This window comes from Brassica napus, chromosome C5 (assembly GCF_020379485.1).
Source record: "Brassica napus cultivar Da-Ae chromosome C5, Da-Ae, whole genome shotgun sequence".
NCBI lineage: Eukaryota > Viridiplantae > Streptophyta > Magnoliopsida > Brassicales > Brassicaceae > Brassica > Brassica napus.
Window position 1 is genome coordinate 44,299,535 of NC_063448.1, and position 138,647 is coordinate 44,438,181.

General features: G+C 35.7%; 20 protein-coding genes, 2 long non-coding RNA genes, 1 other non-coding gene and 1 pseudogene across 26 annotated transcripts; 9 read left to right on the forward strand and 15 right to left on the reverse strand.

Annotated features, from left to right (window-relative positions):
* Positions 1-1,186: 1,186 nt before the first annotated feature.
* LOC111204140 lies at positions 1,187-5,094 on the reverse strand. Its single transcript, XM_022698344.2, has 7 exons — positions 4,177-5,094; positions 3,997-4,083; positions 3,693-3,917; positions 3,441-3,602; positions 3,289-3,342; positions 2,193-2,339; positions 1,187-1,801 (listed from the first exon to the last, which is right to left on the reverse strand). Exons 1-7 carry the CDS (start codon positions 4,324-4,326, stop codon positions 1,430-1,432), a joined length of 1,197 nt encoding a protein of 398 aa, XP_022554065.1. The 5' UTR covers positions 4,327-5,094; the 3' UTR covers positions 1,187-1,429.
* Positions 5,095-16,043: 10,949 nt separating this feature from the next.
* LOC125586943 (protein CYPRO4-like) lies at positions 16,044-18,474 on the reverse strand. Its single transcript, XM_048756873.1, has 2 exons — positions 16,554-18,474; positions 16,044-16,464 (listed from the first exon to the last, which is right to left on the reverse strand). Exons 1-2 carry the CDS (start codon positions 18,186-18,188, stop codon positions 16,180-16,182), a joined length of 1,920 nt encoding a protein of 639 aa, XP_048612830.1. The 5' UTR covers positions 18,189-18,474; the 3' UTR covers positions 16,044-16,179.
* A 62-nt stretch (positions 18,475-18,536) lies between these two features.
* Positions 18,537-18,609, reverse strand: TRNAR-CCU. The gene has a single exon. It is a non-coding gene; the product is annotated as a tRNA-Arg (tRNA).
* Positions 18,610-18,683: 74 nt separating this feature from the next.
* Positions 18,684-22,317, forward strand: LOC111204166. Its single transcript, XR_002656582.2, has 5 exons — positions 18,684-20,798; positions 20,903-21,014; positions 21,079-21,242; positions 21,310-21,429; positions 21,494-22,317. It is a non-coding gene; the product is annotated as an uncharacterized LOC111204166 (long non-coding RNA).
* A 1,023-nt stretch (positions 22,318-23,340) lies between these two features.
* On the reverse strand, positions 23,341-28,276 carry LOC125586965 (F-box/kelch-repeat protein At3g44120-like). The gene has a single exon (XM_048756955.1). The coding sequence runs from the start codon at positions 27,685-27,687 to the stop codon at positions 26,725-26,727; it is 963 nt and encodes a 320-aa protein (XP_048612912.1). The 5' UTR covers positions 27,688-28,276; the 3' UTR covers positions 23,341-26,724.
* Positions 28,277-28,461: 185 nt separating this feature from the next.
* Positions 28,462-31,233, forward strand: LOC111204774 (putative leucine-rich repeat receptor-like serine/threonine-protein kinase At2g14440). Its single transcript, XM_022700192.2, has 9 exons — positions 28,462-28,662; positions 28,780-29,320; positions 29,394-29,860; positions 29,950-30,085; positions 30,177-30,248; positions 30,339-30,407; positions 30,484-30,555; positions 30,747-30,818; positions 30,915-31,233. Exons 1-9 carry the CDS (start codon positions 28,596-28,598, stop codon positions 30,961-30,963), a joined length of 1,545 nt encoding a protein of 514 aa, XP_022555913.1. The 5' UTR covers positions 28,462-28,595; the 3' UTR covers positions 30,964-31,233.
* Positions 31,203-32,908, reverse strand: LOC106451900 (protein disulfide-isomerase SCO2). Its single transcript, XM_013893883.3, has 3 exons — positions 32,457-32,908; positions 31,743-31,869; positions 31,203-31,584 (listed from the first exon to the last, which is right to left on the reverse strand). The coding sequence occupies exons 1-3, from the start codon at positions 32,811-32,813 to the stop codon at positions 31,514-31,516; spliced, it is 555 nt and encodes a 184-aa protein (XP_013749337.2). The 5' UTR covers positions 32,814-32,908; the 3' UTR covers positions 31,203-31,513.
* Positions 32,909-33,140: 232 nt separating this feature from the next.
* On the forward strand, positions 33,141-39,440 carry LOC111203880 (protein CHROMATIN REMODELING 25). The gene is made up of 21 exons (XM_048756954.1): positions 33,141-33,400; positions 33,667-34,032; positions 34,315-34,401; positions 34,496-34,736; positions 34,803-34,928; positions 35,029-35,085; positions 35,164-35,250; positions 35,633-35,728; positions 35,913-35,963; positions 36,242-36,316; positions 36,399-36,485; positions 36,627-36,718; positions 36,801-36,933; positions 37,333-37,452; positions 37,537-37,650; positions 37,749-37,832; positions 37,931-38,008; positions 38,093-38,151; positions 38,305-38,488; positions 38,704-38,802; positions 38,918-39,440. The coding sequence occupies exons 1-21, from the start codon at positions 33,219-33,221 to the stop codon at positions 39,221-39,223; spliced, it is 2,724 nt and encodes a 907-aa protein (XP_048612911.1). The 5' UTR covers positions 33,141-33,218; the 3' UTR covers positions 39,224-39,440.
* A 1,340-nt stretch (positions 39,441-40,780) lies between these two features.
* On the forward strand, positions 40,781-43,919 carry LOC125587841. Its single transcript, XM_048759103.1, has 2 exons — positions 40,781-43,094; positions 43,176-43,919. Exons 1-2 carry the CDS (start codon positions 42,174-42,176, stop codon positions 43,785-43,787), a joined length of 1,533 nt encoding a protein of 510 aa, XP_048615060.1. The 5' UTR covers positions 40,781-42,173; the 3' UTR covers positions 43,788-43,919.
* A 2,949-nt stretch (positions 43,920-46,868) lies between these two features.
* Positions 46,869-49,253, reverse strand: LOC125587290. Its single transcript, XM_048757525.1, has 2 exons — positions 47,273-49,253; positions 46,869-47,173 (listed from the first exon to the last, which is right to left on the reverse strand). Exons 1-2 carry the CDS (start codon positions 49,251-49,253, stop codon positions 46,869-46,871), a joined length of 2,286 nt encoding a protein of 761 aa, XP_048613482.1.
* Positions 49,254-53,792: 4,539 nt separating this feature from the next.
* On the forward strand, positions 53,793-54,632 carry BNAA05G21000D. Its single transcript, XM_013784457.3, has 2 exons — positions 53,793-54,281; positions 54,391-54,632. The coding sequence occupies exons 1-2, from the start codon at positions 53,868-53,870 to the stop codon at positions 54,424-54,426; spliced, it is 450 nt and encodes a 149-aa protein (XP_013639911.2). The 5' UTR covers positions 53,793-53,867; the 3' UTR covers positions 54,427-54,632.
* A 990-nt stretch (positions 54,633-55,622) lies between these two features.
* Positions 55,623-63,803, reverse strand: LOC125575127 (autophagy-related protein 2-like). The gene is made up of 15 exons (XM_048756580.1): positions 63,403-63,803; positions 62,298-63,283; positions 62,027-62,175; positions 61,623-61,771; positions 58,512-61,541; positions 58,316-58,428; positions 57,915-58,104; positions 57,527-57,640; positions 57,341-57,448; positions 57,124-57,256; positions 56,606-56,802; positions 56,324-56,520; positions 56,164-56,252; positions 55,997-56,043; positions 55,623-55,874 (listed from the first exon to the last, which is right to left on the reverse strand). The coding sequence occupies exons 1-13, from the start codon at positions 63,595-63,597 to the stop codon at positions 56,171-56,173; spliced, it is 5,643 nt and encodes a 1,880-aa protein (XP_048612537.1). The 5' UTR covers positions 63,598-63,803; the 3' UTR covers positions 55,623-55,874; positions 55,997-56,043; positions 56,164-56,170.
* A 1,414-nt stretch (positions 63,804-65,217) lies between these two features.
* Positions 65,218-69,836, reverse strand: LOC111204775 (plastid division protein CDP1, chloroplastic). Its single transcript, XM_048756984.1, has 12 exons — positions 69,463-69,836; positions 69,219-69,332; positions 68,985-69,122; positions 68,674-68,778; positions 68,456-68,578; positions 67,912-68,280; positions 67,717-67,812; positions 67,470-67,586; positions 66,982-67,047; positions 66,172-66,900; positions 65,608-65,801; positions 65,218-65,530 (listed from the first exon to the last, which is right to left on the reverse strand). Exons 1-12 carry the CDS (start codon positions 69,742-69,744, stop codon positions 65,446-65,448), a joined length of 2,418 nt encoding a protein of 805 aa, XP_048612941.1. The 5' UTR covers positions 69,745-69,836; the 3' UTR covers positions 65,218-65,445.
* Positions 69,837-71,120: 1,284 nt separating this feature from the next.
* On the forward strand, positions 71,121-77,905 carry LOC111204777 (annotated as a pseudogene).
* Positions 77,906-79,184: 1,279 nt separating this feature from the next.
* On the forward strand, positions 79,185-80,510 carry LOC106345228 (cyclin-dependent kinase inhibitor 6). Of its 2 annotated transcripts, XM_013784459.3 has the most exons (3): positions 79,357-79,797; positions 79,885-80,063; positions 80,246-80,510. In XM_013784459.3, exons 1-3 carry the CDS (start codon positions 79,516-79,518, stop codon positions 80,313-80,315), a joined length of 531 nt encoding a protein of 176 aa, XP_013639913.2. In that variant the 5' UTR covers positions 79,357-79,515; the 3' UTR covers positions 80,316-80,510. The 2 variants fall into 2 exon arrangements, with proteins under 2 accessions (XP_022555918.1, XP_013639913.2); XM_022700197.2 differs by having other exon boundaries at positions 79,185-80,063.
* Positions 80,511-99,054: 18,544 nt separating this feature from the next.
* LOC106410602 (polyadenylate-binding protein RBP47B) lies at positions 99,055-101,849 on the forward strand. Its single transcript, XM_013851182.3, has 6 exons — positions 99,055-99,645; positions 100,098-100,581; positions 100,659-100,741; positions 100,815-100,945; positions 101,046-101,139; positions 101,545-101,849. The coding sequence occupies exons 1-6, from the start codon at positions 99,262-99,264 to the stop codon at positions 101,641-101,643; spliced, it is 1,275 nt and encodes a 424-aa protein (XP_013706636.1). The 5' UTR covers positions 99,055-99,261; the 3' UTR covers positions 101,644-101,849.
* A 957-nt stretch (positions 101,850-102,806) lies between these two features.
* LOC106356687 lies at positions 102,807-103,910 on the forward strand. Its single transcript, XM_013796427.1, has 2 exons — positions 102,807-102,821; positions 103,410-103,910. The coding sequence occupies exons 1-2, from the start codon at positions 102,807-102,809 to the stop codon at positions 103,908-103,910; spliced, it is 516 nt and encodes a 171-aa protein (XP_013651881.1).
* Positions 103,911-104,121: 211 nt separating this feature from the next.
* Positions 104,122-107,683, reverse strand: LOC106410518 (CDPK-related kinase 2). The gene is made up of 10 exons (XM_013851068.3): positions 106,968-107,683; positions 106,166-106,296; positions 105,987-106,028; positions 105,804-105,912; positions 105,339-105,714; positions 105,156-105,268; positions 104,964-105,071; positions 104,828-104,890; positions 104,582-104,749; positions 104,122-104,506 (listed from the first exon to the last, which is right to left on the reverse strand). Exons 1-10 carry the CDS (start codon positions 107,502-107,504, stop codon positions 104,363-104,365), a joined length of 1,791 nt encoding a protein of 596 aa, XP_013706522.1. The 5' UTR covers positions 107,505-107,683; the 3' UTR covers positions 104,122-104,362.
* Positions 107,684-111,471: 3,788 nt separating this feature from the next.
* On the reverse strand, positions 111,472-114,508 carry LOC106372759 (la-related protein 6C). The gene is made up of 10 exons (XM_013813044.3): positions 113,946-114,508; positions 113,407-113,488; positions 113,204-113,298; positions 113,051-113,122; positions 112,877-112,956; positions 112,711-112,789; positions 112,581-112,628; positions 112,440-112,508; positions 112,215-112,337; positions 111,472-112,136 (listed from the first exon to the last, which is right to left on the reverse strand). Exons 1-10 carry the CDS (start codon positions 114,369-114,371, stop codon positions 111,876-111,878), a joined length of 1,335 nt encoding a protein of 444 aa, XP_013668498.1. The 5' UTR covers positions 114,372-114,508; the 3' UTR covers positions 111,472-111,875.
* A 33-nt stretch (positions 114,509-114,541) lies between these two features.
* On the reverse strand, positions 114,542-116,651 carry LOC106356677 (bromodomain-containing protein DDB_G0280777). 2 transcript variants are annotated; one of them, XM_022698345.2, is made up of 4 exons: positions 116,610-116,651; positions 116,363-116,480; positions 115,932-116,116; positions 114,542-115,772 (listed from the first exon to the last, which is right to left on the reverse strand). In XM_022698345.2, the coding sequence occupies exons 2-4, from the start codon at positions 116,398-116,400 to the stop codon at positions 115,261-115,263; spliced, it is 735 nt and encodes a 244-aa protein (XP_022554066.1). In that variant the 5' UTR covers positions 116,401-116,480; positions 116,610-116,651; the 3' UTR covers positions 114,542-115,260. The 2 variants fall into 2 exon arrangements, with proteins under 2 accessions (XP_022554066.1, XP_013651871.2); XM_013796417.3 differs by lacking the exon at positions 116,610-116,651 and having other exon boundaries at positions 116,363-116,586.
* Positions 116,652-117,829: 1,178 nt separating this feature from the next.
* On the reverse strand, positions 117,830-120,287 carry LOC106356666 (spidroin-2-like). The gene is made up of 3 exons (XM_013796406.3): positions 119,445-120,287; positions 119,084-119,259; positions 117,830-118,917 (listed from the first exon to the last, which is right to left on the reverse strand). Exon 3 carries the CDS (start codon positions 118,814-118,816, stop codon positions 118,169-118,171), a length of 648 nt encoding a protein of 215 aa, XP_013651860.2. The 5' UTR covers positions 118,817-118,917; positions 119,084-119,259; positions 119,445-120,287; the 3' UTR covers positions 117,830-118,168.
* Positions 120,288-122,396: 2,109 nt separating this feature from the next.
* Positions 122,397-125,292, reverse strand: LOC106410429. Of its 2 annotated transcripts, none has more exons than XM_013850954.3 (9): positions 124,918-125,292; positions 124,597-124,702; positions 124,346-124,523; positions 123,807-123,945; positions 123,597-123,714; positions 123,332-123,506; positions 123,192-123,254; positions 122,933-123,114; positions 122,397-122,854 (listed from the first exon to the last, which is right to left on the reverse strand). In XM_013850954.3, the coding sequence occupies exons 1-9, from the start codon at positions 125,178-125,180 to the stop codon at positions 122,729-122,731; spliced, it is 1,350 nt and encodes a 449-aa protein (XP_013706408.1). In that variant the 5' UTR covers positions 125,181-125,292; the 3' UTR covers positions 122,397-122,728. The 2 variants fall into 2 exon arrangements, with proteins under 2 accessions (XP_013706408.1, XP_022555919.1); XM_022700198.2 differs by having other exon boundaries at positions 124,361-124,523; positions 124,918-125,272.
* Positions 125,293-128,109: 2,817 nt separating this feature from the next.
* LOC106372758 lies at positions 128,110-130,120 on the reverse strand. Its single transcript, XR_001274794.3, has 3 exons — positions 129,914-130,120; positions 129,676-129,763; positions 128,110-129,302 (listed from the first exon to the last, which is right to left on the reverse strand). It is a non-coding gene; the product is annotated as an uncharacterized LOC106372758 (long non-coding RNA).
* Positions 130,121-133,970: 3,850 nt separating this feature from the next.
* Positions 133,971-136,087, reverse strand: LOC106356657 (stress response protein nst1). The gene is made up of 3 exons (XM_013796397.3): positions 134,933-136,087; positions 134,335-134,850; positions 133,971-134,256 (listed from the first exon to the last, which is right to left on the reverse strand). The coding sequence occupies exons 1-3, from the start codon at positions 135,339-135,341 to the stop codon at positions 134,099-134,101; spliced, it is 1,083 nt and encodes a 360-aa protein (XP_013651851.1). The 5' UTR covers positions 135,342-136,087; the 3' UTR covers positions 133,971-134,098.
* Between the last annotated feature and the right edge of the window lie 2,560 nt (positions 136,088-138,647).

The window sequence follows — 138,647 nt, forward strand, 5'->3', positions numbered from 1 at the left end:
ATTCTCCATCCATTCCAACAACTTGGATTTATCTTGAAGATCAAGGAGATTGACATAATTTTCTTTTCTCATATGAATACTATTATATTCATACCACTTGGATCCAACATATTTCAAACCATAATAATAAGATTTTGAAGAAATAGAAGTAATAGACTATAAAAATATAAATATAAATATGTAAAAGTCACTTATATCAACACACAAGAATTCTGCTGGTTCCTTATGTTTTGAAGATGTCTCATTATGCCATGTGCCTAACTCCTTTACAACATAAAATGATCATTCGGTTAAAAGATATTGATGAAGTGATGAAACGTGATATTATCACGTAAAAATAAGATGACCTGATATTGACGAAGTGTTGTAACGTGAACTTTCTGTATATTGTAGTCAAATCATAATAAAATTATAATACTTTTTCATGAGTTGGCCATGTGTATTTGGATGACTTCATAGAATAGGGTGCAAGAATCACTTTGGCAAATTTTGATTATTGAGTCTTTGTTGAATATATTTTTTATGCGTGAGACATGCTATGTTTTTGTCGGTGAGACTTTATTATATAGATGTGAGCCTCGATTGAAATTAGGGTTGGAAGTTTTGATTTGCCTAATGACATGCCATGTGGAATTTTAAAGATGTCATGTCATCTTATTTTTGTGAGACTCTTTGTAAAGAGGACACATAAGCAAATTTTAAAAAATCACTTGGTAAATATAGACTAGGAGATATGTACATGATATTTGATGCCAACATGGTTGGAACTTAGAAGATCCATCTAGTGATTGACTGATTGGTATCTCAACTTTTGTTGGTACTGAGGCTTCAGTACTCTCACCTCTAATGGCAGATGCAATGCGGGCAGATCTTCTCAAATGTAAGGAACTTGGCATCAATAAAATCAGATGTGAATCGGATTCGAAGCAACTAATCTCCTGCATTACGAAGAAAACTACATGAACAGAGATCTATGGAGTTGTCTCAGATATCATGAAGCTAGCGATAGAATGCGACTCTATTTCCTTTGGTTGGATCTAAAGAGAGCACAATGTTGTTGCTGATAATTTAGCTAAACAAAGGCTTGTAATGAATGAGGATGTTAATTCCCTCACCTAACTATTCTAGTTTTTAATTAATGAAGTTGTGTTTCAAAAGAACAAGGGTAAAGAATATTATTCTCGTATACAAAAGCCTCATAGGCAGATCAAAAGCAATTAACTATAAACTGAAGATCTTATCAAACATATTATTATTGTTATTCAAATTAAAGACACGCGAAATTCGAAAAGCTTGTACACACATATTATCCAAAGACACAGATAAAATTAACTTCCATGACGTTATTTTTCTTACTCACACGTTCATAGTCGGATACATGCAGACATGCATGTAAAATACTCAAAATCTTTGAGCACACAGATCCAAATCAAGGGCATCTCTCGTTCTGGCCAGGGCCACCGTAGAAGAAATTAACCCCCCAGGAACTTCCAGCATCCCCTGCTTTAATGTTGTAACAGTTATCATGACGAGTCGTGGGGTAAACGCCTTGTGGTTCTATCAGAGTATTGGTTTCATCGATTGTCATAAGATTCCTGAAATAGCTCGATTTCTTAAAACCTTCATCTGCAAAATGCCCACTTCCCATGTCCGTGGTCGTGTGTTTCCCACCAGTCTCCAAGTTAACGATTTCACCTCCCCATTGAACTATGGTAGCTCCATCTCCTAGAGAATTGAATAACTTGCCAGGCCAGTACCCCACAAGCTCTTCACCGACCTTTAGCCACCAGTTTTCGCCATCCTATATATAATTATCGACAATCCACTTTGAGTTGAGATGCAGATATAACATAACGCAGGGACAACTCAATTGCACCCCATATTGTTACTAAAAAGAGAAAAAGACATTATACATGTTAGAGCATCATTATCCCAGAAACACCTTTTGGGGTTTCTTAATTTTTTTTTTTTTTACTTTTACGAATTTAGAAAAAAAAATTAAAAACGAACCAATCGCGGGCCGCCACGTGTCAGTAGGACCCGCGAACAGTGTAAAAAATCCTTAATGACCGACTACTATTTGGTAGTTTTAGTAACCGGTTTCTTAAAAAAAAAAGTAGGTCCTACGCGGGACCCACACGCTAAGAACCCCTCTGGTATGCTTGGATAAAGATGATCTTAGCTCTCAGTACCTTCCATATAAGCATGGAGAGGTCGTATTGATCTCCGTCGTATTCTGAGACGGTGGTGTAGGTTCCACCTACAGTGATAAGATTGCTCCTTTGAACGAAACCTGAGCATGCGTTGTTGTAGCACCCTGTACTTTGGTATCCATCGGCCTATTTCCAAAAAAAAAAAAAAAAAAATCATTACGATTATCGTCCTTAATATATTCGTGAATCCGCGAGCACCCTTAGGGTATAATTATCGCTATCACTTAGGAAATTTTTTGTTTTTTATTTTTTTAAAAAAAAATTTTCGTCTGAAAAAAAAAAAAAATTTAAAGCAAACTAATCGCATACCGCCACGCGTCGGTGAGATCCGCGAACAGTGCAAAGATCCAACGTAAATCGGTCATTGTTTTGTGGTTTTTGTTACCGGTTATTTAGTTTTTGCTGGGACCCCATAATTTTAAATATTTTTTTTTGCTAAAGATCCCTTTTAAGGATCCACGGATGTTGATGGTCTTATTGGTAGAACCCTCCTAAAGTTCTCCCAAATTAAAAAAATAAATGTTTTTATTTAATAAAATTACTCTAAATCACTTAACATGATGACAACTGACAAAAAAAAGTTCTAAAAAGTCAGAGATAATATCTTTGCACGGGACCTCTTCTCCTCCTCTCTTCTATTTTACCTCTACTGTTTAACTTTTTCATTCTTAGTTACACTATTAAAAATCACCATTGGAGGTGCTCTAATACCGTTCAAAAAAAAAGTGCTCTAATATATATATTTAACAAAAATCCTAAGACCATGATCAACGCAGGTTCTTAGGGCGGAGTTTATACTGCGTTCTTAGGGCGGAGTTTATAGTATAAGATACATCTCTTACTTTTTAACTAAGAAATACTAAAAAAACGTTTCTTAAATAAAATATATAAGAAACGTCTCTTAACAGAAATGTGTCAAATCATGCTCTAAGAACCTCAAATGGATTTCCCCTTAATCATGCTCTAAGCTCTACAAAATAAAGTCAGGTTTAAACTCTAAAAGTAGCTAGTGAGCCGTTTAAATTTTTTCAATGATTAGCATTTTAACATGTTGAGGTAGAGAATGGGTACTTACTGTCCAGTAAACAAATAGTCTTAGATTATTATCACCATATATTCTTGGATAAACCTATAGATTAAGGGAAACAAATGTAGTGTTAATTAAGATGTTTTGCATATGAACAATATGTAATTAAAGATATATGGAGGTCGAAAGAAGTACAAGACCTGCAAACCAGCTTCAATTGTGTTACGAGTAGTGCCCACTCCAGACACGAGCCAAGTCTGGGCCAAGCTGAACTCATCGGCAACTTGAACTTCTGGTTTCCAGATATTTACTGAAAATTGTGTCCCGAAAAACGTTCCGTTCATGGAATTCATGACCGCGTACTAAACCAGCTCCAAAAAAGGGAATAGTGTAAATAAAGCCGGAAGAGAGACTAGCGAGTGATTAAAACAAAAGCAATATAAAATGTGTACCTCATGGCCTTTACTTGGATCAAACGTAGTAGCTTGAGGGCTGCTTGGAGTCGTCTTCTTCCCATAACTCTTGATGGATTTTGATCGCAAGATATCTTCTTTCTTTATTCTTCTTATCGGAACTGTATTTTTAGGGCATCTTCCATTCTTGTGCCACGCCTGAGTAGCGTTTATTTTTTTCTTGGTGTAAGTAGACGTACTTTCGGGTATAAAGCTCGGTTTCATCTACGTGAAAAAACTTGACGTTTCAACATCATCATGCATGTATATTAAACAAAAGATGGCTCATAAATGAAAGTCAAACCTGGATGATGTGGTTTTTAAGCAGAGGATGATCAAAAGCTGGTTGACTATGTATTGGAACACAATCTATTATATCACCATCTTCGCTCTTAACAAAGATTAAAATGAAACATTCAGTAAATTTTTCCCACGAATAATCAAAGCATTGAGTTTATGAATATGGAATTTGTATAATATGTACCTTTATGGATATAAGAGCATGCTTGTTGAGCTGCTTCAAAAGTCTTTCTACTTTGATTTCCTGGTGATCGGAGAACTCTTTTCCATAGACACAAGGAGATATTATCATTCCTATCATCATCAGTGCTACTGTGAAACCAGCCATTCCCATTATGGTTAATTATAATCCTTAGAAATACTCTTTGGTAATTTTTAAAATTTTCTATCAACGACCATTGGAATTTATAGGAGTAAATTGCTCATGTATTATATAAATTATGAAATTTGATAAAAAGAAAAACACTAGTGATTACATTAACACTATTAATGAAAATAGACTCATGACTTAAACATCATCACAGCCCCTCATGATTTTAAAATCCATGAAAACTGACTCAGTAATTAAAACGTCATCAAAGCAAGCAAGTTTCTCTTGTTATACAAATACACAGGTTGACTTTGTTTATCTATTATCTCAAGTAATGCTCCAGTTAGAGTTACATTCAGAATATTTCTATATCAGATGACATTTTTTTTGAATGAAAGGTTATTACTATTTTTTAATATATTAGATGACTTTTATGTTTTCATGATGATAAGCGTAACAAGACCAAGCAAATTGTTGTCAGCAGCGGGCACAACTAAGGAGGTGTTATTTGATATTTAATAGATTAAATTTGATTATGTAGGTTTATAATCTAGTGTTATTCATTAGTTGATTTGAAAATTTTAATTAAGATTTATTGTTATTAGTTATTTAGAATATTTTATTTAAATTTGTTGAACTCTATTGTTATTAGTTCTTGTATTTAGAATATTTTATCTATTGTTATTCAGTTAAAGATTTAAACATAACATTTAAAATCAAATTTTATTCATATTTGATAATTTTCTGCAGTTCTTTCGATTTGAAAGAGCTCAAATGACTGAATTTAATTTAATGTGTAAAATATATCACTACAAGAAAACAGCGACATACCGAGGGAAAAAATCGTCAGTATGTCGTCGGAATAACGTTATTCCGATGACATACCGACGAAACAAGTCCTCGGAAATAACTCCTCGGAAATTCATTTTTCCACGGAAATCCCTCAGAAATTTCCGACGGAATTCCGAGGAAATGAATTTCCGACGGAATTCCGAGGAAATGAATTTCTGAGGAAACTCCGAGGACCACCAGTTCGTCGGAAAGGTCCTCGGAATATACCGAGGGAGTGCTTCCACGGGATATTTCGATGGACTTTCCGATGGTCCAATCCTTGGAAGTTTCGACGAAATGTTCCTCGGAATTTTCATCGGAAATTTCCGAGGAACGGAGCCCTCGGAAAATTCCGAGGAAGGAGTCCCTCGGTATATTTCGATGGACTTTCCGATGGTCCAATCCACGGAAGTTCCGACGACATGTTCCTCGGAAGTTTCATCGGGAATTTCCGAGGAACGGAGCCCTCGGAAAATTCAGAGGAAGGAGTCCCTCGGTATATTCCGACGTCCTATTCCGAGGAAATGTTCGTCGGAAATTTCCGAGGGTTCATTTCCTCGGAATTTCAAAAAAAATTAATTTTTTAAAAAAAATAAAATTTTTGAAATTTAAATTCGAAAATATAAAATTAAAATTAAAATTGAAAACATATTAGATAATATTCAAAGTTGTACAAATAAAAATAAAACATTCCGAGTTTTTGAAAAAAAAAACTACGGGTCTTGCACGTTCGGGAACACCTCGTTCGGGTACATCCTCTGCATCATCTCCATCATTTGCTGGTTCAGCCTCTTCTGTGCCTCATAGCCCGCCTGTTGAGCCGCCATCTGGGTCTCCAACAAAGATATGCGATCATCCTTGTCCTTCAACTAAGCCGTAAGTACTTCTGGGTCAACAAAGGGCGGTGGTGCAGAAGAAGAAGGAACCGACCCGGGGCGACGACCCAAACCGACCAAACGTCCCTTCTTCTTTGGAGCCGACTGAAATAGAAAATAGCCAAATTTAAAAAATATAAAAAGATGATAAAATAAAAATCAAGAAATAAATGAATTGAACTTTAAAAAAAAGAACTTACCGATTCAACGATTTCGTTGATTCGAAACCGGGACAAGTTGGTCGAAGCCGTCGAATCGTCATCCTCGGTTTGAAGCTGAGATACTTCGTCTTGCACCTGAGTTTGGAACATGGTGACCACTTTTCTCACAAGACCATCATCAATCTGGTCGGTCTTCTTGTTGGTATACGCCCTCTTCATTAGGGCGAGATCATCAACCGGCTCGCCATCATTTTCTTCCGCCTTGAAAAAAACATAAATTAAACAAACCTTAGAAATTAGAAGAAATGCACAAAAAATAAAATTTCAAAACTTAAATAATTGAAGAAAAAGTGGCTGAACTTACCATGCGATCCCCAGAGTGGCAATAGATTGAGCACCCAAGTTATGCTTGAAGACGCCCTTCCCTTTACGGTCGCTCTTGCGGTTGGTGGAGTTGGTGGAAGAAGTTTCTTTCGTCTCTTCCTTATCCCAATGCACACACAACTCCGTCCAGACCGTGTTGTTCATCGACTTTGGGACCTTTTAAAAAAAAAAATTAGTTTAATAAATAAAAAAATAGTTTAATAAATTAAATAATTGTTTAATAAATTAAAAACAATATTGTTGATTTTTCACTTCTTCTTCCACTCGTGGATCTGCTTCTCATAGTTGTCCATAACTTTATGGACGAAGTGGTGATAGATAAAGAGCGTATCATCGGAATTCCAGTTGAATTCTTGCTGAAAAAAAAACACAATTTGTAGAAAATTTATATTAAAGATTAAAAATATAAGTAAAAAATTAGAATACTTACCGCAAACTGACGAAACCACAGATGTTGCTTGTCGGTGGAAAAGTCAGTGAAAGTCGGATGTCCCTTGTCGAGGGCCGAGTACATCATACGGTTGATCCATGCGCTGAACCCGTTTCCGGGATACGGAGTGAGATAGGGAAGATGGTCACGATCGGGCTGTCGAACCAACTCCGCAATACTCATCACTCCCGGAGGACCCGGAGGAGCAGGAGCGGGTGCAGCAGCGGGAGCGAGAGGAGCAGGAGCGGGTGCAGCAAAGGGAGATGTATGGTAGGAGCTGTGGGGCAAAGCGGAATCCTGAATCTGGCTGGAATCCCGAGACTGGCTCCACGTACCACCACGACCACGACGCTGTCGAGGCTGGGTCTGATCATCATTAGACCTGTAAATTAAAAAAAACATATTTAAAAATTAGTTCTAATAAACAAAAAATAGTTTTAATAAATAAAAAATAGCTTAATAATTACAAAAAATAGTTTTAATAATATTAAAAATGTTTAATAAAAATAGAAATTTATATTATATATATATAAATATATATATATATATAGATATTTTTTTTTAAAACAAATCCCAAATAATAGTTTTTAATCACAAAAAAAGTTTTATAGATATTAAAAATGTTTACTAAATATATAAAAATAGTTCTAATAAACAAAAAATAGTTTTAATAAATAAAAAATAGTTAAATAATTACAAAAAATAGTTTTAATAATATTAAAAATGTTTAATAAATATAGAAATTTATATTTTATATATATATTTTTTTTAAAAAAAATCTCAAATAAAAGTTTTTAATCACAAAATTAATAAAAACTAAAAAAAAATTCCACATCAAGTGAATACCATAATCAAACTCGATTTTACACAATCCTACCATTCACCCTAACAAAAATCTATAAATATCATTCCAAAATCATCAAATCTACTTAAAAACCTAACAAATCTAACCTAAGAGAGTGGGATAGGGTTCATACATGATCAGTGACTGAAATTGAGGAGGATTAGGGCGGAAATCGCGAGAGAGAAGAGAGAGTTCGGTGGAAATCGTGAGAGAGAAGGAGAGCTTCGGCGGAGAGAGGGAGAGAGAAATGGAGAAGAAGATCTGGTTCGACCTAATAAAATGAGGCGTCCGACAGAAAATGTCCGTCGGAATTTCCTCGGAATAATTATATATTTCCGTCAGAATTTCCTCGGAAATCATTAATTCAATTTTCGCGAAATATATGGCGGCTTGGTTTGCCCGGTTAAATGAAAATATTCCGAGGAACCATGTTTCCTCGGAATTTCCTCGGTAATTACCAAGGAAATTCTGAGGAAAAATGATTTGGGATTTCAAAACATCGATTTTTTTTGCCGTATTTCATTTCTTATACAATTGTAATGCATACCATTGAGGATTCTTTGTATAGATGATCATAAACCATGAAATAACAAAATTTCAAAAATAATTGTAAGTATTCCCTTTACCGTTTATTAAAGTGTATAAGTGTTTCTCTTATGTTGTGTGGTTTTCGTTCATGCAATCGTAAAAGTGTTTGTTATTGGGTAAAACACCAAAGTTTGACTTCATAATCTGGTTAAGACACTTAATGAAAGTTATATACATGTTATTCAATCCACAAAACGTTGTTTTTGGTTAAAAATCCCTAGTTCCTCGGAATTTCCTCGGAATATTCCGAGGGAATTCCGAGGAAACCCTTACCTTCCTCGGAATTCCGTCGGAATATTTCAAGGAAATTCCGAGGAAAAAGACTCTATAATCAAATTCCTAAATCGACAAGGTCTATTCCAGGAAAATTCCGAGGAAAACCTATCTTCCCTCGGAATTTCCTCGGTATTTCTATTAAAAAAAAAAAAGTCGATGCTAGTCTGTTTCCGAGTCATCATCACCAGATGAATCTGAATCTGGATCTTGGTGAAACTCTCCAATCACTGGTTCATCCTCTACGTGAACGACGGCTTCCTCTCCGAAGTCGGTTAAATCGACTACAAGGCCAACTCCAGCTAAATCTTCTGCTGCACTTAAGTTGTCGGATGTGCTTGGTTGTAGTGGGTCTTCCAGCTCAGAACTTCCCTGAACTCGGCCTCTCGGGTTGAGTCTTGTAACAGTAACCCATTGATCATCTCTGTTCCTTACCCGGGGGTACTTGATATAACAAACCTGTAACATTTAAAAAAATATTAGTAAAATTATAAATTAATACACATGATGATGAATCATTCTGAATAATTAACATTTAATTACATGATCGGCCTGAGAAGCAAGAATGAAAGGATCATAATATTGCAGCTTTCGCCTAGAATTTACTGATGTAACACCAAATGCATCTGTTCTCACACCTCGATCTAGAGTGTTGTCGTGCCAATCACAATAGAAAACAGTACAGCGCAATCCAACCATACCCAAATACTTGATTTCCAAAATCTCATGTATGTGTCCGTAGTATACATCATCTCTTGATACAGAACAAAAGCCCGCATCATAAGTCGTACTCGAACGTCTCCTCTTCTGAGTTGTGAATGCATATCCTCGAGTACAAAATCTCGGATATAACTTCACAACAAAGTTTGGTCCAACGACCATCTCGTGTATCCAATCGTCAAATGTTTCACCTCTAGCCAAACCAGCAGACACCTATTAATAGCACATATATATGTTATATCAATAAATGTGAATTAGTATAAATATGTGATAAATGATATTTTAATTTGTTTAAAGCACTCACATAAGTAAACATCCATCCAGCAAATTCTCTATGCTTCATTTCTTCTAGTTCGTCCTATGTGGCGTATCTATATTCGAACCGCTTTTCTGCCATGAAAATCCTGTACATATGATGACAATAATGTAATTAATTAAGATTTAAATTTCAACTTATTAAAATAAAAATTTGGAAGCTAATTTATTTACCTCTCATATTGAAGAACATCTTCGCAGTTGGTGAGCAAATATGTTTGTAAATTACTGCGCTCTTGCTCAGTAAGTCGACGGTCCTTTCTGTCGATACAATTACGCAAATTAGATGCGTAACCGTCTGGAAATTCCACATTGTTTGAAATCCAATCAAAGAACGCATCTTTTCCCTCTGCATCAAGTCAGTATATGGGAAAAGGAGCCCTACCATTCTCATCAACATGAAGTTCTGAACGAGCACATATATAGACTAAATCCAGTCTTGACTTCAAATTATCATTTCTTTTACCTTGAACATTAGGGATCGTGTTCATGAGATTGTCAAAAAAGTTCTTCTCAATATGTATGACATCTAAATTATGCCTTAGTAGATGATCCTCCCAGTATGGCAGATCCCAGAAAATACTTTTTGTGCTAGTTATGTAGGTCTCCAATAGCATCTACCGGAAAACGCTCATGTCCACCGACGTCTGGCGTCCTTTCTGCACCAAAATCTATTAGTTGTGTCTTCAAATCTTTCCCACAAATTTCCGGAGGTGGACTGTCAAACACCCTCTTGTTCTTCGTAAACAAATTTCTACTCCTACGATATGGATGATCAGGTGGTAGGAATCTCCTGTGACAGTCAAACCAACATGTTTTCCTTCCGTGTTTTAGTTGGAAAGCATCAGTGTTATCTTGACAATATGGACATGATAGCCTTCCATGCGTTGTCCATCCAGATAACATATCATATGCTGGAAAATCACTTATTGTCCATATTAGTACTGCCCGCATTTGAAAGTTTTCTTTACACGAAACATCGTATGTTTCAGCACCTTGAGCCCATAGTTGTTGCAACTCATATATTAGTGGCTGAAGAAACACATCAAGTGATCTCTTAGGATGCTCTGGTCCGGGAACGAGAATCGAGAGAAATAAAAACTCTCGTCGCAAGCACAAGTTTGGGGGTAGGTTGTATGGTGTAAGAAGGACTGGCCATAGAGAATATTGTCTTCCACTCTTGCCAAACGGGCTGAAACCATCAGTACATAATCCAAAGTAGACATTTCTTCTCTCATACGCAAAGTCGGGATACTTTGATTGGAAATGCTTCCACGCTTTTGCATCTGAAGGATGTCTGATCTCACCATCTGTTGAGTGCTCCGCATGCCATCTCATTGGTTGCCCTGTGCGTTCAGACAGATACAACATCTGCAACATTTCCGTCAAAGGCAAATACCACATCCTTTTATATGGCACTGGAACTCTTCCACTCGTATCTTTATAACGAGGCTTCCCACAAAATTTGCATGTAACCCGCTGTTCATCCGTCCTCCAATAAATCATGCAGTTGTCATTGCATACATCTATTACCTGATACGATAAACCAAGACCAGCTACGAGTTTCTGAACCTCGTAGTATGAACCAGGAGCTACATTATCCTCGGGTAGAATACCTTTTACAAAATCAGCAATCGCATCCACACAGTCTTCAGCCAAATTATAATTTGTTTTAATGCCCATCAATCTTGTTGCAGATGATAAAGCTGAATGACCATCTCTGCAACCTTCGTACAATGGTTGCTTTCCAGCATCCAACATATCATAAAATCTCCTAGCTTGTGCATTGGGTAAATCTTCCCCTCTAAAATGATCATTTACCATCTGCTCAGTACCTACACCATAATCTATATCCGTTCTAATTGGTTCTTCTAATCTAACCGCTGGCTGAGGTTCGCTAGTACTACCATGTTCATAATCAGTTTCCCCATGATGATACCAAATTTTGTAACTTCGTGTAAACTCACTCAAATATAGATGAGTCCAAACATCCCACTCTTTAATAACCTTTCTATTTTTACAATTAGAGCAAGGGCATCTTAACATACCTGTTTTTGCTTCCGGTTGTTGGTGAACTAACCCCATGAATTCGGTTATACCTCGTTGGTATTCTTCCGTAAGCAATCTCGTGTTCGGATCCAAATGAGGTCGATCGATCCAAGAACGAAAATAATTTGGAGAAGACATGTTTTTTTATGAATCAAATTCGTGTGTAAAGAGAGTAAGGGGGAAGATGAAGATATGGAGTGAATGAAGACGAAGAGCGGTGCTTGTATTTATAGTTGAAATCCTGCCGACAGACCGAGGAAGTTCCGGCGGAATTCCGACGCCAACGGCTAGTTCCTCGGAATTTCCTCGGAATTTTTAAAATCCCCCCAACGGCTCTCCAACGGCTATAATATATCCTCGGAATTCATCGGTTTTTTTCCGAGGAATACATTTTTCTTCGGTATTCCATAAGAATATTCCGACGGATTGATATTTCCTCGGAATTCCGTCGGTATATTCCGAGGAAACCAAATTTTGTGTTTCGTCGGAATATCCTCGGAAATTCTTCGGGATATTTCGAGGATTTCATTTTCCGTCGGAATGTCCGTCAGAATACCGTTGTTTTCTCGTAGTGTATACAATCACAATATAACTTTTTACCTTCAGATTTTAGACATTTTTATTATTATTGACGATATAAGTCATTGGTTCCAGCAAACGCCGATGCAAATGAAGAAAAGGGCCACACCATCATGGGAGTACTTTTTTTTTTGTCAAGAATGCGAGTACATAAGTTTCAAAAAAAAAAATGCGAGTACATGTTGAGTTCGGTCAATTTCTTGTCTTCGTGTGTAACAATCAAGAGTGTCAGTGAAGTTAGAGGTTCGTTTCTGGGTTGATGCTGATGACTAGCATTGGAGATATCTCTAGTTACTGGGTGTCCCTTTGTTCAATACTCCGATGTAAAAAGAAACGACTCCGTATCTTACAACCCTGCAAGAACTTTTCTTAACAAAGATTAGATATCATACAAAATCAAAATACGATATATGAAACATACTAGTCCAATGAAACATAATATAGATATCCCTCTTCGTATTTTGATTTTGCAGTAGATACAGATTAATACGTGTAACAATTGTAACATACTAGTCCAATGAAACATAGAGGAGTCTCAAAATAATTAGATGTTACCCATAAATGAAACAGAATCTCATTGAATTAAAAAAATCTAAAAATTTCGCAGTAGATACAGATTAATACGTGTAACAATTGAAAACCATATCAATGTTATGAAGTTTTGTTGTGTTACTTATTTACATATTTTTAAATAGTTTTGGTGTTTTGGAGTCATATTTCAAGTTAGAATCATTTTAAAAAGGGTTCAATTATGTTACAAACATCAAATGATATCATGTGTTTTTTTTTTGTCATCAAATGATATCATGTTAATATATAGATACAATGATAGCTATTTAAATTTTAAGAAAATCAATTTATCTTAAGTTGTAAGTGAATCAAAATTTTAAAAATTTATACTCCGTTACATTTAAATGTCGTTTTAGATTTGTGTACACAAATTAAGAAAATATTTAATTTTGTATATTTTCTAAATAAATACATCATTACCTTTACATGTAACCATATTTCAACTAATAGAAAAATAAAATGAAAAATAAAGTTGATAAATTTTGCATTGAAATTTTAAAATAAATTTTTTTTTTTAACAAAAATTATACTCTACAACGACAATTAATATAAATGGAGGGAGTATATATTTTAGCATGTATTAAATTGTAAGTGAATCAAATTTTCAAATTCTAATGGAGCTAACCTCAACATATACAACCAATAACACTCTCTAAATGATATTCTATGTGTTTATCAAAATGTATTTTGGTATTTTGACACATTAAAAAATTAATTTTTGATTATAAACATATTGTTCTATGTGATTATCTATTTCTTATAATTTTAAATTCATAGAAATTCAAAAATACAATTTTCTTACATTTTATCATTATTAACTAATAAAATGCGTAGATATAAAATTTATTTTAATAAATGTCAATCTTTTAAAAACAGACACTTCCTATTTGCAAAGAAAACAAATATATATATCAATCGTTGTCAATTACGGGTAACATAAATTAAATACTGTAATAACTGGTCATATAACAATTATTAAAAAAGGCACAAAATCAAATTGGTTTACCCGTTATGTTTTCTTTTCGTTTTGAGACACGCTAGCTGTTCTATATTTTTCTGTCACTTGTGAAGTTTCTAATTATTGTATTAGTTCAGCTCAAAACGTAATGAAACGGAATAAATAATCTACAAGTAATTTACAATAGGGAAAGCCAGTTACAAAAAAAAAAAAGTAATTTACAATAGGGGTGAAATCATTATTTAAAATCCATATTCAATCATAAATCCGCTCCGAAAATCTGGATATTCAGGGTGAAGATCTGGATATTAAAGTCTTTTTTTGTCATCCGAAATTAAAGTCTTATGTTTTTATTTTTAAATCTAAATATCCAGATTCAAAACCAAAAAAAAAAATATATTAAAATTTTAAATTTTATTAATATATTTTAATACATTAATATGTATACATAGTATCCATTTTGTAGTATTATATTTTTAATATTTTATTTATTTGTAAATACTGTATAAGTATTTAATATGGATTTATTTTAATACTCTAATATTTTATTAAAAAATAAGTTTTACAAAAACTGGACACCTAAAACCACATATCATGATTAGATAACAAAATCATGGATTTAAAGCCATATATAAGGATTTTTTTTTGATACATTCCAATGTAACTTACAAGCATTAAAGTAAAAAGATAATAGGATTGATCGAAAAGAATCGTAGCTTTATGTTTCTCACTTTAAAAATTACAGTAGACCGTAAATTTTTTAGCTCTGGCTTTAATATTTTGTTGTAAATTTATTTTCAAAGAAAATTGAAAGAACTAAGCAAAAGCTATAGAGAATTGATTTCCAGAGCTAACATTTTTTTTTTTTGCTATAGATTATTTTTTAAAAATCTAAAGCATTAAACTTTACAAAAATGGCTTTTGAAAGAAAAAATGGTCTTCTCTACACATCTAGGGCATTTCCCAATCGACCTCAATAAACTCTATTGAAAAAGCAAGGATCCACAAAAAAATATTTATTATTTAATAAATATCCATTATTTAAAAACCCAATAAAACCCACAAAAACTTCTAATCCAGCAATCTGGCTATTGGTTGAACCACCATCCGAACCAGTGAATGAATTGTGTTTCTTCTTTCTTAATTTTTTTTTAATTTACGTTATTAAAATCTGTTTTCTATTTCAAATAAAAAATTAGATTTTTATTTTTTAGTTTTCTTCTTTGGTATATTGTCTTCCTTTATTATCGCATATACTTTGTATCTTTTCAATTTTTTGAATTTTCTGATTTTTTATTGTAGTATCGACACAATTATTTTATTTTGTTTTCAGAGTTTGATGAAGATACTACTATGCCACATGAAGAAATGATGATAAGACAAACCAAAACTGGTGGATGTGATTTGGTTTTAGTTTATTTTTGTTATCAACAATTTATTACAATCTTGGTGTTTTACAAACCATACATAGTAGTATAAATTATTTTAAAGATTTTCTACGATAAATGAAAATGAAGAAAACAAAATTTAAATATTTCTGTGTTTTTTTAAGAAAAGTTAATTTCTTTTATATTTTGCAATAGGTAATCTATAATTATATATTAAAACTAATTAATTATTAACCGCAGTTTGTCCGCGGTTGACTCTATAACCGGTTGCTCGGATGATTGATTAGAAAGTGAGAAATCGGATTATGTCAACTAAATACTACATAAGCCAAAGCTCTGTGGTCTGATGCAACGTTGGTTTAGTGCTCCAGAGTTAAAAAAAATATTGTGCTCATCAGAGTTTAAAAGTTTATTTGTCATAGTTTCTTTTTAGCTCTCTATCTTTATGCATATATTTTTTCCATGATGATAAATAAATTTAGCATTTCTTGTAAAAAAATTAATCGGGTGATCCGGCAAGTTGTTAGTTGAAATAAATGATTACAAAGTGAAAGTTACAATTACTAATGTATAAACCAAGATTCAGGATGTTTCTAATGTACCATGGAACCAATTCAAGATTCAAGAACCTTTTTAATGGTTTGCTTATAACTCATTTGTATGTTTTACTTAAGTCTAACATTAACATTAGCTGATCACAAGAAGTGATTATTTTACGGTATGTTATGAAGAACTATGAGAAACCAAAGTCATAACCAATTTGATTCAAACACGTATTGAGGAAAGCCAAATGTCATTCAACAGAAACCTTCTTCACACAAACACAAGAAAACCAATCAAAGGATACACAAGCAAATTTCATTACAAAACCAACATGAAAAAAGTTTCAGATACTAAACAAGTTTATCACAATCATCTCCCAGAGAGGCTAATGGAGCTGACTTTCTGAGGAGTGGCAACCACAAGTGGAGCTTCTGGAGATTTGTTACCAGAGAAAGAGAATCTATCGTGCATGAAACGGCTCTCAACGATTGACTCATCCTTCAACAAGATCTTGTAGCAGTAACAGCTCTTAAGCCCTTGCTGGTTCCTATAGCACTCGTGCGCACTGTTCTTCACCCGTTCCAAGTCCCATATCACACTGAACTTCCCCACTGTTGCTACGATGTGCCTCTCTTGCTTCCCGCTCTCAGTTACCTGCAAGTAACATTCACAAACACACAAACAAAGAATATGAGTTTTAGCTTTTATAAGATGTAAACAAGAACGTGTTGAGTGATGCTTACCCATGAGAAGTGCGCGCCGTGAAACTTGTTATCTTTCCCTGCCAAGTGTGAATCTAATGGCGTTAGCTTCAGCAGCCTAGGAGCTGGTATCTTGTTCCCCATCCTTCCGCTAAAACCTGTTTTGGTCCGACCATCTTTGTCAGTGAAAAGGGTGCATATAAGAACCAAGTACGTATCTGTCGTCCCCAAGATCCATTTCCCATCATAAGACACGTCCACATGTGTCACCGGCGAACCAAGCCCTGGGAAAGCAGTCTTAGCCATTCTCATAGAGGTCTTCGAGTACAGCCTTATCTTCCCATCACGCGATCCCACAACGATCGACCCATCTCCAGTACTAGCAAAGCACTGGAAGTTAGTTCCTCTAGAAAACTGATGCCCTTGAGTCCATTCCAAAACGGGCGAGTCGATGTTCTGCACTATACCCCTCTTGTCCCTCATGTCCCACTGACACAACCTATTATCATCCAACCCCAAAAACGTGGACTCTGATGGATCTAGCTGCGAGCCTTTAGTATCATTCGTTATGTCTCTCATCGTGATCTCAGTCCCGTCTTTCTCAAACTGCCATTCCGTGACAATCTTCCCCGACTCGATATCAAGCTGCTTCACACCGCTCGTGTTTGGCTTCCCTTGCTTAGCAGGACTCATCAGCATCATATTAGTCTCCGCCCTCATCAAAAGCGCCTTGTTAGGTGTCGTCTGGCTTGACGAACCAGCTCTTCCACCATCAAACCTAACGCACACGCCTTTCCCATGAATCCCACGGTCCATATTCCTGTAAACCTGAACACCTGAATCATTCACAAGAAACGAATTCTCCAAAGCTCCTAAAGCCAAACTCTGCACTCCACCGTTAGCCACCTCTTCAAACTCTTCAGTCAAGTCCCTATCTTTCTCATCAACTTCCACCTCCTCCTCAGGTGGACCTTCAGCGTCCTCCCACATGGAATCATCAGCAGCTTCAGGGTTAGCCCAACCGATGAAATCCTTCCCATAAACTTTCATCTTACTCTCCTCAGAGGCTTTAACCATAAACACATTCTCAAAGAGATAGTCCTGGAACCTAGTAACGAACCTCCTGTAATCCTCATCCGTCAAGAACTTCAAAGCCCAGACACCGTTACTCACGAAATCAACCCTACGCTGATCCGCAAACATCTTCAACTGCATATCACTCGAAACCCTAGCTTTGACCTTGGAACCAACGCCAAGAAACCAAAAGGACTCACCTTTCTCGTTTGATTCTTCACCGTCGTCGTAATCATCAAGGTCCTCTCCTTCTAACGACGACGTTTTGACGAACTTGTAAGATGTGAGTTTCTCAGCGGTGATCCATTTCGCCTTGGGCGTGTTTCCACCGATGTGGCGGTAAAGCTTCACCGCGTTTTTGATCTTGGGGGTTTCCGATGATGATGATGGGTATTTCAGCTTCAAGGCGCTCAGCTTCTGCTCGATTTCGTGAGTCGATGAATCGGAAGAGGGTTTCGAACCAGAGGCGGACGAAGATCCTTGCTTTTTCGAGACGTCGGTGTCTCCGTGCTGATCATCATCTTCTTCTTCGTGGTAGTAGTCTGAATCAGAATCAGTATCGGAATCGGAGATCCGATCTTCGCGACTCTGAGAAGTACCCATGAGCTAAGACGAAGAAACGAAAGAACAAAGTTTCCTCTTTTGAATTCTCGAAGGCGAATCAGAACGGGTCGCTACCGGAATTTTGAGGACAGGCTCGAAACGAATTTGAAAATTTCTTTGATGATTCTTTAGAGGAAATGAAGAAAGAGAGAAGAGAGTGATTGTAGGAGAAGAAGTTAGGGATTTGGGAAGAGGTTTTATAGGGTACGATTATCTGTTGGGGGAAGAATACGTTTAGCGTTCATATAACGTTGGGCTTTGCTTCGCCCTGACGCAACGCTTTTTGAACGCGTCCGCCGCGGCCACTTCGTCGGCTTTTTATTTGGGGAAAAAAAAAGTGAGAGATTTCGCGCCAGGTAGGGGTCGAACCTACGGCCTTCTGCTTAGGAAACAGACGCTCTATCCACTGAGCTACAGGCGCTTTCTTGTTCGTTCATTTCTTTACTGTTATTGCTCAATAAATTATGAATATACGAGGTGATGCAGAATTTTAAAAATGCTGTGTGGAAAGCTTGTAACTTGCAAGGGAATACGAGTCGGGTGAAAAACGACAACTTTAAGCAGAGGACGAGCAAAAAAAAGGCTGTGTACATGTTTTTTTGTCAAAGAAAAAAATAACACGAGTTGAGCTTTGACTTGTTTTACCGAGTTACTTGTCACATATAAAATGCAAAGAAACATCACAATACTAAAAACCAGATATAGTTAGCAATTAGACTGTCCACGTCTAAGGTGTGCGTTTGGCCTTTAAAAACAATCAGATCATTTTTTTTCTGCTTCAATGAAAATCATATCGTTTGGCCTTTACATTTGGGCTTAATGTGTTTACGTTTAGGCTTTATTAAACCCAAAACTATGTCGCAACGCTAAATCTACGACGCGGAGATGCCGAGGCTCTTCTGCTCTGCCACTTCGTCTTCTCTCTTCTCCTCAATCATTTCGTCTTCTCCCCGTGAAACGATTTCCAGTGAGTTCTGATTCCTCCATCAATAGTCCATAATCAATTTCTCCTTTATGGTTTCGTTACATCTCCCTCTTTTCCTCCTCCTTTATATACTACTTTCTTTCCTCTGTAAAAATCAAACCCCTAAAAACACTCAAACCTCGATCTATGGCGATGACACAAAATGGGAAGTCAATTGTCTCCTCCGAATACGACGACAGAGTCATGTTCTTCAAAGATATCTGTCACCACGAATCTCAGTTGCGGTTTCGGCTCCTCCATTTCTGGGAGGCTTGGAACCCAATAAAGAAGACGTTTATTGGCCTCGAGATGCTGCTCATCAACGAACAGGTACAGTAAACTGAGACTACTAAGCTTATATAAATATATAGATCTTCCCGGTTATTTACTTAAAACGTTCATTGCTTTATTATTTTTGTTGTGTTTATGTGATTCTTCGCAGGGAACAGTTATTCAAGGATTCATCTCCCCAGGACGTATTCAAACATATTTGAACTCAACAACTTCTATGGATCCAGAAACAAAACCGTGTTCCGGGTTTCTGATCATACCGCGACCGTGTCGTTCACATGGAACTCAGAACTGTCGGTTCTTCAAGACGGCCATGCTCCTTTTGATGAAGACAGTTTCTGGTTTCATTCGTATGAAGAATTTCAAGCTAGCTGTGATCTCAAAGGAGACCTCTACGGTAATCTCTGTAATTCGCCACATGTTTTCTTAGTTGCATTGCTTGATGATTAGGTGTAGACTTTAGCCTTTGGTGAAGAATGAAGTAAACGTTTGAAGAGTATTCATTTTTTGTGGTTTGACTTAGTCGTTTTCCGAAGTCAGTCTTGAAATAATCACATTTTTTGCTATGACTTAATCGTTCTCTGAAGTATGTATTGAAAGAATAAAATTTAGATGGTTGAAAATCATTTGTTCGGTTTGTAGCATTAGGTATCAGAACTTACTACTCTCAGCTCTTGGATTTTGTTGATCTGTTCAGTTTTTTAAACTGTTTTGGGTTTGCTTTAGTTGTTCTCTGAAGTCTGTCTTGAAAGAATAAAATTTAGATGATTGAAATTCATTTGTTCGGTTTGTATCGTTAGGTACCAGAGCTTACTACTCTCAGCTCTTGGATTTTATTGATCTGTTGAGTACTTTAAACTATTTATTTGTAGTATTTTTACTTACACTCTTGATGAACTATGGAATAGATGTTGTTGGCCACATGAAGTTGGTTAATGGTCAGAGTACAAAGGAAGCCCCCGTTCTTGACGAAGTGGAGATAGCAAAGTCGAGGCGTGTTCTGATTCATATCCAATCACATGAGTAGGTTTACATTATTTTTTAAACACTTCTTCTCTCTACTCTTCTTAACCATTCAGAATCGTTTTTTACAGTGTACCTATGATGAAGCTCTACCTTTGGGACCAGGCTGCAAGAGACTTCTGCAAAAAGTTTAAGTCGTACGAAAAAACACCCACCGTGTTACTGGTCACAACCGTTAACGCAAAGACTCTCGGAGGTACATATTTCTATCTTTAATATAAGTTTATTACAGTTACGTATCTGCAGTTTGTGTTTTTTAATTGGTTTTCTTGATACACTAGGTACTCTTGCCCTTGCCTCAATGTCCACCCTACCATAGATTACTTTGGCTGGTAAATATTCATCTGTTTTGCACTTGCTCTTTATCTAAATGAAATGCCCATGTTACCTCATTGCAGTGATTGATGACTAATCAATGATTTCTACTCTGTCTCAGGTTGGGCTCTAATCCAGCTATTGCTGAGTAGGTTAGTGCAGAGGTGGTAACTAAACGGGAGACAATGACTATAAGGGAAATATTTTCCTACATCAAGCAGGAATCTGCAAAGGTAAAATTCAATCTACATATTTTTAATCAGTAACAAAATCTAATCCGTTTATACATTCTCACAGGATGCCTTTTTTGAGTGCACGGCTACGATCGATGACGTCGTGCATGACTCTGGTTGGTACTACATCGCATGCAGTGGGTGCAATACTAAGGTTACGAACGGGGCAACTTCGATGATTTGTACAAACAGCAAGTGTGGGAAGATTAACGTGGCTGGAGTTGCACAGTGAGTACTCTCGACTAGATATTCAATTACTGTTTATTGATGTTAGGTTCTGACTCTTTCATAACAGGTACCGTTCAAAGATATCAGTCTATGATAACAGTGGGAAAGCTTTTTTGTACTACTTGGTGATGCTGGTCGGGAGTTGACCGGAAAGCCAGCATCAGAATTAGTTAGAAACTATTTCGAGGTAAATTTTCATCCGACAATGTTCTCTTACGTATTGACCTGACGCTGTTGTAATCAAATGTCAGGCTAACGGAAACGAAGAAGGTAACCATGAGGCGCCTGTCCTGGAAGCTTTGATCAGCACCATCGGCCAAAGACATAAGTTTTGTGTCAAGGTGACAGAGCACAACTTATCAGGCAAGACCCGGTCTCTTACTGTGACCAAGATCCTCCCTCTAGACACTCCACCAGCCACAATGTCATCGGAAGAAGACCACACTACTGCAACTTCGGAGGAAGCATTCAAAAGGCGTCTGGATTCTGCAGATGGGAGTAAGAGGACTTGTGGCAGTGATGAGATAGAGGAGGCTAAACGCCTGAAGTGTTGGAACTAGAGCTTCCGTAAATCTACTAAAATTTGCATGGTTATTTGCAGATTGAGTATTTGTTTCCAGTTTCGTTTTTGGTTCATGCTTTCCTTTCAGTATAACTTTCGAGAGTTTTATTTCTTTGCAACATGTTATCTACTTTGAAAGATTGCGAGTTACTAAACAGGTTTTATGCACTGTTACTCTGCTTTAGGATTACTCTGCTTAGATAAATATTTAGAGATCTACAATAATTTCAATGATATAGTTTGAGTAACAAATATGACAGGCCAGGCTTACATTTGCATATTGAAAATGATATTGTCACTGCATGAATCCGCATGAAAGTTTGTCATATTTTTCAAATAATCCTTCCAGCAACGTAAAAAAAACTTCCATTGAGGCTAACATTTTTTAATATTCAGAGTATCTAATTCAATAAATAAGAAATATTCCCCTAAAGCGTTTATGGTAAGAGTATCATTGAGGTTTCCTTTTTCCATCAAGGAATTACGTAATCAACGAAGAAAACCAAACTTACTATTTCCTATTTCCAAAATCAATATTGAAACCACCATAGGAACTGTCTTCCAAGCTCTAACCAACCCAAAACACAAAAAAAACTATAAGAGCTTGGAGAATTTGGGGAGTATCATTAGATGGTTCTACTAAAACCATATTAATGATGCAAATATTTTCAAATTCAAAACTCAGATACAGTGTTACTAAACTAATAAAATAGAATTCACTGATATTGTAGTATATAGATGGGATTATAGATGGGATGCAACTGGTTCCCATAAATCTGTTAAAACTTAGTAAGGTTAGTAATCAATTATTAAAAAACATAAATTATTTTTCGTGGACATATTTGTATACTATAGAAAGAACTGTATTTTAGTATCTTTTTATTAACTACATATAATAGAACCTGGTATTCTCATATATTACTATTTCATTTTTTATAAGAGTTAGTATTAATAAAGAAAAAATTGTATATGGTTTGATGAACATAAGATAATTCTTTTTAAATAAGAATGTGTTAAAAAAGAGAGTTAGTGTTAATAACGAAAAAAACATGTATGATTGATATGTGTTTAAAAATCATCAAAAGCGAAGACTCACAAAAACAAAAAAGTGAAGAACATAGTCTACAAAGAAATCTTCAACCGCCTTCACTCCCATGAGAGTAAGTAAAACTGAAAACTCAGGATCTCATGGAAGGTTTCTTAAGTGGTTACATATCTAATAGTTCACATTTATCTGCTACGCAGTACTCGAGCTATCAACAGAAATGAATCAGACTTAAAACTCCTTCCCGTATAATGGATACCTCTTTACTTCCAAGTACATCTCCCTACTCTATTAATTAAGTAAATTGATTCCTATTGCTAAGTTATTTTCACTGACTTATTTCAAAAAAAAATTCAGGCTCTCCAACTCAAGAAAATTCCATCAAATCTACCATCCTCTTCGTAAAAAAGTCCACCATCTTATTTATGATTTCCGCTTCTCTGTTTTAAGACCTCAGTATATTCTCTTAATAATGATAATGACTATTTTGCTTCTAAACATTATTTATACCAAACTCAAATTTTCAAGAGATTAAGGTTATTATTTTTGTATGATTTTTTGGGTTGTGTTTTGGTTTATATTTGCAAGAGTTGAGGTTCTAGGAGAATACATATAACTAATCTACTTTACGTTGGACAACCAACAAAATTTGACAAATCTAACAAATAACAGCTAAACCATCAACACAACTACTTTTGAGATTAAAATAATATAAGCTAACTCCAAATAATGGAAGATTATAACCTAAACCAAAAAAAGTTTAACATTCTTCGTGCCTACAAAATCTCAAACCGCTTATAAAAATATACAAAATATAAAAGATAGCCAACACAAAATAATTTTCATTCCTATGTGTGAAGGACATGCAGCCGAAGTTCACAACAACCAAAGCGACAACCTCGGACCACACCCAATAATCGTTAGGATCCTTAGGATATGCCCCATCACAAACCACAAAAACAAAAATGCTTTCCTACGAACAACTTTCATGTGTCTTGACATCCAGGTTTTTCAAATAATACTATGTCTTTATCAGATTAACAACATTTGAATTAATTGCTTTTAACCACTAAACAGGAACAACAAATGGAAGGGAGGGTCCCTATTTCTACGTCGGACAAAATGTACCAACGGTTCGAGGAAGGAGAAATTTATCACATTAGATATTTTAATTTCCTTCCCAATAACCAACGGTACAAGCTTACCGTTCATCCATACATAATCAATATCAATGAGACAACAATTATTACACATGTTCAAGAAAACATACCACCAATTCGTTCATACATATTCCATCCCCGACACTACACCCAGTTGATCAGCATAGCCAGTGCAACCAACTTCCTCCCAGGTAAAACAAAGATTTCATTACCTATCTCACATACCAATAAATACTCTTTTATGTTACTAAAAAGATTAATCCCACAGATGTTGTTGGCTGAATATGCCTAATCCAAGGAAGTGATATATATAACCACAAAAACGATACAAAGATCATCATTGGATTGCGTTTAGACAGGTACTAACATTTTATAATATAAGATTTATTTCCCACCCTGTATTATTTTTTTAAGATCCAAATTGGTACGTTTAACTATATGGGACAACGAGGCGGCTAATTTCAGAGAGCTCAATCGCATATCTACAAGGAAAAACCAAATCGTAATCATCACAAGTATAATTCCACGGTTACATGAAGGTAATAAACTAAACATAAATTTTATGTCAACTAAATGCTTACATATATTCCACTTCTACAGGAAAACTATCACTCACAACCACACCAGGATCGCGCTTTTACTTTGACAACAACATTGATATCATACAACGCTTCCAAAAGAGAAATAAACTCCTATCATAAACCTGATGGCATAACTCCACATGAGATCGAACAAAAAACATTAAACAAGACCAGTCAACCCTTCTAAAATTTGCATTAATACTTCCTACATCAATTAAAATAATCATTGTATCAACAATTAACAATATCCATCGATAATACTTTTTCTTTCTGTATTCAACATTCAGTGGTTTTTTTTTCCCTAACACTATTTTACATTATACAAAATTTAGACAAACTATATTAATATACTTTGATTTTCTGCTTAACCATTTTCACAGTCAAAAACCCGGGCGTAGCCCGGGAACACACCTAGTAAAAATAAAACTTTAAAACTGTGTTAGCTAAAAAGCATATACTGATACTCACTTGTTAATGAAATATCACTTCAAATCTATACTATTAAAAAAGAAGGATTCTTAAAAAATCTACTTAAACAAAGTTGTTAAATCATTTCATTAGACTTAACTATTTTTTTGTCTTACCTTATATTTCTCTAACTATATAAATACTTTACATAATTTTAATGAACTCATTTATTATTCTCCCATAATCTATTATATAATTACTCTAACAATAAATTCTCATGAATACATGACATATCATTCAAACATGTTTACACATGACGTGATCATTATCACATATAGTTCCATTAATAGTATTAAATTTTCAATGGTTTAGTTATGTTTAATATATGTTGTAATGGAGAATCGTCTCGTGTATAAAAACCTTATATATGAACTAAATAATAAATCTTATCATACAAAATATCAAATGGGTCTAAACAGGTTGGAGATTTAAATGGAATTAGTAAAAAAAGACTGGTTTAAATAGAACATGTTTATTTACTTTACAAATTCTAACAATGCATATGATACGTTTTATTGAAATTTTCACAAATGTAAAATATCTTGCGCTTTAAATCAGATAGCTTAGATTGTTTGGAAAAAAATATAGGATAAATAATTAAATGTTAATTATTTGAATAAAAAATATTTGAGCCATTAATTTGTTTTGCATAATTTGGTTTATAAGTAGTATTTTTAGGACATTTGGTTATTTAGAAATTAAATATAATTAATATTTGTAGGTATATAATTCATATTTTAAAATTTTAAATACTCATTTGGTTTTCAGTTCAGTTTCTATTTTTGGTTCCAAAGATATATGATATACTCGGTTATTTACGAAATTCAGCTTAATTTTTTTAAAAAAAAATTCAGTTTGGTACAATTCAGTGCATCCGGGCAAATGTCCTCAAATCTATACATTATCTTATATAGAAATTATATAAGAAGAATTTATTTAATTTCAAAAATAAACTCGCGCTTTCTAAGCGCGGGTCAATATCTAGTAATCACTTAAAAACACGATCAAAGTAAATAAGTAAAAAAAAACACACACACACCAAAATATATATATATATATATATATATATATATATAGGGAAATTACCTAAAATAACTCACATTTTTTGGGTAATGACTAGAATGACTTGTAAAAAGAAAGAAATTGAAAAATACTACCAAAAGTCTAAAATACCCCATAGATAAATGAATTCAAAATATAATATCTTATTTTAAAAAAATAAGCTTTATTAAAAAAATAGAAAAGATAACAATTAAAAAATACCATTCCCGATCAAAGACAAAAAAAGACAAAATATCTTATTTAAAAAAATAAATTGTCATTTTGTGTCGCAGATTTTTAACGGCATACTTATTTATCTATTATGGCAATTTCGTAAATAATTTTATTTTTTGAAGATGTGGCAAAAAAAATAATAGTGGCATTTTGTAATTATGTTTTCTGTTAACAAAGGAATGAAAGGGTATTATAGGTATGAAAAACATTCTAGTAAATAAAAAGAAAAATATAAACTAATCTAGTAATTTTTTTTTTTTTAACTTCAAACAGCCAAGCTAATCTAGTAATTAAAACATGATTTAGTGTTATTTGAATATAATCTTCCCATATATATATATATATATATAAACTATAGCTTATTTAGTCACATACATCTTTTTATTTTGCCTCAATCTGGCTCGATTGAACCAAACTTGGGGGTATAATTCAGAATAGTTTGCCCATACCTCCCAGTTATATCTACTCCCAAATCCAATTCTGTGACTTTACTATCCTCCCCAACAATGTATATCATTTCTTTGGACTTGTTCTCCTCTTCTGGGTCGTACCATGTCTCATAACACATGACCACTTTCTTCTCTTCATCTAGCAAGAAACTTCCAAAATGCGTAATCTGATGATCACGACTCAAATCCAATACCAAGACCTTGCTCCAAGACACAACTTTGGTCTCATCAATTTGATCTGTCACCCATATCTCAGTCTTTGATGTAATTCCGCGTTGTATCGACACTGAAAGTTTCTCTTCTCTGACAACCGAAACACTCAAGTTTTCATATTCTCGACACTGATAAGGAAGAAGCAAACGACGTCCAAGTTTCTCTGTTGAAAAATCAAATTTGTTCAAGAATATACCAAGATGCATTTTTGTTTCATCTATATCAAACCAGTAAGTATTTCCTTTCAATGATAAACTCTGACCAATGTGGGGCAAGCCTGGATGGTTGTCATTATCGATAGTCCTACATGAATCAGAGACTTCAGAATTAAGATCATGGATTACCACATCACTCATCATGCTAATAGGATCAAAGCTCAAGACTTTGTAACTCTTATTACATGATTTTCTGTCTTCGTTGTAACCGAGGAAAAGGTAGGTGAATCCCGTGTAACGTTTGTTGAACTGAGTCCATATTGATTGATTAGTAAGACGGTTCCAAACCAGGAATCTAGATTCCTTGTAAGAGGCGCATAACAACAAGCCGTCGCAGTGAAAGACTTGAGCTATATGGAATCGATATGAGTTATTGTGATGCCGATCGAGTAGGCCAACCTCACGTTTACGTTTTACAGATGGAGTTCCATTGAGATTGATGATGCTCATTGGAAGAATTGTGAATGAGTTGGACATAGCAGCATGAGAACCATAAACTGCTTTGAGGCTTTATCACAGTGCTTTCTTATGATTCTTTTGTCGTTGAATAAACGGTTCCATCCTCAAATCTTCTGGAAGTTCCAACATCTTCATCGTGATCCACAAGGAACAGCTGCAGTTACAATTTAGGGTTTTAAAGGAGACCAACTCTTTACTTTTGTCCTTTTATATTTTTAACTACCTTTTCCTGTATACTTTTTTTTTAAAAAGAAACTTCCGATTCATTTGGTTATTTCTGTATCAATGTTAGTTTCTATTTTCTAAAATTTATCTTATCCGATATATAGAAATAGACCGACTATTTGTTTAATTTGACACATGCTTTACCGTATGATCACCCTCAACATTTGTGGTAAGGTAAGCTGTTAAGTTTTGTATAACGTTTTGATGAATCTATATGATATTTTTTTCGCATTGTATATGAATCACTGAACTCGAAAAGCTTTAAATTTAATACATACATAATAATATCTTCTTTAGACATGTGTTAGTAGCTTGGTAAGGAAACATAAAACTGTTTTGTAAAATTAAAACACATCTAAAGATACCACCACTTGTTAATGAAATTTCAGCTCAAAAGATTATTCGAAGGACATGACCACCAAGTTAAATTAAAGAAAAACACACAACAACCAAAAAAAAATGAAAAGAGAGATTGCATGTAGCTTATTTAGTCACCTCCTAATTTTCTTTTGCCTATATCCTATTCGATCAATGAAACTCAAACCTCATATTGATGCTAAAAATAAGAAAATCAACAATATTAGAAACCTTCAACGTTGATTTCTATACCTTTGAAGCATTCCCCTATTCAATCTCTCCATCAAAAAACATAGAAACAATCTGATCGTTTGTTTCTGCTTCTTCATCAAATATACGTCACGATGCTTCCTTTCTTCTTCTTCCTCTTATTAACGTTCTCTATCTCTCAAGCTCTCCCTCCTCCTAGAGGTATGATTCTTGATACAATGTCAAAATATTTTTCATGTATTCATCTGAACGTTCGTTATTCCATGTTAAACATCGTTATCAATGCCCTAATACGCCATCTTTCATCTCACATTGAAGGTTTTTACTTAAACTGTGGATCACCTTCCACAACGAAACTCAACGAGATAAACTACACATCGGACAGAGGATTCATCAACGTAGGAAACACGACAACAATAAAACAAAAAGACCTTCTCCCAATCCTCTCGACACTGCGTTACTTCCCAGACAAGTCATCACGAAAACACTGTTATAACTTCCCTGTCGCCAAGAACTCCAAGTACCTTATCCGAACCACTTACTACTACGGCAACTTCGACGGTAAAAACAGCCCGCCGGTGTTCGATCAGATCATCGGAGGCACAAAATGGAGCGTTGTGAATACATCAGAGGATTACTCCAAGGGCCAGAGTTCTTATTACGAGATCGTTGTTGGTGTTCCTGGGAGGACACTAAGTGTTTGTTTAGCTAAGAATGCAAAGACTCTCTCGTCACCTTTTATATCGGCTTTAGATGTGCAATCTCTTGAGGATACAATGTATAACTCAACTGATCTTGGGTTATACAAGCTCAGCCTCATCGCTAGGAACAGCTTTGGAGTAGATGGAGATATGATTAGGTAATAATCATAGTTTGATGATATCACATTTTCAATTTTTTTTAAACCTGACTCGTAATGTTATGTTCACTAGCTATCCAGATGACCAATATAACCGTCTATGGCAACCGTTTTCAGACAAGAAGCATCAGACGGTGACTTCTCAAAGCAGTGTTAACCCATTAGACTTCTGGAACATTCCACCTGCTAAAGCTTTCATGGAAGGCTTCAGAGTGACTAAAGGGAAGGCTCTAGAGCTTCAATGGCCGCCGTTTCCTCTTCCAGCCACAAAGTACTATATAGCTCTGTATTTTCAGGATGATAGGAGTCCAAGCCCCTTGAGCTGGAGAGCCTTTGGTGCATCAATCAATGGAGCTACCTTTTCAAGAAAACTCAACGTGAGTACCAATGGGGTTATGGTTTACTCAGGTCAGTGGCCATTGTCAGGTCAGACTACGATCACGTTGACTACTGCTAAAGGTTCACCTATGGGAGCAGTGATCAATGCTGGAGAAGTGTTTCAGGTTATTCCCATAGGTGGAGCCACTAATATAAGCGATGGTAATGTACATGTTCCCCTTCTGCTTTCATGTCTTTTCTGTATTATGTGATGAATTATAAGCTATTGGAAACAATACGTTGTTCTGCAGTAACTGCGTTGGAAGATTTGTTAGAGAGCATCGACGAGCCTCCTGTAGATTGGTCCGGTGATCCATGCCTTCCTCTTCCCAACTCGTGGACTGGTGTAACTTGCTCCAAAGAAAAAATCACCAAAGTGATTTCTCTGTAAGCAAAAAACAACTCAATACTCTAAGACAAGCTTCTGTAAACTACATCAAGAAGAACCACTGATCTATGATTTTGGTTCTCTTGCTAGGAATCTGACAAATCGTGGACTAGCGGGCTCTCTACCACCAAGCATTAGCAACATGACTGCACTTAAAGATCTGTAAGGACTTTTTGCATCCTTAAAAGTTGTTAATGTCTGGGAGTTTCTTTGTGGAAACTGAGTTTCAGCTGCAACTTTCGGGGTTTGCAGATGGTTAGGGAAGAACAAGCTCACAGGACCGATACCAGATTTGAGTCCAATGACGAGATTAGAAACTCTGTATGCCATTCTTGCAACCAGACTTCTATAACTGTTATATTCTAACCTTACCATTTTCTTTTGGTGGATGAGGCAGACATTTAGAGGACAACCAGTTCAATGGATCGATTCCAGAGTCACTTGCACAGCTCCCTAATCTCCGCATACTGTAAACATATTTCGCTCCTCCTCTCTTGTTATAACAGCAAGCCTACACATATGAATCTGAGATCATGCTAAACAATGTTCATTTTAGTTTATATGAGAAACTAAAGGTTTTGTTGACCTGTAACAGACTGCATCATCATGACCAAAACTAGCATCAGTTTATTTTGGTTGATGTTAATAGTGAATCTGCAGGTCCATCAAGAACAACAAGCTTCAAGGTACAATTCCTAGTGCACTCCTCCAGAGAAAGGGCCTAACTATTCAGTAAGAATCATAACCATGTTTAACACTTAAAAAAGAAACAGAAGCATTTGTCATATAAATTTTGATGTCAAACTTTTTGTTTCCTACTTGTTGTAGGGCGTCTCCTGAGAACATGGCAAGCACAAACAACACCGGGCCGAGTTAGGGTTGCTAACACCGATCGGATTCAAGTGCTCATTAGTGATAGATCAGGCATCTGTAAACTACAGAGTCATTTGTCTTGGCCTCTAAAACTGAAGTACACAGACCTCATGGAAGAAGGTTTAAATCAAGGAAGCATCTGGGCCATGACAGTTCTACTTCTAAATAACTGTATTAATTCCTTTTTAGTTCACGGAAACCATTTGTATATATTCTTGAACCACTGTTGACCTGTAGAGTAACTTGAAGTAAGAGATTGTATTACCGCTTTATATTCTCTCTGGGGAAAATTGAAACAACCTAAACACAAAAAAGAGTTCCTAGAGTTTATGGTTGCTCAAGATCTGATACATATATAACAGTAGTTTCCTATTTTGGGTAGTATTGATAAAAAGAAGAAGCCATTATCAGAACAAGAATCAGTAGTCTCTGTCTGTCTATATCTCCAATCAGCTTGTTTGGGCCAAACGTCCCAAAGAAGCAACTTCAACAACGAACTCAAGCGCACATGCACTCGTATTAATAGTTGTGCACTGGTTTGAGCAAACCCAAGGTCAAGATGCTTCGTTATCCAAATCTTCCATCACATCAATGTCCGTTCGAGATGTTATCTTCTGCACATATCCTGCAATCAGTTTAAACTTCTTTTTTAGTCAAGACTAATTTGCGTAATACACTAGAGACAGAAACCAAATTAAAAAAACTCAGAAATTGGGGCTTTGAATTCCTTTCCAGTCAGGGAAGCAGCTCATAGATACATACTCTAGAATCTCAGAAACTGACCTATCCCTTGGCAAGGTATGCATTTGCAGATAACCTCTTTACCCCTTTTCTTGTAATAGCTGACAGATCCAGATCCTTGGCAACTTCTACACTTGCCAGTCCACTCATAAACCACTTCCTTGCAATCCTGAGAAATCGTAGGGTTATGTTATAATCAGGATATCTTCTTAAGCATAACGTTACCACTGCCTATTGCATAGAACCCAGTAAAGAGTCTGATAGTTAAAGTCAAACTCCGTTCTTCATCTAACCAACCCCAGCCCATATCAAGAAAAGCTTGCATCTTTAGTTTACATACTGTTAACACCCATGATTCTACCATACAAAAATCCAAGGAAAATCTAACTCATAGTTAAATGTTCACATTTCAGAAACACTTCAAGAATCTGAGCTTATCTCCTCTTCTTCGTTTAATCCTAACCCCAAATCAAGAAAAGCTTGCATAATGCTAACACCCATGCCTTATATCACACAAATCCAAAGAAATCTCTAAACCATTTGTTGAAATTCACACTTCAGAAACATCATCACCCTTCAAGAATCTGAGCTTACAAACTCCACACGAAACAATTCAAATGTTTTTTTCTTTTTTTTTTTTCTTTTTGACTAAAAGCTTTTCAAAAACAATTAAAATGTTACTCTGATTATTACAACACAATTAAATGGTTGAGACTTATCCAAAATCATCAAATCAGTAAACGAAAGTTGGGAAACCTCGACAACAGGATCGCACTGCAACCTCCGGTCAATCTCATCGGGCGACACAGGGGATGTATTGGGATAAGTCATAGGCAACGGAAGCGCGTCGTCGTCGCCTACCAAGTAACTCACTCCGCTTTTCGACCACAGCAGCCTCCTTTTCCTCCACTTACCCGATTCACCGTTCCCTCCGGCCGCGGCGGAGACATCTCGAGACCTCGCCGTGTCAGAGGTTGAATCCGGTTCACGTGGTACTCCGATTCCGTCGCCTAGAGGGATATCGGCGGTGGCGCGGCAACGGAAGGAGCGAGGAGGATGGCGGGGAAGGAAGACGAGAGAAGGTAGAGAGCAGTTTGGGTATAATCGGAACATTGAGAAGACAAGTTTGCAGTTGCAGGTGCGGCCATGAAAGTGGGTGACGTAAATCAACCTCGACGAATTAAAAATTTATTCCGATTTTATTTTATTTAATATTTTTATCGTAAATTATTTTAAGAAAGGTTAAAGGGCTCAACCGGTTCAACCAACCTTAAACGGTATTTTAGTCAACAACCGGTTTAAGTATTTTGTTTTAAATTACCACGTAATTGACTGCGAGATCATAAACTTAAATGGTTAAACCAACCTAGATTCAAGGGTATTCTAGTCATTATTCCTTTTTTTTTGGGTTTCAAAAATAATATTTGGTTTTTAGGTTTCTTTCTTGCCGCCAAATAGAATCGTTAAAAGCGTACTCTGTACTCGTCGTCGTAGGTGGCTAGCCTACCTTCGTCGAGAATGGAGGAAGAAGACCAAGTCGTCATCTCGTCTTCCGATTCCGAAGATTCCAGCGACAGTTACGAAGAAGAGTCTCAAGACTCGGAGGGAGAATACGAAAATTCCGACTGCGAAGACCTTGCCGCCGTTTCTCCTCCATCCGACGCCGATCGGAAATTCAAGAACGTAAATGATCTATTGAGGTGCGTAATCGAAGTTTCTCGATATCAATTTGAGCTTGAACCTGATTAAGGCTTTGTTCGCATCGCAAGCGTCTATCTGGAGTTTTCGAGGTTGGGATTTAGGGTTCAACAAGAGATTTCGCTGATGATTAAATTTAGTTTTCTGTAACATTTGATGTAGTTGCTCGCGATTCTTCTAGAGTAACGTCTTATGATTCCATCTTCAAGCTGATGATTATGATTGCTCTCTGATTGTTATGGAATTGAATCTTCTGCCCTGTTCACAGGGGAAATCTGGTGGTGCAACGGCAGCCACTCCTTCCTCGGGTGCTTTCAGTCTCTGAAGGAGCTGCAGTTTGTAGGAAGCCTTTCAAGCCTCCGTGTTCTCATGGTTATAATACCACCGGTCAACTTTCTCGTCGCCTTTCGGCTCGGAAACGCTTTGTTCCTTGGGGTTCTTCAAGTCCAGTTGTGGTTGTTCTGCCTACTAAGCTGAATGAATCAACCACTATTGAAAAAGATGAAGAAGAGGAAGTTGTTTCTCTTCCACCTGAAGTTGAACCCTTGGTATTGTGGCAACTTGATGAATCTGATGATGCCATGAGAATTTCGGTGCATCCATTGCTTGTCCGGTTTCTTCGGCCTCATCAAAGGTATATCCAGTTCCTATCTAACAAGTAATATCAAAACTTGCTTATAATCTTTGCTGCGATATTAAAATTTCCAAAGCACTCACATACTACTAGTTGAAACACATCGTCATATGATCTCAGTATTTTCTGATAGTTGACACATCGTAATATGTTCTCAGTATTTTACCATAGTGAACGGCTTGTCTATACAACAAATCAATGAGTGTCACATTATTTATAACTGGCATCACGAAGGATATATACAACTTTACTTACATGGAGATGGCTTTTCTGATGCTGCAGAGAAGGTGTCCAGTTCATGTTTGATTGTGTTTCAGGATTACATGGTTCGGAAAATATAAATGGTTGCATTCTGGCTGACGACATGGGGTAATATATATCTTCTCCCTTATGTGATATTGTGGTCTGGGCACTTATACTTTGCTATGTAATTTTCTTAGCTCCTTCTAAATTTATTTGACAGTTTGGGGAAGACATTGCAGTCCATTACTTTACTATACACACTTCTATGTCAAGGATTTGATGGGACTCCTATGGTTAAAAAGGCCATTATTGTTACACCAACGAGTCTTGTCAGTAACTGGGAAGCTGAAATTAAGAAATGGGTTGGAGACAGGATTCAGCTTATAGCTCTCTGTGAAAGCACCAGAGATGATGTTTTGTCTGGAATAGATAGTTTCACTCGACCACGAAGCGCTTTGCAGGTTTAGTTGTGCATATTTTCTCGCAGACTCTGAAAAGTGCACTTATCACTTAATTAATGTTAACAGGTACTTATTATTTCTTACGAGACATTTCGAATGCACTCATCCAAGTTCGGCCAGACTGGATCCTGTGATCTTCTAATATGCGATGAGGCTCATAGGTTGAAAAATGACCAGACACTAACTAACAAGGTTGCATGCAAATACATACTTATTTCGTATCCAAGTTTGTACAATTATACTTCTTATCTCTTGTTTTTCTGATTTCGACTGTCATCATATTTGTATGCAGGCTTTGGCTTCATTGACATGCAAAAGGCGGGTTTTGTTGTCTGGAACTCCCATGCAGGTAATGAAAAATTCACTATTTTCTTCATGTTTTGCGTTTTTCCCTTCTTTCTGATTCTTCAGCATCCGAATATTCCAGAATGACTTGGAAGAGTTTTTCGCCATGGTCAACTTTACAAATCCAGGAAGTTTAGGCGATGCTGCGCATTTTCGCCACTATTTTGAGGTGACATACAATAAACTGTGTTCCTCCCTTTAGTGCTGATTCGATCATTCCGTGTTCTTTCATCTGTAACTATGTCAGGATCAGTATCTCAAGCCGATTATTTGCCTAAAAATGTAGGTTTAGCATATGTTACTTGTTGCACAAAAAAAAAGCATATGTTACTTTGTAGTGTATACTTTGCCGCTACATTTATTATGTTTCGTTTCCCGTATAGCAGCTTCATAGCCTGTGGATTCCAATAGGTTGAAAGCTTATAAAGATAGTTTTGAGATTAGAGAATCTGCTTACGCAGTTATCTGTGTCATAACTTCATTTCAGTTGACTAAATGTTGTTATCTTTCGTACACTGATGCATCCTTATTTTTGATATATCATACATAAGGCACCTATTATATGTGGAAGAGAACCTACAGCTACTGAGGAAGAGAAAAATTTAGCTGCTGCCCGCTCGACAGAACTGAGTTCAAAAGTGAATCAGGTAATTCCTCGTAGCATTTTGTATGTATCTAATTGTCATTGAGATTTCATTTTCATCTAGATATATTTCTTAAAACGAATGCAGTTTGCTTAGATGATTTTGGTACTATGATCAATAGAGCATCACTATAATTGTTGCTTATATTTTACTGCTTTACCTTGAGAAGAATTTCTTTTGTTTACAGTTTATATTGAGGAGAACTAATGCATTACTCTCCAATCATTTACCACCTAAGGTAACTTTCCTTCTGCATCTGCCACAGGCTTCTGAATAAAGTTTCTTATGATGCTAAAACGTTTCTCTGTCAATAGAATTGGCTTAATTACTTCTTCATATGCTGAATCGTCAGTCAGACTGAGTAATATATGTAGTTTTAGCAGGAACATAATCATCTGATGAGAATATAAATAGAATGAACATCTTTTCTTAGCTACTAGTTATTAGTTTTGCTGCTTTCTTTATTTTGGACTCAGAAATACATCAAAATCTTGATGCTTGCTGGATGTTTTGCAGATAATTGAAGTAGTTTGTTGCAAGATGACTACTCTCCAGTCCACTTTGTACAATCATTTTATAAGCTCAAAAAATGTAAGCATTTGATCACAGTCATTCTTAATACGTTATGTAAAATATACATGTAACTATATACAATGGTTGCCTCTGCATGCAGCTTAAAAGAGCACTTGCTGATAATGCAAAGCAGACAAAAGTTTTGGCTTATATAACAGCTCTCAAGAAGCTCTGCAATCATCCAAAGGTATCCATTTGTAATTAAGTTTCTCCAATATTGCTAGGCATCTTTGTGACATCTTAAGGTGCTATGATCAACGTGATTGACAAATCTATTCGATCTTTCCCAATTTATGCTTAATGATAAACGTACTTTTCTTCTATGTAGCTAATTTACGATACAATAAAAAGCAAAAGTCCTGGTACTATTGGTTTTGAGGATTTCTTAGAGTTTTTCCCTGCAGAAATGTTCTCCGGGAGGTAGGCTTCTTTCTCTAGTTTGAATCATTGCGTGACTGCATGTGTGTCATTGCTTGTGATCTAAATGGAAACATCCATTCAGATCTGGAGCATGGACCGGGGGTGATGGTGCCTGGGTCGAGCTCTCTGGGAAAATGCATGTTCTCTCCAGACTTTTGGCTAACCTACGTCGGAATACTGATGACCGCATAGTCCTTGTATCAAACTATACGCAGGTATGCTACTTTTATTTAATTTGAACGGGACAGTGCGTGTAATTGGGGTCATAGAGCATTGTGGTGTGCTATTGGATTTTGAACAGAATCAGCTGCTGGTCGTCACTAGCGTGTTACTACTGGCCTACTTGTCATTTTTCAATAATGGATGTTTCAATCTATTTTGAATTAGTCTTCCCATAAGCTATGTGTTATCCCGAGGCTTATGAGCCATTATAACAGGCTAAGCTAATCGGTCTGTTTGTATCCAAAAGGCAACTATTTCTTATAAACATCACAATAACTGAACTCTGTCTGTTGTTTGACTGCATAAAGCCATCATCGTGGTATGTTCCATATAGATAGCAATTTTAAATCCAGTCTGCATACAATAATAATAGCCTGCACCTTTTGCACTAGACATTGGATCTTTTCGCTCAACTCTGTCGCGAAAGAAGATATCCTTATCTGAGGCTGGATGGATCAACATCTATCAGCAAGAGGCAGAAGCTTGTTAACCGGTTGAACGACCCAACAAAGGTACTTGATCTTACATATTTATTTCTCCCTTCGTTACAAACCTGAGTAATCACTAATCACTTGGTTCGGGTTTTGCTTCTGTAGGATGAATTTGCATTTCTCTTAAGCAGCAAGGCAGGTGGCTGTGGATTAAATTTAATTGGTGCTAATCGACTTGTTTTGTTCGATCCCGATTGGAATCCTGCCAATGATAAACAAGTAAGTATCATCTTAACTTTCGTTTACATCTGTTTCAGAACTATGTTGATAAGGGATGATTGATTGTGCTATACATTCATTACTTCGATGTCAAAAAGGCTGCTGCTAGAGTTTGGAGGGATGGGCAAAAGAAAAGAGTGTATGTCTACAGGTTTCTTAGTACTGGAACTATTGAAGAAAAGGTAATGTACCACACCCACAGAACTGACTGACCTCACTTTTTGCTCGCGGGACTAATTGCTAAACGCTCATACTGGTATTTCTCTTGATATATTGGTAGGTTTACCAGCGTCAGATGTCAAAAGAAGGGCTTCAAAAAGTTATTCAGCATGAACAGACGGATAACAGCACTAGACAGGTCTTTGCTGGAATGTTATATTCGTCAACTAGACAGCTTATGCCCAATGCATAAATATTGACCCCAACATCTTTGATTTTCCAGGGAAACTTACTTTCAACAGAGGATTTAAGAGACTTATTTTCCTTCCACGGGGATGTTAGGTATGTGTTTCCCCTGAACTCACGATGTGTTTGCCCTCTCATATATGGCTGTCATGTCCACTTTCTTGGAACTGATTAAGCATCTCAGTATTCATGAACACACATTCTCTACTGTAAAGTAGTCCAATGGTTTAAACTCTGCCTTTTTCATAGGTCTGAAATCCATGGAAAGATGAGCTGCAGCAGGTGCCAAAATGATGCCTCTGGTACAGAAAATACGGAAGAAGGAAATGAGAACAATCTTGATGACAGTGCTTGCCAGACTGATCAAGAAGATATAGGCGGATTTGCAAACGATGCAGGATGCCTTCACTCGTTGAAAATCTCCGAGAGACAGGTCATTTCATGTGATTAGTTACTGCGTCATGCATCAATCAGTCTGTCTAAAGCTTAGAGTTAAAAAACACTGAAACATTACCACCAGAAAGCCATATGTAATATAGCAAAACAGGATTCCTATTTTGTTACTGATTCCATTGTCAGCTACAAACTCTACGCATGCGTTTGCTGTCTGATTTCATCTAAAAAGTTTTTTTCCATGAATTGTCTCAGGTGGGCACTCCATTGGAGGAAGATCTAGCAAGCTGGGGTCATCATTTTACCTCAAAGTCTGTTCCAGATACTATACTGCAAGCTTCAGCTGGTGACGAGGTTAGTTGCCTCTCCGAGTTTATTTTTCAGTCTACTCAATCGCTAAGCCAAGCACTGCGGTATAGGAAGTTTAGAGGCTTCTGATAACTTTTCACGGTCTATAAAAACATTGCAGGTTACATTTGTATTCACAAACCAGGTAGATGGGAAGCTCATTCCCATCAAATCAAATCCTAGTCCAAAACCGGAAGTAACCGAATTAAACCGAAACCAAGCTGTAAGTAACCGTGGCTTCAACAAACCGCAACAAAGACCTAGGGAACCGCTCCAACCACTATCTCCCAACGAGACCAACAAAAGAGTGAAGTTGTCTACGTATAAGCGTTTACACTGTACTAGTAACACTGATGGTGCTCAAATGCAAATGCCTTTGCCGAGACCAAATCAAGTGTCTGTAAATCACGATGATGATTTTGTATGAAATTTAAAGCTTTTGAGCCTTAAGAGAGACATGGTTGTGCTATATCGTGGGTAAAATAGAGTTTTTTTTTTTTTCCTTTTTCCTGTGAGATTCATTGGACTTTGTTTATATCACTCGCATATTTATTAGTTTGGACAGTTTTGTTAATCCGGCCCGTCTGGGATTTGTTCTGATAGGAACGCATATCGAGATAATATATGTTTCATGTTTGTGTTAAGTTTTGGTAACTGCCAATTAGTTAATCCATGAGACCATGATCGAATGACTGAACCAAAGCAAGCCAAAGCTTCGAAAAGTCGCGAGCTATTTAGAATTGGTCCTTGAAATGCCCCGTCTTTGGCAAAGGATGATAGAATCGGATCGGTTAAATTCATCAGAGATATTGGTCTTTCTTCAGTAGACAAATCTACTCATCTCTTTTTGAAATACAAGTCGATTATTATTTCTTTGCATTATTGTGCTCAGTTTTACATAAAAGGGTGAACGCCGATAAAAAATGGTGACAATAATTGGACTTGTTTGTTTGTCTTTTTGTTTGTGAAGTACTTCTGTCTTAAGAAATAAAAAGTAGTGTGGTAAAAAGCTGTTTTATTTTGTTCAAGTGAATAACACAAGAAAGGCTTAAGTAAGAGGAAGAAGACAGAAGGTGTAGAGTAAACCGGAGACAAGAAGACGGCCAAAATAAACTTTAGATACAGCTTACTTATCCACCACAAAAGTCCTACAATGCTATCTCTATGTCTAGATTCCCTTACCATGCTTTGCGCCATTTTTAATAATCAAAACCTCTACTTTTGATATAAAAACAATATAGTTAAGAGAAAAAGACAAAAATAGCATTAAATCAAGTTTTTGTTCCCAAACTAGCACTCAAGGTCAAAAATCACAAAAATAGCACTTAATGTTTTATCAAAAGTCACAAACTTAGGGTTTAGAGTTAAAAGGTGGGATTTAGGATTTAGGGTTTAGGGTTTAAAGTTTAGGGTTTAGAGTTTAGGGTTTAGGGTTTAGCGTTTAGGGTTTAGGGTTTAGAGTTTAGGGTTTAGAGTTTAGGGTTTAGGGTTTAGGGTTTAGGGTTTAGAGTTTAGGGTTTAGGGTTTAGAGTTGAGAAATGAAGTTTTGGGGATAAGATTTCAAATTTTGAAAAATAAAAAAATTAAAATTTTCAAAGGATAAACTTAGAAATGTGCTATTTTGGTCATTTTAGTTTTTGAGTGCTATTTTTGTGATATAAACTTAGAAATGTGCTATTTTGGAGATTTGCCAATTTCTAAGTTTATATCACAAAAATAGCACTCAAAAACTAAAATGATCAAAATAGCATCTTTCTAAGTTTATCCTTTGAAAATTTTAATTTTTTTATTTTTCAAAATTTGAAATCTTATCCCCAAAACCTCATTTCTCAACTCTAAACCCTAAACCCTAAACTCTAAACCTTAATCCCTAAACCATAAACCCTAAACCTTAAACTCTAAACCCTAAACCCTAAACTCTAAACCTTAAACCCTAAACCCTAAACCCTAAATCCTAAACTCTAAACCCTAAACCCTAAACTCTAAACCCTAAATCCTAAACCCCACCCTTTAACTCTAAACCCTAAGTTTGTGATTTTTGATAAAACATTAAGTGCTATTTTTGTGACTTTTGGCCTTGAGTGCTAGTTTGGGAACAAAAACTTGATTTATTGCTATTTCTGTATTTTTCTCTAATGCAATTTGGTAAATTCAGACTATTTAAGAAAATGCAAAATATGATAATGTATCTAGGTTTGATTGTCGATAATGTCTAGTTATTGTTAGTAGTCAATGAGATGGGAGTTAAACACATTATCACTTGAAAAAACTCGATCCGAAAAACTTGCTGGATACGAAATTGCACTCAAGGGAACATGGCATTTATACTTTGGGTAAATGAATGGTTTGCACATAAATAGTTACGTAAGCCGAACGAGCTTGGTTTGGTCTAAAGCGCCACGCGTTAAAACCCTAGTTGAAGAAACGTGGGGAAATTCCATTAGGACTGGAACTGAAGCACGTGAGGGTCACAATAGGACAAATGTTACCACAGTTTTAGTCAAACCCTAAAGTCTGAATCCAAAAATATAGATTTTACCTCTTTTTTAAAAAGATATTGTCTTCTGTTTTTGGGGCTTTTGATCAGTCGAACATTTACAGCTCAGACTCACATGGCTCATTTGGTGCTACAGTATGCTACAGTACTCTGTCTCCTTGATTGATTCATCTGTTTGTCTGTAACTAAGTATTATTGAGTAATTATTTATTAGGGAAAATTAGATAAATAGGACACTTTGAACTTGGATTTGTCACATTATGATTTCTAGAAGATATTTTGGGAAAATAGGATTTTAGATCTTGTAAAATATCAAAGTACCCTTAATTTACCAATTATGTTGAATTTAAATTATAAATTATAATAATTTTCGTAATAGATTTTAATGTTAAAATTAAAATCTATAAAAATTAAAAAATAAAAAAAAACACTAAATGGGAAAAAGGGAGACGCGGGATGCCGCAAACCTAATTCCCCTTTCTCCTTGTCTTCTCCGTCTTAGAGTCGTCGCTCTCCCACGGCGATTTAGGGTTCAACGGTGAGAAGCTCTGTTCTTCGTCGGTGTTTCATCAGCCCGTGGTCTCTACTCTCGTCTCCGTTACCATCCTTTTCGATCTCACTGAAGACACAACGGCTGCGAATCGTTCTTCCTCTTCGTCGGGTCAAATCGATTTTTGAAGTGTTCTTCCATCAATTTCGCTTCTCAATCTCACAATTCTTCACATAAGGTATTGGATTACATCTGCAGATTCTCATATTAAACGAAATCGAAGTGTTCTTCCATTAAAGCTTGATTTTTTTTAAAAACGATTTGGCGTGTTTCTTAAACTAATTTTGTTTCACGGATTGGTTAAACATCTTATACATCATTATTTGTGTGATGATATTGAAACCTTTACATGTTGAACTAACAATTTTGTCACGGTTTGTAGCTATGTCTGAGGAGCTACCGAAGAGGCTTTTTAAGGAGGGCGAGGAGCCCCGAGTTACTCAGATCAACAACAACTGTAGGATCGACTACATAATCCGAAAGTTCCAAGCGTGGCTGCCAAAGGAGTTGGATGTCGTGAAGAAAGACCCGGTTTTTCATCAGATTTTTAAGCTCCATGAGAATGGTCTTGGATACGCTGCCAGGGTGATACACAGCTTCTTGTGTAGGGAGCTGGTGAGTTTCTTACAGCACGAGCTATGGTTTGTCTTTGCGAGGAGACCGCTTCGATTCTCATTGCAAGAGTTCCACGCCGTAACTGGGTTTGAATGCGATACTCATATCTCGCTTGAGGAGTTTGAAGAGTGGAAATATGATGGTGGTTTCTGGAGCAAGGTTTTGAGGAGAAAAGATGGAACAATTACACTCTTCAACCTGTGGACTAAGGACAAGGAAGCTGTAAAGAAGTGGAGGAATGCAGATCGCATACGTCTTATCTACTTGGCGATCATTCTTTGTGTGGTATTGGCGAGAGATGAGAAGGCTAATATCCCCCTGAAGTACATCGCGGTGGTCATGGATCTTGACAGAGTTCGAAGGTATCCTTGGGGAGTTGCTGCTTATGACCTTCTCTGCAAATCAATAGCCAAAAATCGTTCCCAACTGAAGGAAAAGACCACTAGCTATGTCTTGGATGGCTTCTCATACGCCTTGCAGATTTGGGCAATGGAAGCGATACCAAAAATTGGGAAGCTTTGTGGAAAAAAGCTGGATAAGGGTTTCAAGGACGGTCCTAGATGCATAAACTGGATGGGAGCTGCGAAGGTGTCATATGAGGAGATCATTCGCTTGGAGGAGATTATTACACCCAAGGTAATTTTATCTATTTATGACGACTCCTTCCGGTTTGAAATGAGTATTTAGTATCTAACTGTATTTCCCTTTCTTGTGTAGGATGACATCTACCCATACATCTCATGGACAGGAAATTATGATGTTGTCAAAGCTCAGGCGTTTCGCAGAGATGATGATGTGGAGGATGATAGAATCAAGGTTCTGATGGAGATGATAAAGAAGGGGCATGATTTTAGTGAGCATGTTTGGGAAACTGAAGAAAATGAAGTGATTTCTTTATCTCTCGATGACGAATCAGCTGTGAATGATGAAGCAAGCGTGAATGTTGAAGCAGCCGAGAGTGATGACGACTTTCAGACTCCGAAAGGATCAAAAAACGTTGGTTCTAGATCAAAGAGGGGTAAAAAGAGGCTTCCCGATCGTGGTATGGAGAAGAGAAAGCATAAGGTTCTCGCAAGTGGCGCAAAGCAAGCTCCTTTTAATGAAGACATGAAGGCTTTTATGACACAGTTGTTTGAGCACAACTTCTCTGGAATGGAACAAAGGATACAGAAACAGATGGCCGAGACATTTGAGCAGATGCGGACAGAGCTTAAACAATCACGTAAGGAAGCCAGCGTTGAAGTTGAGCTTGGAGAGCCTTCACCGACAAAGCCATCGACGAGCCAGGCACCGTTGAGGAGGTCCACACGCGGGGTAAACAAACACTAGTCTTCACCATCCTCTTCAATGTTATTTTGTCTTGTTTAAGTTCGTGGTTTGCGTGTCTGTTTGTTTTATTGGCATCTAAGTTATCGGCCTGAATTTTGTTGTACTTTATAAGGTCTCGGTTTGTATGTGTGCTTGGTGTTTAAGTGTCTTGGTTTGTAAGTGTCTTGTTTGAACTTATGTAATGGTCTGGAACTTTTATGTAAAATAATTATGTAATGATAATGTATTTTGGTGTCTCAATTATTGCTTATTTGTCGTGACATAACAGGATGGTTCCGAGACTACATTCGATGTGAATTATAGTGAAGCAGATGATATGGGTCGCGGGATAGGTACGCAAGGGGTTGAAGGGCTTTCTCAGACGTCGTATGTGCCAGGCTTTGATCCATCTCAGGACAAAAAAGAAGAAGACTGGTGGACTCCAATGACTTCGGTCCGAGGTTCAGTGGATAATCCAGTAAAGAAAGAAAAGACAGAGATGAATACAGCTCCACCGCCGTCACAGTGGGAGAAATGGTGCAAAAGAAAAGGTCATGGACTTCAGCTTAGCGATTCACCATTGCCAGAAGATGCTTCTCCGCAGGCGTCACTTTATTATATCTCCGAAGAGTCATGGAAAGGATTCACGGAATGGGCATTAAAGCCTATACCTTTAACAATTGGTCCTACATGCTTTAATTTGTCTGTAGCTACAAGAGTAGTAAGTGCTGGAAAATGGCTTGGAAACGAGGTAATGAATCTTGTACTAACCTTTAGTGAATTTATCTTCCTAATACTTCTTATATGCTATATTACTTAACTTTCATTGTAAATTTTTAGGAGATGGATGCGGTTATGTTTATATGGCGTGTGAACACTACATTGAATCGTTGGGCCCCTCGCCGTGTTGCTTTCATGAGTGCTATGTTTTGCCTCCAAGTAGACGCTGCATACAAGAAGTTTTTACCAAACAAAAAAGCCTATCAATTGCCTGATTTCCTTCTTGGGTACGGCAGAGGAGAGCTTCCATCTCATGGGCAGACTGATCTAGTTTGGGGTGTTGATGTTGATCGACTCTACTTTCCTCTGTTTGTAAATGGTAACCATTCAGTTCTTTTTACATCCTAGTATACATTTCTTCGTTTACATATTTTTGTGGACTCGAACTCAGGTAATCACTGGGTTGGTGTCTGTGTAAACATCATTGAAAGAAAAGTGGAAGTCTTTGATTGCGGTCGGGGAAAGAACAGACAGTACGTTGAGAAGTTTGCTGCTATCATTCCTAGGATAGTGAAGTCCATTGCACCACAAGAAAGACAGAAGCAGCTACTCTTCTCATCATATTCTATCGTGGATGTGCCTATGAAGTTGAGATTGAACAAAAGTTGTTGTGATTGCGGTGCATACGCTTTGAAGCACTTGGAATGCTCGCTGCTTGGTCTTGACGTCAGTTTAGTGGATGATGAAATCATTATGGGTTGTAGACAGAAGATTGGAGTGGACTTATGGGAGGCTGCACACGACCCCATCTTTGCTGAGGTTATGACACGATATGTGCCTTCACCATGGGAGAGGTCTGAGGTCTTTGACCTCGAGGATGATTGATTAACTGTGATTTTAGTAGTTTGGTTTGTTAGAATTAGAAAACAACTTTGGCTTTGGTATTTGATTTGAATTGAGAAACAACTCTAGATTTGATTTTGTATAAATTATGAAACAACCCTATAAAGAATTGTGTGCTACAAAAGCATAAAACCTGAGGACCCAAACCCTAAACAAACCCTTAACTAAAACCATAACCATAGACATACCCTAACCAAACCCTAAAACCATATTACAATAATGATTCTTAATCATACCCTAAACAAACCCTAAATCCGTAATTCATAGTCAAACCCTTAACCCTAAACAAACTCTAAAACCATAACCGTAGACATACTCTAACCAAATCCTTAACTAAAACCAAAGTACAAATTAATCCAACGCCTCAAACACACACCTATTCATTAATTATTTTTGTACATTGGTCACTATCTAAGTACGTCCGTCCACTATGTTTGATAGATGTTTAAACACTAATTTAGAGGGTTCAAAGACAAAGTTCTTGTGGTGTTATCGATAAATTTAGTGACTTTTTTCTGCTCTGCCTTAGCTAGAATACGCATTATGGGAGTATGAAACGACGTAGTTTTGGTTATTTTTTGACCTAATCTCTTTTCTTCCTCATTCTTCCTCGACAGAGAGATTGCAGCGGCGAAAAGTTGGAGATCGACTCCCTCATGTCTTCAGTAAATTCTTCATCCACTATAAGAGATCGCCTCGCGAAACAACGGGGAATTCCCACAAGATGCAATTGCGGTGAGGCAGTGAATCGTTTCACTTCAAAAACAATTCAAAATCCGGGAAGATTATTTCATTGTTGTTCTTTGGGATCTCAGAAGGTTAGTCGTGTTATCATATAACTGTCTCCTTGTTGTCTGATGAGAGTAGAATTAGTCAATCTAATTGTGTATTGGATGTTACTGATGAAGGACAAAACCCACTTGTTCAAATGGACTGACAAGTCAGTTGTTGAGGAGATTGAAGACTTCCAAGACCTGTTTGACGTGTTACTCGTTGACAATTCCGAGTTTCAGAAATCAGTGAGAGCTGGTGAGGCCATGATGACACGCCATGAGAGTAGAATTCAAGAGATGGAAGATGCAATGTGCCATTGCGAAGAGAAGACCTCGGAATGCATTAGGGAACTAAGGGGCATAAAAGCTTTGTTTGTGTGTTGTTTGGTGATGGTCTTCTTGTACCATATCTATGCATGATGTTCAACAAAGGCAGCGACTTCGCGCACAACTACTTTTATGTGCTTCCTCAACTTGTTGTTTCTTTTTTTCAAAGAAGTTAAGACCATGTTTCTTGTTATTTCGAGGTGATCATCATCTACTGAAACGAATTATTTTGCAAATACTTTGGTTGTTACTAGAATAAATCGATTTGTCTCTATAGTTTAGCAAATACCAAATTGTCAAATAGGTTCTTAAACAGAAGATCAAATAGTTTCAAAAGCAATAAGAAAAAAAACAGAGACAGATGCAGACACATAACAAACTAGATGGGTAAATCGCATGTTCCTCTCTTGTGTCCTTCAGTTCCACAACGGCTGCACTTATGCTTTTTATTCTTCCTTGATCCTTGAGAAGATGCGATCTTGTCTTCTACTGATTCATACCTTCTCTTTACTGGTCGACCAGCACTCTTTCTTGTCTTTGGTGGTAAAACCTTTGCAAGTTTAACCTCAGCAGGGACATTCCATTCAGACTCTAGAACTGCTATTGGATTAATGGAATCTGCATAGGCGGTTCTCCACGCTGCAGTGCTGTATAAGGCGTCAGTGAATCTGTGCACTTCCATACCTGTCAATCTCAAAAAAAACTTGATCAATATGAAGTCTATATGATGAAAATCCCGAAAATAAATAATTCTCAAGTATTCATGTGTTTATACTTCCATACCTCGTGAATAAATTGCAGGAATGGCGTGTCGGCAAGGAATTTTTCCTATATCATACTTACCACATGTGCATGTTCTTCTTTCCAAATCAACATGACAATCATATATGTCTCCTTTTACAACCGATCTGAAGTTGTCAACCTTGTAAACCTGGAATCCTTTTGCCTTCACAATTCTCCTATCAATCTTTCTCTCCACCTTAGCGGTTAAAGGATCTAGATGCTTTGAGCTTAACAAGCGACGCTCATAGAACCATCGAGTCAACAGTTCTCTTATACTATCAAGCAAAGGAATAACCGGATATTCTCTAGGTATTCTAAGAACTGAATTTATAGACTCTGCAGGGTTCGTGGTCCTAATGTCATACCTGGAGCCAGGGAAGAGAGAACGAGCCCATTTGCGCACATCAGCCTCCCGTAGATATCTTCCAAGCTCAGGACTCATATCAAAAATTTCGGTGATACGTTCTTGAAATTCAGTGTACCTATATGCCCGTGAAGCCTTTTCCACCAACGCAGTCAATCCTTTTGTCTTGAAAAATGAGACCACATTGGTCAATAAGTGATGAATGCAAATTCCATGTGCTGATCGAGGGTAGACAGTCCCAATAGCTTTAGAAATAGACGCATTTCTATCTGAGACAAAAGCTAGATCTTGACAATCAGCAATAACCACTTTCAACTGTCTGAAGAACCACCCCCATGAATCGTCATTCTCTGAATCAACAACCCCAAATGCAATCGGATACAAATTAGAGTTACCATCTACAGCAGTAGCAACAAGAAGTGTCCCTTTGTATTTATTTTTCAGAAAAGTTCCGTCAACGACAATCACCCTTCGCATTGCATTGTAGAATCCTCTAACTGATTGCCCAAATGACATAAATAGATACATGAATCTTCCCTTCTCATTAGTTTCGTAGTGAGTATGCGTACCAGGATTTGCTTCTTTAATCATATGCAAATATGCTGGTATTTTAGAGTAACTGCGATCTGGTATACCTCTAGCAGCTGCAATAGCAAACTCACGAGCTTCCCAAGCGTGCCAATAAGTAATCTCACAACTATGCTCCATTCTCATAAATTGAATGATGTCATTCGGTTTTGGGCCATCGTTTGCATCATCAAATCGATGTTGTATCAGAGTCCCAATTGTTCTTGCTGATGCTGTTTTTCCGAATTTCCTTTTCTTTGAAGGAGCACATGAATGTCTTCCATCACATTGGTTGATCATGAAATATGTAGACCCATCTATTCCTTCTGCACGCACAGTCCAGTTGCACAATGCATCCTTACATCGAATATACCACCATTTTCTCGTGGATTTGATAACAGTGTAATCGAAATTATTCTTCATCGCCAAAATTTCCATTGTTGCCTTCAGAACCCCTTTACTTGTGAAAATTTGATCCTTCTTCACGAAGTCTCCTCTCCAAGCTCGACCATCCTTATCACTGTCTCCATTGTTTTGACAAAGTTCAATGTTTTCACTCCTTAAAGCACCGCAACCATCCGCAGCGACATGATTCGTTCTTTTAACAAAAGACTCCTTTGACGGCTTGACAAACTCTGCTCGATTTATCTCAGGAACTTCTTCATCCTCAACATTACTTGAATCACAAGGCTCCTTATTCAAATCGATATTGACTCGTTCCTTTTGATTTACACCAGAAACAGAGAACATCACACACAAGGTAGTAGACGATTCCCTCTTTGCATAGCCCACAAAATTAGATGCTTGCCGATCATTGGTGATAATAATTGGAGGATTCCCTTTTTGATTCAACAACGAATAACTGAACTCGGCATTAATGGCATTATGGTCCACCCCATAATCCTCACACACCATTATTTTGAGCTGCTTCAACGTAGTAGTAGTTGCTAATGTTACCATTCGACCACGCCTTTCTTTGTCTACCACGAAACTCCAGTCATCACCGCGACTACACATCCATTCACCCGATTTGACATAGATTAGAACCATGTTGTATTGATAGAGAAAAGAGAGATGATTATGTCGATGAAGAAGAGAGAAACACAAAGAACGACGACAAAAGATCGTGGGAGAAGGAGAAAAACGTGGGAGAAAATATTCTTGAAGATATTTAGGGAAAATTTAGTTTAGATTTAGGAAACATCTTTAACCGATTATGGAAATTTCCATATTTTTCGGATTTCCTGTAGAATGTATAACCTATGTAAGTCAGAACACAGTAGAGTAGATGTGAAACATATTCTTCCCTAGGTGCCACATAAGGTAAAAGACAGACCATATCATGGCTCCAAATATAGATAGGGTATATCAACGCATTGTGGCTATATGTCGTTATCAAGCTAAAGGTATAAGAAAGACATCTTTCTTGATTATAACGTAACGTAACCTAGCTTTGGTTAGAATATATAAGAAAAGATAGGTTACGTTGTATACCAAAGATATATGTATGTATAAACATTAGTAGCCGATTTTTAGACTAAGTAGATGACCAGAATGAGTATTGTAACTGTAGCTAGAAGATGAAATAAAATATGATTCATTTAAAAAAAAAACAATTTAAACATATATATTGTCATACTTATGTTTCCAATAGTTTTGATATTTTTTAACATTTTTAAAATTCAGTTTACTATTTTTTCCATAAAAAATGGTAAAATATGTCCAGAATTGCCCAAAATATCAGAAATCCTATTGTGACAAATAAAAATTCAAAGTGTCCCATTTTTCCAATTTTCCCTATTTATTAACACTGAACCGGACGATTTACCGGGTCGTTGGATCACAGGATCTGGTCGACCGCGGATGAACCGCATATTAATAAATAAATTAATTTTATTATATAATAATATGTTAGCTATGAAAAAAAAATATAGAAACTAAAGTTTAATATTTTCTAAATGTTTTTTAAAACATAAACTAATAGTTTGGATATATATATATTTTATGTTTAAAAGCATTTAGAAAATACTTAACTTTAGTTTATATATTTTTATTTTTATTTGACATCCAAAATATCAAAAAATAGTTTAGACTATTTAAAATTTTCTGTAACAAGGTGAGAGTTATGACATCTAAAAAAACAAGACATAAAATTCATAAATATTTAAATGTCTAATGTGAATAATAAATTAAACTTCAAATCCAAAATAAACCAAAAATAAAAGATCATTGTAATAAATAGTAAATAACGGAAATAAACTAACACCAAATCACTTCAACTAATTTTGGTTATCTCTATCATCGTTCATTTCATTTTCTTCAGGTGGCATAGTAAAATCTTAATCAAAATCTAAAAATCACAAATATAAAACTGAAAAGAAAAAACCTAACTTTTTTTTTGTCAGCACATAACTTCTTAATTGGAAATTTAGAATATAAAACATAATTGAAAAAAAAAAGTTATTTATTGGTTCAACCGGTGGTTCAACCAGTATCGGGTTCCGGGTTTTAGTGGATTTTCGTAGGTTTTTACGTGTTTTTAAATATTGAGTTTTTTACAAAATTCAAACTGAATATTTTTTGGATCACTGGATTTACTGATTCAACCATGGATCCGAGTCGGGTTTCAAAACACTCGTAGCTGCAGATAGTTAAAGCGAAACTTATCTTATGGATAAGGAAATGCAAACATTTCTTTATATAAAACAAGCAAATGGCTTAATACTTGCGGATTAGCGATTTATAAAATACTAATGGTATTTCTAAGATAATAATTATGAGAAACCGATGCGGACAAGATGGACGTTTGTCGGTTAATAAGTGCCATTCATTTAGATCGAACAAAGCGTAAGAGACAACACAAATTCATGCAAATTAAATTACTAAACTGATATATGCAATGCATCTATAGATCTATATCTATATAAAATTGAAGGAAGAATTCTCGGCAAAAAAAAAATTGTTGAACTTTTTTGGTTGCCATCTTAGATTTCACAATTTAATCTACATTGAATTCAGATCTATTTTTAGAATAAAACTTTTGATGATACCCATGTCATGAGTTTTTATAATGATTTTTTTTTCTTCTTATCTGAGTTTTTTGCTTCACAAATATAATATATTTTCTGATATCGGATAAATAGTTAGTGTTGTAGTTCCAATTTGAATGATACATTAGTATTATTAACAAAAGAGGATAAAATAGTCGAAATGAAGAATATATATCACAAAATTTTAAAATATATAACTGGATTTATATTGAAAAATATATAACAATTTATATTGATGTATTAATATAACCTTTTCTTACAAAATAGATATGTTTGGCTAAAGAACTACTACCACCATATTTGGATTAAAGAAAATGTAGATACTTGATTCAACTTTATAACGAGTTTAGTGTGCTGAAGTCTGCAGACCATTATTGATAGTTACGTAAACAACAACATCGTTTTTAGTTTCAAATTTTTAAATAAATGTAAAAACATATAGCTGATGAAAAATATAGTACTACTGAATTTTGGTAGGTCATTTTGTTTTTGGTTTTAAAATGAATATAAACAAAATTGGAGTGTTAGGGCACCCCTATCAAATGTTTTTTCATGGGAGTCTCACACTCAAAATATTATTAAGAAATAAAAATTTAAAAAGAGGGTATAGAAAAATGAGAATAACTTTCAACATAATTTGAGAACCCCATTCAGCAGTGGGTCATTTCATAAAATGAGTCTTTAACCATTATTGTAATAGTATTTTCATTTAATTAAATTTTATATTAATTTTTAATGTGGTTTATAAATTAAAGAAGGACACATGGTACAATAATCTCTCATGAATTGTTGAGAGTACCTTCCCAAAGGAAAGATTCTCATCTTTTCTACCTTTTCTCTCTTCTTTTGCATTATTTAATTATTTTGTTTTTACTCAGAAACCAAAAGAAGAAATCCTGACTGCTCATGCTCTGCTAATTAGTATCCTTTTCATATTGGTATCGTTATCCTTAAACATTAAAATTAATTTCATTAATAAAGTTTTAAAATATTGATATATTAATATATTTTTTTCAGTTTTTCGGTAATTATGTTATTACAACTATGAAAAATATTACATAGACGATTCTATACGGCCGACAATTTTACCACTTAATGAAAATACATGTCTGATATCGCCATTCAATAGTATGCCTTTTACTATGCTGAAGATTTTTTCTAACCATTTTCTCTATAATCTTGCATAAATTATATTTTTTTGGGTTTGAACCTCAGACCTCATGATGTAAAAACATTAATCTATATTATTAAAACTGAAGTACATATTTGAAGTGTTTGGAAACATGAATAACAATATAAATGAGAATTGTTTGAAAACATGGATAGCAGTGTAAAAAAGAAGTATATTGTCATTTTAGTAATTTCATTAATATAAATACATTAATTGTCTTTTCATATTTCACTCAGTTTAACAGTCATTAATTATATTACCTTAACAATACATCACATCATTAATTATATTACCATAATAATAATAGTGTATATTTTTATTTATTAGTTTTAACATTAATTTTGTGCCAATTATAAAATCAAAATTAAAAAAACTCGGTTTTGCATATGGTTAATTGTTCGGTTTAGATTGTTTAACTATTTTTTTAGTTTCAATCGGTGGAGAATTACGTAGACAAAAACATAATTCAAAGACATCTTTTTGTGAATAAAATAAATACTTAATCATGTATTACATTTATTATCACTTAATTTCTCACTCCATATATATAATTATTTTACTAAATACAAAATTTTTTTTATTTCACTTAATTTAGCCAAACACATAGAAAATTTTCTTTTAATTAGTTTATAAAATCAGTTAGGCATGGACATTGACTATCCATTTAGGTACTGATTGTTCTTTTTAGGTATTGTTTTCAAATTAGGCATCACTTGAATATTATATATTTATGTGTGAGTTTTGAGTCGGGTCTTTCTGTGTCTGGATAAGTTTGGTTTTAATGTATATGAACTTAAAAGTATCTAAATAACAAATGAATCAGAAACGGTTCAGATATTTGTACCAAAAATAACCATATTATATGATTTTCAGTCCACATCTTTTGAATACGATTAGTTATATTACGACACTAATTATGAAAAAGAAAATCAAATATATAAAAATGTAAGAATTAATGTACGCGTGGATGCGCAGATCAATTTTCTAGTGAACTCTTAATTAAATCAGTGGGCTGTGGAGATTCCACTTGATATATTAATGTTAAGAAGTTGATTTTGAAAAATTCTCCACTAATAATGCTCTTGTTATCGATACCTTATTTACCCCATAAATTTATACCATATTTACGGCGCATTAATGCTTCAATTAATATATATGTCCATAAAGTAAGTGTATTGATGTCATAGTTCATTGACTATTTGTTATCCACAATAAAGAGTCAAAATTATAAAATTAAATCTTTAGTTCATTGAATCCGTATAACCCACTACTGTATAAAAAACTAGGTTTAACAGTTTAATATTAGGTTAAAAAAATAAAGGAGAAATCCACATGGATGCCCACCACGTCTCATATCTATAAAATGCAAAACATGTGGATGCATGAAGATCCCCATAGACTGCACACTAAAAGAAACACATACTTACCAGAAGTCAGAGAGAGATGGCTAATACTGTAGAACAAGACGCAATGTATCCATCCTTTGTAGACGCAAGAATTTCATTCTCCAATGATTTTGCAGACAGTGATCATCTGACGCTTCATCAGACAATTTCATCAAGAAAGGATCAGATGAAGTACAAGGAAGCTCCTGTTTCGTCTGATTTCAAATTCAATGTCGAAAACTACGGTTTTATATCTGCGGCTGATGAGATCTTCTTTGGTGGAGTTTTGTTGCCATTGGAGAAGACTCGTCAGCGAAAAGTGACCACACTTAGAGAAGAGCTAAGCGTTCAAGATTCTGACTGTACGAACTCAAAGGGATCTCGTAATTGGTGGAAACTAGGTCTAAGTAATCCCAAGAAAATTCACTCCAAGAACAACAACAACAACTTCCACCTTCCCCACAAATCTCAGGTTACATAATTAGTCTAAGTCTCCATGTTGTATATATCTAAATGGTAATAATGTTCTATATTTACTAATATTGTATGCATAATCTTCTTTATGTATGTTCATTATGCAGAATTGTCTTGCGAGTATATTGGAATCTGATGACTGAACGATGGGCTCCTAAAACATTTAGCTAATTACGACGAACTAGACTTCTAATGCTAATGACAAAATAATTTATTTCCGATTTTTTATTGTTCTTGTTTTTCTTTGAGTTCTCGACTTATCTCTTATTATAATGTAGTTTCCCCGTTATTCTGACCTGTGATCGTATCTTCATTATAAATAAGCAATTCGTATGCAATTGGTTTAGTATTTTATACTATCTTCTCTAACATTCACCATTTAACCGGACTATCAACTATCCCGATCGATTTCTGTCAGAAGTTACATAGTTGATGTATTAATCAGCAAGTCTTAGAAAGTAGGGGTATGCACAAATCGAATTTCCAAATTTTTAGAGATATTTGTGATCTGATCCGTTTTGTCTGAATAATCAACTATTCAATTTGATACATCAGTTTTGATCCGAATAATCAATAATCTATGCAACTCTGTTCATTTTATCTTCTAAGAAGAATCCAAATAGTAATTACCAGCGTGAAAATAATACTAACTCCAACAACATAGATGCTACTTACAAAACAAGTCTACAAGGTCCTTTCATAAGAGAAAAAAACATTGTCACTAAATTACTAATCTAAAGTGTTGTTATATAATAATCTCTCTCTTTCAGTGTCGTTTTAGGTTTCAGCACACGGATTAAAGAAACAATTAATTTTGTATATTTCCTATAAAAAAAACACTATTACCTATACACCTAACCATATTTCAACCAATAGAAAAATAAATTTTGCATAAAATTAATAAATTTTGTATTGAAAATCGAAAATGACACTTATTTTGTAACGAAAAAAATTCTCGAAAATGACACTTAATATGAAACGGAGGGAGTAATTGTTTTTAATATGAAACGGAGGGATTAATTGTTTTGTTATAAAATAAGTATTGTTTTAGAATTTGAATGCAAATTATGTGACTATTTTTTTCTCTACATAAATTAAGGAAAATAAAATGAACAGAATTTTTATATTAAATAAGAGTGAAACTGAACATTTGATTTATTTTTAAGTTGGTGTAAAAAAAAAACTAGAAGGTCATGCTGTTTAGGGGACCATGCTTGACCACGTTTCCAAATTCCAACACAATCATCTTAGACGTCTGATTCAGTGAAGCCACAGTCGATGTTATCTTATTTAATTAATTAATTTAAATCTTGAAAACAGAAAATTACGAAAAAGAAACTGTCAGAAAATAAATTTCTTTTGGACAATAATATACATAGAAAACACTACACTTTCACTCATTTGGCAAACCTTGTGGGGAGGGGTATGTATATATATATATATATTTACAATGGTGCAAGATCGAAATTTGTTTATGTACAGAGACAAACTGAATGATTCTATAACTTTTTACCAAAATTATCCCATCTCTATGATTTTTCGAGGGGAAAAAGAATGGTTCTGCACTTCACTCTATCCAAAACCTATACACCTGCAAGAAAATGAAACATTGCTGAAATTAGGGAACCAAGAAAAAATCCATACAATTAGCAAACTGTTTATTTTCGAGGTCTATAAGAATTGAGAACACCTAAACCGGTTTAGTGTACTTACATGCTATATGTAGAAGACAGGGACCTGACACTAACATGGATAATAATCTGTAGCAACATATTAGAAACACGAGCAGTAAATGGTTAAAAGCCTGGTTTCGTTTCTCAATCCGCTAGATGAATATTACCGCAACTGCAATAACAATCTAAGAATGGCCTAAAATTTACCGTGGCTTTATCTATGTTGGTCTTGTTTCCTTTGCTTATCTGGTCCTAAGTACTTCTCCATGGATTCCTTTTTATGTTCAGGATCAAGACTGAAAAATCCCCAAAGACTCTTTAGTACTCTGCAAAATAACATTACAAAAAGAGTTGAATATAAACTGACCTATTTCTGATGCCAACAAGAGCGCTATGTACCGCCCTAACACAAGCTGAAGCAGGTGCTATAGCAGCTGTTGGAACTCCCTGAACAACTGTTACAAATGTTGATCCAGCTCCGTCTCCACGTTGATACTTTTTTAAAGGCGTGCGGACTAATGCAGAAGCCGTCTTTCCTATTCCATCACCGATGTTCTCGCATGCCTATAAATGTAAACATCTGATTCAGAAGCGGACGAGGGATCATTTGAGCAGAAACTCAAGACATGTACTAATCCTTTACACTCACCTGACGCATGCCTTGCTTAGCGTTTCTCGGCTGATTATGTCTAACATTCGTCTTCATTTTGCCCTGGGGCTGTGGCGATGATGGTGCACTTGCTAATATATATTCTGCTCTCAACAAAATATCATGAGCCCCGGCTGCCAAGTGAACACCAAGTCCAACGGCTTCCAGTGAGATGCTTCTCAGAAACGCAATAGTACCTGAAAATTGATAATTCCAGATCAGTCACACGTACCATCATAGTAAACACACAAACTCTAAATTCCTGGATGAACCAAACACATAAGTTTGAAGTTATTTTTAGGGATAGTACTAATATTATTAACCCTGTTCTAGTGGAGTGAGATTGACACCATAGACCATTTATGACCAGCTCCACTTTTGCAAGTGGTTTTTTAACAGTTATAACCATATATGATAACATAAAGAGCACCATAGATAGGTTAACAGAAAAGAATAAGGAAAACAAGGAAAAATAATAGTGAAAATTGAACATTGAGCCCTTTAACTTCACGCCTTACCTCTTTGGACTCCCTTTACTAGCCTTCGATCTTTTCTGTAACTTTGAACAGGTGAAGAGACTAGCTTCGTAGCAGCAGCATAAAGAGCAGAAAGTGATCTTACTGTTGGGATACCCTTCAACAGTTGATGAATCTAAAAATACAATTACAGAACATTGAAAAGCTTGCGAGTCTGAACCGATAAAAAGGATGATTATTAATGCTATGAGAAACGAACCTGATTCTGAGATATATCTTCCAACCACTCTCCCACTACAGTCTCGCATACATTACCCCAGCCGTAGATTCCAGCAGCATGCACATGTTTGAGCTTTAGTTCAATACCCTACATATGTTCCTCTATGAGTAAACGAAGCTGAAAAAAAAAATTTGAATACACAAGCTCAAAATTTGTGTTCCTTACCTTCCAGGGAACAAGGTTCACTAGCTCTGCATATTTCCCTCCAGTTAGTGCTGCTAGATCAACATGATGTGGACTGTAGTCAACTCGAACAGTAACAGGCCATATGTCGAATTTCTGCAAGTAAATTTCCCTAGTCAGATCATTTTAACAAAATCAACCTCATAGAAACATATTTCCTCAGAAAATGAAAACACAAATATATCTTTACTTTAGCTGAGAGACAAAAAAAAAAAAAAGTTTATTTTTGGAGACATTAACATGATTAGTATCGAGCATGAAAACACACCCTATCCCTATACATATTTTATACACGTCCTAGGAAGATAATGCGTGAATATTTCTCCTCTACCATCATATTGGCTTACAGGAAGAAAGAAACTTTATTAACCTGAAAATATGGAAGAAGCGCTTCTTCTATGATATTATGTCCGTTAACAGAAACCGACAACGCTGAACCACCTGAGTCTCCGACGGAAACAACAGGCTTTTCTAGGTTGTTAGCTCCAAAAAAGCTGATGAGAAAATCCAGTTGACTTTGATGAAGATGCAACAGTATAGGGAGTAAAGCAACACGTAACCTGTGAGGAAGCAGTTAATGAGTTAAACGAAATAAAGGGTTCATATACCATAAATAGAAAGTCCATATAAGTTGTAATGTAACACCAAAATCTATTTAAGGGAAAAAGATTAACGTAGCAGAAATAACGTAGTTCAAAGTTTACTAAGATCCTTATTCTTAGACATAAAAAGGTAAGTATAACACAGTAGAATAATAAAAAAAAAGCATACCGGTTTTCCTCAAGTGGCGTGTCAGGGTCAGGTCTGACAGCTTTTAATTCAACCTTGATTGCATTTGCAGACGAATCTCTTGGGTGATCTTTTGAGTTGTAATATCCAAGCACCTACGAACAAGTTCAATTATCTACTCAGTTACTTTTAGTATAACCAATCTTATGACATTTAAAGGTGAAAAAATATCAATTACCGTTCTCCATGGTGCATCTTTGCTTCTATCATAAAGATAAAATTCTTGGACCATGAGGCATAGCTTAGAGGTGCATGTTCCACCAATTGGGAAGATCTCATATAGGCACTGCACCCCAGATAGTTCCAGCTCAAGGCAAGAACTTGTATCCCGGCCCACTATACTTTTATGAACTTCACTTTTCTTTCCAGAATCATGCCAATCAGAGCCAGAGTAAATCCTCCATTTGATGTCGATGTTTTTCAGAATTACACGTCCATTAGCTGTTACTGTAGAATGAGACGTCAGGCCAAAAGATGAAAAATCTCCATCCAGCATATGTTCCTCATGATCTTCCTCAGTTGCTTCTGACACATGGTCTTCTAAAATTCTTATGGAAGTGTCATCATACCACCCAGAGTTTCCTCTACTCAAATCAGTCTCAAGAAACACTTGTCTCCCAGATGAATCCCCTTCTTGAGGTACCTCTGACAAGGGATGGAACTCAGAAAAACAATAGTCTTCAATAATTTCAGGTAGGCCATCTCTTTCAAGGAATATTTGGCTGCTTTCTGGTTTCAATCTGGACGATGACTCACCAATGAACTGATTAGAAGGTGGTTCCTCAGGAGTAGCAGGTACCCAGTTAGGTGCATGCCCATAAGGGGACATATAGTTATTCTGAGATTCGAAAGAGTCGGACTGACTACTAGGATTGACATCAAATTGGAAAGCATCTTCATTTATTTCGCCCATCAAACCAATGATTCCTGTTTCAGTTTCGGAGCCAAATCTTAGGTTTTTAATTTCTCCACTTGAACCAGAGCTACTGAGTGTATCGCTGATGTCAAAAGCATTCCTAGCATTCGCTTGCTGAATGTTGTCCCATCGAGTCTGCAAGTGCACAGCTGATTCCTCCAAATCAGGAGCAAACAACTGTTGGAGCTGCGTGGCCAAGCGAATCAAACCAGAGGTTGTGTCACTGCAAGTTTCAATTAACAAGTGAGATTTTGAACACTCTAACTCCCAGAGAAGGCCACTTTCAGAGTTTGTCCTTAGAGTTGCTTCAATTAAAGCTTCAGTAGCAACTTTAACATAGCCAGTCTTATGAAGATTAGCTGAACTGTACGTTCCATCAAGTCTTCTAAGGTCTAAATCCAAGGACAGGAGAAGCCCAAGATCTTGAATCCTGATTCTGTAGTCATTTCTTATGGAATCAACCAGACTTGTCTTTGAAAGGCTAAAAGAAGATGCCGCTACCAGACAGGCCACCCACGGATCACTTGATTGATGTAAATGATCTGTATTCTCGTGGTGGGGCTCATAGCTTATACCAACATCAACCAAATTAAGAGTAAACGAGGAGCTACTAGATGAGCTGGAGTTTCTCTCTTCAGAATTTGTCTCAACTTGAGAAGTGAAAAAAGAAGAAGCCACATCTATCCAATCCAGGCGTCCCCCTACGGCAGAAATCGTACAGCCCCTGACAGATATTGCTAAATAATCGTAACAGGCCCCAGGCTCATGTAAGTTCAGAATATCTAAGCCAGCCAACCTTGACGATAATGCATTTGAACCTCCTCCATTACCGCGCTTGATGGCAGAGTTGCTACACGAGATTAATTGCAGCTCTTGATCATGTAGACCGGTGACAGAGCCCCATAGGGTGCCTTCCCCATGGGCTAACCAAAATAAATCAGCACCAGAGATACTGCCAAGATTTGAGACAGACATAAGATTTAATTTTTGAACGTTCAGGTTTAACTGAATCCATGATCCTGGAAGCTCAATCTGAAGTTGATTTTTAATGTCCATTCGAGGTTCTGGCCTAACGAAGATGTCAACAGAATCACATTCCACAACCAGACACGCTTGACACACAACAAATTCCTCTATCTTCTTAAAGGCACGTTCCTCTTGTTTCTCACTTGTATTGGCTACCATACGTGATAGCCAATTTTTTGCCAGATCTATGAGATTACATAACTTGCTGTATTGCCAACTATCTAACCGGATGGTAAGTGGAAGCAAATGAACGTAGAGGCAGAATGAAGAAGCCAAAAATATCTCTTTCCTGGTTTGAGAGTAGATGTCTTCTTGATCTTTGGCAGTAGCAACAGCAGCAAACTCAAGGCCGTTCCTCCTAGATTTATCTGTTTGAATAGATTCTTCCTGCGTAGCCAGCATCTTAGCTCTCTCCACTAACCAAGGGCTAATGATAGTTTCATCTTGCCAAAACATACCAATAGTTGAAAGTTGGTGACTAGTTCTATTGTTGGTAAGTAAAATACTATATGCAGAGAATTCACCCCCTGATTCAGAATCTTTATGGTCAGAAGTGACCATATAAATGCTAACATCTCCAACACTGAAGCATATGGAGCGAGCAGCCGATGTAAAGTACTTCTCCCCTGGACTTCCTTCCTTACGCCTTTCCTTGTCAGAAGGTAGAGAGGAAGATAAGTCGACTACAATAAAATGTTCGCCAAGCGAGCTACACAACCCTTCTGAAATGGGGAAGCACAAAATCGCTCGAGCATTCCCGATTGACACGCTACCTCGCAATCTTTCTGATTTAGAAGAGGATGCAACCTGATTCCTTTCATGACTAGTTACGGGGATAGATTCTGACACATCGTTGAAGAGATTTACCAACATTTCTACTGAATGAAGGTTCAACCAGAGTGTGGTAGGTGGCAAACTCAGCGAGAATGAGTTTGATCCTCTAAGGTTGGCTTTGGATGATTGGAAATTGACAGTAAACTGAAATCCACTCCCCCCTGCAGCTATAACTAACAATGTCTTGACTGCAGAACCCTTGTTACGAAAGAGGAAGCCATCAGAAACTATCTCGCTTAATTTTTCGGAAGCAGCATTCATATCAGCCCAGGCAGAGGGAGGAAGTGTACTCTGAACTTTGGCTTGTAAATCCTTAATCAAACCACTCTGATATTCAGAATTAGCGGTGTCAACAACATTTCCAGCTTGATAATAATCAGCGATCTCCACGCTGTTCACTTCTGCTTCTAACCTCATATTCTGAGGGGATACCTGTTGAATTATTGAATGTTTTTGAGGTAACTTGCACAGATACTAATGAGGGGAGGAAACACAGTTCATCAAAGTAATTACCTGAAAAGACACAGAAATATCTCTGAGTTCTGCGCCTAAGTAGTGAATCCCCGTGGAAACATCCTTCCAAACGTTTTCATCTTGGAAAAACAGTACCACCGAAACTCCAGCAAAGGATACCTTACAACTAGTTTCAACGTGCTTCTGTTCTGCATATTGATGAGAATAGTTGCACATGAAGAAGAACTGATTAGTAGAGTACAAAGCATATGAACAGGAAACGATGCAGGCCTATGTAAATAAAAGCTACAGATATTGCAGAGAGTTTATTACATGCATATGTAAATCAAAGCTTGATGGCATGGAAAGAATAAACAGAAAAAGAAACTAATATTATAATATGATTACCAAAAAACCGTTTCAGAAAGATCACATTTAAACATAATTCAGGAAAAGAATATTACCAGAAGGAAGAAGTAAAGACCCAGAAGCAAGGCTAGATGCCGCATTGATAGCTGTGAAAACAGAGGATGTCCAATTCCACATTCCTTGGCTTCCAAAAGCTGATTGGTAACTCCTCATTGCATCAAAACATTCAAAGAACTGGTCCACACTGTAGGGAACAAGAAGATATAACACGGTTAAGAGAGCTCATTTAAAAAACAAACTAAGGATATAATCGTGTCCAGATTGTGACAAAAGATGAAGATACAAGTCAAGCAAAGGATGCAATACCTTGCACCAATATCAACTTCTCCATCCTCTTCTTTCTTACTGAAGGAAGACGGGAACCAATCTGATATGAACTGTAACTCAGGTGTAATATCCGGCTCGCCTTCTTGTCCACCTGACAAGGATGACGTAGCTGGAGGCGTTACCATTACATTAGTAGGTACCGCAGGTGAACCCAACGATAAATCAGAATGCGAAACTGAAGGACAACAGTCTGATCCGAAACTACTGAAATTCTTCCACAACCGCAAGAACCATCCAATTGTAGAAGGTTGAAACCGCACTTCAACAGGATCAATAGAAATATCAGCATCCACTTTGCGAATGTCTAAGGAACCATTCTTCCAAGGTATACTCAAATTCACACTCCCTGAAAAGCCACCTCCTTCGCCTGTCATGATCACATCATTTGACATGTCGCCATCATCATCATCATCATCATCATCATCACCCATATGTAAAAGCTCTACAGCTGCTCCTTGAAACTTCACACAGTTTCTCAGTCGATTAATACCGAGGAAACTATCAGGGGACACTTCACTAGTCGAAACTCTCTCCTCTGAAATTCCACACTCTATCTCCGCCATTCTAAGCACCAATTTTGGCCGTGGACCACCAGCTTCATTCCGTTCTTCGCCAAAATCAGGATCAAACGCTATGATCAAATTCTTAACTTTGACATGGAAGCTCGTAAGAAACCATTTAACAATCTTCGCAACAGTCTTAACTCCTTCATGAACATCAACAGAGGCAGACTTAGCAGCGTTCACCAACATCTCACTCTCATGAGTTCCTAGTCCAATACGTGAATCATCCCTAGCAGAAGAGGAGGTGCTGGGCTCATTTGAAGAAGAAGAAGTACTCTCCAAACGTGGCGCAAGAACAAGCTCGACCTCGTCTAGCTCAACTTGACAACCATTAGTCTTCCAAGGCATCTTAACTAACAAAGAACCAATCGAACCTTCCTTTATGAGCAGCGGAGCATCAAACTGGAATCAAACACCAAAACAATCAAAAAGTTTTAAACTTTGATGAATCTATAATAAGTTCAACGACAAGTAAAACTGCCATCAATTCGATAACTTAGAGCATCAATTGAGAGATAAACCTTGTCATTGAAATAGTCAACGTTGATAGCGAGATCGGAGAGCTGGATTGTGCCATCCCTAAGCTGGATATCGAGCTGATCGAGGTCGATATCGCCGAGTATGAATTTGCCGAGTTTCTTCTTCAATAAGAATTTGACGACCCTCTTCACGGCCCACCTTGAGAAAGCAGCCTCCGCGAAGTTCCATGGAAACATCGTGTTCCCCCCTGCCGATCAGAGAATCGACTCCAAGAGGAGTCTAGTTTTGGGATTTTATGGAAATTTAGGGTTTCTCGAGTTCGCGGGGGAATTGGAGGAGGATGATGATGAGGGAGAAAGTTGGTGATTGCGGAGAGAGAGAGAGAATCGAAAGCAAAAGTGAGTCACGGTTTTGGATTTGCCGTGTCGGGAACCTCTTTCCCTGTCTCTCTCTCTATCTAGAAATTTTATATAATTATCTAGTCAAACTACATAAAAATATATATTTATCAATATATAATTATTTATTACATAAAATTTTACACTAAACATCAATAAATTTTGAGAAAAAGACAAAAAATATCACTAAACCAAGTTTATGTTCCCAAACTAGCACTCAAGGTCAAAAGTCACAAAAATAGCACTTAATGTTTTATCAAAAGTCACAAACTTAAGGTTTAGAATTAAATGGTGGGATTTAGAATTTAGGGATTAGGGTTTAGAGTTTAGGGTTTAGGGTTTAGATTTTAGGGTTTAGGGTTTATGGTTTAGGGTTTAAGGTTTAGGGTTTAGAGTTTAGGGTTTAGGGTTTAGAGTTGAGAAATGAGGTTTTGGGGATAAGATTTCAAATTTTGAAAAATAAAAAAATTAAAATTTTCAAAGGATAAACTTAGAAAAGTGCTATTTTGGTCATTTTAGTTTTTGAGTGCTATTTTTGTAATATAAACTTAGAAAGATGATATTTTGGAGATTTGCCCATAAATTTTCCTTGTATTTATATCAAGTTAATAATAATTTTTTTCCACTTTAAACCAAAAATATCTTAGCGATAACTACATCTATATATAGAACCACCATTTTTCATATTTTTTATAGGTCAATTGTCAATAGTAGCACTTTTTGAAGTTTATGTCTCAAAAATGACACTAGAAGGAGAAAGTCACAAAAATAACATTCATTAAAAGGTAAAATATCCTTAATACCCTTGGTTTAAAATTAAATAAACAAACAAAAATAAATAAAATAAAAATAAGTGTAATGAAATGAATTTTTTTTTTATAGTTTCAGATTATATGTTTTCAGATTCGAAATTTTATAATAAAAAAAAAAATTTCGAACTTTTTTTTTTATTTTTTTTTCAAATTTTCTTTTTATAATTTAAAAATACTTTTGAAACTGTTTTTAAAATTTTTATTTTTATTTTAGTATTTATATTTTATAAAAATTTAAACTCTAATTCCAAAACCCTACCCCTTAACTCTAAACCTTAGAGTTTGGATTAATTAACCCAAATGATATAAGTGTATATTTACCTCTTTAATGAAACTTATTTTTGTGACTTTGAGCCTTGAGTACTACTTTGAGAACAAAAACTTGGTTTGGTGCTATCCTAGTTTTTTCTCTTTTTTTATACGTATCACGAATTTGAATTTATTACCAGAATTCATGATAATATTAATTAGTAACTTTGAAATCTCAAAGTCTAAACAGTGCATGTTTAAGCACTAAGCACGATGTAATACGTTAACTGGTCATGACTCATGAGTTTCATAAATACTTTTTTAGTCCTACGTAATTTACAATTAGATTCTGTATTTTTTTTTTAGCTTTTTAAATGAACTTGGTGAGGTGACACGCTTTACAGAAAATTCCAAAGGGTGGTTTTCAAATCAAAAGAATCTACAAAGACACTTCCGGGTTTGGACTAAGGAATAAGAAACAAACCTTTAAAGATTTTCCTACATAGTTGGCTAAACAAGAACAAAGGCTAGAATGAACTCATGTTCCTATAGTTTGATGCTACAACTTTAGTTAGATCAAACATCATTCTGCGATATACTGTGCTTTGTTTCTAGGAAGATCGTATCATTTCTGTATTTGGATATCGCTTTGGCAGAATCTCCACGATCCATCTTCTTGCTTCTTCAGAGTATAGCGGATCTTGTAAGTGCTACACAAAATATACGAAACCCAAGCATCAGCGAAAATACGCACTCAGTCCACAAAGTCAAGCAAATGTTTTTTTACCTGTAATATTTTGCGTTTTTGGGCTGAGACTCGTCAACTAGTTCTGCTGCTTCCTCTAGAAGGGCCTCGATTTCGGCCGTCTCACCAGCAATACTACCATCTGTGGATATGTGTGCTTGCAAAATCTCAAGATTAAGCAAAACGAATCTCCAATAACAAGATTTAGCTTTTGCTGTTTGCGCCAACGTTTGCCACTGCAAAGTCCACATTACCCGAAATAAGAACAAATGAGCATACCCTGACAGACATTTGCAACGTATACAACAACGTAGACTCTGATGAATCTAAATAACGATCTAAAACTTGACCTAGTGGCCACGCAAGCTATTTCTAATCTAGAGGTCAAGGTTCAATCGCCGGTCTATGCAGCACTGTTTTTGTTTCATCCCAGTCTTACTACGTGTTCAAAATGTAACCTAACGGCAAAATATCAATTTTCTACATCTTATTCCGGACCTAAGCCGAACTATTGATTGATTTGTACTCAAAGATTGACGCTTAACCAAATCACTGAAACTAAATCAATTAAGCACAGAAACAGATTAAATGTGGAGAAACAGTGACCTGGACAAGCATGGCTTCGTCAAGGACTTCAGGAAGGCTATAAACTTGATGTGTAGGTCCAAGAGCTTCAGCTTTAATATTTTCCCACTGTCTCACAAGCTCTTCGGCGTCTTCTGTAAGCATAGGTCTTTTGTGAACTTCCGAGGTGGGATGAGACAATGTAGCCGATAGACCAGAGCTTTTTAGATACAAGGCATCCGAATGTTCCCCATGATGCCTCTTCAACATGTCCAAGAGTGTTTTGATGTTGCCCACGACACCCTCTCTGTTCACCGAAGCAAGGTTTCTTCTGAAATTCCCAGAATCTGATTCCAAGTGCGGCTTTGCAGAACCCCATGTAGGCAGGCTCTGAAATCTAGCAGACCTAATGCCTGTTAGCTTTAGAGAGAAGAACACGGTGCAGCCTAATAAAGCAGCAACAGATACCCTTTGGATCAAACTGCTCTGAGAGAGCCAACCATTCCATATTTTATTTTGCTGTAAACCAAGGTTCCTTTTCAGTTGAACCGATGGCCTACTGGCACCGCTTTCATCAATATTCTTTGTTGATGCTACTGGGCTCTGCAGATTTGTTGGTGCCAATTGCTCGACAGATGTATAAAGATGTTGTGACGAGTTCATGAACTGCATAGAGGAAATCGGTCTTTGGTTCGTCTTGTGATTAATAATTGGCAGTGACCCCATTTTCTTGTTCTCTGGATATTTTTTTTCAGCCCGGAAAAAGTTGGCCTGCATAAATTGTACGTATAAATATGCTTCTGCTTAAATATAGAACTGGTTTACAGAATCATTCAGTGATCTGGTTCTTACCAAAGATGGCGAACAACCCCTTGTGTCTGGAAAGTTGGCAAGCACTGAATCCTTTAGCCACGCTTCCTGGTTAATTTTATTAGGTAGTACGTAAAAGGTCAATATCAACTTTTATTAAAGAAAATTACAACTAAAAACGATATACATATACAAAAGCGTATGCAAATGTAGCAAAAAGTTAAATTGAATGAATCAATCAAAGGAATTACCCATGATCATTTTTTCATAAAAAAAGCTTATGTCAACTAAATGGAAACTGAAGGCCATACGCAATGCTGTTAAAGCAGATTCTATGAATTTTACTACTGCACACTCAACATCTCTATTTTCATTGTTTCAGTCAATGCTTGAGAACATAGCACAATTCATATTTCATTAAGTTGATCATGCCATTTATATCAGGGAGAACCATCAGCCAAGGAATAATTACGTCTGCACTCCTAGCAACATACAGACACAAAATTCTCGGTAAAAGACATCAGGTTTACCAACGATGGTGTTGCAGAAGTAGTTCTCAACTCTTTCCCCAAGATCGAATTACGAACCGCAGAGTCTGAATTTGAATCCAGCTGCTTAAGTTTTTCAAGGGTCTCAGCCTCGGAACCCTGTGTTATCCAACATGTAGGTCCAGTAGTACTTAATTAAATGTACAAGACATGAATCTTGCGGAGCAGGTGATTTAAGTAAATTTGAAGTGCTTAAGATGCAACGACACATTGGAAAGGGAAAAAGTACCTGGTTTAGAAGAAATGAGCAAAAAGCTTCCTCAAATTTCAGATCAACACCTTCTGATGCTATTAGACATTCGCATATAGATTTTGCTTTATTAATCTACACAAACATACTGAATGTTATACTTTATAAACGAACAGACTAGAAAAATGAACCAATTAGTTAAAATTTATCAAACGATAGAAAAGAGTTACATACCTTATCAGTTTGCTTGACTGAAAATCCAACAGCGATATGAGCAACCAACACCATGTAGAAACAATTAAAATCAATTACTACTCTTTGATTGTGGGATTCAAGTGATTTTTTATTTTTCCGTGTAATGGCCAAGGTATCCCATGGAAGGAGATCAACAATCTCTGTGGCCAGTAGCCTGCTAATTGCCTGGCTCAAAAAGCATGGCCAGTCTTGAATTTGACAGGAAGCTTCAACATCAAGGCCTTGTCTCAGAAGTTCACGTAGCGCTGCAACTGCACCTCGTCTCCTCTCCGCATTTTCCGGCAAGGGAGGTAGGCCCAGTAGATCTAATGTGCATGGTGCTGCAAGCTCCTCCAAGGACTCTTCTATCTAAAATTTTCAACTTAAATCACTTAAAAATGGTGGTAGATTTTGTTTTTGGATAATACGAGCGAACTTACATATGAAGCTCCTCATCATTACTAGATAAGGCATGCTAAGCAAGTGACAGAACTAAAGGTAAACACAAGTAGCCTAATCAGGCCTGATGCAACGCAGCTATTACCTGAGATAACAATGCAAGTTTCCCAAGAGTAACTTTACTCTTCAGAAAAGACTGAGCACGAGCAAGAGCTTCAAATCCTTGAGAGACTTTGTTCGCCTCGAAAGCATCCTTGGCGACCGCGCACTTCATGGAAAAAAAAAACAACCATAACATAAAAGAAAAGCAGAAAGTTAGTGAAAACTGGTAACTAGTTTCCATCCCTGGTTTACTGATCTTACCTCAGAAAGTGCCATAGCCAAAAATATATCATGAATATATGGCTTTGAATCAAGGTGCCTGAGAACAGACCGGCCAATATCCAGCACAAGTTTTTCTTCTCCAACCTGAAGCATAGTAGCTCACATCACCGGTTTATCTCCTATCCAAAATCCTTTATATCTTAAGCTCAAAAAGGCACAAAACTTGAGAGGGAAATCATCAAAATCCCTCTTAAATCTCGTAGCAAAAAGTTTAAATTTGCATTTAAACGAGGTAAGGTACCGATAGAAAAGGTACAAGACATCTGCAGGGACATAATCAGTAGTAATACCTCTTGAAGAAGGCAGAGAGCAGCAGGCAACCAAGCCCATGGGATTCTAAGAGGAGATTTAGGAGAAATATTTTCTTTAAGGTTACCAGCATACTCTGGTTCAAAGAGAAGTTTATCCCTAACATCCATGAGAAGATCCTGCACATTAAAGAGACGAAAGCTTTCACATAATAAAAAATGGTCAGATCCTATGAAGCACTTGAAACAGAATCAAACTCTGTATAGGACTTGAACCTGGCGAGCTGCAGCAGCTTCCATTGTATAGCCCTCTTCAGCATCAGTCTTTTTCAAATTCAACACCGACTTAACGACCTCGTCTTTCTCAGCTTTTTCAGAAACTCCGATAAGCTACAAGATTCAATTCCATTGACAGCAGCAAAATTAACTTAGCCAAATCAATAGTTTCTCAACACTGACTAACACGAACAGCTACTTCAACAAGAATTCCACTTAACCTAAGTAATGATTTCGATAATACCTGGTAACACGTAACCGGGATCTCGATTGTGGATGTAGATGCAGCGAGCGAAGAGGTACGAGACGGAGCATTATCGAAGACATGTGCACCACCAGCATTCAACCTCCTCCGCCGCAAAGAGCAACTAAAACCGTCGAATTCTCCGGGATCAGAACGCGCGACGAGAAAACATGAGATCTGAACCTCCGGGGGATGTAGGATGATGCTGGTGCCGCGATTGGAGATTCCGCGGAGCAGAGAAGAAGAAGAAGGGAGAAGCGGAAACGTGTAGAGCACTGGCATTGCTGAACCGCAGCTTCAGAGGACGACTGACTCCTAGAAGAAGAAGAAGAGTGAAGGTAGAATCATGGTATGGGTTTTTACTCAGAAAATTGACATTAGTGTTGATTCGCTGATTTATTTCGATAATTGACGATAAGGAAACCCGCTGAACCAGGCAGAGGCTTCAGGGTGGTGACACATGACGTGACCACACGCCTCTTGGAATTTTGACATGGGCCTTTTAGACTTCTTACTAGCTTTACTTTCGGCCCATATTTAAAATGGGTATTTTGTGGATGTGAACACATGTTTGAAGGGGGAGGTCAAACACAGAAACTTTAGCTAAATAAACCAAAAGTAGCTTACTGATTTAGGTTTCTAGATTTAATTTCCAAACTATATTTTTGAAAGCGCGGGATTTATTTCTTTTTGAATAATTTTTTGTCAAATTTTGTTAATTATAAGATTATGTACTTTTATATAAGATAATCTAATATATTTCCAATTTGTTGATTTTTTTTTATTTTAGTAATATACGTATATGTTGGACATGATATTAAAAGAAGTATGTATACTCTTAGAAATTGTGTTATGAGTTTTAAAATAAACATTAAATATATAGTAAATTTTTTAAAAGTCGCATAGAATTTATTTTTTTTTATAATAAAATTTTAACTAAAACTAATTTATAATACTATTAATACTATTAATGATTATGAAATTAATTAAAGCATTATTTTATTTAAAAAATTAAAGTTTCAATAAGATTTTGTTAGATTTTCACAATTGATTTTGTTCTAACTAAAAATAAAATTTAAATTTGTAGATAAAATGAATTTATCATTAATGAATCAAAAATTTACAAGTATCTATTGGATCCAAAATTTTTCTACCCTAAAAATCAGAACCGAAAAGAACTGATCCGAATAGACCCAAAACCGAAAAGAACCTACCCAGATAGACCCGATCCGATAAGAACCAATTCACACCCGACTTAAAAACATGAATATCCAAACCTATAATTTTGTTCTATTTTCTATATTTTATTTTATGATTTAGTAGAAATATATTTTTGTTAACAATTTGTGTTATTATCATTGTAGAATTTTCAACTAATATGAATCTCTAAATGTAAAATTTTGAATTTAAAAATATTTTATTTAAATTATTAATAGTTTATTGTAAGTTATTTTGTAAAGTTTGAGATATATACGACATATTTCGACTGAATTTGATGGGATTTAGATATTTCGTGTCCTTTTCAGAGCCTAAATACTCGAACTCAATCCGCATCCGATATAAACTCGGAAATTACAAATATTTTACAGGTATTTTAAATATAGATCTGACCCGATCCGGATCCGAGAAAAACTGACCCAAATCCGAACCAAAAATTTACAAGTACTTATTAGATCTAGGGTTCGATTGGTGATCATTCTGGAAATAAGAGGAACGAATAGGAAAGGAATGTAGAGGAATAGAATTGCAGGAATAAAAGGGAATGGTTGTTCCATCTCATATTTAACAAGAATTAATTTGTTCTTTATTTTTCTACAAAAAAAGGAACGGTAGAAAATGAGAAGGAAAAAATATTCCTTATGAATGGTAATTTTTTTAAGGAATGTTAGGGAATGCATTTGTTCCTCGTTGTTTCTTGGTCACCGTTCATACCCTAAATGTTTAGGATGCAAAGAACCCGGATCCGGGAAAAACGAGGCAGAACCTGACCCAAAAACGTGAACGCCCATGCCTACGCCATTTCTATAAAACACATAAAATAACTGATCTTTCTATTGGTAAATAAAAACCCTGTCAAATATATAATTTCATTTTTAATTAACGAGAAAGAAATTTTTTGTTTTTATTTGTTGACAAAACCCTAAATTGATCGTGTGGGGGCGCGCGTGGAGGAGATAATTGCTTGTCCAGTTGTCTGCAGCGGAAGGAGAGAAGTTTCTGCTTATTGCATCGCTTCCAGTGTATTGATTTCTTAAGGTGGAATATCTTTGGATTGTTTTAAATTCACAAATGGGGTTGTTTTTGATTGTTTGGTGTTGCTTGCTAATAATAGGATTATGGCGACTCAGATTCTGGTGGCTGCCAAGGGTCTCGCGGAGCAGGAGCAGTTGCTTCTGTCCCTGTCATCTGATCTTGCCAACAATGATAAACCTGTTGAGTCCCGCCGATTGGCTGGTATCATGCTTGTAGAAGCCATAGCAAAAGCAGGTAATCTGTGGGTTTCAATGGACACGGTGATCAAGTCCCAGATCAAGGATCTTTTGCTAACAACTCTTGCATCTATCATCCCTGGAGGAGGAGGCAAGGCAAGCTTCATCCCAGGTTATCGCAAAGGTAGCCTCAGTAGAAATCCCTTTAAAGCAGTGGCCTGACCTTTTTCAATCCCTGCTTAGAAACATGACGCAGCAAGGTATTCCTGCACAAGTGAAGCAGTCTACCTTGGAGACTATATGCTATGTCTGCCAGGAGACATCTCTTCTTGTGAATCATGAAGTGAATAACGTCATCCGAGCAGTACTCCGCGGAAACCTCCCTAGTGAACCCATCGGAGTTCGTCTCGCAGCAACAAAGGCGCTGCTCAACGTCTTGGGTTTTGCACAGGCCAACTTTGGGAACGAGATGGAGTGTCGTTTGATCATGAGGGTGGTGTACCGCGCAGCTATGTCCCAGGAAGTGGAGATCAGGGAGGTGGCTTTCCAGTGTCTGGTGTCTATTGCATCAAAATACTACGAGGTACTAGGATGGCCGTATGCGGAACTCTTTGACATTACTTTGAAAGCAATCAACGGTGACGTACACAGTGTTTCCCTCCAAGCAATTGCGTTCTGGAACTCAATCTGTGATGTAGAGATGGAGCTGCTTCAGGCCCATTCGGATTTCATTAAGTATCATATTCCTCATTTGATACCCATTTTGCTAGAGTCTCTGGAGGGAGAAGAAGGCCAGGAGGACAAAGTCGATGCTGTGATGAACTTCATACCGAAGCTTCTCTCGCAAATCCTGAAAAAACTAGGCCACACTCTGGACATGCAAATTGATGATGGTCGTGAGAAACAACAAGCTTCTTCTCTATGCGGTCTTCTTCAGCTCATAGTCGAAAAACTCAGTGGCACAGACAAGACCAAGCACTTAGTTTTGCAAAACGCTGATGCCATTATGACTATGCTGCTCAGAGTGCTTGCTACTTCCCGAGGAGGAGGAGGAGAAGCAATGCTGGCTACTGGAGCTCTTGCCTGTGCTACTGGACCTGCCTTTGAGAAATACGTCCCCGAGCTTGAGAATTTTGAGGAATGCTCAATCACTGTTGGTGTAGTTGGTGACATTTGTCGTGCCATAGATGACAAGATCCTACTGCCTTTTTGCGACCAGATCATGAGTCTCCTCCTCAAGAACCTCCAGAGCGATGAGCTCCCCAGATCTGTGAAACCTCTGATATTCTCCTGCATCCGAAACATTGCGCTAGCCATTGGTGTGCACTTTTCTGAGAGGTACCTAACTCCAATTCTGGTGGAGATCATGCAAGGAGCAGCAGGAGAGGTGTGTGCGCAGCAGAGCGATGAAGAGCTTAGAAAAAGCGTACTCGAGGCTTACTCTGGGATACTACAAGGTTGTGGAGATGCAAAGGCCGAGGTCATGATGATGCCATACGCTCAATATCTCTTACAGTTCATCGACCTCAATGCCCAAACGTAAGCTTTTCTTTTTATATGGTTAAGAAAAAGCAAGCTATATATATATATATGTATGTATGTATGAATCGGAGTTTTAAACTGAACCAATACATTGTTATTATTGACATGTGTTCTGTTGTTGTTTTTTTTATTTCTACCGCATCAAAATGGGTCTCATCAACTATATATATATATATATATATATATAAAGAAACGTTTCATGGGTTTATCTCAAGCAGGGCAGAGGGCGTGGTGGTGCAAGCCGCGGTGGCAGCGACGGGAGATCTTGCAGACGCATTGGACAAAAGACAAAGCAGCTGTTAGAGAACTTCCATGTATGGCCAAGAGGTAGAAAAGAAGTTTAGGGTTTATCAGTGAAGGTGGGAAGTATGAAACTATGTTGAATGCTCTTATCTTATCAGAGATTATGAAACTGGGTAACTTTTTGCATTTTCTATATTAAACTTGTCCTCTATACTCTATGGTCTAGTACCAAAGCGGCGTTTGACTTCTAGAAAGTAGTGTCTGAATATAAATGGGACACGTACCAAAACATCACATGACAAATGCATTGCACATCATAAACCTTCAGTATATATCTTGCAGAGTATTTTTCAATCTCTATCTATACATCTCTCTCTCTTCCTCTACTGAAAACCAAATCAATCTATTTTTCTTTATTAACCCACAATCTCTCTCTCTAAACCTACCAAATCAGTCGCTCTCTTTATTAAACAAAACTTTGCTCACGGTGTAGTTCCACACGGTTGTATCCAAACCTGATGACTGGGAAGGTGGAAAGTTAACTGCTTCGATTGATTCCCGATCAAAGTTGCCTGTCCTTGCATTGTAGTAGACGACATGCGCAAGTGCCCTACCAAAAAGTCTATCTTCAAATCCACCACCGTCCATCAAGACTTGGTGCATCGTGAAAATGATGTTCTCCCCACAAGAAGTAAAGCCCCTCAAGTACGTTTGGACATAGAAGTCAAGATCTTCTTCAAATTTATCAGTCAAAATTGTCACCTTCGACCATGAAGTTGGAGACTCCATGGAAAACAGAACCGTTGGACTCTGAAGTTGAGAGTTGACCCCGACAGTTACTCTTCCTCGGTATACTCCAATTACTGTTGAATGCCAAGAAAAAAGAGAGCCGCTTGGTTTACCCATCCTCATCGTCAAGTCCACTGTGAGTTCTTGTGGAAGCTTTATGATAGAAGGGAATCCAACTTGAATGTCAACCTTCACCAATACTGCTTTCTCTACTATCATCAAGGAGGTAAGCCTGATAGTAAATAGAGTTGCCCATGCACACACTCTTGGCGTCTCTTGCTGGTGTATGACGAGGCAAATCAGATCTCACCGGTTGCCAACGTTCTTCTTCTACACCTTGACCCAAAGTCAACAAGTTGAACTTATATCCACCAAAGCCTTCAGCAACACTTAAAACTTTGAAGACCGTTGTTGACGTGCTTCCCAAGAAAGCTAGCCTTCTCATTAATGTGATGGCTTCCGGATCCGGGATTGGCGCTTCTTGTCAGTTTTGGGTTGAAGACAATGGCTATTTTTTTGTGCCCACACTAGACCTCTGTGGTAGCTCATATTTACTAGCTCCCGAGGAAGAGATTCTAGCAGTATTGTTTCAACTTCTTGTGGTTGAGATGCTCTCCACCAAACCGATCTAGTCCAATTTCTTATGACTCTGTCAAACTTGAACAATAGAACACCCTCTCTTTTCCTAAGAAATTTTATAGGTTAGCCAAGTCTAAAAATAAATTGGAGAAACGGAAACTTACGGTGGTTAAGTGACGAAGACGACGAGGACGAACTCTCTGCCATTTAGTTGTAACTGTACAAAAAGTTACCAGATTAATTAGGGCTCTAAACAATGGAAGCAATTTGGACAATAATCGATCCACTTACGTAAAAGCTGACCAATTAATCAAGAAGGAGACGAGTCGCTCGCGAGGACCTTCGGATATGATCACGATCGATCTCTTTCTCTCCCTTATGTAAAAGCTGATCAATCAAAGAAGAAGATGAGTAGGGATAGGATCGAGTCTGATCAATTCAAGAAGGAGACGAGTAGAGTGAATAAAGAGATATGATCGACTGACTTTTACGTGAAAGCTGATCAATTCAAGAAAAGGAGACGAGTAGAAGATGAGTAGAGATATAACAGACGATCCTTTTCTCTGGGCTTTAAGTAAAGTAAAAGGTGATCAATTCAAGAACAAGGCGAGCGCGTAGATGGGGGGCAAAACTAACTCTCATTCAAATTCATACCTATTATGGAATCCTCGTGTTTTTCAGTCATGTGGCAAAAAAAAAACTAAGAGCTTGTGCGGGGCCTGGCCCATTAAGGCTCAAGGCGGGTCGGGTTTGGTCTGTCGGTTCCTGGATGAGGTTGTTGTTGGGTCCCTCCTAGATGGAGAGGACCAATTGGGGTGAACTTAAGAAATAATAATGTTCCCCCTTTGTCACTAGACACATAATAATAGAGTTTTGACAAAAAGAAGAGAGAGAGAAAAGAGAAAAAGAGAGAGAAGGAGAAAACTCGTAAGGTGTTTTCAAGACTGGATTTGGAGGGTCAAACGGATCCTGATCGGGCTGATATTTTGTGGGAAGCTTCTTCAGTCAGTGGGTTAGAGGTTCACCGAAGGGATTTGGATTTCAACGGTTGGATCTTCTGTTGTCTGGGTTTTCTTGAAGCTGGTCGCCATAGTTCTTCAGCAGAGCAGTCTTGGGTGTTTGGTAAATCCAACGGTGAGATCTTCTCTTATTGAGCTGAAATTTGGCAGAGGTATTGTCGACTTGTTTATCTTGGATTTGTACGGTTGGATTAGTTTCTGGAAGCCGGAATCTTTGTGAGCTGAGGTCGTTTGGTTGCTGCCGGTTTTGAAGCTTTGTGTTGCTCTCTTGTTGTTGTTTTTTGTGTTGGAGATAGCTATTTGTAGCTAGACTCTCTGTTCTGTTCAGGCTGTTGAACAGGGAGGACGTGGTTGTACTCACAAACATTTATATAGTGGATTGTTGAGTGGACTACGGTCCCGTGGTTTTTCCTTCTCACATCGAGGAGGTTTTCCACGTAAAAATTGTGTGTCTCATTTAGTTCGCAACTTTGATATCTTGCCATCGTCGAAGTATTTTCCTCACAGGTTCGCACAAGGTCAGGGGAACACGACCATTAGTATTTCCGCTGCGCCGTGTGGTTTTCCCCAACAGAGTGGTATCAGAGCTTCTGGTTTTAAAGCTTTGGTTTTTGATAACTTTTGGTTATTATTTGCTTGTGTGAAAGATGGAAAACAACAGTTGTCTCCGTAAGTAGCTTATATTATATGCCCTAACAACACTCTCCTTAAACAAGTTGATCCTGGCACAAGCAAAGCTCGCTAATTTAAGTTTATGTTTTATCTTGGCTTTAGTTCTGTTCGGTGCGGCAAAGTCTTTTTTAGTTTGTGGGCTCTTAAATTCAGAGAGATACTACGTACGTCTTTCTCGTTCTTAGCTTTACCACTAGTCAGTATATATCTGAGACTGAGAGGAAGCAACATCTGAGGGAGAAAGGTCAGTTTCTGTTTGGTCTTTGTCCTCTTCTTAACCTGTAAAAAGTCACGTGAAGAGATGGAGAGGCTTGAGAAGGGGAGGCAAGCAAAGATGTGGAGTTGCAAGGGGGTTAATGGTATGAAATGTTTGATAGTTACTTTACTTAAGTTTTTAAGTTGTTGTTTAGTCATATGCGTGCAAACTGTCTAAGGGTTGAACTGTCTAACAAACTGCAAGTTGTTGCTGAAATGAAATGTCTGTTTTTGCACTGAAACATGTTTAGACTCGTTGCATTCTAGTAAGATGCAACCTAATGTTTGTTTTGTATTATTCTCTGTTTCTTCTGGTCAATGAAACACCATACGTCCAATTCTTGTTATGGTTATGGCCCATGAGCCATTTTGTATTGTTCTCTGTTTTTGCATTGAAACGTTTGGTGTATGCAGTGAAACGTTTTGTGTTGTTATGGTTATGGTCCAAGTGCAAGTTGACTTCTTCATGATATCTGACTTAAACATTTGACGTGTGTAGGGTATGAACTCTTGGAAGTTAGAACACAAAACATCTACAACACCGTCGTCCCGCTGGCCACCGTTACTGCCTCTGTTACCAGTGAACCTTGCGGCTGAGCAGTCAGGTGCAAAAAGTCTGGTGGTCTGGAATTCCCTATCACCACCCATCACAGGCATGTGGACTCCGATCTTGACTCGTGAGTCGGCTTACGTAGTTAGACCTATACGTTAGTCCCAAAACACCATCCACGTTACGTTGATGAGCGAGACAGTCGTCTTCCGTTACGTTGTAACCATGAATTCTTGAATCTTCCTTTGTCATTGGCACCACTCTTGCTGTGATCTTAAGCATGCCCTCTACTTCAACCTGAATAAATGTGTTTTATATGTACACCAACTTATTAACTGATTACTACTATCAGGGATTTAAGTTTAGGCGTTACTAGCACACAATACAGGTCCAAAGACTCCAAACATAACCAATTGTTTGTGTGGCCCTAAGCCAATATAGAAAACATATATGTTCATATAGAATTAGTAATAAACAATGCAAATATGTAATGATTTTTTTACCCAATCATGTGTCCTAGATAGGAAGACTATTACAATATTTTATTTCACCACAAACTTCTCTCTACTTACTTATTAGTATTACAAAAGTTTCTTCACCACATCCTACCAAAAAAAAAAAAAAAAGTTTCTTCACCACAAGCAATTCTAATAACAAAACCTTTCTTCATTACCAAGCAATTTACAAAACTGGTTAAAACCGGAGTGTTTCTAATCCGGCTATCAATCTTCGCATGACGTCAACAACAACAATACCAGATGTTGATGTCTTTCCTACGGTCACCATGCCCATCACCGTAGTTTTAACCCGCGGTCTTCTCTTTGTCATTGTCGCCTGATTCTTGTCTATCTTCTTCTGGAGATGTCTTCTGAATCAGTTGTCTTCAGCTTGGACCCTTCAACGAACACCCTACGGTGACCTAATCCATGTTACCACTCCCCCTGAAAACACAGGTCTTGACCTATTTATAATCAAGTCATTTCATGTGTTCCTCTATTCATACACAACAATGAGGAATCAATGTACTGAATGTGCTATTTGCTTGTCAGAGTTTTCAGATGAATACGCCTTTTGGTTAGTAATGGGTTTCATTCAAGTTACACAATACTTTCCCTATTTATATGTGTGAGTTAGACCTGGGAATGGTTGAGTCTGGAGTCCATGAATCATTGCACAACACGGTTACAATTACTATAGGACCTAAACCATGAAGAAGTGAATCCTCCTTCAGATTTAAGACAACGGTTGCCAGTGTGAAGACTAAAGGAAAACATTACCTAACAGTAAGCAGTGTCGTGTTCAAGAAAAACCATTCTACCACTCGTTTAAGCAAAAGGCTGATGGAAGCTTCGGGTGGGCAGTTCTCAAGGTCACATGAAACAACAGTGTTTTGAATCCTCGGTCAAACTGGTGGTGATCTAATATGTAATCTCTGGTTTGGATTTTAAGAAAAAAATCTGTAAAATCCAAAATCCGGCTAACTACCGAACCATTGGTCGAGGAAAACTATATAGTTTGGCTATTTGCATGTGATATTTGACCATTAAAAGAAAATTATTCGAGACTATATGTTTTCCTTTTTATAAAGAAAAATGACTATTGTTACGTTTCCACCACGTCATAACTAAAGAAAATGATTGCGTTTTAATTGTTTTTGAAAGGAAGCCAAAAAACGGCAAAATATAAAAGAAAGCGCGTTTCGAAACCGAAACCCAACAGCGTTTAAAGCGAAACTCCGTAACGGCGCCGTTACAAGTCTCCGTCACACTCGAAACGGGGACTACAACCATAAACTCCGTCCCCTCGCGAAGGAATAAAATCTCATCCGTTGAAATAATCAACGGCTCATGAACCCTTCAACTCTCCTCTCTCTTTCTCTCTCTCTCGCCCACCAAAATCTCCTCTGCTTTTTTTCTAATAAGAAGCGAACCAAAAATAGAAAGAAGCAGAGAAGTCCGCTTCACAGAGAGAGAAGATGAGCGAGAGAAATCTCAACAGCAAACGAGAATCGCGAGAGCTTGAAGCTTCAAGCACAAGCGTCTCCCCACTCCAGAAGAAGAAGAAGCTCGATGATTCTTCAGCCGACTCTCATGCCGTCGTCCTCGCGATTCCCTCTCCTTCCGTAGCTTCAACGCAAGGTAGATACTCTGTCACCTCTGACGACGATGATAAAAGCTCTATCGTCAGCTCCGGCTGTTTCAGCAGTGAATCGAACGAAACCGTGAGGAACAATCCATCCTCTGGTGTAGATCTGGAGGTGAAGCTTCTTGAATCCGTAGCTCTTCTCGGTTTTGTTAAATCTCCATTGATTTTTTTTTTTCGTTTGTTCGTTATGTTTGTTCAGGATACAGTGAGCGAGGCTTTGGGAGAAACAACAGAGACGGAAATGGAATCATCATCGCCGGCGTTAAAGAGGGATAATAAACCACCGGGAGTGAGCAAGATTCCGACGGCTGAGGAGGTCGAAGCATTCTTATCGGAGCTAGAAGGCGGCGAGGATAAACAAAAGCGATTCATAGAAAAGTGAGTCCGCGTCTTCCTTTCTCTTATTCTCACGTGTGTGCGCCGCTTTGGGTTTGGGGATTGTTTTCTTCAAGTCCGTACAAAAACGTTGGGAAGAAGAATGTCTGCGCAGGATAAGAGATGATCCTACGCACGCGTAGATTAGCAAATGAGGATCCTAACGAACACTTTTTGACACGCAGGTACAACTTCGATATCGTCAATGACAAACCGCTTCAAGGTCGTTACATGTGGGATCGACTCAAGCCATGAAAGCTTGAAATAAATTAGCATGTGGAGGAAAAAAGAGGAAGTTAGGTTATTTTCTACTTGTATTCCACTTGTACAGCTCTTTTTTGGTAATCAGTTTTAGCCTATGTTAGTTCGTTCGTATAAACAAAGGAAAAATACAACCTTTATATCGGAAGTTTCAGATCTTGATCAAGTAACTACGATGGTTTTTCAGAAGATAGCAATTTCTCTGGCGTTTGGCATTTTTTTTTTTTTTTTTTTTTTTTTTTTTTATTGTGGGTTTCTCGTGTTTTTGTTTTTTTAGTAAATCAAGTGAGTATGGTAGATGGTTTTAGGCAATTAATGACATACAGACTCGGGTTTTTAAAATTGCATGAATAAGGAAAGTTGGTTCTTGTTTCGTTTAGGACATTGGATGCTTATTACAATTGTTTTATCTCAACATTTGTTCTCATGTCTTTCTTGTTGTTACATTTTCCCAAGAAACCACTATTCAAATGTTTCATAGTTTAAGGTTTTATATACTATTATAAAAGAAAATGGGGAAAAAGAGGAAATCTGCACATGAAATGACGATACAGACATACAGTTGGTCTGTACTTGTCTACAAAACTTTCGATAATATTTCTCGTTAATATTCTTTTTTTTTATTACGGAATATTCGTCTGGTTTTTGTTTATGGATCCGTTCCTCCTCGCCTCTAAACTCTGGGTCCACCACTAAGAAAACATTTTGGCTTTCATTAGATAAGACCAAAATTAGCTTAACTGGTGTTGTATTGGGGATATTGTCATATATTTGGTTGTATATTTTCCTATATGTGATAAGGATTGTTTCCTTATACGACAAGGCAAAGAAATATATGTTACACCGCCTTAGTCTTTGTATAAATGTGGGAGGGATCGTATGATGTTAATAAAACAAGCCGGTTGATTATCAAAACTTACATGGTATGAGAGCATTGATACGATTGAAGAAGTTACAAATCGATCTTTGCAAAGATTCTGAGTAAGCTTCGCTATGTCGGATGATCGTGAGTTAGCCCAAGCCAACCCAAAGAAAGATGAGGTTGCGTCGGTTTCGCCGTATATGCTCTACGCTTCTGAAAACCCTTGAGCCGTGATCACGTCGGTTCGTTTGAATGGAGAAAATTACAATGAATGGTCTTCGGAGATGTTGAATGCTTTTCAAGCAAAACGGAAATTAGGGTTTATCAAAGGAACCTTGGTGAAGCCGGCTGAAACTAGTTTAGATCTTGAGAATTGGTTGACGGTCAATTCTATGCTTGTTGGGTGGATCCGAGCTTCCATCGAGCCAAAGGTGAAGTCCACAATTATGTACATCACAGATGCACATCAGCTTTGGGAGAATCTGAAGCAACGTTTCTCGGTGGGAAACACAGTGAGAGTGCATCAGATTAAGGCGCAGCTCGCTTCGTGTAAGCAGGATGGCCAGTCTGTGTTGGACTATTTTGGAAGACTCTCTACATTGTGAGAAGAGTTGCAGATGTATCAGCCTGTTCACACGTGTACCTGTGGAGCTACTGCTGCCATCGCTGGTAAAAGAGAGCAAGAGAAGATTCACCAGTTTGTTATGGGTCTTGATGACTCACGGTTTGGAGGAATCTGTACCTCAATCATTGGTCAAGATCCTCTTCCCTCTCTTGGCGAGATTTACAGCAAAATAATAAGAGAGGAACAACGCCTTGCGTCAGCTCGTGGACGTGATCAGCAAGAAGCAGTTGGGTTTGTCGCACGACAAAAGCAGCCTGATGAAGTGTCTCGTAAAGGTCAGCAGTTGGGTTCAACCGAGACGCAAAGCAGAACAGAGAACACAATTCTTAAACCCAGATTGTTGTGCTCACATTGTGGAAGAACTGGTCATGAGAAACGGGATTGTCATCAGATAGTGGGCTTTCCGGAGTGGTTTCCAGAACGCGGTGCAGAGCGTGGAGAAAGTAGTGGTGGTCGTGGAAGAGGAGGCAGTAGTGGTTGTCGTGGTCATGGACGAGCTAGTGCGGCTCATGCTACGAGTTCAAACTCGTCGGAATTTCCTGATTTTACATCTGATCAGTGGAAGATCCTTACACAAATGATTCAAGAAAAGTCTGGAGCCAATGCTGCAGATAGACTGTCTGGTAAGAGTAAACTGGGTGGTGTTATTCTCAACACAGGTGCTTCGCACCACATGACAGGTTTATTTTCGCTTTTGACGAACGTTGAGCCGATTTCACCATGCTCTGTCGCTTTTGCTGATGGAGGAAAGACATATGCGATGAGCTGGGGATCTCTTGCACTCTCGTCTAAAGTAACGTTGTCGAGAGTTTTATATGTTCCAGACTTGAATTGCACTTTGATTTCTGTAGCAAAGTTGTTGAAACAAGCGAGTTGTTTTGCAATGTTTACTGATACAGTTTGCGTCTTGCATGACCGTTTTTCGAGGACGCTGATTGGAACCGGTGAAGAGCGTGATGGTGTGTATTACTTCACAGATAGAGTCTCAGCAAAGATTCACCGGTCAGTGGTATTTTTGATCAGGCTTTGTGGCATCGACGTTTGGGGCATCTGTCTTTCTCAGTATTTAAGGATTTGGCTTTTTTTTCTAGTTCTTCTAACTTAGCTGGCTCTAGTCCGTGTGACATGTGTTTTAGAGCTAAGCAAACTCGAGAAATTTTTAATGATAGTTCAAATAAAACGTCAAAATGTTTTTCTCTTATTCATGTCGATGTTTGGGGACCATATCGAGTGCCTTCTTCTTGTGGTGCAGTGTATTTTCTTACCATCGTCGATGATTTTTCTCGAGCAGTGTGGACTTATCTTTTGCTTGAAAAATTAGAAGTCAAGGTTGTCTTAAAACAGTTCCTTGCTTACACTGAAAAGCAGTTTGGGAAGTCGGTTAAAACGGTTCGCAGTGACAACGGTACCGAGTTCATGGTCTTGTCATCTTATTTTAAAGAAAATGGCATCGTTCATCAGACGTCTTGTGTTGCAACACCACAGCAAAATGAAAGGGTTGAAAGAAAACATCGGCACATTTTGAATGTCTCTCGAGCACTCATGTTTTAGGCTAACTTGCCGATTAAGTTTTGGGGCGAAGATGTTCTTACCGCTGCATATTTGATAAATCAAACTCCGACCTCTGTACTTCAAGGACGAACTCCTTATGAAGTTTTTTATGGAGTGAAACCAGATTATAAACTATTGAAAGTTTTTGGATCAGCCTGTTACTCGCACAAGATGAATCAAGACAGAGATAAGTTTGGTCAAAGAAGCAGGTCATGTATATTTGTTGGCTATCCTTTCGGCAAGAAAGGATGGAAATTGTATGATGTTGACCGAAACGAGTTTCTGGTTTCTCGATACGTTGTGTTCCGGGAAGATGTATTCCTGTTTGCAGAGTCAAAAATTGACCAGCCTGCAATTCCATCGTCGGATGTGATTCTTGATGACAGGGGGAGCAGTCAAGTGTCTCCTACAGTTGATACAGATGAACAAAATGTCGCCAGTATTGAAGAAACCGAAACTGAAACTGAGTTACCTTTAGCAGAAGCAGAGTCCGTTGCCATCGAGCAACAACCCGTTGAGAACTTGGGCTCGCCTCTGGTCAGTGAGACCTCCGAAAATCTTGGTAGAGGACGCAAAGAGAAGACACAGTCGGTCTTGTTGAAGGATTTTCTTCTCTACAGTGCCCCGAGCACGTCTTATGCACATCACGCTCTTCCCAACTCCAACATGTTGTCCTCGTATAACGATCCATGTATTTCTATTTATCCTATATCAAACTGTATAACCGATGATCAATTCATCGGGTTTATATGACTGCAATTACAAGTGCACATGAGCCTAGACACTTTCGAGAAGCTGTGCGTAGTAAAATCTGGGATAATTCTATGACATTGGAGGTTGTGGCGCTTGAGGATAGTCACACTTGGGACATTACTGATCTTCCTCCGGAAAAGGCAGCTCTTAATAGTCTGTGGGTCTATAAGATAAAATACAATGCTGATGGCACCATCAAAAGACATAAATCTCGATTGGTGGTGAAAGGTAATAAGCAGGTTGCAGGAACATACTACAATGAGACGTTTGCTCCAGTCGTTAAGATGACCACAATAAGCACTCTTCTGCGTCTAGTTGCGGCGAAAAATTGGGAAGTCTGTCAAATGGATGTGCAAAATGCTTTTCTACATGGCGATCTTGAGGAAGAAGTTTACATGAAACTCCCACCAGGTTTCCGTCATACACATCCTGGTAAAGTGTGTCGCCTAAGAAAGTCTTTGTACGGACTTAAACAAGCTCCGCGATGTTGGTTTAAGAAACTTTCAGATGCACTTCTTAAATTCGGTTTTGTTCAGTCATATGAAAATTATTCGCTGTTCTCTTACTCGTGCAAGGATATTGAGATACGAGTACTGATCTATGTTGATGATCTTCTCATTTGTGGTAATAATTCACATATGCTGAAGCGATGCAAAGACTACTTGGGTAAATGTTTTGCGATGACAGATTTGGGAAAATTAAAATATTTTCTTGGTATTGAAGTGTTGAGAGGTCCAGAAGGTATTTTTCTTTGTCAACGCAAGTACGCTTTGGATATTGTTACAGAGACTGGTAATTTAGGATGTACACCAGCTCACACACCTCTTGAGCAGAATCATCAACTTGCTAAAGCAGAGGGACCAACACTTGCTGATCCGACGAAGTACAGGCGGCTTGTTGGTAGGTTGATTTATCTCCTGAATACTAGGCCAGAGTTGTGTTATTCAGTCCATATTCTTTCACAATTTATGTAGAATCCGAAAGAGGCTCATTGGCTTGCTGCACTTCGTGTTGTGCGGTTTTTGAAGGGGATGTTGGGTCTGGGAATTCTGCTGCAATCCGACCCTGATCTCACGCTCTCAGTATACTGCGATGCATATTGGTCATCTTGTCCTCTTACCCGAAGATCACTCAGCGCTTTCGTGGTAATGCTTGGTGGATCACTTATTGCGTGGAAGACTAAGAAGCAGCGAACTGTGTCACATTCTTCTGCCGAAGCAGAGTATAGGTCTATGGCAATAGCATTACGAGAGACGAAATGGATTTGAAAGCTATTAAAAGAACTGGGTCTTGAGCAGTTTACTCCTACTCGTTTTTTCTGTGACAGTAAGGCTGCAGTTCACATAGCTGCCAACCCGGTTTTTCACGAAAGAACAAAACATATTGAGAATGATTGTCACTCTGTGAGAGACGCAGTTCAAGAGAGGATCATCGTAACTCAACATATACGCACGGACTCACAGATATCAGATATATTAACTAAAGCACTTGGACGGGTTTCATTTCAAAAGTTAGTATCCAAGTTGGGCATTCAATATTCTCCTGCTCCAACTTGAGAGGGAGTATTGGGGATATTGTCATATATTTGGTTGTATATTTTCCTATATGTGATAAGGAAATTTGTTGCACCGCTTTAGTCTTTGTATAAATGTGAGATCGTATGATGTTAATAAAACAAGCCGGTTGATTATCAAACCTACATGTTGTGTATGTAATTTTCCAAATGAAGTTTAACCGTAATCAATGAGTAATTTCCAAATAATAAGATTATGACAATTGAAAACTATATTTGTAAGTATTGCGTATGTGTTTGTCGTTTAGTTTGTTGGTACCGTAAAATAAGAAAATAATTTGTACAAATTGAAGGAGGAGGGGGAAGCAAATCGTAGGGAGCAAGAAAAGGTAAATCTCATCATTGCATGAATCGGTTGGGATGCTTTATTACAGTCTTGGCTGCACGTGCCTCTGTCCCAGCATTTAACAATCGCGTTTTATTAATTTAATTACTGTTTGGTATCAAATCAGATAATATCTTAGCAGAATCAGTCCATTTGGACGACTCTAAGCTGCCTGCACTGCATTTTACAAAATATGATCATGCAAATGCAACTGTCCTTTTCTACGTCCACCCTGTCTCCTTTGTGACGTCCGGGATCATCATCATCATCATATACACTCACCACAGTTTCCTATTTTCAAATAAATAAGTGAAATACCACACCTGTATGCTTACTTGTAAACATCTGAAGCCATATCTAGTATACATATCACTGCAAGAAAACAGCGGCATACCGAGGGAAAAAATCTTCGGTATGTCGTCGGAATAACGTTATTCCGACGACGTACCGACGAAACAAGTCCTCGGAAATAACTCCTCGGAAATTCATTTTTCTTCGGAAATCCCTCGAAAATATCCGACGGAATTCCGAGGAAATGAATTTCCGAGGAACCTCCGAGGACCACCAGTTCGTCGGAAAGGTCCTCGGAATATACCGAGGGAGAACTTCCTCGGGATATTTCGATGGACTTTCCGATGGTCCAATCCTCGGAAGTTCCGACGAAATGTTCCTCAGAATTTTCATCGGGAATTTCCGAGGAACAGAGCCCTCAGAAAATTCCGAGGAAGGAGTCCCTCGGTATATTCCGACGACTTATTCTGAGGAAATGTTCGTCGGAAATTTCCGAGGGTTCATTTCCTCGGAATTTCAAAAAAAATTAATTTTTTTTAAAAAAATAAATTTTTTGAAATTTGAATTCGAAAATATTAAATTAAAATTAAAATTGAAAACATATTAGATAATATTCAAAGTTGTACAAATAAAAATAAAACATTCTGAGTTTAAAAAAAAAAAAAAAAACTACGGGTCTTGCACGTTCGGGAACACCTCGTTCGGGTACATCCTCTTCACCATCTCCATCATTTGCTGGTTCAGTCTCTTATGTGCCTCATAGTCCGCCTGTTGAGCCGCCATCTAGGTCTCCAACAAAGATATGCGATCATCCTTGTCCTTCAACTGAGCCGTAAGTACTTCTGGATCAACAAAGGGCGGTGGTGCAGAAAAAGGAGGAACCGACCGAGAGCGACGACCCAAACCGACCAAACGTCCCTTCTTCTTTGGAACCGACTGAAATAGAAAATAGCCAAATTTAAATAATATAAAAAGATGATAAATAAAAATCAAGAAATAAATGAATTGAACTTTAAAAAAAAAAACTTACCAATTCAACGATTTCATTGATTCGAACCCGGGACAAGTTGGTCGAAGCCGTCGAATCGTCATCCTCGGTTTGAAGCTGAGACACTTCGTCTTGCACCTGAGTTTGGACCAGGGTGACCACTTCCCTCACAAGACCATCATCAATCTAGCCGGTTTTCTTGTTGGTATACGCCCTCTTCATTAGGGCGAGATCATCAACCGGCTCGCCATCATTTTCTTCCGCCTTGAAAAAACATAAATTAAACAAACATTAGAAATTAGAAGAAATGCACAAAAAATAAAATTTCAAATCTTAAATAATTGAAGAAAAAACGGCTGAACTTACCATGCGATCCCTTAGAGTGGCAATAGATTGAGCACCCAAGTTATGCTTGAAGACGCCCTTCCCTTTACGCTCGCTCCTGCGGTTGGTGGAGTTGGTGGAAGAAGTTTCTTTCGCCTCTTCCTTATCCCATGCACACACAACTCCTTCCAGACCGTGTTGTTCATCGACGTTGGGACCTTTTAATAAAAAAAGAAAAGAAAATAGTTAAATAAATAAAAAATAGTTAAATAAATTAAAAATTTGTTTAATAAATTAAAAACAACCTTGTTTATTTCCCACTTCTTCTTCCACTCGTGCATCTGCTTCCCATAGTTGTCCATAACTTTATGGACGAAGTAGTGATAAACAAAGAGCGTATCATCGGAATTCCAGTTGAATTCTTGCTGGAAAAAAAACACAATTAGTAGAAAATTTATATTAAAGATTAAAAATATAAGTAAACAATTAGAATACTTACCGCAAACTGACGAAACCACAGATGCTGCTTGTCAGTAGGGAAGTCAGTGAAAGTCAGAAGTCCCTTGTTGAGGGTCGAGTACATCATACGGTTGATCCATGCGCTGATCCCGTTCCCGGATCGGTTGAACCTAATAAAAAGAACAAATTATTAATAATGAATCAAATTTTAATGAAAAAAATACGTTTAATTACCATGTTTGACCCCGTCCATGTGGATACAGAGTGAGATAGGGAAGATGGTCACAACCGGGCTGTCGAACCAACTCCGCAACACTCATCACTCCCGGAGAACCCAGAGGAGCAGGAGCGGGTGCAACAGCGGGAGCGGGAGGAGCAGGAGCGGGAAATGGAGAGGGAGATGTATGGTAGGAGCTGTGGGACGAAGCGGAATCCTGAATCTGGCTGGAATCCCGAGACTGGCTCCCCGTACCACCACGACCACGACGCTGTCGAGGTCGGGTCTGATCATCATTAGACCTGTAAATTAAAAAAAACATATTTAAAAATTAGTTCTAATAATTTTAATAAATAAAAAAACATATTTAAAAAATAGTTTTTAATCACAAAAATATAAATAGTTTAATAATTACAAAAAATAGTTTTAATAAATAAAAAACAGTTTAATAATTACAAAAAATAGTTTTAATAAATAAAAAATAGTTTAATAATTACAAAAAATAGTTTTAATAATATTAAAAATGTTTAATAAATATAGAAATTTATATTATAAATATATATATATATATATATATATATATATTTTTTTTAAATCCCAAATAATAGTTTTAAATCACAAAATTGTTTTATAGAACGCATCTTTTCCCTCTGCGTAACCGTCAGGAAATTCCACATCGTTTGAAATCCAATCAAAGAACGCATCTTTTCCCTCTGCATCAAGTCGGTATATGGGAAAAGGAGCCATACCATTCTCATCAACATGAAGTTCTGAACGAGCACATATATCGATTAAATTCAGTCTTGACTTCAAATTATCCTTTGTTTTACCTTGAACATTAAGGATCGTGTTCATGAGATTGTCAAAAAAGTTATTCTCAATATGCATGACATCTAAATTATGCCTTAGCAGATGATCCTCCCAGTATGGCAGATCCCAGAAAATACTTTTCGTCAAAGGCAAACACCACATCCTTTTATATGGCACTGGAACTCTTCCACTCGTATCTTTATAACGAGGCTTCCCACAAAATTTGTATGTAACCCGCTGTTCATCTGCCCTCCAATAAATCATGCAGTTGTCGCTGCATACATCTATTACCTGATACGATAAACCAAGACCAGCTACGAGTTTCTGAACCTCGTAGTATGAACCAGGAGCTACATTATCCTCGGGTAGAATACCTTTTACAAAATCAGCAATCGCATCCACACAGTCTTCAACCAAATTATAATCTGTTTTATGCCCATCAATCTTGTAGCAGATGATAAAGCTGAATGACCATCTCTGCAACCTTCGTAGTTCGTACAATGGTTGCTCTCCAGCATCCAACATATCATAAAATCTCTTAGCTTCTGCATTGGGTAAATCTTCCCCTCTAAAATGATCATTTACCATCTGCTCAGTACCTACACCATAATCTACATCCGTTCTAATTGGTTCTTCTAATCTAACCGCTGGCTGAGGTTCGCTAGTACTACCATGTTCATAATCAGTTTCCCCATGATGATACCAAATTTTGTAACTTCGTGTAAACCCACTCAAATATAGATGAGGCCAAACATCCCACTCTTTAATAACCTTTCTATTTTTTCAATTAGAGCAAGAACATCTTAACATACATGTTTTTCCTTTCGGTTGTCAGTGAACTAACCCCATGAATTCGGTTATACCTCGTTGGTATTCTTCCGTAAGCAATCTCGTGTTCGGATCCAAATGAGGTCGATCGATCCAAGAACGAAAATAATTTGAAGAAGACATGTTTTTTATGAATCAAATTCGTGTGTAAAGAGAGTAAGAGATAGGGTGAAGATATGAAGTGAATGAAGAGGAGGAGGGGTGCTTGTATTTATAGTTGAAATCCTGCCGACAGACCGAGGAAATTCCGACGGAATTCCGACGCCAATGGCTAGTTCGTCGGAATTTCCTCGGAATTTTTAAAATCCCCCAACGACTCTCCAACGGCTCTATAACGGCTATAATATATCCTCAGAATTTATAGATTTTTTCCGATGAATACATTTTTCCTCGGTATTCCATAAGAATATTCCGACGGATTGAGATTTTCTCGGAATTCCGTCGGTATATTCTGAAGAAACCAAATTTTGTGTTTTCTCGGAATATCCTCGAAAATTCCTCGGGATATTCCGAGGATTTCATTTTCCGTCGGAATATCCGTCAGAATACCGCTGTCTTTTTGTAGTGTATGTAGACTTTTGCAGTTAAAAATTAACTGCATATATTGGGACTTACACAAAATATGAATATAAAACCATACATTTGTGTTTGTGTACATAGTTAGAATATTAATATTATTATGATTATTATTATTATTATTATTTTACATAGTTAGAATATTTGTATGTGTGTGTAAAACAGTACATTATGTTGGTATACACAGTTATAGCATTTGTATGTGTGTGTAGATAAAACAAATAGGTATGGACGTGTAATGCAGAGAAGAATGGTAAAAGAGGAATGAGTTTGGGAATGTGAAAATAGATGTCGTTTCTTCAACATTTGTTTCTATTGCTGATTTGGTACCTAAAGTTCACACCTTTATAGACACTTTATAGAATAACAAAGCTATAATATGGCTTATATTTTTACATCATCACATGATCATGGGAGGTTAAAACAGCCAAAATGTCACACATTCCTGTTTTTATTGGCCGTCATATTTGCTTCAGAAGTACTATTTTTGTTAGGGTTGGATTGTATTCTGCATATATAGGGCCGCATATATGCCATCTACCCTTGTTATTGGTTATATGTATTTTTATAAACGAGATTGATAACTTAAAGCTGATAGACTGTTTGCAGTTATAATTGTATAAATTACGTATTGCTACTGTATGTTTCTCGAACTTATACTACAGTTTTATCAGATTATGGAATGTCTAGACTTCCAAAAAGTTTATTTAATCATTTTAAAGTCGTATTAGATTAAGATCCGCGCCTTGCGCGGGATGAGAGGTCAGTGACTTTTACATATATAACTAAATCGGTGCGGACATATAGATCAAAATAATCATTGTTATTTACAATCATTTTATCGTAAATAAATCCAAATAATAATTTTTATCTTTTAAATTGTTTATAATTAAATTTAAAAGATATGAAAATCGATGTATAATATATTTTTTAATATGACTATTTATTAAATAAAATTTTCCTGCTCACATGGTTTTATGATCATTTATATTTTGTAACAAAACATTAAAACATTGATAACAAAATTTTAAATATGAAACTTTTAATATTTTTTATTAATTTATAATCATTTTTACAAATTCAATGAAATTTTTGAAACTAAACTATTAAATTCTTAGTATTTGTTCAGTAAAAATTTTGAAATTTAAATATTTATGCATTTTATATGATATATAATTTAATTTAAACAATACTAATATATATATATATATTTAATCTAATATTTATTAAATAAGACATCTTACTCATATAAATTTATGAACATTTGTATCTAGTTATAATAAAAAATTAAACTATTGATACATATTTTCAAAGTGAGATTAGTTTATTAATTTATGGGCTTTTTGCAGAATTGACCTATAACTTAAAGTCAAACACAAAACTAACCTCTTTTTTTTTTGAAAATTGGTTTTGCCCTATTCACCCTACAAGTTCATATAATTTACGAAAATGCCATCAATTTTTTTTTCTTTTTTTTTTCGAAAATGACATTTTTACTCTCTCACCCTCATCATCTTCAAGTAATTACAAGATTGCCATTGTCATCAATACCACAACCACCATGAACAGCCAATTTGAAGCTCTTAATGCTCCCAAAATCGATTTACCCTTCTTCTTTTTCCATTCTTGTGAACTAAACACAACATATCTCTCACTTTCTCTCCACAATGAGCTAAAAAAACCCAAGATTTTGATTCTAAATTTTTTATGGTTCATAGAGTCATAGAAGCTAACGATTCTGGGTGGGTTACTTTCGTTTGTGATTATGTGTGCTTGGAGAAGCCTTATGTATGCTAAGGAACTTATCTCACCAATTTAAGGTATGACATCGAGTTTTTTTCCAGATCTGTTCGTCAGACGACTTACTTGGGAAGTCGTCTGGCTGTAGACAACTTACCTGGAAATCGTCTGGTTAACGCAGAGGTTATTTTTGCAATTGACTTTGAAATCTGTAACCTGAGACGACTGAAAGTTAAGTCGTCTGTTTTTGTTTGGTTTCAAAAAAATTTCCAAAGAACCTAGACGACTTACATTTCAGTCGTCATAGGTTAGTTTTGCATTTGACTGGATAATTTCAGAAGTTTGACTTCCCCAGACGACTTACATTTCAGTTGTCTGGCGAAAATTAAAATAATAATATTTTTTTAAAAGTAGACGACTTACAGTTAAGTCGTCATAGGTTAGTTTTGCAATTGAAAAAAAAACTTCAAAATTTAATTATACACAGACGACTTATACTTCAGTCGTCCACGAGACGACTTACTTGTAAGTCGTCCAGGATTTTTTTCTGAGATTCTGGTCAAACCTCGTAAATCCTGGACGACTTACATTTCAGTCGTCTCGTGGACGACTGAATTATAAGTCGTCTGTATATAATTAAATCTTGAAGTTTTTTTTTTCAATTGCAAAACTAACCTATGACGACTTAACTGTAAGTCGTCTACTTTTAAAAAAATATTATTATTTTAATTTTCACTAGACGACTGAAATGTAAGTCGTCCAGAAAAGTCAAACTTCTGAAATTATCCAGTCAAATGCAAAACTAACCTATGACGACTGAAATGTAAGTCGTCTAGCTTTTTTGGAGTTTTTTTTTAGCCAAACAATAGTAGACGACTTATTTTTCAGTCGTCCGAAATAACAGATTTCAAAGTCAATTGCAAAAATAACCTCTGTGTTGACCAGACGACGTATAGTTTAGTCGTCTGGACAACTTAGATTGAAGTCGTCCGCGTCTTCTCCGCTAGTTTTTAAGTCTTCTACGTTAGTTTTTGAATAACTTGTATTTTTAAGAGTGATAAGTAACTTCAAGATATGTAAAACTCATATTTACAAAATATGTTCTCTCCCTTAGTTTTACTAAATTTGACTAAGTTTTTCAACGCAAACTTATAATAAAATATGATATGCTTTGACTAGTTACTATTGTTTGTTTCCATCTCTTAAGTATTATTGTTATAGACAATAATGATGACTATTGTTATGAGTTGGAAGAAGGGTTAAAATACTTCTTAAAATGTTGTATCAATATAAAGCTACCAACATTCTTGTTTATTAAGATGAGAAAAAGGCCATTGGAGTTTATTATTGCATATGAGAGATCCAAAGATAAGAAAAAGGCTACTGAAGTCTATTATTTCATTGATTTGTAAATGTGTAAACACATTGTTAGCATATTTAATACATCTTGGAAAACATTATTACTGATTTTACAAAAAATTCATAACTAAAAGAGTAGACATGCAATTCACAAAACAGACCACAAACAAAACTATTATAGATCATTCCTCTACAAAGACAAGCTTGGATTCCACTTGAGTAGACAAGACCACACGACTTTTAAGAAGTCCAGACGACTTCTAAGAAGTCCAGACAACTTCCAAGAAGTTCAGACGACTTTGTCAGAAGACTTTTAGGAAGTTCAGACGACTTCCAGACGACTTTACAGGAAGTCCAGACGACTTTACAGGAAGTCCAGACGACTTTACAGGAAGTCCAGACGACTTTACAGGAAGTCCAGACGAATTTTTCAGAAGACTTCCAAGAAGTCCAGACGACTTCCAGACGACTAACATGTAAGTCGTCCCAGAAGTCTTCCAGATCTGAAAAACCTGCATATTAAATCCAGATCTGAAAAACCTGCATATCCAAAAACGTTCAAATGGCTTAAAAACAGAAAAAATGAGTGAAAGATTAGATAAATCTACCTTTACAGAACATACAAAAATACATATCCAAAAATAATATATCTACCTTTAAATTAGTGGAAGATGAGTACCATCTAATTAAAAACCTGCAAAAACGATAGATTAGTAAGAAAGACATGAGACAAAACTGGAAAATTCATATAAAGTTTGGTGTTTCCAAGTCAAAGAGATTAGAGTGGGTTTGGAGAGTTTTAGTTTGGGAAAAAAGTAAGAACTTTATACAACAAGAAGTTCCCAAATGAAGAAAAATCAGACATAAGAACTTACCAAAACGCTCAGAAGACTTCCATGAAGTTCAGAAGACTTCCATGAAGTTCAGACGACTTCCTGGAAGTCCAGACGACTTCCCTGAAGTCCAGACGACTTCCCTGAAGTCCAGACGACTTCCTGGAAGTCCAGACGACTTCCTGGAAGTCCAGACGACTTTGTCAGAAGACTTCCACGAAGTCCAGACGACTAACAGGTAATTCGTCCAAGAAGTCTTCCAGATCTGAAAAACCTGCATATCAAATCCAGATCTGAAAAACCTGCATATCCAAAAACGTTCAAATGACTTAAAAATAGAGAAAATGAGTGAAAAATTAGATAAATCTACATTTATAGAACACACAAAAATACATATCTAAAATTAATAGATTTACCTTTAAATTAATGGAAGATGAGTACCATTTGATTAAAAACCTGTAAAAGAGATAGATTAGTAAGAAATACATGAGACAAAACTGAAAAATTCATATAAAGTTTGGTGTTTTCAAGTCAAAGAGATTAGAGAGAGGTTGGAGAGTTTTAGAATGATGAACATTACATTTTTGTTGCAGCCATTTGAGAGGAGGAGAGAGAATGTGTAAATTTTTCTTTATATAGGGAGACAAAAAATCTAATTAGATTAAATATTTTTTACTCAGACGACTTCCTGGACGACTTACATTTCAGTCGTCTGGTGAAGAAATTAAAACAGACGACTTACATGTAAGTCGTCCAGAAGAGTTTAATATTTTTAGCGGGAAATTAAATATTTTTAGCGGGAAACTAAAATAGAAGACTTTCCAGACGACTTACAAGTAAGTCGTCTGGTTTAAATTATTTAAGCGGGAAAATAATTTTTTTAAAAAATTTTAGGCGGGAATATTTGGACGACTTACATGTAAGTCATCTGTTTTAATTTCTTCACCAGACGACTGAAATGTACGTCGTCCGAGTAAATTATTCAACAAACGACTAAAATATACGTCGTCCGAGTAAATTATTCAACAGACGACTGAAATATAAGTCGTCCACACCCTAAACATAACCCCTAAACTTAATTATCTAATTAAAGACTTCATAAAATCAAATCAAACTTGAAAAGTGTTTACTATACACATAAATAAACACATATAGGTGAAAACTAATTTTTGAAAAAAACATTTTACTTTTCCAAAATCTAACCCTAACAATACATACAATACTACAACATATGTTTGCCAAACTCCTAAACCAAAGTATTTCATGATTCACTACTTCCACTCATCTATCTTCAAAACAAATCAATTTTATCATATCTTAATTTATATCACTTAAAACTGTTTATAATTACTTGATTTTTATTTTTCACGCATCAAAATATTTTTTTACAAGATTTATAAATTATTTTTAAAATAAACTGGTACCAGACGACTTAAACTTCAGTCGTCCAGACGACTTCCAACATCTCAGACGACTCAGACGATTTACTGGGGCTATATTCGTAAAAATGGCTTCTGTTTTTTTGTTTGGTCACAAGGGGTTGAGCTGTAATTTCACTAGGTTTTTAGGTTAGTTTTGCATTTGATTCAAGTTTGGGTATAGGTTTGGGATTAAAATCAAGTTGTGGGTTAGTTTTGGCAAAAACCCCTTAATTTATATTCGTTTCTAAAACTTCAAAATATAACATATATTGAAAAATTGAAATTTTGATTATTCGGTTATATTTTATTGTCTACTTTGTTTTAATAATATTAATATAAAACAAAATGATAGAGGATGTAAAAATTATTATCAAATCTTAATTATTTTAAAATCATTAATTATCATATATATTTTGATCTGATAAGGTAATTCTGTATGTTTTATTTAAGAAAATAATGAAGAATATTTTTATATTAATAATTAATTATACGATTAGGTTAATGAAAAGTATACTATATGTTTAGATAGACCAACTTATTTTTCTAAGAATTTTGAAATTGATTCTCGTGATGACACGTGTCATGGTTCAAATGTTGTAATGTTTCTCTTTTAATATATATGGGATTAATATAAAACAAAATGATAGAGGATGTAAAAATTATTATCAAATCTTTATTATTTTAAAATCATTAATTATTATATATATTTTGATCAGATAAGGTAATTCCGTATGTTCTATTTAAGGAAATAATGAAGAATATTTTTATATTAATAATTAATTATACGATTAGGTTAATGAAAAGTATACTATATGTTTAGATGGACCAACTTATTTTTCTAAGGATTTTGAAATTGATTCTCGTGATGACACGTGTCATGGTTCAAATGTTGTAATGTTTCTCTTTTAATATATAGGGGATACCGCCATTGGCAAAAGGACCAGCGACCATGCAGTTACAAGATCATTGGAGAAATGACAATTCTCTCAAATATCTCTTTTTAAGTTTTTGTCACAAAAATAATCTATAATAAAGATAAAATAGCCATTTTTATTTTGAAATTTTAATATTTATTTTTTACTTTTTAAAATTTGAAACCATATCCCCAAAAATCTACTTCTTAACTCTAAACCCTAAGTCTAGATTAGTTAACCCTAGGGTAAAAATGTATTTTTACTCTTTAATAAAACTTATTTTGATCATTTTTTTCATTGAGAGCTATTTTTGTGAAAATAAACTAAAAAATGTTATACTAGGAAATTTCTATTCGAGAAATCTTGATATATATATATATATATAATCGCATACTGCCTTTAGCATAAACCATGCAGTAATAAAATCATGAATTTTTTACTCCCTAAGACACTTTATCACTTTGAAATTTCATCCCAACACACTTTCTACATATGACAACCTTTGGAGCTAGTGAATGTCATTTATGCCCTCATGCAACAGAAAACGCAAAAACCAAACCGGTCCGATTTAGTTGTTGTACCAACCCTCTTTTTAATCAATTCCCAACCCTAATTTCTAATTCAAAACTCACAGCCTCTCTCAACTCACCCCTTTGCGGCGATTCTTTAAAACCTTAGATTTTCTCTTGCAAACCACACATAGGCTTTCTCCTTCCTGTTTCGCCTCCAAATCACTGAATCACACCATCTTTGTCATTCTTCTGTTCTTCAAGGTCAAGACATGCAAGGTTTGTTTCATCCTAATCTACACATTCTTTTGTCTGGATCCAGTATTATAAGCTTCTAATTGATTTCTTCAATAACTACACCATCTTTGTCTGGGTTTCATATTCTCGATTCAAATCCATAGAACACCGATTTGTGTTCGTGGTTATTTTTATGAATTTGGTTTACTTTTTCATACCCAAAAAATGATTTCACGGTTTATAGATTTGCCAAAGTTAATTTTTTTTCCGATATTTTCAGGTAACAACCACCTACTGGTACCCTAGTGGACGCCTCAACATTTACTCAAAGCCAAACCTTCTAGCTTTCATCCACCATGTAATTCTAGATTTGTGGACGGAGTAGAAGTAAGAAAGATTTATGGACATCCTTATCAAACTAACCTAATTCTTAAGCTTTCATCTGCAAACTTTTTACTTTCTATCCTCCATGTCCATTTTCACAAACCGACTTTTTGTGTTTTTTTTGTGTGGTTGATACTTCTAACCCATGTAATATGTTAAACCTAACTCTAGGTATTTACTTTAGGCTTTGTATTATGTTAACGATCAGCACCAACCTGATTGCATCGGGTTTATTTTGAACATTTTGTGGATGCAATAGATTTGGAAAAGTGTATGTGGATGGAATAGATGCAAAAACGTTTTGTGGAGAGAATAGATGTAAGAAGTTTTTGTGGACGGAGTAGAAGTAAGCAAGATTTGTGGATGGATTAGTCCGGCCACAATATAATGGACGGAGTAGAAGTAAGAAAGATTTGTGGATGTCCTTATCAAACTGACCTAATTCTCAAATTTTAATTTTGGTCTTTGGATTGAAAGCACAGAATTGACATCCAATGGTCAAGACTAAGGCTCTTGAATCAATAAACCGAATAAATCAATACATTCTAGGAAACAAATACAAAACCGAACCGGTTTTTCTTTTGGAAACAAAACACAATCGCAGCTAGCTCTCATTAAGGGCATTTGTGTCCGAAATTTTGTTTGGGCCAAAGAAAAGTGTCTTGAACGTGCAATGTGTCTCTGAGTGAAAGACAAACTCAGAATGTGGGCTATGGCGTAAACAACTCTATATTCGAGTCTTTGAAATCCTAAAAATATCACAGATTAGTCCGATATTTTATAAACAGTGGGCCTTGTTTAATTTCTTTTATTAGGCCCAATACGTAATCGGCGACTTTAGAATTCCCTAACTAGAATCGAGTTGGGTTTTGGTTACTATAAAAAAACCAACTTTTTGAGAATGATGCTCCTTAACCAAACTTTTGTTTAGTTTATTTGTTTAAAATTCTTTTGCAGAAACTACTCCAATCCTCGTGAGTACGATTAAACAAATCAGGTAATTTACTACAAAACAATAAATGCAACTGGCGTAAACGCGGTGGAATCAGAGCCGTCCATTTCCAAAAAAAACACAAACACGGCTTTGGGTAAAAAAAAATGGGCCCCACGTTTCGGCCACGACCCATAGATTCAGCCTTAAACCCACAAACTCTCTCTCTCTCTCTCTCTCTCTCTCTCACTCGCCTCCCTTCACGACCAAATCTCTCTCTCTCTCTCTCTCTCTCTATCCGCCACTACCACAGCTCTCTAGAGCCACTTCTTCTTCGGTCTCGGAGAGGGAAACAGAGAGAAAGATCAACATAAGCTTCTGAAAAAATCTAGCTCGGAGATATCAGATCGGATCCGGACTTTGTTTAAAGATGCAGACAACCAACGGCTCAGATTCGACGTCAGCCACGCCTCCGGCTAACCAAACGACTCCTCCGCCGCCTCAGCAGTGGCAGCAGCATCAACAGTGGATGATGCAGTATCCAGGCGCGGCGGCGATGATGATGATGCAACATCAGCAGCAGCATATGATGATGTATCCTCACCAATACCTTCCTTACAATCACGGTGGTCATTATCACCACCACCCTCCTCACCTCCAATACGCACCGTATCATCAGCAACACCATAACCACCACCAAAAGACACATGAGCGTGGTGGATCTGGAGAAGACGTCAAGACTCTATGGGTTGGTGACCTTCTTCATTGGATGGACGAGACTTATCTCCACACCTGCTTTTCTCACACCGGCGAGGTAATAAAATATGATGTCCATGAATGATTTGTTACGTGTGAAAAGTGATTTGTTTCCAGATCTTGGTCTTGTTCTTGATGTTTTCTTGTGTGTTTGGTTTGATTCATTGTCTCTAGCTAAGGACTTTTTTTTTTGGCAAGTTTTTTATTTTTGAAACTGCTTTTATTGGATAAGATCCAATGATTATTTATTGAATTTTTCATAGAGGAAACAAATATGGTAATGGAAAAATATTATTTGACTTGAAAATGACATGACACCTTCATACTTCCGTTTAGGCAAAAAGTATTGTACTACGTTGCCATGTTGAGATGATCTTTTCTTGCTTAGAAGAAAATAATAAAAACATAAAAGCATGAAAACAGATTATTAATTTGATAATATTTTTCAATTAATCATACTTACATATTTGTTCTAATTATGTAGTTATGTTTTGTTCTACTGATGTTTAGGTTTCTTCTGTGAAAGTTATTCGAAACAAGCAGACACTTCAGTCAGAAGGATACGGTTTTGTTGAGTTTCTTACACGTGCTGCAGCTGAAGAGGTTCTTCAGAGCTTTAGCGGTTCTATAATGCCTAACTCCGAGCAAGCCTTCCGCTTAAACTGGGCGTCTTTTAGCACTGGTGAGAAGAGAGCAGTAGAGAATGGTCCTGAGCTGTCGATATTCGTTGGAGATTTGTCTCCGGATGTGACTGATAGTATGTTGCAAGAGTTGTTTGCTGAGAGATATCCCTCTGTCAAAAGCGCTAAAGTTGTGATTGACTCCAACACCGGCCGGTCTAAAGGTTACGGTTTTGTTAGGTTCGGTGATGAGAGTGAGAGATCAAGGGCTTTGAGTGAGATGAATGGAGCTTTGTGTTCCAACAGGCAGATGAGAGTTGGTGTTGCGACTCCTAAAAGAGCTGTTGCTAATCAGCAACAACATTCTTCACAAGGTGACTGCACATATCTTATAAAGATAATAATGCTTCTTGTTAACATTCAACAAAGTTTTATGTTTTGGTTGGAGTAGCTGTGATAGTGGCTGGTGGACATGGAGCAAATGGTTTCACTGCTCATGGGTCACAGTCTGATGGTGATTCAAACAACTCAACAGTGAGTTGTCATTAGCCTTTTAACCTGCTTTGATTATTCTATCTCTGTTTCATTTCCTCTTATTCCACTGCAGATATTCGTTGGCGGACTTGACCCTGATGTTACTGAAGAAGACCTCAGAGAACCTTTTATACAATTTGGCGAGGTTGTTTCAGTGAAGATCCCACTAGGCAAAGGATGTGGGTTTGTCCAACTTTCTAACAGGTATGGTCTTTTACTTAGAAGTGTGGGCTTATGTCAATCATAAGACTGAGCCAACCTAATGTGTAATCTCAAAGCGACATGCTGCCTTTGGTTGTGACAGGAAGAGTGCTGATGATGCGATCCAGAGTTTGAACGGGACAGTCATCGGCAAGAACACTGTCAGGCTCTCTTGGGGAAGAACTCCGAACAAGCAGGTAAATGTTTTTTTACTATCAGTAGACTAACATCAATTATTTTGGGAGGGTCAAACTTTGTCAAGAGGGTTTTTTCTAATCCTGGTTGTCATTATATAATAAAACTTAAAGTTAGTGGTAGACTTTAGGCAATAGCTGGTGGTGGAATCTATCTTGCTCTTCCCTTCGTTTTCTCTTTTGATTGTACAAGTAACACACCCAACTTGTCACTTCCCTTTAACATGGTCAAAGTCTTGATTTTCTTGTTCCCCATATTCGTACGACTTAAAAATGATTTTTAAACAAAAACTTGTTCCCATTCCTGTTAACATTGAGGTCATCAAGTTCTTGTTTCATGTCGCACATGTCTGATAAATATCGACTCTATCTATCTCTCTTAATGTGTTGGTGTCTACTTTGTGGCAGTGGAGAGGAGACAATGGAGGATACTCGCGAGGACAAGGTTACAACAACGGAGGCTACGCTAACCACCACGACTCCAACACCTATCCTGCCGAGACTTGAAGATAATAAGAGACTCGAAGTGTTCATGGATCATAGTGGTTTAAGCCTTCTGTGATTCATAACACATCAATCAAATGCTAAAACTTGTAGTCGAAAAAGAGAATTTTGTTAGATTTGATTTGGTTTTGATAGACTGAAACATGTTGGTTAATGGTTACTGGTGTCTTGTCTGAAGACTAACATAATGGTTTGTTCTCGTTAGATAATTTAGCCGTGCAAGTTAAAACCTTTAACTTCTCAGTTCTCACAACAGCTCCATTATAAATACAGCTCAAAGCTTAACCCTCGACACTACGCCGTTTTGGCTTCAGGTGGGGTCACGTGACCCCTTTAAATTTGGGGAAATAATATTTTACTAAAAGGGAAGGCATATTTTTTGTTTTACATTTTCGTTGAAATTTAATTTTTATATTTGTATTTTTAGTCATATATATGTTTTTCTTTGTATAATATTTATCTTAAATGATTGAAGTTTTAATAATTGTATTTTAAATGATTGAGATTTTAATAATTGTATTAAAATAGTTGAAACACACTTATATCAATAGATCATGTTTCTGTTTTAATAGTATTGATATTTTCCTAAAATTATTATAATATTTCGTAAAAATTTGGCATTTACCCCAAGTAATTTATGTTTACATTTTCATACGCCCCATTAGTTTAGAAAAAAAATATTTTTATTATCTAATTTTTAATATCAAACTAGATCATGATCCGCGCGACCGTGCGGATTTTCTTTTATAGTAAAATATTTTTGATTATGCAATACAATATATCAATAAATTAGTATAATTTGATGTTATATATTATCTAATTTATAATAATATTTATGTAGCGTATAATATTATTATTATAAAATCTATATTTTTATTTTATTTTTGTAACAAAATTTATTTTGAAAACATTATTATGTAACAATACTGATTTACATAATTTTTGTTTTATTCTAAATTTGAAACATACGTGCAAACTAAATTAAGTTGAACCTACATAATAGAGAATTTGATATATAGTTATTAATTAAACCAATTTAGTATAGAAGTTTAAATAATAAACCAATTTTTTTTTTAACTTAGGAGAATACACAGACGTTAATAATAGTAGAGTAAAATCTTATAAATACGATATGAATAAAAGTCAAATGTTTCATCTACGAAAGAATGTGTAAATTAGTTGTATTACATAGTAAAAACATTTAAAGGTGAGACTTCTAAGTGGTCTAAATTAAAAAAAACACATTTGAAATAAATCATAATTTTTGTGCTAAATAGATAAGAATTTTTATTTTTAAATTATAAATAGAAATGAATATTTATTTTTAAAAACATCCTTTAAAATACTTCTTAAATTTAATTTTGAAAATTAAATCATTTTTTTTAAATTGTTATTATCATTAAAATATTATTAAAAGTATTTTATATAATTATTAAAAAATTTACAATCAAAACTAAACTAAAATTTAGTTTCTAATTATACTTTGTGATAATTAAAATTTTAATTAACTAATTTCGAAAATATATTTTAAAAAGATTCTAAAAGTTATTTGAAAGATTTTGTTAGACATTTCTTTAAGATATTTATTAGTATTTGAAATAAAAATAAATATATTCAAATATATTAAAATTAAGTTATGTAAAATTTAATAATTTTTCCAAAGATGATTCAAATAAAAAAATCTCACATGAAATAAGTCATGACTTCTATTTTAATAGCATAGATTTGTGGCCCTTGTAAATAATATTTCTACTTCTGCCACTCTTCAGGTGGTTGCTGATCACAAGAAGATCTTTTGGGACGTCTGCGTGAAAGCTCCTGGTGAAGAAGCCGACACTTCTCATTTCAGAGACGGTCTTCTCTACAAGCGTTTTACTTCAGGCGACAATGTTTTGGAGAAAGTCACCAACGTTAGAGGTCACCATGTGAGACCGTACAACGTTGGAAACTGGTGTTACCCTTTTCTCTCTTTCTTGATGACGCCGTTGTCTCCCAACGGCTCTGGCTCGCCGCCGGATAATCTTTTCGATGGGATGCTGATGAAAGGGAGGTCGGTTGTGGGGGAAGCTATTGGATTGCTTAAGGCAAGGTGGAAGATTCTTCAGAGTTTGAATGTTGGAGTGAACCATGCTCCTCAGACTATTGTGGCTTGTTGTGTGTTGCATAATCTTTGTCAGATTGCTAGAAAGCCTGAGCCGGTGATTTGGAAAGATCCGGATGAAGTTGGATCGCCTGCGAGAGTTTTGGAGAGTGAGAGGCAGTTTTATTAGTATAGGCAGAGTTTGAGAAAAGCGTTGGCTTATGATTTGCATCAGAGGCTCTCTTCAAGGTGAAAAAAAAGACATGAACATGACAGTTCTTGGTCAAGAGCTGGAACTTCTTGTCATTGTTATCATCATGTAAGAAGAATGTGTTCTCAAGTGTCATTTGTAGATTCAATCCTCTTGAGAAAGATTTAACTTTTTAAGCTTCAACTTGAAGGATTCAGAATCTCTCTTCCATTAATCTTTTAAAAACATCACTATGGACTGTTGTCTGATTACAACTTTCAAGGCGTGTCTGAATTTAACAGTAAACTTTTGCATTTCTTTATAACACTATGAACTTGGGAATGAATGAGTCTCTTAATACAAATTCCAGTTTACAATTCCATAACAAGATCAGTAAAGTTCTTTGACATCTCCATCCCCTATGTATGCTTTTGGATCTGTCATAACGCCCATCACCGTGTTTTAGCTAAAGGCTGTCGAGTAGAGACACCGTGCAACAATTTGACAAAACCCAAGAAGCTTAGTTTCCCATCAGTGTGTCTAATCCAGTCATGTAGGATGGTATGCACTGGGATCGATGATCCAACACCGAGTTCCTACAAAAACACGTATGTTCCATTTAGCACTTGGTTGAAAATATAGTGAATAGAAAGGGACAATGAGAAACTTACGGAAGCGAGTTCTTCGATGACGATAACTCGGTTCCCATTCATCTCAAAGAGCTCATAAGCATGGCGAACGCTCTGCTCCCAACAATCAAGTGACTCGTGCTGATGAACACTAATGGAAGCTGCACAAAACTCTTCAAAATCCATCCCTTTGTATTCAAGTCCATTTAACTGTGTCATTAACACCCAAACTTTTTGTTAACCAAACTGATTAAGCAAGAAGAGCCGTAAACAAAAGCAGGACAATACCAATGCAAGAAAGTCTGGTATCCGTGACTCCTTCATTGCTTCTGTCGCATTTGAAGCAAGTGCCTGTCCAACAGAAAATGAGCATCTAACTTTGAGCTGTATGTTAGAGTGTGTGAGAGAGAGAGAAGGTACGTACCGATCTGATGTTATCCAAAGTGATGAGGCCATTTTTGTTAGGTGCTAAAAGTGCAAACTGTGCTTTCAGATAAAGAAGTTCATCTGTGATTAATGTCTTGGACAGAGCCTGGAGAGAGAGTATAAAAGTTAGCATCAACACTAACAATGTGAAACAAATAACACAATGAAGAGATTGCAAGGAAAAATGTACCATCAAAGCAGCTTTGCGCAACGAAGAAGATTTCAAATATGCTTTCATCTGCCTGAAGATCAGAATATCAAATGGGATATTCATCTTCTTACATCCCGCGATCCATGGATGCACTGGAGAAATGCACTCATCAGAAGATATGAAAAAGAAGATAAACCAAAGAAAGATTGTGGAGTTACTGACTCAAAGCTTGAGAGGCTGTCATTCTCTTTCGTGGATCTTTGTACAGTAACCGTTTAACAAAATCTTTTGCTTCAAAGGACAATGAAGGCCAAGGAGGCTCATTAAAACTCGGATCAGATTTAAGAACTGCTCTGAAGATCCCTGATTCAGTTCTTGCCCAAAAGGGACGGCTTCCACATAGGAGAATGTATGCTATGACTCCTATACTCCAAACATCCGCTTCCGTGGTGTAAGATCTGTGTAGAACTTCGGGGGCTACGTAATATGCACTGCCCACTATATCGTTTAGTCTTTCGTCTGGTCTGACAAAGTCTGATAAACCAAAGTCTATCACTTTCAACTGAGAGTTGTCCTCCTTGGAAGTGTACAAGAAGTTCTGGTACATGCAAAGTATTTAAGATTAGGGGAAGTTTCAAATGAAAATCTTTTCTTTCGAGTTTAAAAAAGAGGAGAATAGAGGTTCACCTCTGGTTTTAAATCTCTATGAACAACTCCTTGGAGATGACAGAAAGCTACAACGTTAAGGATCTGTGTAAGGACAGCTTTTGCATCATCTTCAGAGTATTTCCCTCCCCTAAAAGACAATGTGACATAGTCAGACCAAAAGTTAATAAATGGCAAATGAATCTCTTTCTTTTAATAGCAGACCTTGCTAGTATTCTGTCAAGGAGTTCACCACCTCCACATAACCTGAAAGTTCCAAGAAAGCAACTGTTTATTCACAGAAAATATGAATCTGAAGATATATAAGATTATTTTCCTGTAAATACGATTAAAATCTAGTTGATTCAAGCATTGTATGTAGCATGACAGCAATTTGTTCTTACTCCATTACGATATAGACGTTGGCATTGTCCTCGAAAGCATCATAGAATTGTACTAGATTGTTATGTCCAGATAACGCCCGCAGGATTTTCACTTCTCTTCTCACATCCTCTATAGATATTGCAGTTGTCATCTGGCAAAACCAAATCCTAATGAGCAACGGTGACAGCTATTGCGAATCATGAAGTCAGATAAGTTGATTGCATGTTACAAAATTGCATGAGGACCATAGATACTTCTTCATTTACTTGATGACATAAGCACAAAAATGACTATGCTTCCAATGAATTATTGACCAAGTTATAACGTGTAGAACTTTTTCACCAGAAAAAAAAGTCAGCAAAATTTACATCTACTACCATTGAAAATCTCTTCACCTTTGACAAAACATATTAAACTTATCAAAAACCTTTACAACCTAATCCGAGTTCAAAAACATGTTGTCTTTTCTATTAATTTCTAAGCATAACAGTCCCACTACTCCATTTAATTTTTCCAACAAGAAGACAGTAAGTTCATAGAGAAGAAAGAAACTATCAAGAGAACCTATGAATGATTTCTTCTACTGGCAGCCATAGGCTAACATTACCATGAAACAGGGTAACATCTAACAAACCAAATCAGACAACAACAAAAAGAGACCAACACATCTGTAAAATGATCAAATTTCAAGCTAATAGTAGAATACAATGAGGCATTTCTCTATCTATCACCAATCAATCAAGAGCATGCAAACTCAAAGCCAAATGAAGCATAAACCTTAAGATTAAAACTTGAGAAAGTATAAGATTGTAAAGCTTTGACCTTAGATTTAGGGATGACTTTAACAGCAACCTCATGATCCTTGAGCTCTCCTTTCTTGAAATTAGCAGAGCAAGTATACCCAAAATGCCCTCTCCCAATCTCTTCCCCTAACTCCATCCTACTCTGAAACTCCCTTGAGAATCCGAATCTCTTGTCCAGCCCCACCTCCTCTCTCTCCTTCTCCTCCTCCGTCTGCTTCTTCTCCGCCGGCAAAGTAGCTTCCTTCTTCCCCTTTCTCCGCCGCAGAACATCCCGGATGTGTTTCGCCGGTGACGGAGGGTGGAAAGCACGCGCGAGCTGACGTAGCGGAGTGCTGGTGACGCTCTTGATCTCTCCTCCTCCGCCTCCGTCGCGGCTCTTGTTGCGGCGGTGCCTGGCGGGGCTTGGAGTGTAGAATGGGAGGAAAGGAGAGGACTTTACGGCGGTTGAGGTACGAACAGGTGTTTTCCCGGGATGGACAGGGGTAGAATCGTCATTTTGTGGGAACGCGTCTTTGGGTTTCACGGAGGAGGAGGGTTTGGAGGTACAACCTCCCATCGTCTTCTCCGGTTTACAGTCAAATTGAAAGAAAAAAAAAAGAAATTTAATTTTGAAAAATTAAAAAGACAGAAGAAGAAGAATTGGGACAGTGAGCTTTATGAGAATCACAGCAAAGACATTGAATTGAAGGTCTGGTTTTTTAGAGAGAGGCCACATGGCAGAATCTGCGGGTGTGTTGATCTGATGAAGGTAGATGTGGATTGGTGGAGATTTAGTTGCTTTTTGCCACGTGTTTTATTTTGAAAATTTTATTAAAATTGTTTTGTTTTCTTGTTTTACTTTCGGTTTAATTTATCATTAATTATTTGTCTTTTTTCTTGTCTTTTATTTTGTGGGGGCCTTATAGTTTTTTTTTTTGGTCTTTTGTATTTTGATACTTTATTTAGACGAATATCAAACCAATAAAAAGTTTGGAAATCTGTTTTTTTAGAGAAAAAAATGGTAAATATGTCCCTTTAGACTAATTTATACTACTTTATGTCCTATTAGACTAATTTTTTTCAAAATGGCAGTAATGCCCTTAAAATTGTAATTTTTTTAAAAAGATATATATTGAGTTCGACAAAGGGGATCGATCGATCCCACTTTACAAGTTATAGTGGATCGATCGATCCCGATCATTATTCAGAACAAAAAAAAACGCGAAATATATACTGATCGACCTGGTCCATTTCACTCGATCGACGAAGGTCGATTTACACAGATCGACCGATCTGTAAGAATAGATCGATCGATCCCGTGCCGAGGAAAGAATCCCAAATCGAGGAAAGTATAGTTATGTAGGAGAAGATAAATGGAGGTTTTTATCATATTCTCTCTATTTTGCTGAGTTAAATTCGGTTCAAATAAGATGTATCAGAGTATGGGATCGATTGTTCCAAACTGCCAATCGATCGATCCAAATTTCCGATCGATCGATCCATATTTTCGATCGATCGGTCGGTACGAGATCGAGCTTTGCCGATCGAGAGAACTGTACCAGGTCGATCAAAAGATTGTCCGTGTTTTTGTTTGTTTTGCATATTGATCAGGATCGACCGTTTTTCTAACCAAGTTAATACGGCATGAAAATTAAACAAAGTTTTCCCAAACTGAAACAAAGTTACTAAAATTCAAGCAAATATAATCAGAAAAACTGAAACAAAGTTGTCACAAACAGAAACAAAGTTACTAGAAATCAAGCAAATGAATTTTGGAAAACTTTCACTAAATTGTGAAGAACACAGCAAACAAATCCACTATATTGGCATCTTGCAAGTTGCTCTATTATGACCACCAAGACCACATCTACTGCACTTACGAGACTGACCCCCCTGTGATCCTTGTGATGATCAGATTTTGTCTTCAACAGTTTCATATCTGCGTTTTCTATTTCTTCCAAGAGATCTTCTTGTCTCAGGCGGTAGCACTTCAGAATTTTCCACAACTTGTGGGACAGACCAACCATCTTCAGGAACTGAAATGGGATTTATGCTTTCTTGATAAGCTTCTCTCCAAGCTCCCGTGGTATACAAAAAATCAGTCAATGTATATGGTTCTCTACCAACAAAGAAACCAGATTTTATTGCGTGTCTACAAGAGATTTTCAAGAGGTCGTACTTCCCACAAGAACAAGTCCGTTTGTCCAAATCAACAAAGCAGTCAATTGTATCGCCTTTAACAAGCAGCTGACTATCAGTTACAAGGTAAACTTTGAAAGTTTTCCCCTTTCCAATTCTCTTATCAATCTTTTCCTCCACATCTATGGTCAAACGGTGGGTGTGCTTTGAAATCAACTTCTTACGCTTAAAAAATCTTTTCCTTTTTGTTTTTTTTTAAAAAAAAAATCGATTTTTTGTTAAAAAATATAAAAGTGAATTTTCTCAAATATTTTGTTTCCATATTTTTAGGAACTGATTTCTTATCCGTAGAATACAACTAATATGTAGAAATCAGTTTCTACAGTTTTTTAGAATTATAGTAATGTTTAGAATTTGATTTCTACATGTTTTAGATTTATAGTAAATCTGTAGAAGTCGATTTCTACATGTTTTAGAATTAGATTAATGTGTAGATTTCGATTTCTAAGAATTTTAGAAATGTAGGTTAAGCGCGGAATGTGTATTCTACATATTTGTAGAATACTCCTATTTACGTAGATCACGTATTCTAAACATTGTAGATTCAATGAAAAAAGTAGATTTCGTTTTCTACTTCGTAGAATATCATTTCTACTTTTTTTAGAACATAGTCTGAAATTTATAATTTTAACTTTTTTATAACTGGAAAATATACCATTATGTTCATATAGGTATTTTAACAAATGTTACTATTTTTCCAAATTTTTTTTGTTTGTAAAACTCTTTATTAAAATTATTTTCATAAATATTAAAGGGTATTATAGGAAAATATGACACAAAATATAGATTAGTCTAAAGGGACATAGTTACTATTTTTTTGCTCTAAAAAAACAGTTTTCCCTAAAAAGTTTCACATAAATTGGTGAACTGTGTAGATCTTAGTGTTTATGGAAAATAATCTTACAAAAATGATAAGAAATAAAAACCGTTTCTCAATCTAATAATAAATACTAATCATTCTGTTTCCAGAAAATAAAATAAAAAACTGTTTAAAAATATTTATAAGTTTTCAACATATTGTTTATCAATTTAAAATCACTAAATTTATGGAATTATTATTGATACAATTTATTTAAATTAGTTAATCATACAAAATGATGCATGTATTCAAATTTTATTTATTTTCTTAATATATGTGGAAAGTGAGATTCAGAAAAGAATGTAGTGAAAGATTGAAAAAAAATCATTACTAGAAAAATAGAGGGAGTACACATCTAGATGATCCAAAGAGATTATGTAAATATAATTTTTATATTTATATACTCCCTCCGTTCCTAAAAGATCCATGTTATAGTTTTTTCATACTTATTAAGAAAACATTTAAAATTGTATTTTCCAATACATTGTTTTCCTTAATTAGCTATTTTCAATAACTTTTAACCAATGAAATTTTATTAAACACAATTGTATTTTTTGAAAAGTACATTTTTTTCATTAATTAATGCTTTGAAAATGTAAAAAATGTATCTTTTTTAAACAATTTTTTTTTCTAAAAAATGGATCTATAAGGAGCAGAGGGAGTATATAGCATTTTTCAACTTTGTGTTAGATATTTGACAATATATATAGTTGTTGGGTCGTATCTTTTAAGAAATAGGCCCAAAAACGGAATTCGAAACTCGCAAACAACAATAACATCCCAAGCTAAGTTTTGAAAAAGCTACATGCGTTTAATTTGCTTATGGGTTAAGGGCTATCATCACATAAGTAGTTTAAAAAATATATATAATGGAAACAAAAAGTGGTCCACTGTAACAATTTCAGAACGATTGCTAGCATGTGGTTGGCGGTATATAACAAGTTTGTAATTTTGTAGATAATTTACTAAAGATTATCTATCAACCATGAATCATAGTCCCTAGTCCCTGCATGGATTTACATATATAGTTATCTTTTTTCCTAATCTATCTTCTCTAGTTAGTAAATACCAAATAGTCAGCGAAGAATATTGATTTGAAAATCTATCTCTAGCTAACTGTAGTCAAATAACTTCGCTCTCAAAATCAAGATAACTTAACAAATATATGTATCACTAATTGATTGTATGTACATATCTGCTCTTTTTCTTCAAAGAAGTTGATATATGTAATGTAACCCAACAACTTCATTGTATCTGGACAGGATGTATTTCAATTTTCAAATGCTTATTAGATCGATCAGCATCTTCAAGAAGAATTAACTGGTCCACATCTCTAGTTTATTCTCACTAACTCTTGATTTGATTACCGAATATTACAAGATCTTAGAAGTTGCGTATTTTTATGTTCATCTTCCCATTTTAGTACATCTGTATAGACTAACGCTGGTTATTGGTGTTTCGTGTTTGATTTAGTTCATATTTATTGATCATTCGTCTTTCATTTAATGACAACAGTGATTCGTTTTCTACAACCAATATTCGAGTTACATAGTCAAAATAAATAGGTGAGAATGATTACACAACAGGGTTGCAGTCCTTGTGCTATAAACCCTTCATTATTCAGTTAATCTCACACGAAAAATAAATAAATCAAAACATACAAAAGAAATTGCCCAAATTATAAACGAAATGCAAAAAGAAAAAAAAAAACACTCAAAAAACTTCACCATGCCTTCTTAATTAGTCCAAACACTATGTAGTTACCTCATCATCCCAAACTCATGTCCTTGCTTCTGTGAAGCCATATCTCAAGAAACCAACCCACGTGTATTATTTGGTTAAAGATTGTTAGATAATAATAAATAGTAGTAGTCGTTCACGTAGAGATTGTTAGATAAGACTGAGATTGACAGGTTTGCCACGTCCCATGGTGAAGCCTCTTGTTCCATCAGGCATCCTTGGTCCTTTTGTTGCTGTTTTTGGAGACGAAGATCCGTGTAAACCTAGACTCGGTGACATTGGGCCAAGGCTGAGTCCCATCCCAATACCGAAGCTACGTTCTCCTCCTCCTACCACATAGCTTCTTGGAGACCGTCCTCTTCCTTTTCCTCTCCCTTTTCCCCACAGTCCTCCAAGAGTGTTCTCATCACCCTAACGTGCACACCAAGAAATATATTTTTTTTCCTTAAAAGGAAAGGTTTAATTTGAAGGGGATTAAGCAACACTAACCTCGTTATCAAGCTGATGCTCGGTTAAATGGAGACGTGGAGAGTCTTCTCCTGATTCATAAGGACTCTCATCATCTATGAGGATGCCATCAAAGTTTCTTCTGTGCTTGAGAACTGATTTGGGCTGTAAAATACAAATTAATGCAACTTAATCTCAGAGGTTTTTTGAGTTACTTACGAGATATATATGTTGGTTAATAAAACATTATAAGTGTAATGGATTTACCGAGCATCTAAGAAGCAGCCTCACACGAAGTCCTTTCCTCCAGTTTCTTTCATCGTTCAGCTTCTCCACCTGGTATGCATCACATCTTAGAAACTACTTCACTGAGTTTTGGATGAACTGTGAAAGAAAAGATTCACTCACAGCTTTGTCCGCGACAACAGTGTGGTCATACTCGATCAGTGCGTGAATCTTTGGATTAAAAACAATCTTTTAAGTCCATGAAAAGCTCAAGAAACAGAGGAAATTATTAGAAGCAAGTTTTGGTACTTACTTTGTTGCTCATCAAGAAATCTCCTTTTGGACGAGAGGAGTTTGATTCTGGAGGATGACAGATTCTAATCGCTTTAACGCTGAAACAAATTCTTACTTGTTGTTTGGTTAGAAAAAAAAAAGCCATGTTGTTTAAGTGAAAGTATATGAAGTAGAGTGTTTCTTACTTTCCAACAACTCCAAAGATCTTCTCAAGGTTCTGGTAGGAGTGATCATCTGGTAGATTCTCTGCAACAACGGTCCGGCCCTGAAGAGCAATAAACAGAAACAAGAAGTAGTTAATATGTATATATATATAGTTGATTATAAATATAATGAAGGCTTTCATGGTAGTTAGTTACCTGCAAATCCTCTCTGTCTCTATCAGTAAATGGAACTTTACGCTTAACTTTCTTGTTGTCTTCACTCACAACCTTCATTTGTTAACAAATCTCTCAGTATATATATACTCAAGATCTTATGATTAGCATGTTGGTATCTAGAAAGAAGCTTACAAGCTTAGAGGAGGAGCGCAGAGCCAATGAAACTAAGTGGTGGTTACTCGTTAAAGCCTTGATCTTCTTGGTGGAAGCAATGTAAGATATTGGCACTGATTTTAAATAGAGACAGACATATGAATGTAAAAACAAAACAAAACTACGTTTTGAATATATATATATATATATTTACAAGTTGTTTCAGAAAACTGAAGGCTTACCATAACCTTCAGGGTCTTTGTTCATGTGCTTTGAGATGGACTCATTAGCTAAGAGACTCATATCCGTGAACTGGTACTCAACCTATACTTTGAAACCATAGTTAGTTTCAAGAAATTGAATTGAAAGGCTGAACCAGCGTCGGTTTAATCTTATTTGATACATCTATCATTATGTGCAGCTACACCAATTAATCAACACAATTTTTTTTTTTAATTTTCTGTAAATATGATCTAATGACATAATTATTATCTCACATTATAAAACGAGATAAAACATAATACACATGTGAAAAGATATTGATAATTTATATTGACATTTTTTTTCCTATAATCCGAACATTGAATAGATTTGACATCAAAACATCAAGTTTCACTGCATATATTTGACAAATTTATGATCAATTTAAACACTTACACATATAAAAATTGAAAATGATACTTTTAACACATAAATTTCATTTTTTTTAAATAACACAAAAATAAAAAAAAACATTTGCAATTAAAAAAACAATAACGCGGGAAATAAAAGAAGTGTTAACCTGTTTGACGATCTTAAGGCGGAGATCATCAGAGAGCAACGAAGAAGAAGGAGAAGAGTTCTGATTCACCGGAAACTGAACCGCCGGGCTCGGAACGTAAAACGCAGCCGCCGGATCGTGAACGTGTGGATGCTGAGCAGGATCTCCTTCTCCGACGAAGAACCAATCCGACGCCTGAGAACCGACCGCCGTCCCTCCTCCGTCGCTGTAGTGAAAGCAAGGATAAAAGTAACCGGAGATCGGAGAAACCTGCGGTGTAGGTACGGCGGCACGCGATTGTGGTACGAACTCTGGTGCTTCAGCGTTGAATTTGAACGAGGACGCCTGAGTGCCGGAAGATCCGCCGCCTCCTCCTCCTCCTCCTCCGTCTGAGACTTTCTTATCCGCCGTGACGGATTCAACATCTTCTCGGTGCATCTGCGCCATTTTCCACTCACTATGCAAAACTCTCTTAACAAAATTTATATTTTTTTGGTGTTTATATTTTTTCAATCTAACAAAATTAATATTTTTTTTTTGTTGTTTGTGGATTTGATTTCTTCTTCTCTAGTTTTTTTCTCACTACTTCCTCTAATAGTTATAAAACAAAGATTTTTTTTTGAAGCCCTTGGCTTTTCGCGCAAATTATGGATTTGTAACGAGAAAAACTAGCTTCTAGCTTTGACTTTGTATTTTTACTATTTCTTTCAAACTGTTTTAGAACTTTTAGTTCTCTCTTCCTAAAAGAGATTAGGAACATAAACTATATTATTAGATGTCATTATTTAATTGATAGATTTGCAATCCATAAAAAATGAAAGAAAAACTGCTCAATCACAGACCTGTCAAAATTTGAAAAAATCATATTTCTAGTGTAAACATCTTTTAAAGACTATAAACAGCTTAAATGATATTGTTATCTACCCAACTTTAGTTTTCTAGTGATTTAAATACACATTCTCAATACCATTAACCACCAACCAGTTGGTACTTAATTAGTTCAAACTTCTTTTAGTTTCCTAGTGTTAATTAAAATTACTAACCTCTCAAGTTAATCAGCAAAAAGTAAATGAAATGTCCTATTTTATGTTTCTGATGACTGAAAGATGGTGAGTTTCGAATCACAAACATGGTGAATATCAAAACATAGAAAAACTTAAGAGTAAATGAAAAAAAAAAAAAAAAAAGCAATTCTAATAGCTCTCTCTCTCTCTCTCTCTCTCTTTTAATGAGTCTCACAGACAAGTATCATCCAATAGGATACTCATAAGGACATTTTCAAAAGGCACTTAATAGAAAATTAAAAATTTTAAAAACCCAAACTATACCTTGTCCCTCATTCTTGTTGCCCGAATACTTGTTGCCCTAATTGTTGCAGTAATTCTCGATGTTGTTGCAGTTGACTTTGTTCATTTATTGTTGGGTTCAGTTTCATAATTTGTGGTTGCAGTAGCTGTTGCATTTGCGCTTGCCTTATTTGCTGTTGTTGTTGTATCATTTGCTGTTGCAGTTGACTTGGTTTCATAACTTGTGGTTGCAGTAACCCTTGCTGCTGTTGCTCTTGCTGTCGCCTTGCTTGACGTAGCTGTAACATTTGATACCTTTGCTGTTGCATTATTGTTTGCAGTGATCCTTGTTGCCCTAATCCGCGATGCCATGTTCCTTGTTGACTTTGCATCGATATTTGTGGTGCTTGTAGCACAGTGTTAGTTGGGTTTGGGCTTGGCTTCTGAGAGACCCTTATCATCTCTTCCGGAAATACGCCCACATTTGTAACTCCTGTTTGATTCGTAACATTCTTTAGTTTTTCTGAAACACTGTTATGTTCCACCTCAAGAGTCTTGATAGCTATCAAGAAACAAAGAAAAACAAAAAGGAAACGGGTAAGTTATATATAGTTATTTTACTTCTCAAATCATTAGAATAATTCAAAATATAATTTATATAGAATGATCAATCGATCATGATGATCGATATATTGTGAATTAGACGAAAAATGAATATTACCATGATCTAGGATTCGTTTGGAGTTAGGAAGTCCGAGATCCTTGATCTTACTCATCTCCTCCTTGAGAGAGACAAGATACATTTGGATCTTGACGTATTTTTCATAAAGTGTTAACGTTTGAGATTTTTCAATGTCTTCCACGAACAACTTCAATGGATTACTCGTTGGTGGTGGCATGGGAGCACTATATATTAGAATGCTCAGAGGTTAGATTAAATGATTTTGTACAAATTATATGATATTAATTGGACGCATACATCATGATTTCAAACTCCTGGATGACTATAGATCTGATCGACTTGGTTTAAATCCAAGTATATTTTTTTTATTGATTGGTGAATAAGAGGCCTAGCTAGGTGGTCAATGTTTACATATTTAACAACAAAAATCATAACAAATAGGTAAAAAGAGGGAAAGGAAAAGAGAATACGTGTTTGATGATGGTGATGGTGATGTGCAAGTGTTCATCGTTGATACTAAGTCTTCAATCTCCGATTGATAAGAACGTTCTCGGATAATTTTGGCCGCTATGGGCCTAGTTAGGTCGTCTATGTTTACATATTCAAAAGAAAAAAACAATTAGGTAAACACAAGGCAAGAAAGAGAGCATACGTCTTTGATGATGATGGCCCTGTGCAAGTATTCATCGTTAAAGTTATCCGAGTTTAGAAAAAAACCTTATAAGCTTTTCTCTAAGAAAACCCTAAATTTGATCCCGTCTTGCTTTTATTCTTTCTTTCAACCCTAGTACTAGTATATATAGTATAGAAGAAGTATTATTATTTTTATTGTTATTAAATTATTTCCTTTTTTCCGTCTCAACCTTGAATGTTGATGACTTCGCAGCTTTGGGTGGGGAGCTATTTCTTGAAGAATCGAATCATAAATTATTTAGTTGTTGACAAAAAGAAAATATATGTATCCAGTGAATTAAAATATATAGTGTACAAAAAAAACTCTTAAGACGACATATAGGTCCTCTACATGCATGGCAGAATAATTTTAGAACAATAATCATTAGATTTCTTGTTTATAGGTAAAATTCTTTGTAAAGATTTGACTATAAGCTTTGTAAAAGGCTATGAGTCTATGACTGTGCATTGATAGGCTGATGAGAGTTCGTTAACCAACCGGTAACCATATTTTATATCAGCTTAAATGGCAAACCCTTGTAAACCAAGCTTTTCGTATCTTAATATATGATTAACTGTAAAGTTCAAAAAAAAAATATGATTAACTGTACTTCGAAAATACAGAAACGTCTCTACAACAACGTTTTGTTTGGTATCATTACCGCAAAAAGTGATGAGATTCTTGTTTTCGGTACTACAATAATAAAAAGGGAAATGATTTAAACAATTAGTTTGGGGTCTCAGTACATATCCATTCTAGTTTTGTCGTCTTCTTTTTTTGAATATGAATGTAAAATTTTATTCAATCAAAAACTTTGTTACATCAAGTGCTACTGTTTTTGTATGTACAACGCACAAGCAGAGCAAAAACAAACAAAGAAACTACTTTTTCTATAACTCAAAACATGAAAAGACTAACTTCCTTACCTCATGTTATTCTTGTACCAAACCAAGCACTCAGCCCTTTCTCTAGATATTCTTTCCCCATCCCTTTAACTGTCAAAAGCTTCAGTCGAATCAACTTATCTACAAACTTGGATATCTTCAGTCTCATCCTTTGGCTGCTCACCATGTCTTCGTGCATTTCGCTCTCTCCAAATACTGTGAACCAAAGCCTGAAAAGCATAGCTCATAAGGAACCCCTCCGTAGTTCTAGCTTTGCCACTATATACCAAAAAGAAAACATTTGAGATAACTTCAAAAGGATGCACTTGCAAGCAAAATCAGATAACGCATAAGAGTTGTAATAAGGTTCGAATCAGGTTAAAACCAAAAAATAACTTTTTTCAACTGGAATAGAAAGAGTTTTAATTAAATATCAAAACATGTAAAACATAAGAGTAAATGAAAGAGAACAAAATAACTTGTTGCAGTAATCCTCGTTGCCTTAAAAAAAATAGTACTTGTTTTCTCCTCATCATGAAAGAAACCAAACTACAAAGGACGTTTCTCCTCATCGTGTTGACCGAATACTTGTTGCCCTACTTGCTGCAGTAATTCTTGATATTGTGGCACTTGACTTGGTTTCATCATTTGTAATTGCATTAATACTTGTTGTTGTTGCATATGATTTTGTTTCATCATTTGTTGTTGCAGCTGAAATTTCAACATTTGTGCAGCTGAAATCCTCGCGGTTGTTGTTGCAAATGGCTTAGGTTAATTTGTGGTTGTTGAAATCCTTGTGGTTGTTGTTGCCCCAACCCTTGTTGTCCCAACCCTTGTTGCCCCAACCCTTGTTGCCCCAACGCTTGTTGCCCCAACGCTTGTTGCCCCAACGCTTGTTGCCCCAACGCTTGTTGCCCCAACGCTTGTTGCCCCAACGCTTGTTGTCCCAATCCTTGTTGTCCCAATCCTTGTTGTCCCAATCCTTGTTGTCCTAATCCTTGTTGCCCTAACGCCTGTTGCCCCAACGCCTGTTGCCCCAACGCCTGTTGCCCCAACGCCTGTTGCCCCAACGCTTGTTGCCCCAACGCTTGTTGCCCCAACGCCTGTTGCCCCAACGCTTGTTGCCCCAGTCCTTGTTGTCTCAGTCCTTGTTGCCCCAACGCTTGTTGTCCCAGTCCTTGTTGTCCCAGTCCTTGTTGTCTCAGTCCTTGTTGTCTCAGTCCTTGTTGTCCCAATCCTTGTTGTCCCAAGCCTTGTTTCCCCAACCCTTGTTGCACAAACCCTTGTTGACTTTGCATCGGTACCCGTGGCGCTTGTGGCACAGTGTTATTCTGGTTGAGGCTTGGGTTCTGAAAGACTCTTATCATCTCTTCCGGCAACACGTCAACATTGGTAATTCCGGTTTGATTCAGTCTATTCTTTATTTTTTCTAAAACTAAATCATGTTACACCTCAAGAGTCTTGATAGCTATATTTAAACAAACAAAGAAAAAAAAACAGATCAGTAATATATAGTTATTTTTCTTCTCAAGCCATTAGACTATTTTTAAAAACATATAATTTATATAAAATGATCGATTGATGATGAGGATCCATACATATTAGTTGGACAAAAAAAATTGAATATATATTACCATGATCCAAGAATTATTTGGAGGTAGGAAGGTCGAGATCAATGATCTTACTCTTCTCCTCCTTGAGAGAGACAAGATTTGCGTGGATCTTGACGTATTTACTAGAAAGTATTTGAGTTTTTTCAATGTGTTCCATGAACAACTTCAATGGATCACTCGTCGGGGGCATGGGAGAACTATATATGAGAAAGCATTTTGGAGGTTAGATTAAATGATGTTGTACAAGTTATTTGATATTACTCAGACGCATAAATCCACTAGATGTGATCGACTTGGTGAAAAATCCAAGTCTACCATCATGAATAAAAAAAAAGATTAATACTAACAATTAGGTAAAAAGAGGGAAATGAAGAGAGAATACGTGTGTGATGCTGATGATGCTGTGTAAGTGCTCATCGTTTGAATAAGTCTCTAGCTCCTCTACGCCTTTTCTTCCTCTTCTCTCTCTAAGCAAACCCTAATTTTCATCCACCGTGTGTTTCATTTCAACCGTAGGTACTCGTATTTTATAGGAGTATTATTATTATTTCCTTTTTATTATTATATATATTATTTCCTTTTTTAACCTAATCAAATCTCAACCCTTGGAAAAACGAATCGAATCATAAATAGTTTACCATTTTTGACAAAATGAAGATATATATGTATTCAATGAGTTAATTATATTGTACAAAAGCTTCTAAACTCGCGAACAACATTCTTGTCGATTGGTCAAAAAAAAAACATTCTTGTGGACCATTTGGTGTAATTATGTTTTAAAACTCTTTAGTGAATGAGGAAGTTATAGATCCGCTAGTCTTTGCACTGCAGAATATTATAGAAGAAAGCCATTATGATTTCTTGTTTATAGTAGATTCAATATCATATGTCATCGTTAATTCTTTGAAAGATTTGATGAAAACTAATCCTTACCTTACATAGAACACTTTTACTATATAATGGATCTTAAACAAGAAGGCTATGACTGTGCTTTGATAGGCTGGTGAGAGTTCGTTAACCAACCGCTAAGCATATTTTATATCAGCTTCAAAGGACAAATCCCCGTGAGATCATCTCCGAAAGAAACTCTATAACTTCAAATATAGAATATTTTGCTATTCAAAAAGGAACTTCAAAACTTCAAATTTAGATCTTTATAATTAATTACTAGTGTGCGGGTTTGAATTTTCGGTTTTTGGTTATTTATTTAACTAAATAATGTATTTGTAATATTTGATGTATTATATTCACCAAGTAAATAATTTTTTTGGCATCTTAAACCATCTATTTACGATGAATATTCGATATCATATAAAAAATTGAACAAATAGACGTAATTAGAGAATTGTAGACGATATATAAAAACAATGGTTATTAATGTAAAATATGAAGAAATATTATATTATGACTTAGTATGGCATTAAAGATTATAAATTAGTTATACATGTTTAAAGAAAATAAAATGATTTTTAAACTTCTATGAAAAAATCTAACATATAAAAAAGGGTGATGAATTAGTCATCAAATTGTAAATAATTTCATAATTTTATTAATAATAAATTATTTATAGTCTTTGTTTTTCGTCAAAATAATTATTAAATGTCCATAACATTAATATGTTAAAAGACCATATTATGAAAGCCCATGTTGTAACCATTTTTTTCCGGGAAGTGTAACAAAAAAAATACATTTAACTCTTCGTTTTGTTTAAGTTTGTGTCGGTAAAAGATTAAAAAAATCTCTCTATCTTTTTCAATGTTCAATTTGAAGCTTATTACGCGAAAATCATACGCAAATATAGACATTTGGTTGGAATCTCTATATCTTTATATTCTTATAAATTATAAATTTATTGTTTCCTCTTCTGCAAGCAAATCAATTACCGAAGTAATAGATCAATTGGTTGGAATCAAATATATTCTTATAATTAGTGTAATTATGGTTACAGTTTCTATATTTAATAGGTACATTAAAAATACGACATTGAAGATATTCTGTTTTGATTAATAGAAGATATTGGATTTTGAGTTTGTATTTATTGATTTGTTTTTTTTATGAAGCTTAGAAAATCAATGGGATGATTGGTTGGTTGATACATCCTATAAAGAAAAAGAAAACGAAAACTATAGGTGGTTTAAATATTGTACATCGATCGATGCATGATGTAAGTTGACTATATAAAACTTGAACATGATCATTTCAAACTAAAGTATAGGTAGGTTATATGCATTTGTTATATTGTAGTTAATATATTTTAAATATTACATAAGTCAAGTGATTCACGTTTTCGTAAAAATAAAATTCAAGTTCATTATTGGGTCGTACTCGTACGTAATAAGCTACGTTAAATATGATGTATTTTAAGTTCATTTAATGACATTAAGTTTAAATTTGATTAAAGAAAACTCATTAATTTAACTGGAAAAGACAAGCATTAAAACATGTAGGTTTATTTAATGACATTAAGTTAAAATTTGATTAAGAAAAACTCATTAATTTAACTGGAAAAGACAAACATTAAAATAGGTAGTTTAATTTAATTATCAGTGGCATGGAAGTGTAAATAAGTTAGAAAACTTAGGGGTATTTTTTAATGGGTACTTCTCTTTTAATAATAGAGATATCTCACATTTACGTTTCTTAAGTATTTTCTCATTCATTGTTTTAATTTTTTTTTAAAATTTTGTATATTTTAAATATTTTAAATTTATTTTTATAAATTTAATTTTTAAACATAATTTTTTAAAAAAAAATTAAAATAAGATTTATAATATTTTAAAAGTAGAATTAGACAACAAGAATATTACAAAAGAAACTTAATATAATTTTTTTTTAAGAAGATACATGAAGACATAATTATTACACAAATTTAAATATTACAACAACACTAATAGACTACTAAATTTTCTCCGGAACTTCTAAAATATTTTCCAAACAAATTTTGTGTACCAAAATAAAGCATTAAAAAAATAATTTTATGTAATAATATGTTATTTTGCTTGTAGTTTAATATTTAATTATGTATTTATATTTATAATTTTATATTTTAATATAAGATTTTATTAATTAATATTACTATAATATTTTTATATATGTGCTAGTTATCTATAAAAGTTTTATGGATTTATATTAATTATGATAAATATAAAAATCATAGTGTAAATTACAAATAATTTTAAAGTTAAATTTGAAGTTTTGCTTTTGGAAAAAAACACATTGAAACTTCAAATATAGAGTTTGCAAAACTCATAATATAGAGTTTTTTTAGAGATGCTCTTAGCAGATGCAAGCAAAACCAAATGCACTAAGAAAATGCAGAGACGGCTTTGTATCATTAAGACAAAAGTGATGTGATTCCTGTTTTTGGTGCTTTTATTGTCTACAATAATAAAAAAGGAAATGACTAAAACAATTAGTTTGGTCTCAAAACATATCCGTTCTAGTTTTGTCACTATATACCGAAAAGACAACATTTGAGATCGCTTCAAAAGGATGCACTTGCAAGCAAATTCAGAAAACACATGCTTCCAAGTCTTAAAATGCAATGCAATACCTTTTTAGTCTTTTGACTATGGCTTTGCCGTGTTTAAAGTCCTGAACCGACCTCTACTGTTCCGAATAAAACTCTCCCCAGGAAACCATCCGCTTTTGAAAGAGGCTTCATAGTCATTGTTCGATCTTGATGTAGTGGCTGGTCAGGAGTTTTGAGACTGATATGTCTTCGAACGAATCAACTTCAAAGAGTTCTTTCAGCTTCTCATCGCATATGATTCTCTTCTTGTCAGAAGGATCCTAAGTTCATGAAATAAAAAAAAGTGTAAAGGAAGCAGTAAGTAAAATAACAACCAGTTCAGAGAGGAAATAGCAAACCTGAAGATCATTCTGTTCTATGTACTCCCACAATCTCTTCACCACATCTGCCCTTGACAACGAGCTTTCTCCATCACCCAAGAACTTGATAAGAGCATCTGAGAGTGGAAGGGGAGCAAGAAGACCACACCCTTCCTTCTTTGGCTTTTCATCATTCTCGTTTAGTTCATCACTCTCTGTGTCTAAACGAATGTACATACTCTGTTTAAACCTTGATGTACAAAAAAGGGACAAATTGAAATTCATTTAGTTTTCTTACCTCCGTCCTCTGTTTCCATTTTTAGCTTTCCATTTTTCGGAGAGCTAGAGCCACCTGATTCTCCTAGACCAGAGACGAAGAAACAGATTAGAATACAGTTCAAAAGCCATGTAAGAAGGTATCATCAGTGATCAAAGTACCTGCATTATCCTCTAAAGGCCATATGTGCTTGGTTAGATGTTTATTCATTTGAAACATATTGATGGACTCAAGAGGGAACAGAGATCGCAATGATTCGTCGCAGATGATTGTGCGTCCATCCTTGGGATCTTGCAGATTGTTCTCTTTTATGTACTTCCAAAGCATTTTCACAACCTGAAACAACCATTCACCAGACACAATGTCAAAGAAAAGGAGCAAGGGACGAAGTAGAAGCTGATTCACTCGAGTGAGACATGTAGGTACCTCTGTCCTGGCTAATTTCGTCATCCCAGTGAAAGCCTGAAGCTCTGGCGAGAGGCTGCAAACTTTAGCAAACCCACCACCTCCTTTTCTCTTAGGTTTCTCCTCGGACTTGGCTGGCCTATTTGATAGAGTAAACTTAGTTTATGGGCATCAAGGTGGCGATTAACTAGCTGAACAATACAAGAAGTGAGAGGGAGATAGAAAGCTAACTTCTTTCTCTTGCGTTTACGCAAATTCCTGACTTCCTCTTCATCATCCTCTTCCATTTCTTCGGTTTTGTCCCCCTTCTCGTCTCTTTCCTCTGAAGCATCACCTTCATCTTCTTCTTCTTTCACACTGGTTACACACCCTGAGAAAATAAGCGTTTCACTGTACTTAGTCTCCCAGTGGATAATACAAATAGTTCCCCCTAACTAAAAAAACAAAAGTATTAAATCGACCTGCTGACTCTTAGATTTCCACACAATTAAACATGATTGATTAATCTCTACAGCAAAGTACTTGGTTTCAGTCACATGAAACTAATTAGCCAGCCAAGCTCTGTTTAGCTATCTAAGATCAATGGCTAACTAAAGAGGAAGAATGTGGACACCATTCACTCTAATGTGAGTGTACCAGAAGCTTTGAGAGTCCTTAAAGAAGTCAGGGAAGAGAGTCTAAAACAGAGCTCTGTGATTACCACAAACACTACACTACCCCAAGTTAAGTTAAAATGATATAAAAAATGAATAACATAACAAAGAAAGTACCATCTCCTCCATCACCTAAGGGCCAAATATGCTTGGCTAATGCCTTGTTCATCTGAAACATGTTAATGGCCTTAACATGGAACAAGGAATGCAGCGACTCGTCACACAGTATCTTCCTTCTATCCTTTGGGTCTTGCAAGTCTTTCTCTTTAATATAAGCCCACATTTTCTTCACAACCTAAAAAAAGAATAAAACTTTGGCCAACAAAAACATATCTGAACCATCGTACAAGAAGATGACAGACAGTTACCTCAGTGCGAGCTAACTGAGAGGTTCCAATAAACTTCTCAAGCTGAGGAGAAAGCTGACATACTTTGGCAAACCCACCACCCCCTCGTTTCTTAGCCTTTACTGGCCTATTCACACATTAACACAAAAACAAAGCTAATCTCTTTTCCTTAATCCCTTTGAACTCAATTCTAAACAGACATTATTAACTCAGTTAAACCTATCTCTCTATTCAACAATTGATCATTTAATTAAGAATCTGTCAGAAAAAAACATTTTGATTGGTTTGATTCATTCATACAAGAACTCAGAGATTACAATCAGTAACAAAAAAAGAGATTACCTTTCTTCCTTCTCTTCATCGCCGTCTTTGGTCATTTCATCGGCATCTTCTTCAGCCTTAGGGCTAACTGGGTTTTCTTCACCTCCGCCATTGCTCTCGAGGAAAGCATCGATTTGATCCCTTATAAACGCCTTCTTATCCGTCAACTCGACGCCGAAATCCGCCTCCAGTTGACGACGTACGGTCGCCGGAGTCGTCGTCTCGAGGTCGGAGCTACTGAGAATCTCTCGGAGTCGAGTCACGAGGTCCGAGTCTGAAACCATTTTTGTTTGCGGTTAGCGAGAAAATTGGATTTTTTTTTTTTTTTGGCTCTGAAGAAAGCACAAAAGGAAGCGGCTGATGTAAGGGAAAACGATTCTTGAGGTGGAACTGAAAAACCAGCGAGAGGGTGTTTTCGGAATTCGCTTCGGTTTCATAACGGCGTCGTTTTGATCCTTCGCTTTCTCGTACGTAATTAAAGACTAGTCACGATATAACCATGGTTAATGACTATTTGGGGATGGTTTGGATATTTTTGATCTTCTACAAGTTTTTCATCACTCATAAAAGATAAGCACCGTACAAGTAAAGAGATTTCTTTTATGAAAAATTGTTCATGAATAACTTCTCGTGAAGATGAATCATATCTACCGCAAGAAGAGTGGACCACATGTCTATCTATAATCGTGAGATTTGCAATAAGGTTACGACAATTTTATTATCTTTAGAAAATACAACGTTTGATTCAACTACTCGTAAAGTTAAGTTAAAAGAAAACACTTACGGGAAGCTGTAAAGTCAAGACAAGACCCTTATGGAGATTGAGCTCAATACTTATTTGCCAACACAAGAAATGTGAAGAAAAAGAGAGAAGGGAACTAAAGAATTTCATTTGGACTTAAGTTACCAAAAAAAAAATCTATTTGGACCTAAGAGATTTTGATAAAATCTTAAATTCGTTGAGGTTCGGTACGGTTCGGTACGGTTCGGTTTTACCATATTGAACATTCCTACTAAAACCTCTCGACTATGTTTATTTAATGTAGAAACCCATAAACTAAAGATTTACCGGTAGTAATGATAATTATGACATGGTGGGGTTTATTTCATTAAATAAAGTTAGTTTGGAATTTTTTTGTTAAATACTTAGTTTGATGCAGTGTTTTTAAACCCGGACCGAACCGGCGGTCGGACCGGGTTGAACCATGAACCGAAAAAAATCCGGATTGGGTTAATGCTAAAACCCAACTAAAATCGAACCAGTTAAAAATCCCTATCAAACCGTCAAAAACCCGGGAACCGACGACCCAATGAACCGGCCAAAACCCGGTTCGTATATAAGACAAAATTTTGTTAATGAAACAATTAATTTTTCTTCTTTTTAAAATAAAAATAGGATTTATCAAAGATTAATAAAGTATCATCTCTCGTCTTTTTATTTTGTCATCTATACAACTCATATATTACAAGATTCACAAAGTTTAATATTCACGTCAAGATATTGTTTTTGTCTACTTCTCTCTTTTTTAAATTTTTTTTTCATGATCACTTGTTTTGAAGACTAGATAATTCAAACATTTTCATTTCTGAAATTTTGTATTTCAAAAAATAATTTTTACCTAATGTGTATATAATTTTTTTTAAAAGGTGATGAAGATCTGCGAATAAAGTTTAAATGTGCTTTTCATATTGATTTTAGATTTTAATTGTTATTTTAAGTTATTCTACAAATTATGACCATTTAAACATTTTATTTGATATGATCTATTTTTTTAAAATATGCATATTATTTATAAAATATCATTAAATTTAGTTTAATCGAAGTAAATCCGATCGAATCCGGTTCAGACCCGGTCGAACCACAATGATCCATGACCCAAAAAATTTCCGGTTCGCTAGCCGGTCCGGTTTTAAAAACACTAGTTTGATGGTTTTTACCCAAAACAAATTTAGTTGGAGATTTTAATTTTAAAAATCCTTTTTTTTTATTCCAGTTTGGTTTAGATTCCAGGTAATGGATTTTATGGATACTAGGACTGACAAATTATTGGAAAAAGATTCTGTCTACGAAAATTTCAGTATCACTATTTTCTTAGATTGTAAAGACATCCGAAGTAATTTTTTTTTAAAAAAATAGAATAATTATGTAGTAGCAAACCCCGATATATTTCCACCAGAGCATGCACCGTTATCTGTATGTGATGATTGAGGAATGTATATCGTTTGACTCGGCTCGGCCTACGGACGGGACGTAGATTATAAGAGAATTTCAACATATAAAGTATATGTATAATAAACATTGGTTGTTTCATATTTTTACATTTGTTTGAGGAAGGCATATATATTCGAATTTGATATATTTTTCGAGATTTGTTTTTATTTGATAAGTATTCGGTAGATACACAAAAATTGGAATTATTGAACTCTGAACACAAATAATAACTGGCTCATGTCTCGAAAAGAAAAGAAAAGAATATAATAATATAATTTGCTATCAATAAGCAATATAATCCACAAACATCTGAACTCTTAAAAAGTAGTACATTTCTTGCACAGATGTTTTTTTTTTTTGTGGAGATCGCAGCTTCTTGGGGGTTTGAGCCTGTCCATGTTGGTTAGATACATGTCCTCCAGAGTAATTTTGTAATCACTGAGTATTTTTTTGATCTTTCTCCAGCAGCTGTTGGATGTAGTTAACGTTTGTTCCCATTTTAGGGTGTCTAAAATCTTTTTCCCCTGATTCAAGTTTCCATTCCTTATCATGTTTTCCTTGAACTGACTGTCGTAGATAATCTAGTGCTTTGCTTGGGTTGGTATGGAAGAAATATTGATTTATACCTTCAATATAGTGTGCTTCAGGGTTATGGTATACGTGTGCAGTAGGTATTAGGTATAACTTTATACCGCAATGAGTTTTTGAGTTGCATGGTACGTTGCAATCAGCATTAATTGCGTAGATTCTGTTTGCATATTTATCGTTTGAATGCTTGATATTAGGGATAGTTGATATTGCTCTTTGATATGTTTTTTTTTGGAATACATATATGAGATTCTGAAACTATATTGTATAAATTAATTATATATATATATATATAATTTTCTGTCAGAAGTAGCGGGGTTTTTTTTTTTCCACCTAGCAATATTATGGATGTAGTAATTAGTTACTTTATGTTCATTATTAATATTATTACTATTATTTTTATTTGTTATGTAACGTACCAGTTATGGGGGGAAAATATGAAACTGATTCAGAGGAGTTGATGAATAAATACATAGGCATCGTAATTTATTAATATGTTAAATTTTATTTTAATTTTAATTTAAAATGAAAATAAGGTTCATAATTGTTTTACAACAATTTTATCTATGTACTTTATTCTTCATTTTACAAATTATAAATTTGTCTAATTGTAATAAAATTTTATAAATAAAATTATTTACTTTCTTTTGATGTTTTTTTTTGTTTAAATACAGCAGTAAGTCACATAGGTTTTTTAATTTAGAATTAGAGTTAGTAAAGCAAAGTTACTTTCTCTTAGTTATATTTTTGTTTCATGTATTAATTTGTTTTTCCATATTTTCTTTTAAACTAATAATTTATGCGATATTAAAAAACAACTTATTCATTTTAACTAAAACTATTTTATTGTTGAATAAAATTTCATTTAAAACATATATATTTTTATTGTTGTATCAATAAGGTAGTATGGTTAATTCCACCGATATATTAAAGTATTTGAAGCACGTACAATATGTGATTTGGGCTATGTGTATGTAAACGTTTAGTAGACTTTGGGTTTGTGTCTTTATGATGGTTTCATCAAACCGGGAGTTGGTTTACTTTATTAGACGACAGAGTCGTTGGTCTACGAAATGTAAATTGCAAAACAGAGGATAGCGTCTATAAACAGAGTATAATTTGTAAACCATGTTTTCAGTAAGTGTAAGAAAGGTCAATAACTCAATGGCTGTATGTCTTTAGACTAAACTGATGCTTTTCACACCAAGTATTTCACCTATGACGTCTACATAAAGTATGAGATATATATCACTTTCTTACATATATAAACAGACCATACTCTTTACACACAGAAGTTCAACAATATAAGAGGTACGTGTCATTTGGGAGCAATATACCTGGCAATTGAATGTTTGTATTGGCTAAACCAATCATCTCAGAATGGTTACGAAACCGAAATGCTTCCTCGGGCAAGGGGGATATGGATCAGTTATCTCCTCGAAAATGGTGTTCTCGTTGAACCTGATCAACAGAGAAGACTCGTGAGCCGGAAGCTCTGTGCACATCTAGAGACATCAACGGACATGGAAAACATTGTTCCGGCAATGAGTCTCTCCCGGTATTGTAGGAGATGGCTTGAACTGATCGTCACTTGCATCATGGTTGCCTGAAACATAGTTAGGAATCTATCAGTGCGAATCAACGGTGTAAATTTCAACAGATTATCAGTACCGACTCTACATAACAGGAAACCAAAATCTTTACCAAACAACCAGATCAATACTAAACCAAAATCTATTTATAAATTAACAATCACGTTACAGTCCGCAGAGAATAATAGATCAGACCAGCAAGATTTTATTTTTTTCTAACAACAAAAAAAAAACTAAGGAAATTTGAAAAGTAGGACACGATCAGGTTTACCGGAACAATATCAACCACATAAACAGCCTAGAGCTCACAGAGGAATAATAATGGTACGACTGTTGATATGAAACCAGAACGATTGGTACAAAAAGAGAACAGAAAAAACCACTCACGTTAACATCCACCATGAGCAAATCCATCCACTTAAGCTCCCACCACGCTTAACATTCCTAACCTCCCAGAATCGAAGCAGTCTGGCCTCTACAACGGATGAGCACCGCCCAGATTTCAGATCGGAAAAAAACACGCGAGTTAGCCATTAACATAGATGAGCATATAGATATGAATATGAATGAGATGTGTAGAAGAGAGAAGTGGATATCGCGATTAGCATAAGAGAGATATTTATACACGATTTTGCCGACGAACAACGCAATCGAAAGGTCTTGGAGTGGGCTTGCGAATTAAGAGGATTTAAGACGGAAAATCACAACACATAGCGTTACAGAAATCCGAATCGTCCCTTCCGCCGATGAGAGAAGCGAAGAACATGAAGATGCGCTCCAACCCGGATTAGGGTTCCTACCAAATTCGATGGTCTTTGGGCCTTAAATTCAAAGCGTATTACGAAGCCCAAACGGAGGCCTAGAGGAAGACGAATTATGAAACTATGCGTTTCATTAAAGTGTGACACGTGTCAAACGTTCGCGAATCGAATTTGTGACGTGGCATCTGAGCTGGACACGCTGGGAGAGAAGCAAATCCTTCTTTATATATAAAGACTAGGTGATACCCGCGCCTTGCGCGGGATGAATAGACTAAAATATCGAAGTTATATTGTTATATTTTAGTTGTCCAGAAAAAAATAGTGTTATATTTTATTAAAATTATATTGGTTCTGGAGTACATAAAAATTGTAGAAGAATAAAAATAAATTGAAGTAAATAATATGGGGTTAAAAAAGCAAATAATATGAATTTTATAATTTAGTGGACTGATTAGGACTCGAAATTGTAAAAGAGACCAATTATTAAACTTTAATATCCATTATGAGTCAAAATACATGGTTTGGGTTAACTCTTAGTCACTTGAGATATCCATATTTTGTGAACTAAACTCAATCACAATACCTAAGAAGATTGGAAGCTGAATCGAGTGACTCAAATCTCGGGAAATTCGAACCGATAGATTGTAAATTGACAAAGGCCCTATCAACAAATCTCCATATTTAAAAGAAGTCCATATTAAATGATATTTGACTTCAAACTTAACCGGAAATAATTAAATAAATTTCCAAATTTAATGTTTATCACCATTTATGTTAATTTCGTAATAAAAAAAATTTGTTGCAAAAGTTAAGGGATTCAAAGAAATTTATTATGTCATTCCTTTTTGATTTTATTTTGCAATCACTCAAGATTAGGTTTAACTTTTTTATATACAAAGTTTTGATTTTACAATATAATTGAGTTTATATTGTCCATGCATAACATGAATGTCACATATCCCATAAAATACATATAATATCAGCTTCTAGGTGATCTTCCGTGCCCTGCGCAGAGTGAGTTTATTTAAATAGAATTTATAACTTTTAATCTATATATATTTGAAATGTGAAAGTCATTATAACAAATATATACATGTTATATAATTGTAGATGTAACGTCTGATATAGAGATCAATATATAAATTATGTTTGGGCTTTTCCATTTGATGTGGTGTTGGAATTGAAAGAAATGAGTTTGTTGACGACTAAAAGAAATAGTTTTACTAATACTTTTAGACTTATTCTTTGGTTCACTCCTAGGGTGAACATCTAGGTTTACCAACCAATAGGATTTCATTATTTCAAATTTGATATCTTTTATAAAAGGAAACAAAATATTGTCAAGTTATATTATGTTTTTAAAATAAAAAGATAAAAAAAAATAAATAAACAAAAGTAATAATTACGAAAAAAAATTTAACATCGTCAGGAAAAAAACTAAACCTTAAATCCTAATCCATAAACCATAAATCTTAAAACTTAAACCCTTGGGTAAATTCTAAACCCTTAGATAAATAATAAACTCTAAACCGAAAACACTAAACACTAATACACTCGAGTGTTTAGGGTTTAGGATTTAGGATTTTATTGTTTAGTGTTTTTGATTTAGATTTTATTATTTATCCAAGGGTTTAGGGTTTACCCAAGGGTTTAGGGTTTCGTATTTAGAGTTTAGAGATTAGGATTTAGGGTTTAGTATTTTGCTAACGACGTAAAAAATATTTTTTTAATATTTTATTTTCTGTAACTACTATTTTTTTATTTTTTTATTTTAAAAATATAATATAACTTGACAATATTTTGTTTTCTTTTTAAAAAGATATCGAATTTAAAATAATGAAATTCTAGTGGTTGTTGAAGAAGAATAACTCATACTTTTATATGTAATAGTTTTAGTAAAAAAAATCTGACTCTTTCAAAAAAAACCATAATTGTCTACGAATAAAAGTAATCTGATAATCATTCTTTGCTTGCAGATCTTCTATATATTGAATATCATTTACAGCAACCAAATCTCCACAAAGGTCTTGTAGAAACATGGAACAGTGATTTATCATGATTAGTTCGACTATAGATGATAATATGACAACTAAAGTATAAAAACGATTGCATCAAAAAATTTTAATTAAATTGTTAAATTAGTGGTACATATCACATTAATATTTTCCTTAACACACATTATAATCAATGGTCATATATGTATATAGGATAATATCACTATATTGAGTCAAAGATACACAAATTATTTTCGCTAAATTAGTGATACATATTACATAAATACTTTCCTTAACACACACTATAATTACTACACGAGTCACATATATGTATACAGAATAATGTCGTTATAATAAATATATGGCTATAATTAAGAACATTGCATATATAGAGTTACCTTTTACACACCTGTTGATGCAACATATAAATAGATGGCAATGGTTGTTCAAAAAAAAAAATAGATGGCAATAAAAATTTATAAGATTACAATTTTTTTTGAATTTAACTTCGACACTACTCCAAGTTGGTACATACTAATGAGACCCAAATAATATTTCAGGCTTTTAAGATTATTAAAAATTGTCTAAATTGCGTTAGACTAAATGTCTATCTGGTCTCTTCTAACTACAATAAGCATATTCATCAAAGACAACAACAGTTTTGATATAGTAAGCGTATCGGTTCATATTTGATAACATAACTGTTGAGTATATCCTAATGTTATATATTTTTAGTAACAGATACTTTTTTTTTGTCTTTGGTTCCTTTGTCTTTCACGTAACTTTAGTGTATATGCTAATGTTATATATTATTAATAACAGTGATTGTTAGCAAAATAATTTTTTCACGATATTACCAAACTGTTATATATTATTTTACACGTTTTTTGTAGTTGTCATCCTCATATGGATTTTTTATTGTGTTAGTGAATGAGTAAGTTTTGGTCATTGAAATTGAAATGTCGAGTTTTTAACATAGTGTAGTTTACATTATATAACATAAATTTGTTTATTTCAATGTACATGATGAATACGTTTTCAAAACTTAATATATGGCTCAACGATTATTTTAGAACACAGTTGTTATACCATAGATGAATCTACATAAAATTCCGGATTTGGTTAAGACAAATAAATTAGTTATTTCAGGTTTAGCTAATGGATGTCAGATAGAATAATTTCGGTTCTATACCAAACATATAGTATAATTTTGTCTATTTATAATGAGTAATGGCATTACATGTAATTGATCTAGGCAAGAGAGAGCTTTTAATGTAAGGTTGTGAGAAAAGTCCTAGTGATGACACCTAAGTAATGGCATTTTAGTTAATCACACATGAGGATAAGGTTATTTAATAAGAGTGCTCCTCGAATAATATAAAAGGGGTTAGCATATGACCATAATTAGCCTCGTTGAAAAGAATATGATATACTGTATATGGCTTCTGTCTCCGTAATAATCTGAATAATTGGTCAAAACATCTCTTAAGCTGTTTAAAATTGAAAAATATACAATTTAGACTATACCATCCAATTAGTACCTTGAATTTTTTGGGACAATTATCACAAATAACATTTTTTTAAGTTTTTGTTACAAATACATTTTTACCCTTTAATAAAACTTATTTTTGTGACAAAAACTTAAAAATTACTATCCTAAGGAATTTCTATTTTTTTATGATTTCAAAATTATAAATGCAGTTGTTTATGTATTAGCTATTCAATTTTGTAATGGCAAATGTCAAATTTGGATTCATTCAAGTTACGCATTTCTAATAATATCATAATATAGTTTATAAATAATGCACAACATCCCTTTTTACTTTTGTAATATAGGAAAAAAAAAATAGATGCATGAACCAGAGTCCAGTATTTAAAAGAAATATGATACTACGGTGGAATCGAAGAAATATTAAGAATATATTGGTAAACGAAACAAACAACAGAAGTATTTTTGTATTCATCAAGTGACATCAAATGTATTTTTGTACATATTTCAAAGTACATAGTGAAAAAAGAGAGAAAAGAAAGCATATGTAAATGTGTGAATCTAAATCAACAGAGTTTTTTTGCTGCTGAAGATGAACCTCCTCCATCATCATCTCTAGGGTGCTTCTTCCTCCGCAGGTTTTGAATCCTATTTGCAATCTGACTTTCTGTGACATCGAGATCTTCCATCAGTTTTTTAACTTGTTCAGCAGTAACAGTTGCACCTGAGTGTATATTAACAACTTAAATGAGTAAAATAGAGGAAAATAAAAAGAATAAAGGGAAGAGAGGAAGATCATTACTGTATAATCCACCAAGACTTTGAATGGCTTCATTAAAAGCCTGCTTCAGCTGATCCGTCCAGAAAAGTCTGGTTGCGTTTCTTGGGCCAAGAGGAACAGTAGGTGGGCCTACAAGTAGGGGCTGGGTAGAGATGTTACGGGGCGGGAAAATTGGTAACGTGGCGAACGCCGGCGAAGTAAGAACGATCTCACTCGTGTGTTGCGGTGGTCTTGGAAGATAAGATTCTGGTGGATTCGGCATGATCCTCTGTTGCGGTGGTTGAAGTGAGCTGAAACTGGAAGCCCCCGTTTGAGATCTTGGAAATGTTGGCGCCGCCGGAAGAGAAGATTCCGATGGAGCCGGTGGTGCAAGACGGAGCGAAGTGGATGGGCCACTGGACGAAGTTGCTGCCGTTGGATTCGATGGTGTAAGAGGGAGGAAACCGGATGGGACCGTCGGCGAAGTCGTTGCCGGTGGTGGGAGCGGAGGGGAAGCGTTAACCAAATTTTGAAGTGTGGTGGAGAGAAGAATAGTCTCTGCGAATCAAGAAACGCAAGCAAGAGAAAGTTGAGAAACCATTAACAGACGAGAAAGCAAGAAGCAAGCAAGAAGAAGAACCTGCATCTTGTGCTGAACCTGCATCTTCCGCATGTTTCTCCTGTATCTCGATTTCTTTAACCTGATCCTCAGTTGCATTCTCTTGACTCTGTAGTAGTTTCTCACGATCCTCCACTGCTTTCAACTGGGCTGCGATTGCTTTCTTCTGATCATCGTCCATGTCTGATTTCTTCAGATCCTCGATTTGTTTCTTCTCGTCCTCGATTGCCTTTCTCTGATCTTTGAGTGCATTCCTCTGTTCTTGAAGACGATTCGCCTTTTCTTCAAGCTGTTTTCTCCACTCGGCCCTCTCCTTCTTTCCATCTTCGAGTTTCTTCAAGTAACCCTGGATTATAGCGATTTTCTCGGGAATAGTTTGAGCTCTATCGATCTCTTCCATGGATCTCTGCAGATTGATATTGTTGGACATGATGACTGATTATGAAGTTCGTTCTTGTTCAGCGACGAAGCTTTTATAAGCCGGTTAAAATCAGAAAGTTATATAATTGCCGTTTTGTCAACTGCTTTACAAAGTTTGCAATTTAACCCTTCATGTCCTAAAAGTCTAAATTACCCCTTTGATCCTTATAAGTTTAGAAGCGGACAACTTTGTCTAGATTTTGGAATCAGTGTTCAATCTCAATTCGGTTTATTACTTTATTTGGTTCAACTAAAATTAGCCTGGTCCGTGTATGGTCGGTTTAGTTATAATTTAGTTTTTTTTTTTTTGAACACAGTTATAATTTAGTTAAAAGAAATTAAAAAACTCAAAAATGTGTTTGGTTTTGTTCTGCTTGGGTCGGTTTGTTTACTTAAGGACCAAAAACTGCATTTTGAGGTCTTATTCGAAGCTACCTGATGTATAGCTGTAACATAATAGTACACGTTTTTATACAAAGCCAAGGTAGTTTCTTCCTTCTTCGGTTGGTTCGTTTAATTTCTTTTCAACTATACCTCTTCTTTCAAACGTAAAGTAGCAAATAATCTTGAATATTATCATGTTGAAAAAGTACATGCATATGATAAAATGTAACTAACATAAAGTCAACATATAACCCAAGAATAATAATAATGTAAATCATATTTCTTCCATGGGCAATTATGCTAAATATACATTTTTAAGTTTTTGTCACAAAAATAAATTTTATGGATGAAAATGACCAAAATATTTCATTTATTAGGTAAAAATACCCTAAATACTTTAGATATGTAATTTTTTTTTTATATATTTTTAGATTATATGTTTTCAAATTCAAAATTTTCTATTATTTTTTTATTTATTTTTTTCAAATTTTCTTTTTGTAATTTGAAAAAACTTTTTGAAACTATTTTTAAAATTTATTTTAAGATTTGAATATTTATTTTTTATTTTATAAAATTTTAAACCTCAATCCCAAGTCTCCACCCCTTAACTCTAAACCCTAAGGTTTGAATTACTTAATCCTAAGGGTATAAATGTATATTTACTTCTTTAATGAAACATTTTGGTCATTTTGTCTATATTTGTGACAAAAACTGTAGTGTTATCCTAGGGTATTTCTCTTCTTTCAATGATAAATCCAATTTTTATTATTTGAAGAGCATTTTAGTAAGTAACTTTACTCTCTAAAATACATTAATTAGGTGTTATTATGAAAGCTCTTCTCACACGTTTTTTTTAAAACCTTCTATTACGTAGAATAATTACACTTTTTTTAAAACTATACATGTATTTTACTTTATACTATGAAAGCACCTTCGTATATGAATATACAAACATGACGATACGTACGCAAATATAATAGAAGTTTGCTTTATAACTTTATATATGAATAACTGTAGAATACATATTATATATGTATATTCTACATATTATAATAGAAGATCTTATATGTTTTTTTACAACGAAGGGCTATTTTCAGTACAAAGAAAAGTTCAATTTCTGACCACCTTATTCGATGGAAATTGGTCAAAACAACATTTTTTTTTGTCTAATTCCTACCACCTAAAGTCGTCGGAATAGATCCGTCAAGAATTCACTTTGGTCAGAAAATGGTCAATTTTTCTTGACTAAAATAATGGTCAGAAAAGTCGTCAACAATTATCATCGGAAAACGGTCAAAAATTCCTGACCACTTCCTGACGTATTACTGTCTAATTTAATCTACGAATTTCCGACCACTTATTGATCTGTTTGTTATGACAAAATTTTGACGAATTTTTGATCATTTATTCTTGATGAAATTCTGACCATTTATAAAATTAATTAATTAATTAAATTTATTAATCTATAAAATTGTATTTAAATTTTAAAAATCAAATATATTTTAGACTTGAAATCTACTTAATTATTTAACATTAAAATAGTTTTAGCTAAATATTTAGCTAAAGCTTAAAAACAAGCGTTAAAGTTACAATAGAGTTCATTACTAAAGCTTTAACCAAAAACCTCAAACATAATATGTAACACATTCATTACTAAATCTTTAACCAAAAAAATACAAGCATAAGAGTTATTCTTGAGTTGCATCTTCAGCTTCATGAAGCAAATCTCGAAATTTGCTGACAACCTTGTGTGCTATGTTTTGCAAAAACTGTATAACCTTATCTTTCTCAGCCTTGTCATTCTCCAGTGTCACAATCTTCTTCGTTGCGCTAGCATATCTTCTCATCAGCTATTGCTATCTTTTTGTTTGCAATCCGTAGTTGTTCTTCGTGGTTCAAATTAGACATGAAAGAAGCTGAAGGAGGTACTTGTCCGGGGTCCGGCAGTGTTCCAAACCCAAAACGGTGACCCTTAATGATATGGATTTCCTGTAGAATGAGAAATGTATAAGGAAAGCACAAAATTTTGAAAAAAGTAAAACAAACTAACTTAACCTTTAAAACAAGATTGTTGATATCTGCTTGGGTAAGATGGTTTGTCTCAGTTGATCCACCTTGAGTTAGCTGATCATTTATTTGCTCTTTGATAGTCTCCACAATTCGCTTCACTTTTTTTGTCACGAATGTCACTGGTTTTGCGACTTCGATGCGCATCCTCAAGAAATGCTAGCATATCAGGCTCTTCCCCTCCATTATCAATGGTCTACCAAAATGAAAACCAAAAAATCAACTCACAGTAACTACAATTAGCCAAAGTATATTTAACAAGGGATGTATATATAATTTACCATCTCGTCTTTGCGTCTTTCAAAGGATTTTGCCCCTGTGTTGTGTATTGCAATACCATAACCACCACGCTTGCTTCGCCGGTTGGTAGAGGTTTTGGAAGACTTTGCTCAAACTTGAGATGTCTTGGTAGCCAGACCGGAATATGTCAACCAATAAAATGAAGCTCTCTATGGAAATATCTTGCCATCCTATTAAAGATCTTGTATGGTTTTATGGTAGACTATTCTATGTATTATATATGTATATCATTAAGTCATATATGACTTTTATCTTGGTACTTAACTTCTAATATATGTTTCGTTAATTACCAACATAATATATGCGCTATATATATGCTATGCATATCTAAATTAACCAGTCATAAATGTACGTATTATATATGAAAGTGAAGTTTGAGTCGTTTACAAGTTCACATGTACATAACAGAAGGGTATATAATATATAACTTATCGGTTTGACCAGTCAATCCGGTCGAGTTAATAGTTTTTTCTTGGTTAGGGTGAACCAGACTGTTTATTGAAAATTAATTTGATTAGTTTCAAAATAAAAATTTCTACGGTTTTATTATATAGTAAATCAAATA

Bases quoted from the DNA above. Each gene is read 5' to 3' on its own strand.
- LOC111204140 (XM_022698344.2), bottom strand. From the start codon at position 4,326: ATGGGAATGGCTGGTTTCACAGTAGCACTGATGATGATAGGAATGATA. The intron at 3,603-3,692 runs GTACACATTTTA...GAGCTGGTTTAG, and splicing joins ATCCAAGTAAAGGCCATGAG to TACGCGGTCATGAATTCCAT. The intron at 1,802-2,192 runs GTACTGAGAGCT...AATTATATATAG, and splicing joins TCTCCATGCTTATATGGAAG to GATGGCGAAAACTGGTGGCT.
- LOC125586943 (XM_048756873.1), bottom strand. From the start codon at position 18,188: ATGGGTACTTCTCAGAGTCGCGAAGATCGGATCTCCGATTCCGATACT. The intron at 16,465-16,553 runs GTAAGCATCACT...TGTTACTTGCAG, and splicing joins ACGGCGCGCACTTCTCATGG to GTAACTGAGAGCGGGAAGCA.
- LOC125586965 (XM_048756955.1), bottom strand. From the start codon at position 27,687: ATGTCCAACTCATTCACAATTCTTCCAATGAGCATCATCAATCTCAAT.
- LOC111204774 (XM_022700192.2), top strand. From the start codon at position 28,596: ATGCTTCCTTTCTTCTTCTTCCTCTTATTAACGTTCTCTATCTCTCAA. The intron at 30,086-30,176 runs GTAAGCAAAAAA...TTCTCTTGCTAG, and splicing joins ATCACCAAAGTGATTTCTCT to GAATCTGACAAATCGTGGAC. The intron at 30,819-30,914 runs GTAAGAATCATA...TACTTGTTGTAG, and splicing joins AGAAAGGGCCTAACTATTCA to GGCGTCTCCTGAGAACATGG.
- LOC106451900 (XM_013893883.3), bottom strand. From the start codon at position 32,813: ATGTTCCGATTATACCCAAACTGCTCTCTACCTTCTCTCGTCTTCCTT. The intron at 31,870-32,456 runs GTTTCCCAACTT...ACGATTTCTCAG, and splicing joins AGTGCGATCCTGTTGTCGAG to GATTGCAAGGAAGTGGTTTA. The intron at 31,585-31,742 runs GTCAGTTTCTGA...AACTGATTGCAG, and splicing joins CATACCTTGCCAAGGGATAG to GATATGTGCAGAAGATAACA.
- LOC111203880 (XM_048756954.1), top strand. From the start codon at position 33,219: ATGGAGGAAGAAGACCAAGTCGTCATCTCGTCTTCCGATTCCGAAGAT. The intron at 36,719-36,800 runs GTAGGCTTCTTT...ACATCCATTCAG, and splicing joins GCAGAAATGTTCTCCGGGAG to ATCTGGAGCATGGACCGGGG. The intron at 38,152-38,304 runs GTATGTGTTTCC...CCTTTTTCATAG, and splicing joins TCCTTCCACGGGGATGTTAG to GTCTGAAATCCATGGAAAGA.
- LOC125587841 (XM_048759103.1), top strand. From the start codon at position 42,174: ATGATATTGAAACCTTTACATGTTGAACTAACAATTTTGTCACGGTTT. The intron at 43,095-43,175 runs GTAATTTTATCT...TTTCTTGTGTAG, and splicing joins AGGAGATTATTACACCCAAG to GATGACATCTACCCATACAT.
- LOC125587290 (XM_048757525.1), bottom strand. From the start codon at position 49,253: ATGGTTCTAATCTATGTCAAATCGGGTGAATGGATGTGTAGTCGCGGT. The intron at 47,174-47,272 runs GTATGGAAGTAT...TGAGATTGACAG, and splicing joins TCCTGCAATTTATTCACGAG to GTATGGAAGTGCACAGATTC.
- BNAA05G21000D (XM_013784457.3), top strand. From the start codon at position 53,868: ATGGCTAATACTGTAGAACAAGACGCAATGTATCCATCCTTTGTAGAC. The intron at 54,282-54,390 runs GTTACATAATTA...TTCATTATGCAG, and splicing joins ACCTTCCCCACAAATCTCAG to AATTGTCTTGCGAGTATATT.
- LOC125575127 (XM_048756580.1), bottom strand. From the start codon at position 63,597: ATGTTTCCATGGAACTTCGCGGAGGCTGCTTTCTCAAGGTGGGCCGTG. The intron at 62,176-62,297 runs GTATTGCATCCT...TGTTCCCTACAG, and splicing joins GAAGTTGATATTGGTGCAAG to TGTGGACCAGTTCTTTGAAT. The intron at 61,772-62,026 runs GTAATATTCTTT...ATCAATATGCAG, and splicing joins GTCTTTACTTCTTCCTTCTG to AACAGAAGCACGTTGAAACT.
- LOC111204775 (XM_048756984.1), bottom strand. From the start codon at position 69,744: ATGCCAGTGCTCTACACGTTTCCGCTTCTCCCTTCTTCTTCTTCTCTG. The intron at 68,281-68,455 runs GTAATAGCTGCG...TGAAAATTTTAG, and splicing joins AACTTGCATTGTTATCTCAG to ATAGAAGAGTCCTTGGAGGA. The intron at 67,048-67,469 runs GTAAACCTGATG...AAAATTAACCAG, and splicing joins CTTCTGCAACACCATCGTTG to GAAGCGTGGCTAAAGGATTC.
- LOC106345228 (XM_022700197.2), top strand. From the start codon at position 79,516: ATGAGCGAGAGAAATCTCAACAGCAAACGAGAATCGCGAGAGCTTGAA. The intron at 80,064-80,245 runs GTGAGTCCGCGT...TTTGACACGCAG, and splicing joins CAAAAGCGATTCATAGAAAA to GTACAACTTCGATATCGTCA.
- LOC106410602 (XM_013851182.3), top strand. From the start codon at position 99,262: ATGCAGACAACCAACGGCTCAGATTCGACGTCAGCCACGCCTCCGGCT. The intron at 100,742-100,814 runs GTGAGTTGTCAT...ATTCCACTGCAG, and splicing joins GTGATTCAAACAACTCAACA to ATATTCGTTGGCGGACTTGA. The intron at 101,140-101,544 runs GTAAATGTTTTT...ACTTTGTGGCAG, and splicing joins GAAGAACTCCGAACAAGCAG to TGGAGAGGAGACAATGGAGG.
- LOC106410518 (XM_013851068.3), bottom strand. From the start codon at position 107,504: ATGGGAGGTTGTACCTCCAAACCCTCCTCCTCCGTGAAACCCAAAGAC. The intron at 106,029-106,165 runs GTAAGAACAAAT...TGGAACTTTCAG, and splicing joins AACGTCTATATCGTAATGGA to GTTATGTGGAGGTGGTGAAC. The intron at 104,750-104,827 runs GTATTGTCCTGC...TTAATGACACAG, and splicing joins TACCAGACTTTCTTGCATTG to TTAAATGGACTTGAATACAA.
- LOC106372759 (XM_013813044.3), bottom strand. From the start codon at position 114,371: ATGGCGCAGATGCACCGAGAAGATGTTGAATCCGTCACGGCGGATAAG. The intron at 113,489-113,945 runs GTTAACACTTCT...TTCAAAGTATAG, and splicing joins GCCTTAAGATCGTCAAACAG to GTTGAGTACCAGTTCACGGA. The intron at 112,629-112,710 runs GTAAGTACCAAA...TTTAATCCAAAG, and splicing joins ATTTCTTGATGAGCAACAAA to ATTCACGCACTGATCGAGTA.
- LOC106356677 (XM_022698345.2), bottom strand. From the start codon at position 116,400: ATGAACACTTGCACATCACCATCACCATCATCAAACAC. The intron at 116,117-116,362 runs GTATTCTCTTTT...TCTAATATATAG, and splicing joins CCATCACCATCATCAAACAC to TGCTCCCATGCCACCACCAA. The intron at 115,773-115,931 runs GTAATATTCATT...GTTTCTTGATAG, and splicing joins CAAACGAATCCTAGATCATG to CTATCAAGACTCTTGAGGTG.
- LOC106356666 (XM_013796406.3), bottom strand. From the start codon at position 118,816: ATGATAAGAGTCTTTCAGAACCCAAGCCTCAACCAGAATAACACTGTG.
- LOC106410429 (XM_013850954.3), bottom strand. From the start codon at position 125,180: ATGGTTTCAGACTCGGACCTCGTGACTCGACTCCGAGAGATTCTCAGT. The intron at 124,703-124,917 runs GTAATCTCTTTT...ATGTGTGAATAG, and splicing joins GATGAAGAGAAGGAAGAAAG to GCCAGTAAAGGCTAAGAAAC. The intron at 122,855-122,932 runs GTTTGCTATTTC...TCATGAACTTAG, and splicing joins TAGAACAGAATGATCTTCAG to GATCCTTCTGACAAGAAGAG.
- LOC106356657 (XM_013796397.3), bottom strand. From the start codon at position 135,341: ATGTCCAACAATATCAATCTGCAGAGATCCATGGAAGAGATCGATAGA. The intron at 134,851-134,932 runs GTTCTTCTTCTT...CTTGATTCGCAG, and splicing joins AGGTTCAGCACAAGATGCAG to AGACTATTCTTCTCTCCACC. The intron at 134,257-134,334 runs GTAATGATCTTC...ATATACACTCAG, and splicing joins AAGTCTTGGTGGATTATACA to GTGCAACTGTTACTGCTGAA.